Genomic DNA, 140,337 nt, shown 5'->3' with positions numbered 1-140,337 from the left:
AGGGCCAGGCATGCAGGGCAGGGCCTGGCAGCGGAGGAGGGAGGGGAGGGAGGCAGAGGGGGCACAGGCCGCTCTGGGGACTGACACATGGCTCCGGCATTCCAGAATGTGCCTCTTTATCAACTTAGTGGGCCTCTGGCTGAGCTGGGGCCTCAGACTCTGGAGAGATGGCCGTGGCAGCTGAGGCCGAGGGGCCTGGATGTGGACAGCGGCAGGCAGGGCTGGGCTGCAGCTGACCAGGGTCCTGAGGGGGTCCTGGTGGAAGCCTGGAAGCTGGGCCGGTGGCTGAGACCCTCACCGAGTTCCCCCCGACCCTCCCCCTAGCCCGGCACCAGCCCCTCCACAGCTGGTGGGGGAGAGAATTCCTCGGGAACTGGGAGCACCTGACCGCTGGCTTCTGATTTCTGAGCCCCTGTCCAGCTTAGCAGCCTCAAGAATCCATGGCTCAGGTGCTGGGAGGGAGAGCAGGTGGAGAGGTCGCCGGGGGTGGGGTCCGGGTTCACAGTCATGGTAGTGGCACTCAGTGCTGACTCCCTTTATGAAGCCACTCATCCGCGGGGTTCCAGAAACCTCCTGGCAGGCAGGTAGCAGCACCCACGGCCAGCTTCAGAGCCGGGAAGAGGTCTGGGCCAGGGGCTCGAAGGCAGGAAGCGGGGCTGTCGTGGTTCTCTCTACTCTCTTCTCTCTCCTGGAGCCCCTCGTGGGGGATGGACGGGCTCCTGGCCCACCTGTCTCATGAGGGGACTTCTCACAAGATGCTTCATTCTGAGCCTCATTCTTCCCGTGTAGAGAGTGCGGGCCCTGCCCCCACCCACCCAGCAGCGAGGGAGGAACGTGATACAATGGTGAAGGGTCCAGAGCAAGGCCTGGGCTGGTGCCCCTCCGTGAAATGTGCTCTGCTGCCAGCACCTCCTCCAGAGCTGGGCAGGTCAGAGGGCTTCTCAGAGCGGGCAGGGGGTGGGGCAGGGGCCCAGGTGGCAGGGCGGGGGCATCATGGGAAGGAGTTCTCGGGTGGCTGGAATGTGTCCCAGCTCCCAGGGCAAGGGAGGAGGCATGTGCTTCGCACGTGGCTATCTGCCTCCGAGCCTGTTCTCGGGTGGCCTTGGCCCATGCTGCCATGTGACTCTGTCTGGTCAGCTGTGTTGCAGCTTGTAGGGAGCCTGGGCCAGTCCCTTTGGGGCCCAAAGGCCATACACACTAGGGGCTTTTCCCACAGCCACACTGTGGGTGAGGGGCAGGACGAGAACAGACACCTAGGTCTTTGGTTCCCAGTCCCGCATGCGTTTTCTACAACGGAATGGTGACAACCGTGACCGCGAGGATGCAAACAGCACTGTAGGTCCACACGCGCTCTGGGTGCTGGACGCAGCTGTGAGCACGGCGCACGCGCCAACTCATCTGATCCCCACGTCAACCCCACAGGACAGCCGTTGCGGTTATTCCCGGTTGGCTCCCCAGGGCACCAAGGAACAGAGAGGGTGGGCGACTTTCACAAGGCCGCAGAGCTGGTATGCAGAGCTGGGCAGGTGTTCCTGAGTCCACACTGTCCTCCATTACCTTCTGCATGGTGGGTTCACAGTGGTGCAAACAGGGTCCCTCTGTGCCCCAGGCTCTGACCCTGACCCCCTACTCTTCGAGCTCCTCGCCTCCAGATCCCCCAGCACCGACCGCTGGGGTCCTCGTGGGAGGGGCTGGGTCCCCTGGCTGGGGCTGCTGCCCAGAGTGATTAAATGCTGATTGCCTGGAGAACATTCTTTGTCTCCCGGTGTCAAGCCCAGAACAGCCAGGGAGACAATTGCTGCATGAGCCACATTTGTTAATCTTGCATTCGTTAATTTATTTTATTTTCCATCCTCGGAATTAGGATGAGCCTCTTGAACTCAATATGCAAATGTATGCAAAGCAAGATGAACAGGCATCTTTAAAAGCACTGTTTCCTCTCCTTGCATTAGTGGAATTGCAGCTCTCCCCAGCCCGGGTGGAGGGCTGGTGGGCCGATGTAGGGGAGGGGAACCTTTTGGAAGCCAGTTTCTGTCCACTAGCTCACCCGCCCCTTGGAGGGACCCTCTGCTGTGGGTATCTTTATCACCATCCCCATTTTACCTGGACAAGACTGATGGGGCTCAGAGAACCAGAGGGTCATGCTCAAGACCACACAGAAAGGAAGCGGTGATGCTCAGGCCTGGGTCTTTTGGCTCTACATCCCACCCCCACACACACCTTCTCCTGCCCACAGCCTCACCTCTCACTTCCTTTCTGGCCTCGGACAGTGGGGGAACGGCCAGGTGGGGGCTGAGCCAGGCCCCTGGCCCTGGGAAAACACCCCCGCCCCGGGAAAGGACTTTTGAGTCCACCGCTCTCTCCTCCCCAGCAGCCCTTCCTGCCACTTGGCCGTGGCCCCTTGGCCAGGAGAAGGCGAGAAGCTCTGCCCAGTGCCTCCTCCCCGCTCCTGCCCTCCCCACGGGGCCAGCGAGCAAGTCTTGCTCTCTGGGTGTTTATTGCTAGCAAAGCCTCCCTCAGCTCCCCAGAAAGCACCACCTGAGAGATTCCTCAGCAACCCTCCTGTTGCTGGAGGGGGAAGTGGGGAAAGAGAATAACAGGACTTCCAAAAAGAGGGCCCTCCCTCCTCACCTCCCACCTCAAGGTCCTGCTGCTCTCCCCTGTCCCCCTCAGCCTACCAGGCACCCCTGTTTCTAAGTTAGCATCCTGAAGAATGAGGACGGATCTGCAGAAGGTTTGGGGCCTGGAGCGGGGCGCAGAGCCCCTGAGGTTCAGGGGCATGTGAAGGAGGATGAGGCAGACCTTCTGGGAGAAGGCAGAGGCCACCAGGGAGCCTAAAGAGGAGACCATCGGACAAAAATAAATGAATACGGGAGCAGGTAAATGTTTCTGCATTCTTTAGACCAATCCCCGGTGAGTCTGCGCAGACTCTGAAGCCTGAGGTTGGAATACCAGCCAGCCGGTGGCCTGTTTCCCTGCTGGGCTCCAAGCCCTCCCCAGTCCTTAGGGACGCAGGCAGCCAGGAGGCGGGAGGACCAGGCCAGGGCTAGAGACCACACGGGTGCTGCCTCTGCACCTCCCACCCGGTCCCCGCACCCACAGGAGCGCTCTCCAGGGTGCAGCCTGGCGCTGGGGGAGAGATGCCCGGCCAGGAGGCAAGGCTGCCCCCTGGGGTGGAGGGAGAGGTGCCCATCACCTGTTTTGTGAAGACGCAGATACCAGTGGCTCCACCCATAAGGAAGCAAGTTCCCCCAGAACCCTCGCACCAAAGGCCAGCTTCTCAGGGAGCAACTCCGGGTCCTGGGCAGAGGGGCCACACAGCCCTGCGCCAGAGTCTCTGCTTGCCCGCCGGGCCCACGGCGACAAACCCCCTCCCCCTCCACTGAACTGTTCTCCAACGTCGGGCTTTATTGGGAAAGACTGGGGGGCCGTTTGGAAAATAAATAACCATTTTTAAGATAAATCAATAAATAAGAGAGAAGGCGACTCTTTTCCCCTTTAATTTTTTAAGGAAAAAATTAATTTTCCCTTTGCCTAAGTACCTGTCACCTTAAATTAATATCTCTGAGAGCAAAAATGATGGAGAAGTTGGGTCATTAGGCAAATTTTAATTAGAAGCTCAGATGTCCTTTACTAATAAGATGTTACATATATTTCATTCTGTTTTTTGCCTCCCGACTGCCAGGACATCTTTGCAACACAACTGAGGGTCCTGGGGGACAAAGAGGTGGGGGCTTAGGGAGAGGGGGTGGGGGTGAGGGAGGGGAGTCATGGATGTTTTGTGTTTTTCTACACAGGGGCTGAGCAAGGCAGGGGAGGGGGCTCATGGGGAAAGGTATTTCTGGGTTTTTTTCCTGAATGGGGTGGTGGGAGGTGTCCATCCTAGGGCCCAAGCCTTCCTCTTCTCTCCCAGTGTGTGTGTGTGTGTGTGTGTGTGTGTGTGTGTTTGCAGAGCAGTTAAGAGGTTCTGAAACCAGACCACTCAAGATTCACGGCTGGGCTCTGTGTGTCCTTGAGCTGGTTGCTTAACTTCTCTGTGCCTCAGTTTCCTTACCTGAAAAAGTGGGCACCTCCTACGGGGTTGGAAGGGCTCAGCCCGACTTGACCCGGTCACAGTAGGCCGCCGCGCGCCCACGCACTGCCCTCTGAAGCAGCAGCGGTGGGTCTGGGGCGGGGAGACACAGCTGCAAGCCGGACAGACAGCGGGCATTCCCGGCCTGGGCGGCACGGGCAGGCCACCTCACTTCTCTGAGCACTTTTTGTAGGTTTGCCATCTGCCTAGAGGCTCAGACACGAGACCTGAGGGTCTGACTGTCCCTCCTAGGGTGGGACGACGCTCAGATGAGACACCAGCCCACCCTGGGACGCCCTGGCCGGGAGTCAGGAGGCAGGCCTGCTCCCATAACCACCTGCTGCCTTGCAGGTTAACACGCATGACCGGATGCAGCTCGTAACACGCCTCTAGCAGGTGTGTGCCCTGACCGTGGGTGTGGTCAGGGAGAGAGGCCTAAACTGGCTCTGGCACGCCCCTTGGGGGCCTGGGGAGCTCTTCTGGGTCAAGGCCTTCTCTGGCTCTGCAGATAAGCGTCACCTCAGCTGGGCGCATGCACAGCTGCCGCCATCGTCATCACCCGTTACAGAAGGGAGCACAGAGGCAGGTAAGGGGTTTTCCCCAGGCCACACTTCCGGGAAGCCGAGATTCAGACCGAGGTCTGTCTGGGGTNCGCCTCTAGCAGGTGTGTGCCCTGACCGTGGGTGTGGTCAGGGAGAGAGGCCTAAACTGGCTCCGGCACGCCCCTTGGGGGCCTGGGGAGCTCTTCCGGGTCAAGGCCTTCTCTGGCTCTGCAGATAAGCGTCACCTCAGCTGGGCACATGCACAGCTGCCGCCATCGTCATCACCCGTTACAGAAGGGAGCACAGAGGCAGGTAAGGGGTTTTCCCCAGGCCACACTTCTGGGAAGCCGAGATTCAGACCGAGGTCTGTCTGGGGTGTAATTCTTTCCTTTGCAGATAAGCATGGTGGGGCCCTGGGGAGTGACAGAACGTCCCACCGCCTCTGTGGGGACAGTGCTTGTGGTTCACAGGGCATGCGACACTACGTGCCTTCCGATGAGCCCCTCCTCCTTCTGGGCCTTTGCCTCACACCCCTCCCCACCCCCACCCTGCCCCCACCACGCGCAGTGGATCAGTGAACTTGGGCAGCTCCCCCAGCGAGCAGGTTTGAAGAACTCCCCGAGGAAGAGAAATAACACAGGTTTGGAGAACTCCCCGAGGAAGAGAAATAACACGGAGGCTGAGAGCTGGTGGGGAGAGGCCAGGGCTGAGTTGAACCTGTCACTCCCCGGACTCATCGGCCCCAAGTTCATCTTTGGGGCACGAGGTATAAACCGAGGGCAGAGCCATTGCTGGGGCCATTACTCACCACGGCAACACCTTGGCTGCCGCAGCTCACTGGGCCCAGCTTCCCTGGGAAAGGCATAGAAATTGCACTCATTTTCTGGGAACAAAGAGGCCGGCTCACCCGGCCCTGCCAGCTTCCTCCCACCTTCGTCCTGCCCCTGCCTCTGCTTGGTGTATGGAGACTTCCGCTGCCCCTAAGGGCCGGGTGGGAAGACAAGAACTAAGGAAGCAGAGATCTCAGAAGGGACTCGGAACCCGGCATGCTGGTCCCCGCTTCCGCCCCCCACCGCTCCGGGGCCAGGAAGTTGGGGGCCTTTAGATGGGGCAGGAAAAGTGAGAGTGGAGGCCCTACAGGCTGGTGATGTGGAGGAGGCGCTGGGGTCGGGGAGCTGCCGGGGCAGAGGAAGCCCAGCCCAGGGACCTGGAATTCACTCCTTTGGTCCTTTGTCACCTACGAACTCTTCCACACGGGCTCTGTCTCGTTACATCCCCGCGATGCCCATCACCACCCCGTTTTGCACACGGAGCAGGCAGGCGCCGAGGTTAAGGGATTCGCCCAAGAACACAGCCTTCCAGGTGGGAGGGTCGGGACGCAAACACAGGCCCTGTCTGACCCCAGAGCCCTTTTCGCCTGCCCACGGTGCCTCTCCCCTGCTCGGACCTGGGGTTTGAGTTTCAGAGGTAGACGTCAATGCCAAATCGCCATGCAGATGTCTCCGGACATCTACAAAATGAGAGGATAGACTAGATGATCCCCAAAGTCATTTTCGTGCTGTCTTTCTGTACTTCAGAGGTGAGGGCCTGGGGGTCCCTCCAACCCACGTGGAGAACCGTGAATGGCTTGGAGGTACCTCAGGGCATCTAGGCAGACCTGTGGTCATCGGCGAGTCAGAAAGGAGCCTTTCTGCCTCTCAGGAACTCACCTTACCACCTTCAGACACTGAGCCCTGTGGCTCTCGGTGCTCGCTCCCCAGACGTGGGACTGCCACCAGAAAGGGGGTGAGGAGCCGGCCCAGTCCCTGAGTTCCANTGCAGATGTCTCCGGACATCTGCAAAATGAGAGGATAGACTAGATGATCCCCAAAGTCATTTTCGTGCTGTCTTTCTGTACTTCAGAGGTGAGGGCCTGGGGGTCCCTCCAAGCCACGTGGAGAACCGTGAATGGCTTGGAGGTACCTCAGGGCATCTAGGCAGACCTGTGGTCATTGGCGAGTCAGAAAGGAGCCTTTCTGCCTCTCAGGAACTCACCTTACCACCTTCAGACACTGAGCCCTGTGGCTCTCGGTGCTCGCTCCCCAGACGTGGGACTGCCACCAGAAAGGGGGTGAGGAGCCGGCCCAGTCCCTGAGTTCCAGCGGGCAAGGAGATGCGAGCACCTTGTCGCAGTGCTGTTTCTCCTCCTCCCTCACCCCTCCCTCCAAGCGGCAGACCCCAATTAGCAGCTTGGCACCAGAGCTCCCAGCTGCTTCTGCCGCTCCCTGAAGGATGGAGATGTTCCTAGGGCCGGGATGAGGAGGGTGGGGGGTTGGACGTGGGCCTGTCAAAGCGCAATGAGACGGATTTCAGAGTCCAGGCCTGTTGCACTTTCTTCGCGCTTTTAGGAAGGTGTCTGGCTCCTGAAAGGACTCCTGGACCGAGCGCAATTTTCTTATAATTACCCCGTTCCCCTGAGCTCACACCACATCCTCAGTGCTGGGTAGTGAGAGGAAGGGATGGGGCTCTGCCTTGTTGGGGAGACCAGTCCTTGTCCTATGGGAGTATGAACCCAGTGATGGGGACATAGCTCCCAATGGGGAGCAGTACCCAACCCGACAGGTACCGTCACTGCCTCTCTCAGGGAATTCTTAAGCTGGTGGGGAAGATACTACCCTTGTCTTCAGGGGTGGCTGGTCTGAAGGGGTGGGAGGGACTGAAGGGGGTTATAAAGTTCAAATGCAGGAGGTGACTGCAGAAGAGATTTCAACTTGATACTGGGGGGCAGAAGGTGACCTTTCTCTTGGAAAGAGGTGAGTCACTCTGAGGGAGTTCAGGAATAACGTGTGTGTGTGTGTGTGTGCGAGAGAGACAGAGAGAGAGAGAGAGAGAGAAAGAGAGAAAGAGAAAGAGAAAGAAAGAGAAAGAGAAAGAGATCGATCTTACACTCAGGACAGGAACTCCCAGTTTCTAAATTTGCTTGTCAGACACTGTGACAAAGAAACCGTTAGGAAAGGATTATCTTGTCCTGTTCCTTGTCACTTGGGATAGAAAAGCTCAAACTGGGGACAAGCTTTTAAATATTGCATCTCCTGCTACCATGAGGAAGTGGTTAGACTGTGTTCTTGGTTGACGAGTAAGAACACACCTGGCCACTGTGTGACTTCAGAAGAGTCCTTCATCTGGGTCTCAGTGTTCCCACCTGGAGAATGGCTCACTGAGTTGATAATGTCCCCCAAGTTTTTTATGTATATTTATCCTTGTGAGTTTTCTCAACCAGCTTCCCCTTGGAGGTAGGATCTGTCCATCGTCCTGAAGGCCTTGGGGCCCACGGCACTCACCCATCTGGCCCAACCAGTCATACTTTTTCCATTTGTCAGCTGTCAAATTGTGTCCAAACGTGACAAGCCCTGTGATCAGATCTACGAAAGCCACAGCCAAAGCACGAGATTCGAGCCCCACCTCCAAGCAGCACGTGCAAGCCAGAGTGCACATGTACCATGATCAGGGCCGCAGGAGCTCGGAGGACGTTGACCCCGACCCCCTCATGGTGCAGTGACACCCCCAGCCCTGCCCCAGTGTCTCTGGTTGGGACTCCTACTGACGCTCACTTCCCTGCAGGTCCCTGTGCAGGTGGAGGAAGGGCTTGGGCGGGGGAACCTCGGGGAAACGGAGACCAAAGGGAACAGGCCCTTCAGTCACATGGCTCTTTCATCTCCCACTGCGGGATGGGTGTGGGTGCTTAGTCCACGGTGTGGCCTCAGTCCTTTCCCCAATGACTGTTGTCTGTGGCCTCAAGGATTCCCACCAAAGTCTTAAGAACAGGAGAATTGGCCTCAAAAAGCCACTTGTAGCTCTAGTCCTGGCTTTAGAGCATGCAGAGTTTGCGCTCCAGTTATCCAAAGTTCAAGGGCCTCGCCCTCTGGGGTTTCCCAGGAAGTGCTTGGGGTCTCACTGTGAATCAGAAAAGAGTGCGGCGTGGGAGAGAGGATGGCAGAGAACCCGTGCACCGCTCACCGAGTCCTCGTCACACTCCGGTGATTCCATGCGTCACCCCATTGGGTCCTCAGGAGAAGCCCGTAAAAGGGGCTTTTTGCTGTCATGGACTTTACAGGTGTGGAAGCAGAAGTCTGGGGGGATCCGACACCTGGCCCGAGCCCAACAGCTGGCAAGTGGGAGACCGCAGTTTCTAGTCTGAACAGTAGGCCCGGGGGCAGGAAGGGAAGTGGCCTAAAAGAACCTCTTAGTGAGTCCTTCCAAATTGCCCATTTTCCCCATCTGTCTCGGTTGGCACAGGTCAAATGCCAGAGTTCCCCTCCAAGGGAGCGTGCCCATCTCCCTTCTGGGCGGAGCAGAGCTGGGGTCGGGCTTTTCACTCCTTGTCCTTGCCCATCAGGTCCCATACAGGCCTCTTGGGATAGGTGTCTTTTTTTGGTCACACTAGTGGCTTTGCAAAATTAGGAATGTCCAAACAATCCACTCTGCTCCACAAGCGTCGTTTGGTGGCTCCTTAGCATAGTTAATCTGCAGGCGGGGAGGTGTCCCCCTGTTACCAGGTTCACTCACCCAGTGGCTCCTGCTGATGCCATTATCCCCCCAGTTCTCACCTCTCCCTGTGCACAGGGATTGTGTGGGTAGCAGTGAGGTGTTGGGGAAGGAGCCCCCAAAATACCCGAAGGAAAACACCTGGTTGGAAACGTGATAGAATTGTCAACATGTCTCGAAACCAATTGTATCACTTGTGAAACGCAAAATAGATCCCATTTATTCTGCAGCCGTGTAAAGATTGTCAAAATGTCACCAGGAAGGGACCTAGAAGCACAAGGAAGTTGGACAGGAATCCCCTGCTCCTGGGGCTCGGAGAGACAGTCAAGACGAATTTACAAGCATGACTCAGCACCACAGACAGAGGCAGAGCTCACGACTCCCCTGATTCCCTTGGCTTTTTAACACGATGCTGTGCCCTTGGCTGGGGCCAGGTTCCCCAGCTGGCAGGCCCCCTTCTCCTGACCTGTTCACTTGGCCCCTGCCCCCCTTTGCCCTAGCTCACACGTCTCCTGGGGCCACGAACAGCTGGCACCGCCCTGGCGCCTTTCCAGGGTGAACTTGCCACTTTCGAAGCTCAGGCCTCCTCCCCAAGGGATAGGTGACCTTCCATGGAGGGGCAGGTGGGCTGGCTTGGCTCCAGCCAGGGTTTTGCTATGACAGGTGGCCTAAAGCAATTGGGTGGGAACCCTCTCCCTTCTCCTGTAGCCAGGGGGCTCTGGCCACACAGAAGAGGAGAAAAAAAATTAAAACTACGGCTTATTATGGAATTTGGGCCATAAAACCGCAGGCTGCAGCCATGCGTGCGGCAGCTACAGCCATAAGCCCAGAGCCCATTCAGTCATAGACTAGGTGCGTCGACACACTAAGTAGGAACCCCAATGTACAGGTAACCGAGAATCTCTCCTCTCTTACGTTTGCAGCAATAACTGGAGCTTTACGGAGTTTTGTGGCTGCTTCATTGTTGGTGAGTGGACGAGGAGGTCCGGGGCGGGGAAGGTCAGGGTATGTGAAACGGTGGCCGGGGCTGAATTTCAAGACCAAGGAAGGCAGGTGTGGTCGGACACAAACAAGTTTTCCATGTTCCCTCCCCAGAGAAGGCTGAGCCCAGTGTCCTGGTCAGATTGTTGATGCCGCTTTCCGGATTTGGGAAGCAGGATTTTTAAAATTATTTCTCCGGTTTCCCTTCTTCATCTCCTCCAAATCTGGACTCAGCGCAGGAGTCAGGGCCTGTGCCAGCGTTTGGAACTCCCCTCTGGGCCAGTCCTTGGGTGCGGGCTCCTTCCTTCGCATCTGCCGAGGGCTCCTGGGTCTTTGTCCGGGTCTGCTCAGGGCACAGAGCGAGGTGGGTGTGTGGGGACAAGCTCACGTTGCCTTCTAATTCCTGGAAAAGGCTACGAGGTGCCATTGGCCGCTACCCAGAAGTGTCTCTAATGATGAATGACACACTTTTAACAATTAAATTCCAATCTCTAAATCAACCAATACTCACTTGACCAAATTTTATTGTGCACCTGTGGACACGGGGGTAAGAAGTAAATTAGGAACAATCCCTTCCCTCAGAGAGTTCCCAGTCTGGGAGGGGAGTTGTAAAAGTAACAAATAAATTGTGATACACCAGCGGACATGTGACAATAGTGATTGTCCTATCACTACTGGGGGCTGTAAGTGCACTTCCTTTGGCTAAAGTATTTTAGAGGTTGGGATGTGCTTACCAACCCCCCCACCCCCCGCCAAGGGGCCTAGCAGAGGTGACTGGTGTGTGCAGAGACCTCTGTGTGAGGGGAGAATGTCTGTGGTTCTTTGTTAGAGGGTCCGGTGAGCCCCTCCTCTGCCTCCTCTGGAGGCACCCCACCTTTCCCACCCCACCTTCTCCATCCTCACTCCGAGCTTTGGGATCCTAAAGTTAACTTCTTCCTGCTGATCGACCTCTGCCCAGCTTTTCAACTTCTCTGGGAGTGGGCACCTCCAGGCCCAGTGTCCCCAGGTCCCCTGACCACAGTGACCTGATGCCATGGACAGCTGACTGCATTCTGTTTGTGACTCGGGGCCGCCTGTGACATCCTTCCATGCTGCTGTGTCCCATCACTCCCGTTCATTCCAGAGAATCAGCCGTTTGTGCCAGGAATTTGAAAGTGTCCCGGGAAGAGGCGGGGACCAGTCTTCCTGAAGGAGGACGTGACTGATACGGGGGCTTTGAAAGATGTAGAGATTCGTAACCAGGTGGTCTCACCTGTCTGGATGCTGCAGGGAATGTGGGGGAGGAGCTGACCTGCCTTGCTCCACCTCCCTTACCCATGTCTCCTCTGGGGTGGGCTCTGGCCCACGCAGACCGTGAGCATCCTTCTGTGGTCAGAAAGGACTGCATCCCCGAACTCTGTAGCTTGACTCCTATTCACATGTTCCAGATGGAAAAAGCACTCTTCCCAGGCCCCCTTTCCCCTGCAAAACCTATCTATCGACCTGTGCTGCTGGGAAGAACCTGCGTATGTCCCCAGAACTTCATAGCTTATGAGGCTTTCCACTTGGGCGAAATCAAGGCCCTGTACCACGGACTCACTGGGAAAGGACTGCCAGCTTTGGTTTGTAGATGGGATGCTTGGGCCTCGAAGAGGTCGGCTCAGGCGGTGGAGCTGGGACCAGCACTCGGGCCTCCTGACTCCAAGGCGGGGACACCGTTTGGCTCTTCCAGACTTGAATCCCTGCTGCTGTACGGGACCCTCATTTCTTCTCTCTTGGTCTCGAAGAGGATCCTCAAGGGGAACCGCCACAGGCTTCAAGGTTTCCTGGGCTTGGCCCAAATTTCCTAAACAATAGTGACATTATTAAACCTGATTTATGTGTATCTCTCCGAATGCTTCGCAGATATTAGCTGGTAAGTTCACACACCAACTCGATGAGGTAGGTGCTATTGTTTTCCTCACTTGACAGATGGGGAAACGGAGGCACAGAAGCATTAGCTCACTAACTCAAAGTCCGCCCAACTGGCCAGTGCAGACCTGGTGATGTGCTCCAGAGCCTGTCCCCTTCATCTCTGCGCCAAAGTCCCTCCGGCGGAAGGGACCCTGCGGCTCGAGGTCCGGGCCCTTGCTTCGCGTTCACATGCAGTGGGACTCGGATGAGCACTGACTCCATCTGGGACTCAGTTTCCTTGGTTGACAAATGACAACAGGAATTCATATTTATTTATTTATGTATCTATTTATTTATTTTTGAAGGAAAGGGCTGTAAATTTATTTCTTTTTTAAAAAATATATTTTATTGATTATACCATTACAGTTGTTCTATTCCCCCCCTTCATTCCCCTCCACCCGCACCCTCCCTCTCCCACCATTCTCCCCCCTTAGTTTATAACCACATGTCTCAAGTTCTTTAGATTCTATATTTCCCCTACTATTCTCGCCCTCCCCCTATCTATTTTCTACCTACCATCTATGCTATTTTCTGTGCCTTTTCCCCGCTTCTCCTCCTCCCACCCCCCTGTTTCTAACCCTCCATGTGTTCTTCATTTCTATGGTTCCACTCCTGATCTAGCTGTCCTCTTGGTTTGCTTTTGTTTTAGGTGTGGTTGTTAATAACTGTGTGTTTGCTGTCCTTTCACTGTTAATATTTTTCATCTTCTTTTTCTTATATAAGTCCCTTTAGCATTTCATATAATAAGGGCTTGGTGATGATGAACTCCTTGAACTTGACCTTATCTGAGAAGCACTTTATCTGTCCTTCCATTCTAAATGAAAGTTTTGCTGGATAAAGCAATCTTGGCTGTAGGTCTTTGGATTTCATGACTTGGAATACTTCTTTCCAGCCCCTTCTTGCCTGTAAGGTCTCTTTTGAGAAATCCGCTGACAGTCTGATGGGTACTCCTTTGTAGGTGACTGTCCCCTTATCCCTTGCTGCTTCTAGGATTCTCTCCTTCATTTTGGTCTTGGCTAATGTAATTATGATGTGCCTTGGTGTGTTCCTTCTTGGGTCCAACTTCTTTGGCACTCTCTGAGCTTCCTGGATTTCCTGGAAGTCTATTTCCTTTGCCAGACTGGGGAAGTTCTCCTTTATTATTTGTTCAAATACGTTTTCCACTCGTGGCTGTTTCTTTCCCCCTTCTGGTACCCCTATAATTCGGATGTTGGAACGTTTAAAGATGTCCTGGAGGTTCCTAAGCCTCTCCTCATTTTTTTGAATTCTCATTTCTTCATTCCTTTCTGGTGGGATGTTTTGTTCTTCCTTCTGGTCCATTCCATTGATTTGAGTCCCAGTTTCCTTTCCATCACTATTGGTTTCCTGTGCATCTCCCTTCATTTCAATTAGTTTAGCCTTCATATGTTCCTCTAATTTGTGACTTTGTTCCTCTAATTTGTGACTATAATCTACCAGTTCTGTGAGCATCCTGATAAATAGTGTCCTGAATTGTGCTTCTGAGAGGCTGGCAATTTCTTGGTCGCTTAGAGTTATTGGCTCTGGGACTTTGAGTTCTTCTTGTGCCATCTTTCGGGTTGTTCGTGCCTGTTCCATAGCAGGATCAGAGCCCTAAAGTGGTCACTAGAGCAGGGCAACTAAGTCGCTGGGTTGTGACGTTGTATGTGGGGGCGGGGTCAAAGAGGGACAATGGCTCTCACTGGTATTGCAGGGCAACTAAGTCGCTGGGTTGTGACGCTGTATGTGGGGGCGGGGTCAAAGAGGGACAATGGCTCTCACTGGTATTGCAGGGCAACTAAGTCGCTGGGTTGTGACGCTGTATGTGGGGGCGGGGTCAAAGAGGGACTATGGTGTCCTGTCCGCCGCCTGCCGCCACGGCCCTCACCGGTGCCGCAGTTGCTGCCGTCACCGGGCCCACGCGTTTCGTCCCACTGCACGCGAGTGTGCCACCACCGTCAGCCCTCGCCCCCTGGGGCCTGCGTGGTCTGTCTCACTGTGCGCGAATATGCGTCCGCGGTCTGCCCCGCACCCCAACTGGTTCCCGTCTGCCTGCGCACCTGGGTCGGGGGCCCTGTCCTGCCCGACCCTGCTCGCTGCTGGCTCCGCCCCTCTTACCGTCCCTGTTGAATGGTTAGATGTAGTCGGACTTCCGTATAATTCAATTTTCTGTCCTTTGGTTGTGTCTTTGTTTCTCCAAACCTTTGTTGTATTCAAACTTGGTTGTGGGAGAAGGCACAGTGTTTCCACTTATGCTTCCATCTTGGCGGAAGTCTAGGAATTCATATTTAAATAATGCTTTGCAGTTTGCAACATGCTTTGTCAGGCGTCAGCAGATCTGACTCTAACAAACGTCGGGGAAGAAGACAACAATCTTTATTTTATGCATAAAAACACTCAGGGTTCTGGGGTCTGGCCAAGGTTACATAGCTAGTATGCACTGGGACCCAGGCCTTGGTGGTTTCCCTGACTTGGGATTTGTGGGAATTTCCTGGGCCAGCTGCTCTCCGAGAGTCCTGCCATCCCGGGTACCCTCTGTGCTGGGAGATCACGGATAGTCCGTTCCTAGTCAGTGCAGGGTGCCGCAACAAATTAGCATGTCCTGGGCGGCTTATAAACCACGGGGATTTATTTCTCACAGTTCTGGGGTCTGGAAGTCTGAAATCCAAGTGCCAGCAGGGCTGGACCCTGGCCAGGGCCCTCGTCCGGGTCATAGACCGCCTACTTCTCCTTAAATCCTCTCGTGAGGGAAAGAGGGTGAGATCTCTGGGCTGCCCTTCACAAGGGCACTGACCTCATTCGTGAGGGTCCTGCCTTCCTGACTTGATTCATCTCCCCGAGTCCCGCCTTCTAATGCCATCACGTTGGGCGTTAGGATTCAACACAGGAACTTGGGAGGCATGAACCTTGAGTTGATCCCAGAGGGGACTGCGGGCTCCTGCTCAGGGGCCAGCCCACGCCGCTGGCGCAGACAGTGGCTGCTCTGCGTGAGGCCCTCAGCTGGGCACGTGAAGCTCTCTTTTGCAATCCCTCACCAATCTCAAGGCTCCCCGGGGGTCTCCCACACAGTGTCCCCCAACAGAAGCTGGCCTCAGGAAACCGCCTCTCACCCCTCTCTCTCCCGGCCTGAGCAGTCCCATCTTCCTGTATCCTTTTATTTGTTCTGGGATCAAGCCTACGAGTGACCAAGAAGCATTGCTGAACAGAAGCTCTGCCTCCAGGGAGGCAATGGGAAAAAAGGACAAAAATATAAAATAAAGATTATGCAAAAGAATTACCCTGCATGTTTCTCCTATCTCCCTCATCTCCCCGTGTAAATTACCCTATTATTCTGTTCCCTTAGGACTCTTGATCGCCCTTATTTCTTCTTTTGAGCTAAAGTCATTCATGCAGTAAATTAGTTCTTTGCTTTGAAATAGCTCTGATTGTAGTAGTTGCTGCCGCCACCACCAGCAGCAACACCAAGTCCCCCCGGCCCTGGGACAGTTGAGAGAGAGAGAGAGACAGAGATAGAGAAAGAGAGAGAGAAACCTTTATGATCTCCTTCCTCCCAGTCTATTCGCATGCATGGGAAGACCTGGGGTGCCTGTTCTCTGGGAAGCAATTTCTTTGGAAGGCCGTACTTGCTGAGAAGGTGTGCAGACCCAGGTGACAGAGAAACGACTCAGGTTGGGACAGGGAGAGTTCTAGTCATCAAGGCCATGCGTCCGCAACCTGAACACTTCCATTCTGTTCTTTCACCTTGAAAACCAAGCCTCAGCTCGCCTTTGGTTACCGGGGAAGCAATGTAACCTAGAGGTTAAGAAGCCGGGTTGTGGTGTCAGACACTCCTGGGCTGAGTCCTGGGTTCTGCCACATTGTAGCTGTGTGACTTCTGGCGAGTGTCTTAGACCCGAATCTGTGTGTTCCTGTCTCGGACACATGGCTCACTCCAGACCCGTACATCCAGGTGCCGGCTCAGGGCCTCTTCTTAGACGTCTGATAGGCAAGTGAAACTTAACGTGGCCCAAAACAAACATCGGATGTTCTCCCTTCCAAACCTGCCTCTCGCATAGTCTCCTCACCTCTGTCAGTGTCAACTCCAGCCACCCTTTGCGCAGGCTAAAATCCTGGGTGTCATGCTGACTTTGCATCTGTTCTCCCCCCCAGTTCCGTGTTGTCTGCAAATCCTGCTGATGTCATTTGCAGAGTGGGGTCAGGATCTGCCGGCTTCTTCCACCACCACGGCTGCACCCTGAGTCCGGCCACCATCATCCCCCCCTGGCAACTTCAATGGCCTCCCGGCTGGTTTACACACTTAACTTCCTTCTCTCCAAAGTGGCTCTTCAAAAACGTGTCAGTTTACATCTTGCCTCTTTAAAATCTCCCAAAGCTTTCCATGTTGCTTAGAGTAAAAGCCAAGGATCTACCCAAACCACACCCTTCCCCAAGGTGGCTATGACTATTGTTTATTTGGAGCTATCACTGCAAATAGTTGCCTTCCCACAATTCTGGTCCTGTCTTAACTTTGCAGAATAATGGTGTGTGCGCCCAGGAGCGGGGAAGTGGAGATGGAAGGAGTGGGGGACAGAATGGCGCTAAGAACATAGGAGCTCGCTCGGAAGTGAGATTCCCCACTGATTCTTCAGTATCTCCAAGATGTGTATACCCCTAGCCTTCTCTCAAGGACTGACGTCCCCTCTCAGTGCCTCTTCTGCCCTTTTACTGGTTTTCTCTCCTTCCTAATCACCCAGGGGTTGTGGGATTCAGCCTTTAGCCTGGGAGACAATTGAAGGAGTGGCTTAGAAAGCACACTCCATGGCCAGAATCCTGATTTGTCAGGCATAGAGTCGTGTGTTTACCAAGTGGCCCAGGTGGGTCTGATGTGGGTGGTCATAGCATGGATAGAACATCGTAAATTATACTGAACATAAGGTTTAATTTTTCAAAATTTTTATTTATTGATTTTAGGAAGAATGGAGAAAGATAGAAACATCGATTTGTTGTTGCACTTACTTACGCATTCTCTGGCTGATTCTTGTATGTGCCCTGACCAGGGATGGAACCCGCAGCCTTGGTGTATTGGGCCGATGCTCTAACCAACGGAGCTACCTGGCCAAGTCAACTTTTAATTATTTTTAGAGTACTTTAAAGGGTTAAAATTTTGTTCATTGTCCAAAAAAGAAGATTTGGAAGTAAAATACACACATATCGATGAAAGCACAATGCACAGGTGGTCAGTATACACAGTTAGGTTTTATTAAACATGTCCGGACATGTCTTAGGTAAGGAATTGTGAGATGCTGGAGGTGGACTTCATCACCGTCCAATGGGCAGGTTTGAATAAACGGGTCATTTGGGCTCCCACCCAGAGGAACAGGCTCAGACTTAGTCACTTAAACGGACGTTTCTCTTAGCGTCTGAAGTTTCAGTATGAACCTGACAATATTGCCGACCTGATTCTCTCCAGACAGCCAAAACGATATTTCTGTGTACCATTGCTCAGTTCTTTTAGTCATTCTTCTTTTTATCCCTCCATTGGGCATTATAATAGTTGTTATTCCCCAAAGACAACACTCCACAATGCACCCGTGATCTTCCTTCTGGAATCACTTTTCTTTTTCCTGAAGGAGATCTTTGAGAAGTTGTGTTCATGTAGTTCTGTCAGGGATAAATTCTCCCAGATTTTGATTATCTGCAAATATCTTTCTTTGGCCTTGGTTCTTGGAAGACGGCTTTGCAGGACACACATTTCTAGACTAATGATTATTTTTCTTAGTGCTCTGTTCTGGTTTCTGATTTTGTTCATGAGAAGTCTACCGTCAGCCTAACTCCACCTCTATTGTAGACGATCGATCTTCTCTCTCAGTCTCTCTTTTTTTTAAAGATTTTATTTATTTATCTTTAGAGGGGAAGGAGAGAAGGAGAGAAACATCAATGTATGGTTGCCTTTTGTGCATCCCCTGCTGGGAGTTGGCCTGCAGGGAACCAGCCTGCAACCCAGGCATGTGCCCTGACTGGGAATCGAACCGCGATCCTCTGGTTTGAAGGCCCGCGCTCAATCCACTGAGCTACATCAGCCAGGGCTCTCTCAGTCTCTTTTAAAACCTGTTTGGCTTTGGCGTCCTCCAACTTCACGATGGTGTGTGCAAGTGCAAACCAAGTCTAGCCGGCTGTCCCTTGTGCTTTCTGTGCATTTGGATGCATTTCTTTGATCCCATATAGAAAAATTTCAGGCATTGTTACTGTTATCCATGTACTTCTTTAGCTTGAGTCCCTCTGTTCTCTCCACCTGGGTCTCTGGCTAAATGCATATAAGACCCTTTGATTGAGTCTTTCATATCTCTCAATCTCCCTTTCATTATTTTTCAATATCTTCTCTCTGGGGAATTTCCTCAGATTGATCTTTTAGTTTACAAATCCTCTCTTTGACTGTGTCTAATTGTTTGTATCCACTTCATTTCCAGAAGTTCTATTTGATTCTTATTTTATATTATTTTTAAAAAACAGGCCCTGGCTGGTGTGGCTCAGTGGTTTGAACACAGGCCTGCGAACCAGAAGATCGCGGTTCGATTCCCAGTCAGGGCACGTGCCTGGGTTGCAGGCCAATTCCCAGCAGGGGACGCATGAGAGGCAACTATACATTGTTGATATTTATCTCCCTCTCTCCTTCCCTTTCCCTCTAAAGATAAATAGATAACAAAATCTTAAAAAAAATAAAAAAAATTATTTATTTTTAGAAAGAGGGGAAGGGAGGCAGAAAGAGAAGGAGAGAAACATCAGTGTGTGACAGAAACATGGATTGGTTTCCTCTTGCTCTCCCCCAACCAGAGATCTGACCCATCACCCAGGTGTGTGCCCTGACTGGGAACCAATCCCCAATCTTTTGGTTTGTGGGGTGATGCTCAACCCACTGAGCCACACCAGTCAGGGCTGATTCTTTTAAAAAATATTCTTGACAATTTTATGATCTATTATTGATTGCTCATTTCTGTGATTTTAAAATTTCTTTAAGCATTTCATACCTATTTATTTTGGAATCATACGAATTTAATTATTTATCAAATATTTATTTAGTGGCCATTACATTCCAGGTAACTGTTATAGAAGCTGGGGGTTCAGCAGCACCCAAAACATATATAAAACTGTCTGCTTTCATGGAGCCCACACTCTAGTGAGTCATTCCAGTACCTGGGTCCTTGAGAGACTGAGTTTTTTGTTGGTTGCTTCTGCTGAGGTTCACTCTTCATGGTTTATTACGACATATATATTTTTTAAGAGAGAGAAAGAAACATCAATGTGTGGCTGCCTCTTGTGTGGCCCCTACTGGGGACCTGGTCCACAACCCAGGCATGTGCCCTAATTGGGAATCGAACCTGTGACCCTTTGGTTCGCAGCCCGCACTCAGTCCATTGAGCCATGTCAGCCAGGGCTACCCTTTATATTTTTAATCTTTGATGATGAGTCTATGTTTGGCTGCAAAAGAATCCAAGGGGCCTACACGAGGGACACTCTCCTCTACTGAAGCCCTGCATTTGCTTCTTTCGGGAGTCAAGAGTTGAGTCTTGACTCAGTTTCTCCACCTGACCACTTGCTCCAGGCTTTAACATTCCCAACCACGGAAGCACTAACATCGCATCCACCCACCGGGGACACGTGCCTTAATTTTTTGGTGGTAAGATACAGTGATTGCAGTGAAAACAATCTAGCCTGTTTAACTATTTTAATTATGTCTACAACGTTGTGCCACTGTGACTGTCTATGTCCAAAATGTTTTCCATCACCCCGAACAGAAACTCTAACTGTGAAGCTCCTCTCTCTTCTTCCTCCAGCCCTCGGTGGGGTCTGTCTGGGCTCTGCCCGCTGAGTGTGCCTTTCTGGACGTTTCATGGGAGTGGAATCATATTTGTCCTTTCGTGTCTGGCTTGCTTCCCTTGGCATGTTTTCAAAGTTCATCTGTGTTGTAACACGTATCGGGACTTCATTTCTTCTATGGCTGAAGAGTGTTCCATCGCACGGACACCCACATTTTGCCATCCATCCATCGAATGACGGACATGTGGGCTGCCTTTGCATGTCGGCTATTGCGACTATTACCGGGATTAACCTTGACAGGCAATGCATCCTGTTTCCAACTGTTTGGGCAACATCCCTGGGGGCGAAATTGCTTGGCTGCAGGGTAACCCTGTGCTTAGTTTCTGGTTCCTGTTTTCCATAAGGGCTGTTCCATCCTGTATTCCCAGCAGCAATGGGCAAGGATCCCAGTTTCTCCAAATCCTCCGTAGCACTTACTATTTTCCATTGGTGATTATTGTTATCATCGTTATCCTGGTGGATACAAAGTAGTACCTCACTGAGGTTTTGATATGCATTTCCCTAACCACTAATAACGTGGAACATCTTTCTAAGTGATTGCTGGCTATTTGTGTATATTGGAGTAGTGTCTACTTAAGGGTTTTTCCCCCATATTTGAAATTAGATTGTGTTTTTGTTGAGTGTGGAATTCTTATATACTCTGAATATTAAACTCTAATCAAATAATTTGCAAATAATTCCTTCCATTCTGTAGATTGTCTTTTCAATTTCTATAATACCTTTTGAATCAAAAAACTTTTTAATTCTGGTGAAGTGCCGTTTTTCTGTATTTTCCGTTCATGTCTGTGCATGCATCGCCAAACTCAAGGTTATGAAGTTGGTGCCCCGTGTTTTCTTCTAATGCTGTGGCTTTAGTCCTCAAACTTGAGTCATTGGTTTATTCTGAGTTAGTTTCGTGTTTGCTGTGAGGTAGAGTCCAACTTCGTTCTTCCTCGTGTGGGAACCCAGTTGCCTCAGAAAGGATCTTGCTGAAGAGCCTTTTCCTTCGTCCTTTTAATGGACTTGGTGCCTCTGGCACCGACTAGCCGTAGGTGCACGGGTGTATTTATGGACCTTCAACTCTGTGCCATGGGTGTATATCTCTATCCTTATGCCAAACTCTTCTGATTACTGCAGCTTTATAGTAAGTCTTGACACTGGGGAAATACGTGTTTCCTGACTTTGTTATTATTTATCGAGAATGTTTTGGCTGTTCAGAGTTCCTTGCAATACCGCGTGAATTGATGACCCGTTTTACCCTTTCTGGGGAAAAAGGGGCTCTTGTAATTTTGATGGATGATGCTTTAAATCTCTAGGTCATTTTGGGTGGGACAGGCATCTTAACAATCGTGTCTTCCTTTTTGTAAATGTGGGATGTGTTCCCATTTATTTATGTCTTCTTTAATTTAATTCAGCAATAGAGTGTGGTTTTTCAGGGTGTAAGCCTTTCATCTCCTTGGTTAAATTTGTTCCTAAATATTTTATGCTTTTAGATGCTTCAGTGAATAGCATTGCTTTCTTAATTTCCCTTTCTACACTGCCAGTGTGTAGAAACAATTGATATTTCTGTTTTGATTGCATGCCCTACAGCCCGGCTGCGTTGTTAATCCTTTTATCTTTCTGGTGGATTATTTGGGATTTTCTAGATATAGGATCACGTCGTCTGTAAACAGAGATAGCGTGAACTCACGCTTTCCAACCTGAACGCCTTTTCTTTACTTGTCTGGTTGCTCAAGTGTTGGCACATGCTGGCCAGGAGTGGTGCGGTCCCCTCTTGTTCCAGTACTTGCCGTCCGAGCTGCCTTGCTGCTCACCACTCCTTGTTCTCTGTGAATTGGGGGGATGGATGGAGCTGGTATCTATTTCCCTTACTTGTGTTGACCACAGAAATGCACTTCAAGTTCTTTGAGCAGGGGATAGTGGTGTAGTCTGCCGCTGCTGGCAGCAACCCAGGATCACACCGCAAAGCCTGACGTGGGCAATGGCAGGCCAGGTCTCGTGGGGGCTGCGTGGCCCTCTCTCCATCCCGCTCAGAGCAGTGAGAAGAAGCTGTGTTGTCATGGTGGAAACTGATTCCGAAGAGATCTGGAAGTTAGTCCAGCTTATAGGAATCATGGGGGTGGGGGTGGGGCGGGGGAAGGGCTCTGGGGAAACTGGCTTAAAAAATGAGAGATAAATACACCTTGCATCCCACACAATAACGGAGTTTGTTCCATTTTTTAGCTTGTTGTCTACTTGTGTCCAATTACGCAACACCTTGAAAATGTGTCATCAGTTGCTAGGGACTTTACCCATGTGAACATGAATCCTAGTTTAAACTGTGCATCCCTGTATTGATAAGAGGGAGAAAAGGAGGGAGGGGGAGGGAGGAAGGGAGAGAGAATGAATTACAGGGGAGACACGCTGTGTGTCTGGTGGCTCCTCTCCTCCCTTCTCCTGCCTGCTCTTCTCCCGGGGACCCTCAGCACTGTTCCCCATTCTCTGGATCTTTGGGTACTCTGCACCCTCAGTGCCCAGGTGTGCGAGGGCAGCTGCGCTCCCACCTGCCCACCAGTGGTCTCGCACTGTGACCTCTGACCACTGCCTGGGGGCAGTACTGCCCAGCTACAGTTGCTGGGGGAAACTCGAGTCAGAATCTCCCCTCTCTAGGGTGTGTAAAGTCCCAGTCACCCCCACGAAATGATGTTGTTTCTCCCTGGCTAATGTGAAACCCATGTAAGTGAGCGTCAGCTTTTGGGATGAGTGGAGTTAGCGTGTTCCTCTCTGGGTAGCGTCAATCACTACTCCCCCCCTCGGGATTTGACAAGGGCTTACACATGTGCAAGCCAAACCCCTACGTAGCCAGGAAACATTTCTGTCCGTCAGGAAGTCTGTCCATACCCCTCTCCGGCCAGTCAGGGCTCTCATCCTGCAGAAGCCATCTGCTTTCCTGATTCAAATACCTTCCTAGAAGTTCCCACAAATGGAATCAAATACTAAGTTCTGATCGTATTTATTGCAACCCCTCCATCCTGTTGGGTGTCGGTACTTCTTTTTCTTGGTGTCACTGGGTAGCGGTTATGATTTGTTTGTCCTCTCTCCTGTCCACAGACATTTCAGTTGGGTTGTTTGCAGTTAGGGGTCTGCTGTGACCAATTCTGCCACAAACAGTCTGGCGCAAGCCTTTTTGTGGACGTGTTTTCTTTTCTTCTGGGTGAACCCCCCACAGTGGGACGGGGACGGCTGGTTCGCAGGCGAAGCGTGCATTCCGTACACGTACCTGCTCATGAGGTGTCTGCTCAGATCCGCCTCTCTCTTTATGGGCTGTTTGTGCTTTTATTATTGTGTCATCATTCTTTATACACCCTTGATGCAAGTCCTTTAACATGGATGTTTTATAAATATTTCCTCCTAGTCTCACCATTCTTTTTTATTTATTTATGGGAAATAGTGTAACAGTGGCAGATTGTCACAGGAAATTGTAACCCACCCCACCATTCTTCTGATGTCATTTCTGCAAGTGCTGACTCTGACTAACGTGTGGCTTCTAGATGAACAGCATGCTTGTATAAGAATCCTCGGAGGTTTGCTGACCTTCAAGCACAGGGCCAGGATGGCGTGAAGTCAGGACGACGGACGTCCACGGTGACTAAACCAGGACGACGCACACCTCACCGTCACTTGCCGTATCGGAGCAGACTGTGCCTGTCTGCACACAGAGAGTTTGCAGCCCCTCCCTTGATCCCTGTCGGTTCCCCCCTCCCTCCTTAGAAAACCCTCTGCCTGCACTGAGAGGGGGAAGATGGGCTTTGGGACAGGAGTCCCCCACCTTCCAGACGGCCGGCATCTGCAAATAAACCACTTCCCTTTCCAACAGCCCCTGCCTCTCGAGTGTTGGCTTTCGTAGCGGCAGGCGGCAGCTGGACCTGCGTTTGATACAGCAGGACTCACTGGGGGGCACGAGAAAGGACAGGGTAGCGCTAAAGCCCTTGGGCGTGCGAGGCTCATCGCTTGTCCGAGGGCCGTGTTTAGGGACGTGTTTGACCCCCAGCCGTCCTGGATGAGCCACTTTTCAGCCGCCGTACCTTCAAATTCATCCTCATTAAACTTGATACGACACCACTTCTTGGACTCGTGAGTCTCCTGACAGCTGGGGAACTTAAACTTGGCCCCCGTGCAGGGCCGAGACCACATGTTCCCTGTTCTGCAGCTTCCTGTGGTTGGCCATGATGACCCGGCCAATGTGGGCCCTGGCCACTGTGTGCTGGACTTTCCCAAGGCTCCCTGAGTACAGCAGGCCCTTGGATAATGTTTTGTTCGATGTAGTTTTGTTCGATGTTGATACGATGCTGCAGGAACTTAACTCTCATTTAGATCAATTAGCCTGCGGTAAAGCTGGTTTCCTTACGTGTCATTTCGCTTAAAGTCACAGAGCCTGTTGGCAGTGTTGAGTGGAGACTCACTGTACCTGTCTCCAACCTAGATTGGAGACGGCAGGAGGTCAGGCACGAATGCCCACGGGAAACAGTGGTCTGCAGGGTCCCTCAGGGCGACCCACACAAGCGCACTCCCAAGGAGGCTGCTGATGGCGGCCATTGCACACCCCCCTTTTCTTAGCTATGTTTCTAACGAACAAAGTTTCTGCTTTTTACAAAATCTAGATGATCATTTTTTTTCTTTGACAATTACTATTTCTGCCTCCTATCTAAGAAATCTTTGCCTCTCTGCAGGGCACAGAGATATTCTCGTCTGTTTTATTCTAGAAGCTTTATAGTTTTCACTTTCAAGTTTAGAGCTATGATTCATCTCACACTAAATTTCATGTGCTGTATAAGGTGGGGCTCGGGGGCTGTGCTTCTTTACGTTGATAGTCGATCATGCCTGTCAAAAGACTTTTTACCCATCGGGTAGGGTTGATCCCTCTGTGAACGTCCAATGACCCTGTGAATGCGGGCCCATTTCTGGGCGCTCTGTTCTGTTTCGTTGAAGCAACACGTTTCTCTCTACACCACATTCTGTCTCGAGGTCAGTGTACCGGCTCAATACCAAGCCTTGAAATTAGGTAGTGTGAGCCCTCCAACCTTTGTTTTTCTTCGTCAGCAGTGCCTTGAATATTCTAGATCTTCTACATTTTCCTGTAAATTTTAGAACAAACCAATTCGTTTCTCTAAGTAAAAGCCTGCTGGGCACTGGGACTGTGTTGAGTCCGTAGGTCAAATTAGACAGCGTGGACGTTTGAACAATGTTGAGTTTCTGATACAGGGGCGTTTCCTCACGTCTCACTTAACTTGCCTCAGGATTGTTGGCAGTTTTCAGTGTTTAGGTCTTGCACACCTATTGTTACATTTATTGCTAAGTATTTTAATGTTTCTTGGTCTTGGAGTACATTTTGAAAAGTTTTATTTTCCAGTGGGTTGTTGCTAATATATGAGAATATAATTTTTACTGGTACTTTGCTAAATTCATTTATTAGTTCTAGTTGGTATTTTATAGATCACTTAGGATTTCCTGCCTAAATAATCATGTCATTTGTTGTGATAAGTGGGATCATACAGTATTAGTCTTTCTCTGTCTGACTTATTTTACTTAATGTCTTTAAATTCCATCCATGTTGTCACAAGGGCAGAGTTTTCTTCTTTCTTATGGCTGGATAATATTCCATTATACACAAGTTCAATGTTCATATATATACTTTTCGTTATCCATGAACCTGTAGATGGACACTTGGCTTTGTTCACGTCTTGGCTGTTGTGAATAAAGCTGCAACGACCGTGAACATGCAGAGGCCCCTTCACGGTTCTGGTTTCGTTCCCCGTGGATACGTGCCCAAAGGCGGAATCGCTGGGTCGCATTGTAGCGCTGGCTCTAATTTTGTGGGGAACCCCCTACTGGCTTCCATGGCTGCCGCACCTGTCTACAGTCCCCCCAGCGGTGACCGAGGGTTCCCTTTTCTCTGCCTCCTGGCCAGCATTTGTCACCTCTGTTGCAAACCGAACTGTACGGTAGTTAAAATGTACACTGTGATGACTTGATATACGCATATATCGTGAGGGAATTCCCCCATCAAGTTAATCAGCACATCTATCTCCTCCCATGGAGCGTTATGCTAAGTGAAATAAGCCAAACAGAGCAAGACGAATCCTGCATGCTATCACTCATGTGTGAAACCTAAAAAAAGAAAGACAAAAAGTCATCCTCATAGAAACAGAGAGGAGAAAGTGGTTGCCAGGGCCCGGGGCGGGGGGAGTAGGGAGAGGTTGGTGAAAGGCCCACACTTTCAGTTCACACGGATGAGGTCTGGGGATTTAATGCGCAGTGTGGTGACCACGGCTGCTGGCGCTGTATTATATAACTGGGACCTGTGGAGACAGCAGGGCTTCGGTGTTGTCACTGTCACAACACAAAGCGACAAAACCTCACTCGATCTCCCCGCACAATACCAGACCAGTGTCTGGAGCGGCGACCTTGAGCTGAGGATGGTGAGGACGGCAGCAACGATGGTGATGATGGAGGCGGCATACACACAGCTGTTGGGCCCTCGCTCTGTGCCGGGTTCAGTTCTAAACGTTTTAGATGGGCTATAGAATTCGATCCTCACACGAACCCCGAAGCAAGCGCTATTATTAGCCTCCTTGTACAGATGAGGAAACTGAGGCACAGAGAGACTAAGAAGTTTGCCAACGATCCCATAGTAAAGGACAGGCCAGGAACTGGACATCTTGGCTGAGACCAATCCGAGCAGTTGGGGGACCCCACTTCTTTGCTGGTTTACTAATTGCAGGATCATAGGGGTAACCACCTCTTATTGGGTATTTATTATGTGCAAGGTGCTGTACTAAGCACTTCGGACACATTATTTTTCACTTTAATCCTCTCCCCCCAAATCCGATAAAGCCATTATTGCACCTCCCATTTCACAGGTGGAAAAGTGGTTTCAGAGAAGGTTAACTTTCTCAGGGTCACGCAGCAAAGATGCAGGGTTAGAACCTGCACAGCCCATCTTGTGCTCACAGCCACCGCCTCCTGCTGCCTCTGCTGCTACAAGATCTTGGGACAGGATGAGTCACCTTCAGAAGTCTCAGGTTCAATCTTCTTCTTGATGGGGGAGTCATTCAGAGAATCTTTGGCAGAGGATCTTCCCAGTCCAGTTTGAATGCTCCCAGGGGTGGGGAGCTCACTGCCTCCTGGGCCAGTCCATCAGTGGTTGCACGGTACCAATGGCCAGAGACCTTTTTTTTCCCTAATGGGCCCAAGAAATCAGCCTCCTTCAGTCCCCAGTGAGTCCCCTCCAGAACAGCCTGCATCCCCCTCCTTCAGGACAGACCATACGGTCTCCTCCAGCTTTGCCTATGGGAGGACAGAGTCAGATCCCCTGGGCTGGAGAGAGGGCTGCCCTGCCCAAGGTTGTGCAGTGGGGGTAGGGAGCCGAGGACGGTGCCAGCATTCCCGGGAAGAGACGCATATGCATGTTACGGGTCTTTTGTCACAAGTGGTTTCCGATCTGTCTGGCTGAGTGATTGCCCAGAGCCACTCTGTTTAACATTCACACGGACTCTGGGCTGGGCCACTGCGAAGTCAATCATCCCTGCCTGCTTTGGCCCTCCCCAACCTCCAGGTTTCCAGCCCTCCAGGACAAGTACCCCTGTGGTCTCACGACAACAGGGCCATCTGTTTCACGTGGCATCCCGGGCCAGGGGAAGTCCATTCCATCCCAGCTCTGCTAAGCTACAGGGAGTGCGGGACGCAGCAGGAGGCAGGGGTGCTGGGGGTGGGGCGGGGAGTGGGAGCCTTTGCATTTTTTTCTGATCTCATCTAGAGCAAGGCAGCGTCTCAGAGCTGGAAGAGCCCTCACAGCCCCACTGGCCTCACCCCTCACGCCTTGTGGTGGGGGGATCGTGGTGGTCACACAGCCCATTAGCAACACAGCTGGGCCTAGCAGGCCACCGACAGACATTTGTTAAGTGAATGAATCATAGAATCATAAAGAGTGAGCTGCAGCCAATGGATTATGCCAACATCCCCAGCCAGGGCTTGACAGGGTCCAGAAATTAAGCTCTGCAGCAGATGGCCATCGACACTGTGCTCGAGAGCTTGAACTGTGCTGGGTGGCCTTCACCGCCGCCGCTGCTGGGCGCTTGGAAGAGGAAAGCTCTTCTGCAGACTGAAGGAAAGCCTGTTGGCTTGCAGACACGCCCATGGGCCCTGCCTTTATGCTCTGGAGCCACAGGGGTGCCGGTCCTTCCCACGGGTTGAATCGTTCCCCTCGTTCTGGGGGAAGTCGGAGGAGAGATGGTTCCTGTCTCGGAGGGGCCCGGAGGGGTGACGTAACTGACCAGAGGCCCAGAGGCAGGCCAAGGGCTAGGATGTCCGGGCCCCTGGGAGGGTGGGCGCAGTTGTCTGTTAGCTCCTCTGGGTGCTTCCCATCCTCCTTCCGTCTGCGGCACCAGCCCAGCCTGCTGCTTGCCTGCACCTCCTGGGGAGCTAGTTTCTGAGCTGCCTCTTTGCCTCCCCACCCCCCGCCCTCCCCTGCCATGGACCTAGTGTCTCTATGAGGCGAGAAGCAGTTGCCCTTCCCAACATCAGACCCGAACCTTGCGGGTGGGTGTGGGTGGTACCAGGTCCTGTCTCCCCCACCCAGCTATTGCCCCTCACCTCCTCCATCACTGCTAGAACCGCCTCCACGGTCCTACCCGGTACGAAGCCTGGAGAAATGAGGAAGGGCCGGGGTAGCTCTCCTCTCTGCTGGTTGAGGCTGCTCTATGATTTGTGAGGGGAAACTAATCTTCAAAACGTCCTTTCTCCTTCCTCAGCGCCCCTTAGTGCCTTGTATTTCCTGGAAGGAGCCTCAAGCGGGGGAGGGTTTGTGAGGGTGGGCTGTGGGCACAGTGCCAAAAGGGTGGTCACCTTGGGGGGCAGAACCAGAGGAATAAGGAGTGGTTGGGGCAGGAGGTAGAATTAGGGCTGAGAAGGGGCAGGAGAAGGCGGTGTTTGGGAGACCATTCTACTTTCTGCCTTCCCACGCATCTTAAATGCCGCCCCCACTCCTGTTCTTCTCGCTAGGCTGAGCAGCCCAGAGCAGTAGCAGACCATTCTTCTTAGCCTTCAAAATGAGCAGATTGCCATTGGGTGGGGGGTCGTGGGGACTCCCTGCCTTAACTGGGAGCTGGCTTTCTATCGCTGGAGGCAGTGGTTTAGCCAATCAGTGCCAGTATGCAAATGAGGGCATCCTGAGTAGCCTATTCCCTGGCCAGTCATCAGCAGAGTTATAACCTCCACTCCCTGATTGGTTCATCAGAAGGCTGAGCTTGGGAGTTCAGGCTCAATTATCTTCTTTAATGGGCCAGTGGTCAGGGGTGGGAACCAAAGAGTAGGTAATTAGAAGAACACACGCACACATACTGTCAGTGCACTTTGGAATACATCAAAATTGTGCATCGTGTTTGACTTCAAATAATATAACAATTAAGTGACTTTTGCTAGGCAGATGGCATGGGGCATGGGGGATTGGAACAGGTGTGAGAAGGGCAGGCTAGGACAAACACGGGATAAATATGACAGCTATCACCCCTCCGTCCCGCCCCCGCCCAGTCACACTTTTCCACGTTACATCTTGTCTCTTTGGATTGGTGTCGACTCCTCTTCAGTGCCCCCTCCCTCCGATGTGGCCACTGAGACCTTGCCAACATTTAGCACCAAGCCTCTGGGTGTGCCCGGAGCAGGATCCTATGTGCACAGACCAGACAGAAAGATGGATTGTCCCCTGCAATAAATATCGACTGATTCATAAATCTGGTTGCCAGATTCGATCACAGTTGCTGCCTGCATAATCCAGGAGCGGGAAGACACTGGCTGATTCTGTGCTGGGCCAGCTGATTCCCAGTGGAAGATGTATAAACGTCAATGTCTGTTAGCTTCATGCAACCTGGAGGGGGACTGTGTGGGGGGCTTGGGGAGAACAAATTCTCTCAGATGAGAGGACAGGTCTGGGATGGGTGGTGAAGACTAGGGTGAGCCAAGGGGCAGATGGTTCCACAGGTCAGGCCGGCCACCCCCTCTTCCTCACCATCTCCTTGCCTCCTCAGTTTGGATCTGTCTCTACGGCAACCGCCTCGGTGATGCTGAACATCTGGATGAAGGGCGGAATCAGTCAGCCCATCCCCCAGGTGTTTCTAAATACCTAGAGCTTTGTATGGAAAAAAATGAGGCACAGAGAGTGGTGAGTTTTCACCATTCACCCAGGTGCTGGGTGTCAGGTAAATGCAGCCTTGGGGGTCTTGCACTGCTCTTTCCTAGAAACCCCTCTTATCAACTCGGGGTCCCACAGCCCTTTGAGAAATTAAATAGAAGACAGTTGTTCTTGCTGGCATGTTCCTTCAGGTGCTTTGGGGAGGTGTCTTACATTGTGGCCAGCTGCCTGGCTGGTGCAATTGGCCTTTGATTGAGGAGGTAGATGAAGAGGATCTGCCCCTCACTGCACCCCATCGAACCTCCCCAGTCCCTCTGCACAGGGACTCAACCCCCATGCTCCTTGGTGCTCGCTCACTCACCTGCTCATTTTCCTAACAAACACTGCCAAACATCTGCCTAATGCAGGCCTCTGCTGGGCTCCGGATCAACCACCCCAACTGCCCCCTTCTGCCCTGCCCAGCTCTGGACAGGGAGTGGGGTCCCCTGTGCCTCCTGACTGTGGAGAGACAGGGCTTGGAGGGCACAGGAGCTGAGCCTGGTCAGATCAGGGGCTGGGAAGGGCTGCGGCCGATGCAGTGTTCCAGAATGTGCGCTCTGGTGCAGGCCGCCTGGGCGCCAGTCCCAGCTGCGCTGCCTGCCCCCCGGGGCTGCTGTGGGGTGAAGTCTGTGAATTTGAACCAGAGCGATCACCGTGCCTGGAGGGGAGCGTGCACTGCAAGGCTGGATTCTTGGCGCCTCGTGAGTGTAGGTCGCTGGCTGGTGGATGGAGGCTGCGGAGGTCAGTCAGAGATGGTCCCTGGCATGCCCCTCCCTGATGTCCAGCAAATACAGACAAGGGCAGTGGGCGGGGCGGGGCCAGTGTTCCCTCTGTTGGGAGAGGCGGGGAGGCCTGATAGAGAGGGGGCGTGGTCTTTGACTGTGTCACTGGGGGGATGTACATTTATTACTTGAACTGGGGGGCATTCCAAGAGGGGGTGCTGGCATGAGCTAAGCCTGGAGACAGAACAGCCCAGGTCTGGAGAACAGAGGACGGAAAGAGACCTGAAGCTGGAAAGGGAGGTGGCGCCATATTGTGAAGGGCCTTGAATGCTGCGCTAGAGGCTGTGCCCAGCCCTGTGGGCGATGGGCACCTGCAGGAGGAGCAATCGGGGCTGAGCTTTCAGGTGGTGGCTCGGACAGTCGACAGTCGTGTGATGGGGGGCGGGGCTTGAGGGGGATGAGACTGCAGAAGCGGCCTGGGTGGTCCTGGGTCTGAGTGGGGTCATGCGGAATGGACAATGAGCTCACACAGGGCAGGTTGCAGAGAGCTGGTGCACACCCCCAGGAAAAAGGGGGCCAGGCAAGGAGGCCAGGCCCGCCGTGTCTCTTCTGCTGGGGTCCCCGTGTCCCTTGGGGTGAAGGGAGTAGCTGCCTCCACCCAGGAAGCGGAGAGCGGAATCTGGAATAAATCCTGCTACATCCACAGAATGTTAGAGTTAGAGACACTCTGAGGGATCACCTGGTGCCACCCTTTCTCTCCCGAAAGCCGACGTGAGGTCTAGGGAAGACAAGGCGTGTTTCCACTGCTCCCTTGCTGCTGAGGGGCAGAGCTGGGAGGGGCCCAGCAGCGGCCCCCAGGAGCGCCCCCCCCAATCTCCTCTGGGTGAGGTCAAGTCATCAAAGGCACGCTGAGCCCCTACTGTGCGCCAGGCATCAGGTAGGTAGGCACATGGGAGGCCAAAGCGAGGGAGATGTTGTCCCAGCCCTTGAAGAGCAGGAGAGAAAGGGAGACAGGGGCACCGAACCACCCGCGAGGTGCTACGCGCATCAAGAATTCCAACAGCAACCGCAAGACAACCCCCGACAGCCCTGGCTCTGCCCCTCCCCCTGCTCATTTTCCGTCTGTCTGGCTGGCTGGCTGTTGACTCTCAATATTTTTCCCTAAAATCACTGCGCCCCCGACACACACCTCTCAGTGTGAGCCCAGAACCTCTTAATTAAAAAGAAGCATATGCTGTGGTAGAGAGAAATGTGGGGCTGTCATTACCGTAACGACTGGGACCACCCCGTGGAAATGTCCTACTTGGCCCGGCCTGCCTTCCACTGCCCTCACTGACACCGTCGTCCACAGTTGGGTGATTTTACAGGGGCCCAGATGTTGACATCTTGCCACTCTCAAACCCTGAGCAGACTGTGGCCAGTTGGTGTGGGCTTCTGCCTCCAGGAAGCTAAAGACCTCATTGGTGAGGATGCCCGAAGTGCCAGGCACCGTTAGCATCTCCGGGACAGAGCAACAAGGGCAGAATCGCTGCCCTCCCGGGGCCTGTGCGGGGACAGACCAGCCAGTGCGCGCCTTCGCCAGGACCAAACAAGTTGTACTGGGCGGCCAGAGGGATCAAGGAGAAAAGGGAAGGAAGCGGGGGTGACAGTGGGCTGACTCGTCATTCTGGAGAGTGTAGCTGGACAGCCTCTCCGAGGAACTGATGTCCGAGTCAAGACAAAGACAGTGAGCCAACGATGTGGCCTCAGGAGGAGGTGCCGCTGGAGGGACTGGTGACCGCAGAGGCCTGGGGCAGGCCTGGGCCTGCGCAGTGTGGGCAACGGCGAGGTGGTAGTTGTGGATAGGGAGGTGGAAGCACAGAAGACAGAAGCAGGACATGAGGTCAGCGAGGTCACGGGGCCCGGGTCATACAGGGCGCGACAGCCATCCCCGGACTGTGGGCTTCTACCCTGGAGAAGTGCTCGCCCCACCCAGAACCCTCCCGAGATCCCAGCTCCGAGGAAGGTGCGGCTTCCGTGTTCTACCTATAGGAGTGCGCCCCGCCCCCCACTCCTTCCTCTATCAAGTCAGGAGGTGTGTCCTTCCTGACGGACAGGGGGCGTGTCCTTCCTCAGTCCCCCCCCCCCGCCCCCCCCACCCCCGCACAGCTCTCATCCACCTAGTTCTGCATTGGTCCCCTCCGGCCTTGGCCCACGGCCACACCCGTTTGGGGAATGCAAGCGTCTTGGCCTTGGAGTGGCTGGCCTGTGATCGTGGGTAGTGCCAGCTTTTCGGGGAAGAGAGGAGAGACGTGATCCCAGGTAAGCATCTGACCTGCTGGCTCCTCCAGCCGGGGCCACCCTGGGGAGCCACGTGGTCCGCTCGCTGCCGACTCGCACAGCCCCAGGCCCTCCCGCTAGATGGCGCCATTTTGCGGATGAAACGACCCCTTAGGCTGACACTGACCCTCTTTCCTGGCTCTTTCCCAGCCTGTGGAATTTTTAAAATCTGATCAATCGCAGGGTATTGGGAAACCTGTGGGCTCTGGAGCCAGACAGCTTCTGACCCCGGATCTACCTTGTATCTGCTGCATGAGCTTTTTTATTATCTTCACCTGAGGACATGCTTATTGATTTTAGAGAGAGGGGAAGGGAGGAAGAGAGAAGGAGAGAAACATTTACGACAACAGTGATGTGAGAGAGAAACTTTGATCTATTGCCTCTTGTACTCCCCCCAACGAGGGACTGAACCCACAACCCTGGCATGTGCCCTGACCGGGAATCGAACCCTTAAGTTTATGGGTTGATGCTCCAACCAACTGAGCCACACTGGCCAGGGCTGCTGTGTGCTCTCAAACTGGTTGCTGAGTCCCTCTGGGCCTCCATTTCCTCGTCTGCAGAGTGGGCACAGTGGCGCGGTGCTGACCCCGTGTGTGGGGTTGCCGAGAAGGCTGGATGTCACAATGTGGGAAAGGGCCTGGCACGTACCAAGTCCTCGGTGAACCGTGGCTTCTATGACGGCAGCAGCCAGAACAACGAGGGGATCCTGGCCCTAGCACCCCCTGCAGTGTCAGGAGGAGAGGCACCATTTCTCAGTGCTCAAAGCCTGCCTGGGGCCTGGGGGCTCTGCAGGCAGCTGTGGTCCTAGCAAGGCTGGCCTGACCCCACTGCCAGCTCTGCGGGTCACACAGGGACTGTCCCCACAGTTGGGTCAGTCTGTGTTGGCCGCAGCTGGTTTACCTCTGTGTCTCTCTGGTGATGCTGGGGGATCCAGTTGCTCCCTGTGTTTTTCTTTAGGTGCGTGGCGTCTGCGCATTGCAAACAATGACCCTCTGCAGCAGAGTGAGGGGGGAGAAGCCCAACTGAGGGGCATCAGGGGGGGCCTGGGTTCTCATCCCACCCTTGCCATGGGACCTTGGGTGGGTCACCTCTCCTCCGAGCAGTCATTTCAGTAAAGGCTCAAGCTCAGTCCAGAGGATCCGGTGGTCTCTCCGGGGAAAAAAATCCGTTTTGAGGATCAAAAAAAAAAAATCCAACCCAAGTTCTAGTGCCAAAGTGGAAAGCCTCTCCATCTGTGCAAAGTGGGTTTAAATTAGCCTGTGTTTAAAAAAGAAGAGACAGGGGTAAGAATAACGGGGCCCAGAATGGAAAGTCCGAGAGAGACCTGGCACTCTGCTGCAAAGCAGCGGGTGGCGGGGTGATCATCTTTGGCATCTGGGCGTTCTGAGTCTCTGGTCTGAAAGGCTGTGCGGGTGTGGGGGAGGGGTGGGGCGTGCCCCCCCCTGAAGAGCGTCAGATTAGGAGCTAGGAAGGGAAGGAGGGGTATAGCTAAATGTGTCTGCTCTGACCGCAGGGTTACTTTGGAGGCTGGGCTGGCGAGGAGAAATCTCAGCCCAGAGGGGGGGCCCCTTCCTTCGCTGAGGAGGAGGCTGGCAAACCCAGCAAATAGCTTTGCTCACTGAGGTCACCTCCTGGGCCTGGCTGGGACTTCAGAATTAGCAATCACTTCTCCCCTTTCGGTTTGTTTGACCAGGCGTGCGTGGGCCTGGGGAGAGGGTGGGGAGACAGACTGGGCCGAACGGTGTTGTGCCCAATGCCACCCATGGCAGGGCAGACCCGCTGGGTGGGGCCCATCCAGGGTGTTGGGTGCGGGGGGTTAGTCAGTTAGAGAACTGGAGGATCAGGCGACTTGGTCTGGATCACAGAGAACAGGGCTTTGTGGGCTGGTGCTCCAGGTGGGAAAGGGGGAAAGCTGGTACTCCAGAGGGGACCATGTGGGAAAAGGCTCAGAGGCCAGCAAGGAGGAACAGGAGGTGGCTGATGTTGACCATGGCTACTGGGCCCTCTGCCCATCCTTAGAGACCCAGGGCCCTTAGACTCTTAGACAGGACAGTCCTATGTTCCTTCCAAGGAACTCCATTCTCCTGTCGGTGCAGCTGATTGGACCAGGGTGGACCCCTGAGCTATGCTGAGCCAATCAGAGCCCTGTTCCTGGGAACTGGGAATCTGACTCCTGAAAACTAGTCTGACAGGTAGAAGGGTAGCGCTTTGCAGGTGCTGGGATGGGAAGCTGGTCATGGGAGGAGGAGTGGGAAGCAGACAAGCAGAGCCGCCTGCCAGCCTGGGTCCTGGGGCTGCGAGTGCTCAGAGGAAGCTGGCATGTGGCGAGGAGCAGGGGCAGGGAGCACAGAGGGGCTGCACAGGGGACTCTGGGGACCCACACGAGGTGTCCTGTTGTGTTTCCATTGCAACCCCTTGAGTTAGAACAAGTGAGTTTACCTGTCCTGCCACCAATGACTCCTGGACTAAGACGCCTGCCTGGCTTGGTACAGGGTGGGGCATGTGTGCCGGGAGTTGCCAGGGGTTAAAAGTGAGCCGGAGGGGTTTGGGGCCAGGTCGGGTAGGGCTCTGCATGCCAGGCTGTGAGGTTGCATGCAGGTTTGTAAGGAGGGTGTATGTGCAGGGGGAGAGGGTGTCACTGAAGTTTGGGGGTGCCCTGGAACCATAAATATAGTGAAAGGGAAGGGGGCTAATCCTGCAGTTTGGGTCCCAAGTGTCCCCAGAGAGAGAGAGAACAGCCATCCCCTGTGTCTTTGGACACAGCGAGCTCATTCCCACCTCAGGGCCTTTGTCCAGACTGGAAGAGTCTCACCCTGGTCGTCACATGACTGGCTCCTCAGTAGTCAGGTCTCAACAAGATGCCACCTTCTTGGAGAGGTCTTCCGCAGCCCTCTCGATATTGCGCCCTATCTTTTCACAGCTCATATTGTTATGTTAGAAATGACCAGTTGCTGGTTCACTCCTTTACGACCCCTTTCTCCCCCTGGAACGTGAGTCCCATGTGGGCAGGGTCCTACCTTCCCCGCCACGCTGTCTTCCTGGGTAAGTAGATGGGAGTCAGGCACGCCAAGCTCTCGGAAGTATCTGTTAAAGATGGAATCTTTCCATACATGCACGTATATGCAGTGTCATTTAACCAAAGTGGGACCATACCTTAGCGTGGTTGTTTATTTCTTTTTTAACTTGCTTTCTTCACTCAGCTGCGTGGCAGGGCCGTCTTCCCATCAGGCACCCACCTCTAGCTCACCTGTCTGTTGCAGGCCTAGTCTGGGCGCTTCTACAGGCAGGTTCATCGTGGAAAAGAGCAAAGGGCCCGCCTTTCGCACCTGGCAGGTCTAGCTTCCCGGCCTGCCACAGCTGGCTCTGTGGCCCCAGGCAAGTTCCCTCAGCTGGGATGTGAGCGGCTTCCACACACAGGCTGCGGGAGTGAGGACAGTGTGTGTGCTCAGGGCCCCGCCCTGCCACTCAGACCCTGGCTGCAAACACAGAGCGTGGCCCTGCCCCTCCCCCACAGACCTGGCCTGTGGCTTAGGTCTGTGGCAGCCTCCTCCCTCTGTCCCCTGGAGGGTGACAGGTCGGGAGGGAACCTGAAGGTCCAGGCAGAAGGGACCGGACAGCTCTGTGCAGCCAGCCTGGCCCATCTCCAGCATCTGCCCCTCTTCTGGGAAAGAAAAGAACAAAAACAAACCTTGCTGTCATCAGGCAATTAAGTGGAAATCAAATAATCCCAAGGATAGAAAAACCAATTAATAAAGGAGCAGTGAAAACTAACAAAACGGCGGGGGCTGCGAGGAAACGCTGAGCGAGCGCCAACGGGGCAGCAGCCATGCTGGAGGCTGTTGGGAGGGGCTGGGTGCCCGGCGCAGTGTGTGTGTGTGGTGGGGGGGCCCTGTGGCCCCCGGGGCATCTGAAGATGCTCTTCGGACCCAAGTCGATGAGGAGACCCAGCCCCACCGGAGGGAGCTCCAGACTCACTGGGGAGATTCGACCTCTGTCCAGGCGGTTAGGGATTTGGGTTTATTAAGCCACTGTTCTGTGTCAGACCCCACACTAGCAGTTTTTACAGAACATTAATTCCTGAAAAGTGACTACTCTCAACTTGACCGTCTTGTTCAGGATGAAACCCAACGTGTCCCTCCGGCTCACCAGGCTCTGCTTGCTGCAGCCCCATTGCATCTCTAAAGTCGTTGCCTCCAACTCGCTTCCTTCCACGGCCCCGGTCTCCCTGCCAGTCCTCAGACACCCTCCGGCCTCGGGGCCTTTGCACAGACCGTTGCTGTCGGCCTGGAGCACCCTTCCCTTCCGTGTCCCCAGGCCTCGACTCACACACGTCTCAGGGGAGCCGTCTGACCAAGGAAAGGCCCCAGGCTGGGAAGAGAGGCCACCAAGGGAGGGAGGAGAGGAGCAACAAGGGAAAACCCTGTAAAAGCCCTTCCTGGCCTGGGACTTAACACCTCATCCGTACACATGAGACCTCCCTGGGAGGTCTGAGGGGAGGGGAGGCCTGAGGTGAAGCACTGGGAAGGAGGCAAGAGGCAGAGTCAGGAGTCCAGGCCTCAAAGGCGAGGAGATCGAGCGACGCACTCAGGCCCTGGACGCAGACGGGCAGCGCTCGGCCCCACCTCTGGCCCTGCACACACTCGGGAGCGTTGCGGGGGGGGGGGGGGTCGTCTGAGCCCGAAAGGCTCCCATTGCTGTGTCCACAACATGGGGACACACACTCAGGACCACGTGTCCTGGCTGCCGTGCAGGAAGCCAACAATGCCCGAAATCACATTGTTTTCAGAACTCGTTTGGTGACATGACTGGAAGCGACACGAGGCTGTGAACACGCAGGGTTTACTCACTTCGCTTCATCTGAAGGGTCACACGTTTCGCTGCAGTCACACGGATGGGTCCGATTGTCCACGAGCCCCTGGAGGCTTTGTGAGATAAACATTTTATGCGTAGAATGACTTTTCAAAAATCTGGTTCCAAGGGTTTTTGAAAATGGATTTGGACCTGTAGCATTCACTCTATGGGACTGAAATAAAGTGACACCCCCGTGGCCCCCTTGGACACCGCGGGCACTTGGTAAATGCCTGGATGACCCCTGCAAGGAGTAGAGTTTTCACTGCACACGTCTGGAAAAGAGGCCCAGAAAGGCGAAGTAACTCTCCCAGCGTCAACCAGCAGTTAAGTGGCAGAGCCGCCATCAAACACAAAGTTCAGAATCTCAGTCCCCACCCAAGTCCCCGGATGGAATGTCCATGGTCAGGTGATTCGCTCTTGCCAGAGCCAGTCCAGGATGACTTCTATCCAGAGGCCTGTGGCCTGGCCACCCCTGCCCTGGCCCTCCGCCTCCTGGACACAGGACTTGGGGAGAGGCTGGCTGGAGCTCGAGGCTCCTCCTCCCCGGTCTGATGTAGGTGGAGTTTGGGAACTCGCACCCCCCATTCCTGGCTGACACGTGGCCTTGTGCAGGGTGCTGTCGGATGCCGGTGCCACAGAACCGATGCAGCAGTCACCACCCTGCTCTCCGTCAGCTATTTTTACCGAGGCTTCTGGGGACGGGGGCGGGGCAGGCCCCTGCTCCGTCACAGCCGTCTGGAGCCTGGGCGGGTTCTGAGTTCACAGAGTCAGAAGACTGTGGGTGCTTGGGGGCCAGGGAGGGCTGGCTGGTGGTGCCACGCGCCCATGTGGGGGCATGTGCCATGAAGCCGGGGTCCCCGGTGGGGCTCTTGGGCATGGCTAGGAGACACCCTGTGGCGTGAATGGAGGGCTGGACGGCCGTGGGCTGTTCGGGGAGCCAGAGCCTCTCACACGTATTGACCCTGAAGACTGGGGGAGACGCGGTACTCCCCGCCTTGTGCTCATCGCCGCCCAGAGGGTCCCCAGCAGTGCTTGGCCCTCGGAGGCCGACTGGAGGCCGTGGGATGTGACTGAGGGGGTGATAGGGTCGGGATCTAAGGGGGCCTCGGCCGACTGGAGTGAAGGCCAGAATCTGACAAGATGAAGCTGAACAGGGACCTCGGGGACACCTGTTTGAGGAGTCCCAAGAGCCGAGGCTGGGCCCAGCCGGAGGGTCACTAACTGGGGGCTTTAGTGATAGGCAGATGTCAGGCAGCGGTGAGACTGTCGGGGACGTGCGGGCACCCAAACAGCCACGCTCCCCGGGCTCTGTTAGGGCCAGAACAGCCACCAGAACAAGGGGCAAGACAGTTCTTTTCTGGGCCAGTCCAGTGCCCAGTGGAAGATTCCGGAAGGATATTGACAAGGGATGTCCATGTGCAGGGCTGGGTTGGGAGGAGCCTTGAAGACTGTTTGGAAGGAGGGCTGGTGGCAGACACAAGGCATCCGGCTTTAGAGCCAGGGACAGAAAGCTCCCTCTCTGAGAGGTCACCCACCCAGTCCGCCTCTACACAGCCGTGGTGGAAAAACCTTGGCTCTAAAGGCTGTGGGGCATGGAAAAGCAGGAGGTGCTCAGGCTAGAGACAAAGAAGGACTTTCTGAGCCCTTAGGAATACCAGTGCCCAGGTGTCACCTCCCTCAGGCTTCAGTCAAGAATAAGATGCCCTCCGTGTGTGGGTGACTGGCTCAGGGGTGGGCAGCGGTCCAGGTGCTCACAGGGTGTCTCTCTCAGCCCCAGGGTGTGGCTGGGAGCCCACTGAGCCAGGAAGGGGGGACGTGGTGGGGAAGGGGGTCAAGAAGGCAGGGGACCCGCAGCATCTGGGCTGGGCTGGCGGTCTCTGCTGGCTCCAGGCCCTGGCCAGAGGCAGGCAGGGAGCTGGTCAGCCCACTCTCCCTTTTAATTACCCCCTCGGCCTAATTGGTCTTCCCGCCTCCTCTCCCACTGTTAGGAAAGGGCCATTGTTTGCTGCCTGCATGTTTACCAAGCAAATGGATTTTAAAAGCTTTCATAGACACAGAGAACCCATTTAGGAGGCTCAGTGGATAAAATTATTTATAGAGATAAATGGTTATCATTCTCATGCCTTTAGGAAATCAGGAGCCATAGGTGAAGGGTGGGGGCGGCGGGGCACGGGTGCCCACCTCTGCTGGCTCCTTGCTAGCTGCACCTTCTCCCGCACCGCCCTCCTCCTCTCCCTTCCTCCCGGCCGCTCGTCCAGACAGACAGTGCTCCGGCTTCTGTCTGTTTTTCTTTTGGAACCTCCCTTTAGCTTGCCCTGTCCCTCCCCTCCCCCTTCCTTTCCTCCTCTCTCTCTCTCTCTCTCTCTGTCGGTTTCCCTGCTTCCTTTCTGCCAGTCTTCCTCAAGGTCTATATTTGGATTTGTAGGTGCATTTCCGACGCCTAGTGTTCTGTCTTGGTGAATCTCTCCGGAGCGCTCTCTCCCGCCACCATCTCTCTCTCTCTCCCGCCTTCGTCTTCATGTCTCCTCTCTCCTCCCCATTGCTCAGTCTCTCTGTCGCTGATCTCTCCCCATCTCCGACCCTCACTACCTTTTTTGCTCTCCTTTCCTCTCTCCTGCTGTGACCTGTGTCCTTTGTCTAAACCACCACCCTGGGCTACAGGCAGCCCCGCTCCCTAGAAGGCCTTTCACACGCTTCTCGGATCCCAATTCGAGGCTGTACGGGTGGCCAGGGGGTGGGTTCCCGCGTGTCCGGGAACAGGCTGCCTCCCCAGGGGCAGGTACTCTCCTGGTTGGATGGGTTTGGGGCCCTGAGAGTGGGAACCTCTGCTTCCCCCACAGAAAGAGAGCCAGCTTGGGAGAGCCTGCCACCCGGATCACCCACTAAGGAGGGGCAAGCAGAGAGGAGAGACCGTGCCAGTGCACCCCGCAAGCTCTTGCTCGTCCTGAGGCCAAGACGCGTGGGAACAGAGTGCAGGTCCCAGGGCCGGGTNAGGGGGTGGGTTCCCGAGTGTCCTGGAACAGGCTGCCTCCGCAGGGGCAGGTACTCTCATGGTTGGATGGGTTTGGGGCCCTGAGAGTGGGAACCTCTGCTTCCCCCACAGAAAGAGAGCCAACTTGGGAGAGCCTGCCACCCGGATCACCCACTAAGGAGGGGCAAGCAGAGAGGAGAGACCGTGCCAGTGCACCCCGCAAGCTCTTGCTCGTCCTGAGGCCAAGACGCGTGGGAACAGAGTGCAGGTCCCAGGGCCGGGTGTCTGGAGCTCCAGGCTGCGGTGCGCTGACTCCGAGGCCCTTGAACTGCACCAAGGTGGACCCAGCAAACTGGGCGCAGGACTCCTGGGAGTGTGGTGGCCGAGCCTCGCGGCCATTCTCATCCTTCCGTCCTATCTGTTCACTGAATGGTCCTGTCCTTTTTTCCTTCCCTGGAAATTGATGAGGGGGATTCAAATCAGGGGTGGGGCGTCACTGGTTCTTATTTTTGGACTTTGTACTTGAACTTACATTTACAGACAATTTGAATCTATTTGTCATCTGGACCTCAATTTGCCAGCTTACAGAATGGCATTAACAACCCTGACCCCACTTAGCCTTTCGTGGGAGAGATTAATAATTAATAACCGCAGCAATACCGGCCAGCATTCATCCGGAGCTCGCTGCGTGCGAGGTGCGCCGCGAGGACGTTCGGCAGGGTCCCGTTGGGCGCTCACAGCCGTGTGCGGCAGGGCCTGGCGTGGTCCCCATCAGCCACCTGGGGAAGCAGATGTGAGCGGCCCTGGCACAGGGACGCACGGCGAGGAGTGAGTGGAAGCCCAGGACTGTAACTCTGCTCTGCCCCGTGCTCTCTGCCCTGAATCGCCCGGGGGGTTGGGCGCGGGTGGAAGGGGGACAGGTGCTGGTCCCCCTCTGGGGAAGGAGGCCCCACTGCGGGAAGCCTTCCCCAGGGGACGGCATGGCCATCAAGGGAGATCAGCTGTCCTGGGGAGCCCTGCTCCCCAGAGGCAGATTTGGGACCAGGCTTGCTCGGTGGGGCAGTGGTGGAAACAGAGGGCTTCTCTGGTTCCTTAAAGCTCCACCCGAAGCCAGGGCCAGCTGGGACAGGAGTAACAGCAGGGCTGGGGCCTAGGGAAGGTGGAGAGACCAGAAGGGGGCGCCCTAGTTGGCCTTCAGAGCACCTGGCACATAGTAAGTGCTCAGTTAAGGCTGCTCGAGTGACTGACCGAGGAATCAACACAAGATCCAGAGCTCCCTGCTGTCCAGAGCCCTCCGCCGTGAGACCCATGGACTGGGCGTGACTGGGAAGGGGGAGACCCCTTTCTGCTCAGAATGTGGGGCCGGGAGCTCCCTTCAGAGGGTTCGCTGAGGTCCTCCCGTTCTTCTGTCAGCAGAAACTCAGTGGAAGAGCAGTCAGGACAGGTGACTAGAAGCCCCGATCCCTTGGCTATGCCCCAGGGCAAGGGAACAAGTAGCCAGTAGGACATTTGGGTTGCACACCCCTGCCACCAGGGGGTTCCTGCCCCTCACTGCGCCTGCCAACCCAGATGAGACCCTGGCAGCCGTCTTGGGATCATTTACTTTGAAAAAGGACTGTCGTGACCCTCCTCCTGAAATAGAATGAGTGCGCATCAGAGGTGGCATTAGCGCAGTGCTCGGCGAGGGACTCCGCCAGAGGTTACCACTGGCTCGAGGGAGAACCCACAGTACCTGACACTCAAAGTACAGAGTCAAGTGAGGCACGCAGACACGAATTTACATGTAGACACCCAGCTGGCAGGTGTTGCGGTCCACCGAGCAACAATGCCCCACGTCTGTCTGGACTGGTTGTGACTGGATTGTCACAGTCGGGGTGAGGACGGCAGCCGGGCCCGAGACATGGAAGCAAACACGTCCCTGTTCGCACTGGGCAGCTGGGGTCCCGGCTCATCTGGTCCCTCCCAGTGACAGGCGTCCCCACGGTGGGGTCGACTGTGCACAGCGAGGAAGCAGCCGACCTCCGGTCCGCACTTCACCTGCTGGGGAGCAGTGCATGTGGCCTGAGCAAGCACTGGACGCGGAGGAGTAAAATGATTCCCGCAGCCTCACCCCGCAGAGGAAGGTGCCCTCAGCACTGGGTGCAAAGCACATTGGAGGTGATTAACTGGGAGGAGGGGGAGCCCTGTGGTAGGGGGGCCTGGGAGAGGGAGGAGATAAAGGGAGGGAAGAGGAGAAAAACAGAAGGGTAGCTTGTTACGGGAGCAGGAGTCCCAGTGTGGAAACCCGGGGCTGGGGTCCCATGTTCGGTCTGGCTGCCTGGCTGTGGAGCTGGCTCCCTGGCTGTGGTCCAGGGGCCGGGACCTTCGTACCAGGACTGCCGGTATTCAAGTGCCAGAGCCCGGAGCTTGGTGGTGGGTGGATGGGGGTTTCACTCTTGGGGCTCCATCAGGGCACCTCCGCTGGACAGTGGCTGCCTTAGCAAAGCCCTAGGCTGCTCTGGAAAAGGAGGTGCCAGGGGTTGCCAGGCTTGTTGGCAGTGTGGCAGTGCCACTCTGGGAACGGGGGGAAGACAGGGTTTGGGACATAGTGTCGGGTGGTGCTCCAGCCCCCTCCGCCTGCTCCCGACAGAGCCCTCCTGGCCCCCAGCCGCTCTGGGGCTGTCCCACTGCCACCCAGGGCCTGCCCTGGCGGGCGACTCCGAGCCTGGATGCTGCCAGGGGAGGCGGTCTCTTCCCCACCCTTGGCCACGTGTTCTATTTCACGTGTGTGTTCACAGTGATGATCTAAAGCATCCCTGTCCAATCAAAGTATGTGAGCCACAATTGTGAGTTACATATGTAACCTTCTGGCAACCACATTTTTAAAAAGATTTTATTTGTTTATTATTTAGAGAGAGGGGAAGGGAGGGAGAAAAAGAGGGAGAGAAACATCAATGTGTGGTTGCCTCTTAGATGGCCCATACTGGGGACCTTGCCTGCAACCCAGGCCTGTGCCCTGAGTGGGAATCAAACTAGCGACCCTTTGGTTCACAGCCTGAGCTCAGTCCACTGAGCTACACCACCAGGGCTCTAGCAACCCATTTTATTTATTTATTTATTATTTTTTAAAGATTTTATTTATTTGTTTATCTTTGGAGGGGAAGGGAAGGAGAGAGGGAGAGAAATATCAATGTGTGGTTGCCACTTATGTGTCCCCTGCTGGGAACTAGCCTGCAACCCAGGCGTGTGCCCTGACTGGGAATCGAACTGCGATCCTCTGGTTCGCAGGCCTGCGCTCAATCCACTGAGCTACACCAGCCAGGGCAGCAACCACATTTTAAAAAGTAAAAATAAGCAGGTGGAGTTAACCTTAATAATATATTTTGTTTAATCCAAAATGTCCAGAATGTTATTTCAACAGATGATCAATATAAAAAATCACTAATGACATGGTTTATCTTCCTGTGTTCACACGAGGCCTCCAGAATCCAGGGTGTATTTTATACACACAGCAAATAGTTTGAACTGACCGCGTCCCAGCTGCTCAGGCCTCACCCATAGAGAGCAGCTACTCTACCAACAGCCCGGCCCAAAGGTTCAAAACTAAAGCGCAATTTTCCTCACAATACCAAATTTTAACATATTTTCAATGACATTTAAGTTCAAGGGCCAGTAAAAAATTTTAAAGCACTTTTCTTCATATGTATTTTTAAAAAGACATTCAAAATGACCTACGAAAATTAAAAGACACACTTCACATGGTAATGAACATCAAAATTTTAAATTCAAATTATTTACCTAAAGCTGGGATGTTATTTTACTTTTCGAAACACTATTTATGTATCCTTAAATGTTTTTATAAAAAAGAAAACGGTTGACAACTCCGGCATTAAATGCCCAATATTTTTGTTAGTGTCAGGGCCCGCTCCCCTGCTTTTTACCTCTGGCCCTTCACACATCCCATGTGACCACAAAGACCTGGTTAATGAAGGGAAATGAGCCTTAGCTGCCAGCATCAACTGTAGCAAATGCTACAGATAATAATGTGGTGATTGGGAGTGTCTCCAGAACCCTCCTCGGAACAGTAAGATAGCTAGAAAATGGACACTTGACATTACTTGGAAATGATACTTTGTTTTTCAAGAATCGATTCCCGCTATCGCAGAGCAAAGATTTGCAAAGCTAATTAATCCATCTCCTTACTCAGCCCAGGGCTCCTGCTGCTTGCACGCTCTCCTCCTTCTCCTTCCCTCGAGTGGAGCCTGACATCAGCACCAGATCCCAGAAACCTTCTGACTCTGTTGTCTTCTATTTTGCAAACCGAGAGCAAAAGATGTGGAGACACATTTCCCTGGGGCCCGAACAGTGTTAATCACGAGAGCAGATGTTCGGGATTATGGGCTACACCACGCCAGAGCTGAGCGTAATCATCCTGGGTGACAAGGGGTGCCCACATGTTCTTTAGGGTGTGTGTGTGTGTGTGTGTGTGTGTGTGTGTGTGCATGCGACGTTTGAGTTCCAGCAGGCAGCTGCCTGGTTTGTAAATGAAGTTGTAGTGCAGCATTTCCTCAGCCACTGTCGGTGGCAGCTTTGGAGCTCTGAGAGCTGAGTGGTTTTAACAGAGAACAGACCATGTGCACCGCCAGCCTGAAATATTTGTCATCTGGTGCTTAAAGAAAATTTGCTGACCCAGGGCAGGGCCCCCTCTTGGCTAAGTCTAAGTGGTTTCCTCCTTGGGGCCCTGGAGCTGAGACCTCCTCTGCAACGGCAATTTGCTCCAGACGTCTTCTCTTGTTGCAAGTCCCTTAGAGAAGGAGGCCTAGGCAAGTTCCCCCAAAGCGGGTTCTCCACGTTCAATTCCGAGGGCTCCAGTGCTTTTCCACAGAGAGTTTGCTTTTCCATGGCATTTGGGACAATATTTGCTCACCAGTGAGGCCAAAGTGAACAAGTGTTTGGGGCTGACCAGAGGCATGGTCCTCTTCCCTTCCCCCACTCGGCCAGCCCCTCGCCATCCTCTGTAAGAACAGCCATCAGGGAACTTCCCATAATCCTCCACTCTCTTCTCAAGGAGCAGCCCTGGCACCAAGCTCTCCTGATCCCAGTGTCCAGGGAAGGATCCAGGGGTCTTGGCGAATTGGGCACCTTGTCAGCCTGGGAGACACTGATTCAGCTCCAGAGGAGGTGTCCACAAGGTCAGAGATGTGCGGTAAGTGGGTAATGGGTGCGGGGCTGGGATGGGGCCTGCCCACCCCCACCTAACTAGGGGTTAGGATTAGGGTTAGGGGGCCTGGTCAGCTCTTTGGGGTCTACGTAGTGCTCAGCACGTGGTGGGCCCACAACAGACACAGTCAGCCTCCCCCACCCCCCACCGCATGCGCTCTGTGCCAGAGGTAGGGGTCACACAGCTGGGCCCAAAGGGTCATGCCCTCAACTAGCGCCCTGCCCCAGCGGGAGAGACAGGCTGGCAGCTGGAGCCCTTGCAATGAGGACAGAAGCCTCAAGGAGGCGCTGTTCCAAGAGCAGGACATGGTAATTTCACGTGAGGGGTTAGGAAAAAGGACAACTGGAGCCACAGGTTGAACAAAATCATTTCAAAGGCTCCCCAGCTGGAAGTGGGACGGGAGAGGGAAGGACAGAGGCCCAAGACTTGGGCTCTCGCCCGCCTCCTGCCCAAGTTCACCGGGCGATCTCTGCTTGGAGCGCAGCCGCCCAGAAGCTTTGCTGCTGCCGAGAGAGAGATGAGCTGTCGCAGCTTGAGGACAAATCTCTTTTAATTTTGTTCTTTGGAGGTGGGGGCGGGGGTGGGACAGTGCCCGAGTGAGTGACTGGCTCAGTGAGTGATGACCACGCTAGTTCCATTAAAGCCCCAGGTGAGGGAGGAGGGGGGAAGTGCCCCTCCCCACACCTCCTCCGTCCAGTCAGGGGCAGGGCCGGGCTGCCCTCAGCCTGGCCTCTTCCTGGGCATGCAGAAGGGCGGCCAAGAGCGCTAACGCTGGGAAGGTCCTTAGGGACTGTCTTACAAGGGCTTCCAAAGTCACCCCCAGGGAGATTTAGGGGGAGTCCATGGGAGGGTCCTTAGGGGTAAAATCTGTATAAGTAGGAATGTTTTAGAATGGTGGGGGGTGGGGGGCAATGGTCATGGTTTTCATCAGCTTTCTAAAGTGTCCATATTCCCCCACCTCAAGTTCAGATCTCCCGGATTCTGCCCTCTCGTCCAATGTCAAGGGGCAGGTGTGTGGATCCTGGGGGCTGGGCCGGGGGCGGTTGTCTTCATCTCCCCCATGGTCTCTGCAGTCCACCGTCTAGCCAAAGAGGGACACAGAACGAGAGAGCCCAGGGTGCCTCCCCGCATCCGGTTTCTCCTCATGAGTCATGGGGTGGAAGGCCGGGATTGGGGGTAAGAGGTGGGGTAAGACCAGGGGTTCAAGGTCTGGAGTGGGTAGCTGTCCATGTGAGCTGAACCAGCTGCTTCCCCAGAGGTCCTTCTGGTGCTCAAGGAGGCAGAATGGAAGCACCTGCAAGGTCCTCTCACCTGGGACAGCACACACATCTCTCTGCCCTTTCCCAGAGGACACCTGCCTGGGGTGGGGGGAGGGGAGTAGGAGAGACACATCAGATACAAGTGAGAGAGGTGATGCGGAGGCCAAAGGCTGCAGCCAGGCAGGGAGGCCAGGTTGGGGGGCACTGTGGTGTGCTGGGGACAGTGACGGGAGAGAGGAGGGAGAGAAAGCGCACTGGAGCTTGCCCTGTCCCTGCTGGGGACAAAGGAGCCAGGAGCAGCCTCACCCTGGTGCTGGGAACTTCAAAAATGGGGAAAGTGCTGCTTCTGAAGGTTCAGAGTAAATCCAGCCCTGGTCCCTGCTCTGGCTTTGGGCCGCTCTGGGCAAGGCTGGCGGGGGCTGGCCTCAGCGCTCCTGTTCCATCCGACGGGCAATAGCTGTAGTAGCGACGCTTCTCAGCACATGAGGTCCGGAGACGGGAGGGTGGGTGACAAGCGCTTTGGTGCTTTGCAGAGAACAAAGGTGGAGCTGTTGACCCGACTCCAGAAATGTGTGTGGCAGAAAATGGCGGGGTGGCGTGGGGAGGAAGAGGTCAGTCTGGAGAAGAAAGAGGGCCACTTCCTCACTCAAGGTGTCTAGTTGTTTTCCTGTAAGCGCCATGCGCCTGACAAGAGCATTTGACACAGCCTGCCCAGAGGCGGCCTTCAACCTGGGAGGGAAGCGGCGAACTTGGGCTTCTGCGTGTGCCGGAGCCCGGCCCTCGGGTGCCCTGTAATGCAGATGCCTCACTCCAGGGACAGCTGAGGGGACAGGGGTTCAGACATGATGTGACTTTGGGGGACAGAGATGGTGGGATAAACCGTGTTCAACGACCTCAAGCCAAATTTGATGGTAAGGTACCTACTAAGACAATTGAGACACGAGGCTGGGAGCATCTGGGAAGGCTTCTTGGAAGAGGTGACTTGTATACTGGCCATGGGTGGGATTGCAAGAGCAATATGGGGAGAGAGCGAGCTCAGTGCGGGGGATGGCACAAAAGGCACGGGGTCAGAGTCATGGGGGATCCCAGCCATTTTCCTCCTGGACTCCCCAGGAGGTGAGAATGATGGTGAAGTCGAATCACGGTCCATCTGACTTCCTAGCTTTTGGTTTTTAAAGGTGTGTGTCCCTCCACGGAGGGTCCCACCCAGCAGGTCCCCACCTGGCGTCCTCCCAGACACGGCACCCTTGGAAAACAATCCCAGGGCTGCCTCCCAGCCTCCGGGCCCTGCGGGAAGCCTGCCGGGCTGGGCTCCGCTCCAGGCGGCTCCCACACAGCTCGCCTGTTTACCACTTCTCTGCAGAGCAGATGGATGGCACGGAGGCCACATTTGTCTCCCCTCGCAGCGGGGAAAATGAATCTCACCAAGTGTTGCCGACACCATTCTACCAGGTTCCACATCCATCGCAGACGGACCGCTGACAGGGCCCAGGCCCATCCCTCAGCCCAGCGGGGCCCCAGGGGAGAGGGCGGAGACGAGATGCGCGTTTCACATCTTTTGCTTCCTCCCTGCAGCTATTTCCCTCTCGGGGATCCATCTGCTCCGATGGGCAGCCTGTGTGGGGCCTGGGCTTCGATGACACTTGGAAGCAGATGCTCCAAGACAGAGAGATGAGGCGGCGACCAGGGGAGAGGTGAGGAGAATGCACCGATTTCCACCTGATCACCTTCCACAGTCTTAGAACGTGAGGAAGAGTAGTCATCTCCCCAAAATGCTCGAGGTCCAGGTTGGCCTGGGAGTGAGGCGTCTGGGAAGGTGGGAGGCGGGGCAGTGATCTGGGGACCTGGATTTGAACCCCGGCTGCTTCATCAGTGAAACCCTAGGCCTTGGGATAAGCGATTCCATGGCTCTCGGTCTTCCTTCCAAAATTGGAATGGATTCCGTCTGGTGCTGGCGATTGGTGATGGGCTGGGAATTTCAACACTCATGATATGAATGTCCCGCCAGTTACTGTGAGACTTAGGATGCAAGAGATCATTGATCCTCACTCGAACCGGGGAGAAGCCAACTTCAGCCCTATTTCACATACTGGGCAACTGAGACACTGACTCAGAGGGACTCCCATGAAGTGAATGGCAGAACCAAGGTTTGGATCCATCCCTATCCTTCCCATGTCCTCCATTGTCACTAGAAGACCGGACTCTCCCAGGGCACAGAGAGTCCTGGGGGCATGAATGTAGGAGATCCCATAGAGGAGTAAGTCACCGAAAGGAGGGACACGGGTGTCCTGAGAGAGCCGTTTGGGAAAGCAGGTCTGTTCCTGGCTCGGTTCGCACCTTGCGCAGCTCCGTCTCTCACCGGGCTCCAGTCCTTCCTGGTGCCTCCGCCTCAGAGCCCTCTTTCTGAACCCCAATCTCGAGCTGAGGGCCTGCTTCTGTGAGCTGAGTGTCCCTGGCCTCAGCTCCAGGGGCCTGCCCTCTCAACGCGTGCCCACGCCCTGTGGTCCCACCTGAACCAAGGAGACGGGATTACTCCTCCATGTCCAACACACCTTCTGTTCAGGCCTTCCAAACTTAGGGTGATTCCAAGGAATATCAGCAAAGGGTCTGTCTTCAAGAAGGCCTTAAATGCAGGTGTCCTGATACCAGCTTGGAGACAGATCTTTGTGGGGTTGTCCGGTGAACTGCTGAACCTCTCCTGATGCAGAGTAGGATGACATTGACAGTCTTTCATTTGGGGTCATCTGGGGACTCTGGATCTCTCTCCAGATGTCTGAAGTACCTCAGGGGGAAGACTCCATCTAAGAGGAAGGTCCTGCACCTAAACACCGAGCTGCAGAGAACACCCCAAACAATCGGAGAACCCAGTGGAGAATCAGACCAGGATCTCTGGGTCCCGTCGCTTTAGAAAATCCATCGTTCCTCGGACAACAATAAAATAATAGCTAGCACCTACTGGGGTGAGTTTCAGTTCCTCACAAGCAAGGACCCACTCAATCCTCACAGGCATCCCGGGGGGCAGGTGCCGTTTGGTCCCCGATTCACTGGCAGGGGACTGAGTTCAGGGGGAAGTCACTCCTGCCACCTTCCACACTGAGAGGCCAGACTGAGCCCGGATTCCTGGGCGCCCTTTCCTTTCAACCAGCCCCGGCCAGACTCTCCGTCCATGGGAGACATTTGCACACTCTCTCCAGGACCTCTGTCCCTTTCCTCCCAGAAGGTTTCTTGGCGTCCACGTGAAGGACGTCAGCCAGAGGACCAGGGCACACCCACCCCCGGAATGAGGGCTTCTGGCCCCGAGTCCTACCTTACCAGGCGAGAGCCCAAGATAAATCGTATCACTAGAGTTGATAACACAGTCCTTTTCATTGCAATGTGTTTCCAAATAGAGTGACCTCCCGTTGGCTTCAACGAACAGAGAAGAGCCTTTGTAGTCGACTCACTGATGGCCGGCATGTAAAGCGGTAGGCGTTCTTTGGCGTGCCGTGGGCCCGTGTAGTCATTGTTTCAAGCAGAGAGTAACTGTGCTCCTGACTGCCTCTCTCTCTCACAAGCTCCCATCCAGCCCCCGACTCAGAAGGTGACTCACACAGACGGACAGCGGGCCCCTCTGCTGAGACCCGTCCATAGGCACACCGGAGCCACAGTGCCACCCGGCTTTGCTCCGGCCCCTCTCCGTTAGGCCCCCGATTCCTGTCCTTCACCCACAACTGTGGGCCTGCCCCTACCCACCACCCCGCCCTGTGACTCTGCCTTCCCTCCCGGCGGGGTGGAGGGCTCTGAGGGTCTGCCCCACCCTGGGGCCGAGCATCAGCTCCCCCGGTTGTCTCTGTGCTGGAGCCGTAGGGCTCAATTGCTGGTGTGCGTGTGTGTGCATGCCTGTGTGTGCAGGGTGTGTGTGCATTGGAGGTGCATGCTGGTGTGCACGTGTGTAGGAGGGACAGGTGCCCGTTGGCAGATGCCTGCGAGTGTGAATGAGTAGGGTGCTCATAGAGCGTGCACTTAGGACGTGTGCGGCGCGCGCGTGCGAGTGTGTGTGTGTGTGTGTGAGAGAGAGAGAGAGAGAGAGGAACATGTGTGCTGTGCTCTGCTTGCCCTGCCACCTACCAGAGCTGGGCTCCTCGTCGTCAGACAGAGGCAGCCAGCCCTTTCATCTCCCGATGCCATCTGGGGCTTTGTCTGCTCAGTCCCTAGGGTGGGGTTTGCTGGGCTGGAGGACCGCCCCGTGGCCCTGGCATCCCTGGAGATTCCCCGGGGAAGCTGCCGCTGCTGCCCAGTCCTTTGCTTCCCCTTCTCCTCCCTTCTCTCCCTGGGGGCTGTGGCTCATGCCCGGTGGGCTAACCCCCGGCCAGCCCTCCCTTGGGCCTGCCCCTTCCGTGGATGTTATCGCCACCCCACCGGGGACCTGGAATCAGGAACAGAGCCTGGAAAGGGAGAGGAGCACAGTGCAGAAGGAGGACCCCATGGGCAAGTGTGTGGGAGGGAGGGCCCTGAGCAGGGGGTGCACTCCCCTGGGAAGGGTGGGCTCTGCTCACCGCCTCTTGGAGGGGTGAGTCTATGAGGAGGCAGAGACGGGGGGCACCTCCTCTTCACTTACCCCCTCTCGCCATCTACCCCCTAACCTACCCTCCTTCCTTGACAGGCTGGGGAGGGTGGAGCCCACTTTCAGGACAGGCCTGGGCTGCAGAACCGAGCTACAGATGGGGCACAGAGGGCCCGGCCAGGACCCCTGGAATGCTCCCCGTCAGTCCTCCCTGCTCTGGGACCCCTTCTAGCAGGACAAGCGACAGGGAGCAGCCTAGCGCCCTCCTTGTGAATCCTAGGAAGTCCTATCGGGAACTTTCAGGTGGGCTCTGAGAGTCTGGAAAGGAGAAAGGAAGTCTAGAACTGCAGAAAGGCAGGGCAGAGTGCGGCACCAGCCTCGGAAGGAGGCCGGGTCCCTCTGAGCTCACGGGGTGGAGCGGCACCTGGGCGCAGGCCCCACAGAGGGGACTAGAGACTGCTGCCAGGCCACACCGTGGGTGGGGGTGCCCAGGGGGCTGGAGACCAAGCCCTTTGCCCCCCATCCAGATTGCCTCCCTGTGTGCCAGGCTCCTCTGCGTCTCTGAGAAGTGGAAAGGGTTGGAGCCCTCCCTTGGGCCTCTCCCATACCTGGGCCATAGCAGCATCCTCCCCAGCAGCCCAGGGTTTCTCTGGGGTCACGGGAGAGACCCCACACTTCTGCGGGTGCCCCCACACCCACGCCTCTCAGCCAGGCCCCTGTAGGGCTCCCTCCCTCCAGCCAGGACAATTCACCCCTCTCCCAATCCCCAACCAGCTGTTTCTCAATTCCCAGCCACCTGGCAGGCCCTGCCTAATCAATGCCTCCCCTCGAGGCCACGAGGCCACGTGCAGCCCTCCTCCAGGCTGCCTTTCTGGATTACCTGCCTGGCTTCCACATTTCTCTGCTCCAAAGGCTGAGTGCAGGTGTAGATTACTGTGCACCCACGTGCAACTTTGCATGCTTCTCTGGATGTTTCCCGTCGTTTCTTCAGAGTGTGGTCAGTGTGGGAGCACCCTGCCAAAGTGAGTATCTGTCATGGGGCCCCTTCGGGGGGTCAGCAGATGCTACCCAGCGACTTTCACATTCATACAACAGGGGAGCCGAGTCCAGTGAGGGCGTCCCCCCCCCCACCCCCTGCTGAAGGTCGCCCAGTCGGACCCTGGGAGTCCCTGCCCACCTGTCTTAAGAAATCTCATCCCTTCCAATGAGCTTCCTTCTCTCGCTCCTGGATTGTGTTTTCAGTTTTATCCCTTTGGCTCCTCATGCTGGATGCCTTCTCTTGGGGGTGTGGGGGGCGGGCACAGGGCCTGACACGTGGGAGGGGTCGGTCCTATTTGCTGAAGATGGGCGTGGAGGTGTGTGCAGGGCCGTCGCAGAGGCCGGTGCTGCGGGGCTGGGGCAGGGAGCTGAGCACCCAGCTGGGGACAGGCTCAAGGCTGCTTCCCTGCACCCCCGCTCTGCCTGCAACAGCCCTGGCTGTCTGAGAAACCTCATTTTGCTGGCAAGCTGATTCATGGGCCTGGTTCCCCAGCACTCCCAGAACAGCTCTCTGTCAATAACTATTCTTTATAGGGTCCCTCGATTCATTTTCAGGGTTGAAGACAAATTTTTAAAGAGGAGTCCAGTGCCAGGGCCATTCCAGAGGGGCCGTTAACTTAATGTCCCGCCTCGTTCCTCCACGCTTGCTCCCTCTTGAACTGCACGAGGGTCAGGACTTGCTGTTTCCTGCAACTGCCTCTGAGTTGTTGCGTTCGGACGGGGAGTGAGGAATGAAGAGGCGGGGACACGAATTACCGGATGGGGCAGCGGGCAGGGCTCGGGCTCTGCCCCTAGACTGGCTGTGTCACTTCTGGCCACCTGCACCCCTCTCCGGGCCCCCACTTCCCTGTTTGTGAAAGTGTGGATGCTGGCAGATACTGTTTTGAGAGCACCCACCGTCCCCCCTGGAGTGGCTGGTCTCTGGGGTTCACTGGGGCAGGGGAGAGCTCTGTCAAGCAGCCGCTCACGTCTCCTCCCCTTCAACCCCGTGGGGGACAAAGCGGTTGGCAAAGCCTGCAGCTGAAACTCCTGCAGGCGCCCAGCTCTCGGTCCCCACTGCCCTGGCCCTGCAGCATTCTCCTCATGGAAAATTTTACTCCCGGCCTTCCCACCTTCCCCAGTGAGAGGGACAGGATCTGAACCCCCGAGTCTGCGTCCGACGCCCAAATCCGTGTTGACCTCCCTCTGCCCCTCTGGCCTCCATACCCGGGCCCAGATGTGCGTGCGTTTCCCTGTCCACAGGGACTCCTGTTCCAGGCGTGGGGCGAGCACTCGTAGAGACGGGCATCGAGAGGGAGCACAGGTCTGCCAGCTCTGGGCCTTCGCAAGCCCCCACCTGCCCTTCCTGGCGGGTCTCTGGCCCCATCCTCAGCAAGTTCAGTTTGGAAAACACCTCCCCCTTTCCTCCATGGCCCCTCAAGCCAGGGCGAAGCCCACACACACAGCATCCATCCCCCGGGACGGCCAGACTTCCCTGCAGAGCTGGGGTTCCTGGTAGACAGGCCCACCCTTTCGCCTCCATATTCCCCGCCCCTCCCCCCCAGAGGGCCCAGCACACAGTAGGTGCTTGTCGTGCTGAATGAACAAACAGAACCACGTTCCACTTTCAACACCAGCACCCTCTCCTGACACATGCACACCCCAGCTAGAATATTCACTCTTCCTGATTCACACCTGTGTCCTCCTCCCCTCTCGCTGTCCCTCGTGATTTTCCGCACGATCACGTGGTACGATGGAAGGGTAGAGAGGATCCCCAGATGCGGAATAATGAGAACGGCATCTGCAGTTTTCATTTGGACTTCGGTCGGCCAGCATGTGTTGGACACTTGTGGACCCTAGGCCTGCGGGTTAGGAAAGCACTGAGGACCCCGTTAGGAGGTCGCTGTCGGGCTCGTTTGCATAACAGGTATTGGGGCCGACTGGGAATTGAGGACAGCAGTTCTGCTCCCATGGCTCCGCCCCAGGCTGGGCTCCCTGTAGCTCCTTCTGTCGCAGAGCAACCTCCGTCTTCCTCGTTGGGCATATATGCTGGGCAGAGCTGGCCAATCTCTAGTCTTTCAGCTCCACACCTCACATGCAGATTAAACCTGGATACAGCAAACTCCACGAGTTGCCTGTACCAGCGGCTCTGTCTGCGGTCGCCGGGCACCTTGCAGACAGCTTTATATGCCTGGCCGCACTTAATGCTCACCATGCCCCCAGGGCTGCCCCTGGCAGTGAGCAGAGGATGGGGAAGGCGGGTGCCCTCCTGAAGTGGAAATGGCCGGTTGGGGCAAGTGCCAGGGCAGCCTGTCCTGCCTCTGGTCCACTTGGCAACAGACGCTGTTTGCTGTGCCCTCTCCTCTCCCCACTCCAAGATGGCTGCTGTAGCCACCGGTCCCGGGCGTGGGGGCTTCCGGGCAGCCTTGGCCAGTCTCTGCAGTCAGGCACAGTGCTCCTGTGCCCCCCGGGGCTATGGCTTATGCCCAGGAGTGGCCTCCCAGGGCTAGTCCAGGGCCAGCTGTGGCGAGGAGGGACACACCCAACCCCCTTTGCTCTCCCCTGCCTGGCCCCTGCACTGCAGACCACTGGGCTTTCCGCCTCTATCTGTGGAGAAAGGAGGCCTCTGAGCAGTAAGTGAGCGCAGGCCTGCGCCCTGTCCTTCCTCACTTCTCTAATTTTTCGGTCTCCTCTCACCCAAGGCATTCCCCGGAGGCCCCGAGGCTGCCCTCCATCCCGAGCCGATTGCAGCAGAGACATCTCTTTGCAAGGGCACGTTTTGGGGTCAGCAAACCCTTCATCCTCTGACATGGGCACCCGGTGGCCCTGGGGGTCCTAGGCACCTGGGTGTCGGAGGAGGAAGAGCAGGGCCGCAGCTGGGCTCTGTTGTGTGGGCTTCATGTCATTTCGTGTGCCCGCGGTGTGCATGTGTGTACATGTGTGTGTGGCAGTGAGTGTGCATGCGTGCATATAAAGAAGAGACACAGAACCAGCCACCATGTACCGTCTGTTCTCCGGGAGCTGCTGCCCCCACCTCCAATGTGGTCACCTGCATTTATTTAAGAAAAACTGGACACAGTGGTGGGCAAAACCCAAGAGAACAGTGGCTGTGGGGCGGGGTAGGGAGATGCCCAGCCCTCCTTGCCTTGCCCACCCCGAGGGCCTTCACAGCATGCCCTGGTGCCCTCTCCCCCCTTCCTACCGGACCCCACCACACTGGGGCCGGGGGCCACCCCTGCAGAGAAGGAAAGAGTGCCCAGCAGAGCTGGGGTGGCTAAGGCGCGGTGTTGGCCTTGCTGTGGGGTGGGAGGGAGGCATGCGGGCCTCACTGGGCCCACCCAGACCGTGGTGCTTTGGGCGGTGGCTGGGTGAGGGGTGGCCCACACACTCCTCCCACTTCAGGCCCCTTCTATAGCCCTTGGGGGCAGAGGAGGGAGCCCTGGGCTCTTAGAAAGGCGCCTGGTGTGGCCACAGGTCCCTCTGCACTCAGCTCCCAGGTCCTAGGGAGGGACTTGGGGGTGCCAGAAGGCAGAGATGCTACAAGTGTTCCCCTACCTTGCACACGTTTTGTTCACAGCAAGGTCCATGGCAGGGCAGGCAGCCACTGCCTCCCCACCCCGCAGGACAGAAATCCCTGAATAGTGGTTTGAGAAAAGTCTTTGTGCAGTTTGTGACACAAGACCCCACGGAGTCCCTAGCACAGAGGGAACACAGGGGGCATGGGAGACCACGGCAGCGCACAGGGTGGGCCCACCTGGCCCCTGGCCTGGCCTCTGAACCTCACTCTCAGGGCAGGTTTGTCTAGGATGGGAGGAGGTTTGGAAAGTGTAGAAGGAAGGCTGGGATGGCTTCCTCCTGGCCAGCTCCTAGGGAAGCCACCCTTCCCCTGTGGCAGGAGAGGGTGTCAGCAGGAGGCAGCAGGAGGGACCAGAGGAGGGACGTGGCCGCCCTGCAAAGCCCAAAGCTGCTGGGGCGGGGCCGGCAGAATCGACGTCAGCCGCCTGTGAGCAGGGGTCCCGGCTGTGGCCCACGCAGCTCCCACCCCGTGGGGACGTGGGGCCTCTATGCAGTCTCTTTGTTTCTGCGCATGTAATTGTGCAGGTTTGGGGGCACAGCGGGCCTCGGGGTGCCCGCCACATCCGGGCAGCTCCACCCCAGGTCCTCTTCGTCCTCGTCCTCTTCGCCAGCGGGCACAGAGTCATAGGCCAGCTCCTCCGTAGGCAGCGTGGTGAAGGTGGTAAACTTGACCCGCTTGCGCTTGGAGGTGGGTGAGCTGGCGGGGTCCTCGGCCTGGTCCCGGGAGGAGCCGCCGGAAGAGCCGTCGCCACGCCCGTGGACCTGGCTCTGGACGCTGGTCTGCGAGCTGCCGCTGCTGTGGTGGTCGCCGTGGCAGCAGGCGGGCACGGTCTCCAGCGGGTTGCCCGTGGGCGGCGACAGCTCCCCCTGCACCCGCAGCGGCTGCCCGTTGCCCAGGAACACCCAGTGGTGAGAGTGGTCCATGCTGGTCTGGCCCTCGGGCGGGATGCGCTTGTGCCGGTAGCGCAGTACGAAGACGATGCAATTGATGAGGAAGACGAGGATGGCGAGGCAGAAGACGCCCAGCAGTGCGTACATGCCGATCTCCAGGTCCGTCAGCCCCCGAGGCATCTGCTGGAAGACCGTGGGCAGTGGCAGGAAATCTTCTGTGGGCGGGGCTGCTGGGCTGGTGGTGACCAGCCCGGGGGCCTCTGCGGGGGACACCCTTGTGCCTGGTGGGCCTGCTCCCCGGGCCTCGTCCTCACCCCCACCGGGCCCCGGCTGGCTGGGGCCGGGGTAGTCGTAGGTGGGGTCCTCCTCCTCCCGCCCAAAGTGCACCCGCAGGCCCACGGGGGTCGTAGCCAAAATGCTCTTGCGCTTGCTTTTCTGGCAGCCCTCAGCGATGGTGAGCTCTGCTCGGAGCAGCTCTCCCGCCCCCTCCGCCTCCGCCACCACCAGCGGGAAGGTCCGGTCCTGGGTCACTGTGGCCACCCGCTCGTCCAGACTGCTCACCAGCAGCCCATAGTCCCGGGGGCTGTAGAGGGAGAGTGGAGCAGTGGTGCCATCACTGTAGGAGAGCCAGAGGCTCAGGAGGGCTTCCTGGAGGGGGAGGAGAAGGGGAGGAGTCAGAGAGCTGGGCCTGGCTGGCTCTCCTGTGGGCTACTGAGCTCTGCGAGGGCAGGGGCCAAGGTCTGGCTCCCTGCAGCATTCCCAGCGCTGGGACTGTGCCTGGCAGGGGGCAGGTGCTCAGGGATGATCGAGCGGGACTCCTGCTCTGGGGGTGGTGAAGAGGGCACAGGTATGCTCTGGCCTCCTACCACTTGCAGACTTTCTCTGCCCACGTCACCCTTCTCCCCTTGCTGAGCTAAGGGGAAGTTCTGCCTTGGGTCTAACTCAAGTCCCTTTTGCTGCAGAAGCAACTCCACAGCTCCGTGCCTGACTTGCGGGTCATCCTCATCAGACACCCAGAGACTGAGCATACACGCCCAACCCCAGTCTTCTCCTCTGCTTGTTAAACGGCACCCCCCCACCGATGAGGAAGCAGGGCCCAGAGAGAAGGGGTTGGCCTGGGGCCCTGGGGCGAGCTGGGGGCAGAGGACTCTGGCTCAGGACTCCTGGCACGATGCTCAACACCCACCTCTCACTCCCTGCATCCCACCTGTCACCTTCCCACCTTTGCCTGTAGCCAGTGCCCCGGTATGTCTGCAGGGAAGAGGCTGTAGGTGGGCCTCCGGAAATGGGTGAGGGTATTTCCTGGGGGTAGAGGCAGAGGGGATGGACCCTGGGAGAATCCAGGAGGGGACGCCTCCCAGGACTGGCAGGCACAGGAAGGGAGATAGTGGCCAGACTCCCCATGCAGGTGGCAGGGGGTGGGGTGGAGCAGGTGGAGGGCACGGCGGGTAGATAGATCTTTCATCCCCTAGAGTCCTAATGCAGGGACTCATGGCCCAGAGGGAAGTCAGAGCCCACGAGTCCCTTCCACACTCCAAGCCCCAAGGCTGGCAGGCTGGGCATCTGGTTACCTGCTTGAGGAAGCTGAGGGTCTGCTGGGCAGCTGTGGTGGCCAGGATGGTGTGGCTGCTCCCAGGGCTGGGCCGTAGGGAGAGGGCAAGGCTGGCCACCACCTGGGCCTGCAGCTGTGTGATGCTGACCTTCTCCTCTGTCACCGTCAGCAGTGTCTCCCCAAGCACAGACTCCGTCAGTGGGGACACCACCTGAGGCAGAGAGGGGCAGGGCTGGGTGGAGGCCAGGATAGCAGCAGCCCCAGAATCAGCAATCAGGGAGGGGTCCCGGTGCTGCTGGAGGAGAGGCTCAGGGGGCAGGGCAAGCAGGGGGTGGGGCTCTGCCTTAGGTCTGCACCTGGGAACTGAGGCCCAGGGGCCAAGCAAGGGTCAGGGGCTCGTGGAAGCACTGATGAGAGAGCTGGATGGATTTTAAGGAAAACGACAGGCCTGCACAGTGATAAATGGCCATTGATATTCCAACCTCAACATCAGGCTGGCAAAAAGGAGTGGTGGGCACTGTGGCAAATGGGGGAACTCACGCTCACGTAAAGGCAGAACCAGTACTGACTCGAGCAATTTATTGCCAGGCAGCCCAGTGTTGCCAGAGTCATATTTTGTAAAATTAGAAATCTAGTTTTCAAAAAACCGAGGAACTTGCCAATTTAAAAACGGAAGATCAGTTGTTTTTATACACAAGCATTCTGCAAGCAGATTCCAGCCTATGGGTCACCGTTCACCAACTCCTCGGTGGGGCATTTCCATTTAGGCAGCAGTTGCCGAGGGGGCAGGTTGGGGGTGAGTTCCTGGACCCCGAACTCCCTTTCTGGCCTCTAGGCGGCCTGAGCCCTCCCACCTGCTCGCCTGCCTCACCCACACCTGCTCTCGCGCCCACGCAGTGATGCAAGGCGGATAGCACCAACGAGGCTTGGAGGGAGGCCTTTCTCCCAGGTGAAGCTAAAGGACCTTGACCTCTGGTGGTGGAACTTCAGGCAGAGGGGCAGGTAGAGAAGACAGTGTGTTTAGGGGGCCAGCTGGGGCCGCTCCCAGGGGCGGAGGCCCTGGGAATCCCGTCCCGAGGACGTCCATGTCCTCTACCCACCGGTAACCACGGCTGCTGGCACTGCCCTCATGCCTACCTTGAAGAGGGTGGTGCCCGGCTCCAGGCCGGCCAGTGTGCTGCTGTCCACCATGCGTGCCACTCGGGGGTCCCCCACCCGCATGAAGTCGCTGACCAGGTCGGTGACCTCCACCAGCCAGTCCGGGCCCAGCATGGTGACCACCTGGTCGGTGCCCTCAGACGACGTCGTGTGGAACTGGGTGAAGACCTGCAGCGTGGCGTGCTGGTACTGCAGGGCGCAGCCTCGGCTGGCGCTCGGCCGCCGCTCCTCCTCCTCGTCCTCCTCGTCCTCGCTCTCCCGGGCTGACCTGGGGTTGGGGCACAGGGTCAGGGCGCCTCCCCCTGGCAAGGGCCTTGCTGAGCCCCTCCTCCCCCTGGCCCTGCTGGCCCTTTTCCAGCCCCTGTGAGTGGAGGCCATGCGCATGGCAAACCTTTTCCCAGCTCACTCCTGTTCCTGACAAGCGTGGAGCCGGGAGTGCCCCCGGGCGTTCCCCCCTAGAAAGGCGCCTCCCCAACCCTCCCTGGTCCCTCTCTGCCTCTGCTTGGCTTCACCCGATCCTGAGAAAAGCTGGTCTCAAACCCTGACAAGTGCTGCCGCTTTTCAGCACAAAGCACGCGCCTGGCCCTGCTCTCAGCTCTAAGCCAGAGCAACGGCCATGCCTATGACAGAGCGCCAGCGAGCTGGGCTGGGCAGAGCCCCACGCTGTGTGGCAAGCTACTTGTACGTGACCAGCCTGGATATTTAGCTGAGCGTGCCAGGCAAAGTGTCGAAGGGGCAGCCTGGGTTTCCCTTGCTGCTTACAGGTAAATGCTAAAAGGAGGGGGAAAAACGGGGAAGAACTAGTGAGCAAAAGGGACTGAGGACCTGATGACTGGCAGACTTCTCGGCCTATCCAGATCGCCCAAAATGCTGCAACCTGGACATGCCAGGAGTGGAGGGTCTGGCTGCCACTTTGCTGGTGCTCGGACAAATCAGCCACCAGAAGATTCACACAGAGGGTTCTTTTTCCTGTGTTAACTAATATAACCCTCACCACAACCCCTTGAGGTGTCAACGTGGTGATTTGATAGATGAGGAAACTGAGGCACAGAGAGGCTGTGTACGTAGCCACTGTGGCCCAGCTAACGAGCAGAGGTGAGCGTTCCAACCCAGGCTGTCTGGCTTCAGATCCACTACGTCCTCACCCAGGACGTCACCCAGGAGCTGGTTCAAAACACAGAATGTACATGTTGACAGGATCCACAGGTGAGTCGTGTTTACAGCGAAGTTCGGGAGGCTTGGGTCTGCACCGCCTTGCGTTCCTGAGTCTCTGCAGAATGGAACTGAGTCCAGCTCGCATTTGGCCACCTGCGTCTCTCCCTAGCTCCGCCCCTCTTTCTCTACCCTGGGGCTTTCTGTCACTAGGAGCAATGAGTGGGCGAGTGGGGTGCACTAAGTTCAGATGTACATGCCCCCAAAGTGGGGCACTCAGGTGTGTGAGCCCGCCCCACAGAGAGGGGGCCTCATGAGAGTCACCATGTGCCTGGCTGATGTGCCCACCAACGTGCCTTGGTGCACCCCTGCTGGGGCATGTCTGTTCTTCAGACAACTCCTTTCCATTTATCCTTGAAGACTTAGCTCAAGAGTCACCTCTTCCAGGAAGACTGCCTTGACTTCCCAGAGGAAGAGGTGGTTCTCTCCTTCATGCCACTCAGTTCCCTGTGTCCTGCGTCCACCATGCTCTGTGGCACATACATGGTGGCTTCCCTGGGAGACCCAGAGCTGGGGGGAGTAAGGCACTGGCCACACTCATCCCATATCTTGCATACCCGCCAGTGCCTGGCATACAGTAGCCACCCAGTAAGTTTGTTGATTGCACAACCAACCTCAGACCGTGTACCTCTAGGCACTCATACACACATGCGGACCAGACTGCGTGCCAGGGCCATCACCCTCGCGTGTCCCACGTGCAGTCTGCCGTGCGTGGAGGGGCTGTACCTCCGGTCGGGGAAGATAGGTACCCTCCAGCCCTTCACTTGGCTGAGGCGTGCGTCCGAGAGCTCGATGTGCAGAGGCAGCTTGGGGACCCAGACCGTCATTTCCAGGGGGGCACTGAGGACATCGTAGCGGAAGGTGACCCTGGCATTCATGGACCCGCGAGACTCCTTTCCGCTCACAAACACGTAGTCGCAGCTGCTGGATACCTGGGGAGGGGGGAGAGGGTGTTGGCACGTCTTGTCCTACAGGTCACCCTGTGGGACCGTGCAAGCGACTGCAGTCTGACAAGCAGGGCAGAGAAAGTGCCAGCCACTGAAGGGGAGGGGCCAGGCGGGAGACGGGTGCCTAATGTAAATCCCCTGGGAGGTGTCAGCTTCTGGCGGCCCTGCCTCCCTTCGGTCTTTCCCCGAGATCACCTGTTAGGGGCCTACTGTTGGGGGGTGTGTGCTCCCTGGCAAGGAGCCAGCATGCAAATGTTTTTACAAGGGGCTGCTTCCCATGTGCCAGACCACACTCGGGCAGAGCCCTCAGGCTGAGGGTCCTCAGGACCGGCTCCCCTGCCCCGCATGGCCACCTGGGCTCTGGCACAGGTGTCTGGCAGGTGGAGTCCTCTGCTGAACCGAAGGGCAGCCTGCCCTGTGTAGGACCCGGTGCTCAGCTAGCTCGGAGAAGGTCGGGTAGGTGGGGGTGATGGGCAGGCCCATGGCTCCTCCCAGCCCCTCTGGCCCCCAGCCCCAGGAAAATGGGCACCAGTTAATTTCTGGGGCTGCTCTAGCCAGGGATGGAAGTGAGGGAAGGGGCAGGGAAAATCAGGACCAGAGAACCCCAAGTGCAGACAGGTGGATTATTGCCATCAATGACTGCAGCTTTTGCAAATTCATGCCTGTCTGGGCACGAAGTTGCATCTTAGAGGTTCCCCGGATGGACATATGCCCACTAAACACATCTGGGTGGATACCTGTGCCCACTCACACAGGTGTCGCTGCCGGCCCTTCAGGGCAGACACAGATGGGCGTACGTGTCAAATGTGCCCACGCACACACCTGGAGTGAATGCTATGTACAGTGTGTTTAGGTGCACGTCCTCAAGTTTGGAGGCAGCCTGTGGGCTGATGACACCCTGAGGGCTCTGGTGGCGGTTGGGGGAGGAGGGTGCTGGGGCGGGGGCTCCTATGGGGAGATGAGCCCCTGAACGGTCCCTGGCTCCTGCCTGCTCTCTTAACCATCTCAGAGGGTGGGTGGGAGTGGAACCGCGGCCCTGCCAGGATGCTCATTCCCCTCTTCAGAAGGCAGAGTGTTTCATCTGAAGCCTGGCAAATTCCGTTTAGAATTTTGGCAAACTCCATAAAGAACTGGAGTGTATTTCATTGAGAGCAGAAATAAATTCCATTTAGGATCTTTGCTAATTCCCTTTGGTATCTAAGCCATCCCAACTTTGTTCTGGTCCCTCTGGGGCTGGCGTGGGTGTGTCTGGGCAGCAGAGAAGGATGCTGGCTCTTGGGAACAGGCCCATTTCTTCCCGCGCCAGCCTGCCAGGGGCAGAGGGCCCCATGGACCTGGGCAAGGCTTCCACTCCCAGGAGGTAAGAAGGGTGCCGGACTGAGCCATCTCCTCTGGCTCACTTGGAGGGCCTTCTTCCTGGATGGGCGGACAGCCCAGGTGAGCTGCAGGCTCCCCAGACCTCAGGGCACCCAGGCAGCACGCACTCTGGGTCAGCCCCAGTGAGCTGGAGTGAGGACACCCACTTCTCCCTCCTCCCGCTCTCCTTGAAGCTGAAAGATTGACAGGAACAGGGAATAGATTCTGGTGTCCAATCGTTTGATTTGGGCACCTGCTGGAGGCTGGCACAGCAAACAGCTCGCCCACCCCTAGGTCTCTGGGTTGGATACCCTCCTGCATTACTGCCTGCTCTCCTACCTCTGACCACTGTCCAAAGCCAGGGGAAGGGGTGAATCTGGGGGCCTTCCTGGGGAGGTGGCACCTGGGCAATTTGAGTCAGATCATTGCCCTGTTTTGGGGTGGTGGAGAACCCGGGGCCCAGAGAAGGTCCTTCCTTACAAGACCTTCTCTCCTGGCCTAACTCACATGCTTCTGGAAGCTTCCTTTCTGTGATAGAGCTTTTCCACTTGGAACCAGCAGTGAGGTTCAGGGCCTGCTCCTGAGGGGCCCACCCTGGGCCCCATGTTGCTTTGCCCAGGGTCTGCCACCCGGCAGGGGCGCCATGATGACTTGCCAGATTGGACTGAGTTCAAGTTGCTGGTGCTGCCTTCTCCCAGTGGTCTGCCAAACAGTCTCTTCCACACTCCTACAGGCAGCCCTCCAAGACTGGCAGGACTGTGCCCAGGGCTTTGCCTCACCCCACTCAGGCTGAATGAGGGGTGCCCCCAGCTCTTCCTGACTCCAGCCCCCAATTCCCAGTTTTCTTGCCTACCAAGGGGACCTACATGGGGTGTGACTTCCTCTCTGGCTTGGGGCTCCCCGCTCAAAGGTCTGAGGTCTTCCTCCCAGGGGCCCCACCTCCAGGAAGCTCACCTTGATGATGTCCTCATTGTCAGACTCACATTCCACCAGGGGGGAGACATCTAGGACGAGGCCAGTCACTTCAATGGCAATGACCTTGACAGGGATGGCCACTGTCCGGCCCGTGAGGATGGCAGTGTTGATGATCTCAGTGTCCTGCGGGGAGCAGAGAAGGATGGGGCTCTAGGGAGCCCGGGTGCTTGCAGACCCCTGCTCTCCCAGGACCCGCCAGCCAAGGCCCCCGCTCCCGAGCACCCTGCTCCTCAGATGCACACCCTTCCCTGGGACACCCACACATGTGTGCCGAGAGGTGCATCCGCCCAGCCTCACGCACCTTCTCAGGTGCTCAGCAACCTTGGGCTTCTGCAATAACCTTCACAGTCGACCTCGCCCTGCTTCCAGAAAACAGCCCTTCCCCAGTCTCCTTCCATCTTTTCTCAATGTCATCCATGCTTCCCAGGACCCACAGAGGAAAGTCCAACACAGTTGCCTGGCCATTGGAGAGGTCCCTGGCCTGGCCCTACATTCCCCTGATCACGCACAGTGCTCCTGGGTGGGCACCAGAGGTCCATCCCAGCCTTCCCACCCTAACGCACTCTTCCTAAATCCATTGCCCCCTTGAATGAACTGCTGACACTCCCATTACCGCAACTTGGTCTGCGTGGCCCCCCCCCCCTGCCTGGCACACCCTCCTCATCTTCTCTGATTGTAGGAGCCCTCCCCCACCGTGACCTTCAACTGTGTGAGGACTCTCCTCCAGGAGACCTCCCCTGAGTAGTCTCTCCATGGGTGACTCCTCCCCCCTCTGCCCCCCTCAGCATCTGCTCCTCCAGCACCAGGCCCAGAGCTCCGCCTGCCCCTGTGAGCCCGAACACCTTTATAGGGCACGTGCAGGTTCAGGTGGCATCAACATACTTGGGCAGTGGCTCACACTCACGGGTGCGTTGATCTACACCCACACTCAGCCATGCAGTCCCGTGACACGTGCAGAGCCAGGGGCACGTGTCGGCCCGGTCGCCCACCCTGCTCACCATGGCCAGGGGCAGGATGGCTTGCACATCCCGCTGGATGACGGTCAGCTCGGTGACCGCCCGCTCCAGCTCAGGCGGCGCGCCATGGCCCCGGTAGTCGATGTGCCACATGATCCGCCGCTTGACTGACTGACTGGTGAAGTTCTCCATCTCGAAGTCCAGCTGCAGGATCTCCAGGGGCCCCTGGCCGTGCCTGCGGGTGAGGAAGGAAGCAGAGCCAGAGAGGGAGGGCTGGCGGCCGCTCAGGGACGCTGAGACCCCCAGGGGGAGCCCAGCCCCCTCGGCAGCCCTCCCTCTGCGTCTCCCCCACCACCCGAGGTGGTCCCCGTGGACTCAGGTGCCCCGTAAACTAAGCTCCGGCCCTTCCTCAGGCCTGGCCTCCTCCCCAGAAGCACCCCACTCCCCCGGGTGCCCCTCCTGACAAAAGGTGGGCAGAGGTGTTGCCCCAGCTCACCACGGGGGCAGGGGTGTGCCCTGGGCCCAGGCCACGTCCACGGTGGCTGTTGAGTGCTTCGCCCCTGTCAGCAGCTCCGAGGTCACATGCCATTGGCCACTCCGTGACTTGGTGCCTAGAAGGGTCACGCCCTTCTTGGCCTTCACCCTGGGACAAAGGGGGAGGAAGAGGGAAAGGGTCAGCCCAGGATCCAATGGCTGACCCTCTGGTCCAACCCCGAGGCTGGAGCTGGTAGTAGTGGAAGCAGGTGAGGAAGCTGGCCTGGGCCTCGACTCAAAGCTGGGGACCAATCTGAGGGGCCTGACGTCACCTAGCTATAACCTCTGACCCTCAGGGGGAGCTGCAATCACGTCCACCATGCCTCCACTAAGCCTTGACCTCTACCTGCACACCTTAGTGACAAGGGACTCACTGCGTGTGCACAGGTCCCATTCCACTTACAGAAAGCCCGTAAAGGTTAGAACCTCCTCCCCATGTGTAGCTGAAATACAACCGCCATGGGGTTGAAGAGAGAACAGCCTCCTCCCTCGGGGCTGTAGCAGCTCTTCCGAAGCTGGTAGGGCGAGCAGGCTTCTCTCAGTAGTGTTTCCTCCAGGCCCGACATCTCCAGTTCCTCCGATCACTCACTGCTTTTTGCCTTGGTTTCCAGTCACTCATATTCTGGTCACCCTCCTCTGGACACATACGGTGTCGTGTCCCATGCTAAACGTAACACCCCAGCTGTGCTCTAGTTCACACTGACTAAAGCAGAACTGGTTATCACCTCCCTAATTCTACAACTTCTATTCCCACTAATGTGGCCCAAGGTCTCTGCTGACTGACTCCGCTCCTTCATATTCAGGGGCTGGTCACTGAATCAGATACGATCCTTTCCGGGAATATCTGAGCTCAAGGTGGTACGCGCAGGATAGAGGGCGATGCTTAAAGAAGGCAGAGGCTCCCGGGGATGCTTCAGCTCCTACCGCATTGTGCCTGGGCTGGGAGGGGGCGTGCTGGCAGGGTCTTCCTGTGAGTCACCCACCATGGCTCAACCATGGATTCCTGCTGTGTGACACCGTTATATTTTGTGGGGACATGATCCGATTTAAGGCATCTCTGGATTTGTGAACCGTATCCTTCTCAGGGTATTAGAAAGAGCTGGAACCCCTGAAGGCTTTTCTTCCAACTCTAAGTTCGGGCACTGTCCCCAAACACACACACACACACACATACGCACACACGCACGCACACGCCTGCTTATCTTTTGGCCCGCAGCAAGGAGCTGCTCTCCAATCTCCAGTTCTCCTCTTTGGCCTCGGCCTCCTCATCTGTAAGATGGGAGGGTTGAACCAGCCAATACCTAAGGGCCCTTCCAGCCCCAATTCAACCCTTTGGGACATGCATGCACGTGAAGACTGGTGTTTCTTCCTGACCAGATGTCACTCTTGGGATACATGACGGCAGGACGGAGATGTCCGCTGCCATCAGAAGACAACACTGAAGCTCAAGTGCGTGAGGTGCCTTCCCAAGGCCAGCCAAGTGGTACATGGGAGAGCTGGGGTTAGGGCACTGGGCAGGCAGGCTAGGTGAGCCTCGCAAAGGGTCAGATATGCATTTGACCTTGGCAGGGAAGGCAGACCCAGACCCCAACCCCCTACCTGAGTGTGAAGTGCTCCACGCTGGAACTGGGGGAGGAGGAGGAGTTGGGGGCCAGGTAGAGGAGGATGCTGAGCACTTCCCCAGGCTTGAGGGGCCGGTCCGGCAGGCGGATCATCAGGTTGCTGTCCAGCCTGTGCTCCTGCAGGGTCCTCCGGGGGGGTGGGCGGAACAGGCTGATGCTCCCTATGCGCAGCAGTGGGTGCTGGGTAGGGCTCTCCGCCCGGGCCCCCACTCCGGCCCCAGTCCCACGCCGGGAGCCCCCGCAGCCCCCAGACGCATCTGGGGCGTGGAGAGTGTAGTAGAGCTCGGCCTGCTGGCTCTCCCCGCCCAGCTCGGGCTCCAGCCCGTCCGGAGACTTGCCCCGGGCGGTGGGCGGTGCCGCCGGGGCAGGGGGCCCGAACCAGGCCAGGGGCAGCTCGGCCCGCACAAGACAGGTGGCCAGGCCCCCACTGAGGCGGCAGGAGCTCTTGACTTCCCGGGCGTCTCGGAAGGCATGCAAGCGGACACAGGGCAGCCGCTCGGTGACACCAAAGTCGTCCCAGTCCCGGCCGGCTACGTAGAACAGCACCTGGGCCAGAGGCTGAGAGGCGGGCACGCGGGCCCGGATGATGAAGGCCCGGACCTTCCAGTTGACCGTCAGGCGCTCGGGGATGTCCAGGGTGCTGGACGGCTGCAGGAGCTCCCGGGCCACCACCTGGCTGGAGCTGAAGGGCCCCAGGGAGACGTTGAGCACCGGCAGCTCCTTGGTCTGGAACACCACGAAGGGCTCGGAGCGCTGCAGTGAGCTGTTGGCAGCCGCAGGCGGTGGGGGCCGCGCCTCTCGCAGGAAGAACGCCAGCCGCGTGTGCGACAGGCGGTAGCTGATCGGCAGCACCGGGCTGGCCTGCGGCCCCGGTGGGCTGGGGCTGGCTGGGTGGGAGCGGCCGGAGGCTGGGGACAGACAGAATGAAGACCCCACAGTGGTCAGGAGAGGCTGCGCCGGGACCCGAGGACACCCCGGCCTGCCACCCTCACACGGGGCCGTGTACCCCACCCTGGGCAGTGCCCAGCCCGGCTCCAGGTCTGGGGGTGGCCCAAGGCCAGGCCGCCTGGGCTCTGGGCCTGGCTCCACCTGTGGGGGGGTGTTAATTCCCTCCCTGCTGCTTCGTCTCTCTGTCTGCAACGTAGGGGGAGGTTCATTCCAGCACCACGCGTTGTGAAGCTTTAAAGAAGTTTTCTCCCCCTGCATCCTCGTCTGTAAAATGAATCTAAAATTTCTGTGGCCTGGAGGCGCCATTGCGAGGCCTCAGGAAAGTCTCGTGCAGATGGCTCCCTGCGGAGCGAGGGGCGGAGGAAGCGCAAAGTCTTACCTTAGCTCCTCATCGAGGCTCAATAAGCATTAGCTTGTCCGATCGATCCTTTGGGCAAATGTGATTGCAATCTCCATTGATTGAAAACGGTTTTCTTTTTTTTTTATCAATAACATCTTTTTTCAGAGAACCTATTCTTTACCTCTTACAGATAAAGCGNAGGAAAGTCGCGTGCGGATGGCTCCCTGCGGAGCGAGGGGCGGAGGAAGCGCAAAGTCTTACCTTAGCTCCTCATCGAGGCTCAATAAGCATTAGCTTGTCCGATCGATCCTTTGGGCAAATGTGATTGCAATCTCCATTGATTGAAAACGGTTTTCTTTTTTTTTTATCAATAACATCTTTTTTCAGAGAACCTATTCTTTACCTCTTACAGATAAAGCGTGCAGGACGCTTAAGTAACTGACCCCTGAAGGGGCTACCGTAGATGAACCTGGAACCCCTCGACCCTCCAACCCAAGCCCTTTTCCAGTCCAGCTGCCCCTGACGGGGCAGGGTTCCCGGGGCCCACGTCGTCCCCCTGCTCCCTGCTCCTCCCACACACTCTCTGTACAGGGAATGGGGTCCTCAGCCTCCCAAGCCCGAGGGTGGGCCTCGGGCTTGACCTTTCCCTCCTCTCAGCCCTCTCCCCGCATCCTTGCAGGATCCTGCCAAGTTCTAGCAAGTCATCGTTTGATGGCTGGTGTGTCCCCGGCGGCCCCTGTCTTCCATCCCCAGGCCCCTGCCCTGGTTCTAGCCTTGCCCGTGGCTGTGACTTTGTAACCCCACCCGAGTCTCCCCTTTCTCCAGCTCACCCCCTCCCTGGTTCCCCTCCTCCACAGAGCGGCCAGAATGTTTCGTTCTCCCCAGCAGAAATGCAACCATGTTGGCCCCTCTCGCCCCGCTCAGCACCTGCTGGGCACCGCCACAGGACGAACCACCGTCTGGAGGCTGGAGGTTTGATCACCAGTTCTGGGTCCTCCCATGGACCCGCGTCACATTCCTCCCTTCTGAAACCAGGGTGACAACAGTAACGCTGACCCATGGGATATTGTGTGGTCATTTGCTTTGCTTTTGAGATTCAAATATGAAAGTGCTCTGTGAACTGCACCACAATGCAAATGCATGCAAGTGTCATCAAAGGGCCTCCCGCTTCCACTTACTGAATAAAATCCAGACCCTGAACGCAGGCGGCATCCAGGGCCTCCTAGAGCGTGGTTCCAGGCTCCCCTCTGCCCCGGAACCCTCTTCCCAAGCACCAGCTGCCGGTGACCCTGCAGAGCTGCCTGCGTTACTGTGAGCTGCTGCTGCCTCCCCTCCCCTCCTTTGCTCGTGCGGTGCCCTCTCTGTCAAATCCTCTCCTTTCCTACCCCCCCCACACACACACCCACATCTGAATCTTCCTCCAAAGTCACCTCCTCCATGAAGCCCCCTGAGATGACATCCCAATTTCTGGATGTTTTCTCAGAGCTTCTCCCCCTCCGAGGAACCTCTCATCCTGCCCCGCACAGGCATCAGTTACCCACAAGGCCTTTCCCCGAGCGAACCTTCAAAAAGCCACGGTTGGTCCACACTGAGTGACATCTCCGTTCTCAGGATGATTCTCCTAATCAGCATGCCCGTGGATGCTTCCAGTTCATGCACATTTTTCATTTTACTGCCGTCAGCTAACCCTTGTCAGGTCCACCGACGTTCTCGCCTAACTCCTCATAAATGCAGCAAACTAGAAGCTCCCTGTTCTTGAGGCCCTGGTGTCTGCCTCTTATTTTGTAAACTTGTGGTTTCATTTCATTTAAAATGGGGAAATGGCCCGGGACACGACCAAAGCCTCAGCCCCACTGTCCTAAGAGGAGGGTTCCTTGTCTTGGTGGGCCTCCTGGGCCGCCCCTAGGACCAGCCGGGGAGACCGCTGGCCTCTGGTCCACCGGGCTGCCCGTGCCTTTACCACCAGATCCCTCCTTCTGTTCTCAGAACTCTGTTCCCAGGCTGCCCTGCCCCCCCCCCCAGGCCCCCTGCAGCCCTGCCAGGCACGCTGCTGCTGATGGTGGACAGAGGGGGGCAGCTGAGTCCCAAACGAGGATGGGAAGATGTTCTGAGAGTCAGGAAGGCCTTCCTGGCTGCTGCGCCGCAGTTCCTGCTAGCCTCTCTGAGAAGGGACCCCTGCCCCCGTCCCGAGGCTGGCCCCAGGCAGGAGTGTGGCAGTCCTGGATGACAGCCTGAGCCCGGGAACACCTGCCAACCAGTTGCTCTGGNGGGGGACTGCTGGCCTCTGGTCGACCGGGCTGCCCATGCCTTTACCACCAGATCCCTCCTTCTGTTCTCAGGACTCTGTTCCCAGGCTGCCCTGCCCCCCCCCCCCAGGCCCCCTGCAGCCCTGCCAGGCACGCTGCTGCTGATGGTGGACAGAGGGGGGCAGCTGAGTCCCAAACGAGGATGGGAAGATGTTCTGAGAGTCAGGAATGCCTTCCTGGCTGCTGCGCCGCAGTTCCTGCTAGCCTCTCTGAGAAGGGACCCCTGCCCCCATCCCGAGGCTGGCCCCAGGCAGGAGTGTGGCAGTCCTGGATGACAGCCTGAGCCGGGGAACAGCAGCCAACCAGTTGCTCTGGAAGCAGCAGGAAGCAGGCACATAGACAGAAGCTCTCGGACTCATGTTCAAGGCTTCTCCCTGCCAACACTCAGTGAGCAAGTCGCTCGCTTCCATCTTGAGCCTGTTTTCACCTCTAAAGCTGAGGTGGTGACCTCAGTCCCTCACAGAGACGTTGAGAGTAGCTGAAAAACCAAAGCGGCAGGAGGGACACTGTTGGATGTGGAGGGACGTCCAGGGCCCAGGTGGGGCCCGTTTGTTACGGCAGCCGAAGTGGATGAATACATGGCGATTGGCTATTTCCACCCCTCCCAGCCTCAGTTTCCCCAGTAAGATGTGGAGTCGCCCTACGGGCCAAGGAGGACAGGCTGGGGCTGTCGGCTTCTGTCCCGGGGATGGTGATGGCAGCTGGGACGTTACTCTCAGGCCCCCTCAGCGGTGCCTGGCATGAGACCCCTCCCAGCTGAGCTGAACAGATCCTCCACCCACAGCCCTGGGCGGGGCCGTCTTGCTCTCTACAGCCTGGTAGCTGAGGATGGGGTGTCGAGCCAACAGGCCTGGACTCCTGTCCCCCTAGGTCTTCTCTTCCACCAGCTCCTGCGCCCTCTCGGGGCCACGTCCCACTGAGAGGCAGCGGCCTTCACCCTTCCCTTCTTGTTCCAGAAAGAGACCAAGGCCTGAACAGAGGTTTCAGTGGCCCCACGGAAGGACACCAGCGCCCAGACTTGCACAGAGGCTGGGGTTTGGGGGGTCCCTTCATCATTCCATGTCCTGCCCAGACATCAGCTCCTCCCTGAAGCCTCCCTAATGCCTCTCCCGCCCCCACCTGGGTGGTTCATGGCTGCTGCTTTGCTCCGTCCAGCTCTGGCTCTGACTAACTGGGAGCTCGATCCTGGTATGAGAGTGAAATTCAAATTATCAATGAGCTGTCTCATCACTGACCTCTGTGAATGTCCCCCAGGGGCCGGGTGCGGGCCCGGGAGCCCCTCCGCCTGTGCGGAGGCCTCTCCAGCCACCTCCAGAACCAGGAGGCAGGTAACTGTTCATGCTTGGGCCTTCCCAGCTGGGCCAGCGTCCCGGTAGACACTGGGTCTAGACCAGCTTTGCTCTGCACAGTACAAGGTGTGGCCCACAGCAGGGGCTTAGCAAATGGCAATTCTACCCTCGAGTGGGGGCCAGTGGCGGGACAGAGGACCTCCCTTTTCATCTCAGGCTGGCTCTAGGAATCCAGGAGCAAGGCACAGCCTCTGGCTGCCCCCGGACAACCTTTGCACCTTCTCCCCTGGCACAGAGGCCAGTGTCCGCCCCCACCACCATCGATGACTACACAAATTAACCTGCGTGCAGGCCAGGGTCCGGCGGGCTAGAGGTGGGGCACCTCCGGCCCTCTCCCTGCTTCTAATCACGATCAGATGCCTCCTGCTTCTACCTCTAATTGTCCCCAAATTAAAACTAATCGCTTGCAAATCAGAAAAAAAAAAAGGACTGTCATTAGCTTTGATGAATTGGAGGCTGAGGGGCCCAGCGGGGCATGCCAGCAGGGCCCAAGCTGTGTACATGTGCAAGCAAGTGTGTATGCGTGCATGCGTGTGAGCACCACACCAGATATCAGTGCTCAGGGGTCCTTCAGCACTTGCTCCTGAACTTGCCTAGATGCAGTGCAAACGGATTGTAGGGCCAGACCCAGGCTTATACGGTCGGGATTCGCAGAGGAGAGGCCTGCTTATCCGCGTGTATATTGTGCATCCCAGGCCTGTGGTCGCCACAGGAGTTTGGAAAACTCCAGGGGCGGTGACTCACGTGCCGTGACTCGGTGGTGCCGATGGTGAATGACCAAGTGCAAGGGGGCGAGAGTCGTGGTTGAAGCAGGTGGTGAGGGTCCTGGGGGCCGAGTCGTTCACAGCCAGGGCCGGGCTGTGCCTCCCCAGCCCCAGAGCCCCAGGGCGGAAGGAGGGGTGTGAGCTGGCGGGGAAGCCGCTGGCCAAGGAGACGTGCGGGGGAGGAAGCTCCACCCAGGCTGCCAGGCAGAGGCCCCGACTAAGAGGCCCGGTGCCTGCCTCCAGTCCTGCTTTTTCCTGGCTAATCCAAGAATCCAACCCAGGACAAGGATGGGCGTCTGCTTTCTGGGGCCCAATCTTCCCACTGGCCTGGTGGGAAGATCACAGGGGAATTATCAACCAGGACGCCACCGACCGCAGAATGGGGCACCGACATGGGGAAAATATGGCTCGAAAAAGGTTTCTTGTGTTGTGTTGTTTTGTTTTTAAATTAGTAATACACAGTGGTAGCAAAAGGTTTAAAAACTGGGGGGTTCACGGGTCCTAGTGTGGTAGAGTAGTCTGGGCGATCATTCTAGAAAACAGTCGCAAAATAGGTTCTAAGGGCCTTGAAACTGTTCGTGCCTCTTGCCCCACAAACCCCCCCTTGGGGATCTAATGACTAGAAACCAGCCTAAAGACTTACGCAGAAAGGCATTCACCACGATGCCACGTTTATGAGTAAAAAATCAGAAACAACTCACATGCCCCGAAGCAGGGTAAGGTCACATAAAAGCGAACGACTAAGAATGGATTGTATAGCTATTACAGATCAAGTTTTTTGTTTGTTTTTGTTTTTAGAAAAATATTTACTCAGAACAGCAAATACTCACAAATACTTTGAAATAAACCAAGCAGGGTACACAACTGGCAGTAGCCTGCTACCGATTTTGTATGAAAATATGTGGACTCTGGGAGGAAATAATGCACCGCCACGCTAATGGCGGTTACCTGGGAGGGGTGAGGATTGTGCCTGACTGTTATTTTTTACTTTATGCCTTTATGTATTTCCCCGTTGTCCGCAGTGAACGCGTATTGCTTATAAAATTAAAAGGAAAACAATAAATGTCATTAAAAATGAAGGAAATGGTTCGAAGCCATTTGAAGAATTATAAACACACACACGCACACAAGAGAATAAATTGAAAAGAAAAAGGAAGAAAGGAAGCACCTGTGTGGTTTGGGAGCCTCAGAAACTCTCGTTCAGACACCGGCCCCGATGTTCCCTAGCGGTGTGACCTGAGGTGACCCACTTAACCTGTCTGCGCCTCGGTTTCCACACCTGCAAACCGAGGGCAACAGAACGTATCTCTCAGAGCTGTCGTAACTCCGGGGCTCGGGAATGGGGGGCAACCGCAGCTTCCAGCAGCCACAACCCCCCTGGAGAGGCAGCTTCCCAGGACGGTCACCCGGCCTGACCCCAACTCCTGGCTGGAACCCAGTGTTGGAAATGCAAGCTGGGGGAGGGGCCAGCAGAAGGGGCACCCCTCCCTCACTTTGCCCTGCGTTGCCACCCAGCAGACCTGCCTGCTTTGCCAGAGGCGCTGGTGATTGGCCAGGCCGTTCCCTGCCCTGTGCCTGGGAGCTCCCTCTCTCTCAGCTGAAGGAAGGTCAGGGTCGCTTCCCCAGGTTTTACAGATGAAGAAACTGAGGGTCAGGAGGGCTCCCATCAGACCGGCTCTGCCGTTTATCAGCCATAAAATCTTGGGCAAGTGACTTAGCCTCCCCCCGACCTTGGCGTTGGAACAATAGAGTGGGGTGACAACGGTCCCTCTTTCACGGGGTCACCTGTGAGCGTGGAATGCTGTGAGGTCACCTGCAAAGCGCTTCCACCAAGCCTGGCATACAATTGACCCTCTTCTCACGTGAGCCGCTGATTCAGTGTTTTTATCCTCCTCATTAAATACAGTAAATTGTTTTCATCACGGGGCCCAGAGATCCTCTGAGAGCCAGTGACTGGCCCCCCCCGCCCCCGTGTGAATGAGCCCCACCCCGAGTTCTCTGGCGGTTGGTTTGCCTGCCCCACGGGCAGGGGTCCTGCGGCCTTCTTCCTCCCTGGCATCCAGCACCGAGCCCTTGAATGGCCCTGGAGACGGAGTCTGCTCACACGCGCTCACACATAGTTTGTGCCGGTCTTCCTCTTGCAGGCGCCCCTGCCCGACCCCACCCTGGGACCTGACCCTTGCCCGGCCACTCCAGTGGCTCCCTCAGCCTAAAACCCTTCTCTCCACCAGCTGCCTGCCGCTGAGTGGTGAGCTCTCATCTTTGAGAAAAAGGGAGGAAATCAGAGCGACCTGGGGGAGGTGTAGAGGAGGGGAGGGGTCAGATTGAATGGCAGGAGCCCAGCCCAGCTAACTCAGGGGCTAGGAATGCCTCCCCAGAGTGCAAAGGAGGCCCAGGACACCAGAAGGTCAGGTGGCCACGGGACCCCAAAAAGCTGCTGCTAGGACAGCCCCTGCAAGCTGGAACTGGCCAGCTAGGCCTGCTCCTGGGCACCCCCAGCCCCAGGGAGGGAAGCCCTGCTCAGCCCACAGCAGGGAGGACAGAGACCCTTGGAGACCAAGGTTCTTGCTTCTGGCTCCGTGTTAGTCCCAGGGGCACCTTCTGTGAGCCCTGTAGCCTGGCCACCAGAGGGAAGCGATCCTGAGGGGTGATGGAGGAGAGGTTTCCTGACCCGAGAGACTGGCCGGGCCAGGGTTGGCCCTTACCCAGCAGCTTCTGCCCTCCTGGGAACCTGTGAGCTACGGGTGCGTGGCACTGGGGTGCAGAGCCTTGGGGACCATGACAGAGTGGGAAGGTGAGAAGGGGAAGCCCCAGGGGAAGTGGTGGAGACCATTTGGGGACAAGGAACTCAAGAGGTACCACCCAGGATGGCACCTCTGGGCTAGAGGTGCTGCTGGGCTGTAGGAGCCTGGGACACAGAGGTCTGGGGGGCCAGGGGAGGCAACGGGCAGGGGGGGAGCAGAGGGAAAGAAGTCCAGGAGAGGAGCCCCGCCCCTTGCAGCACTGCACTTTGAGACTGCCCTTGAGTTCTGAGCATGTGTCTGTGTGTCTGTCTGTCTGCATCTGTGGTCTCAGGACCAGGACCAGACGCTCAGACAGGTTTGGGAAGATGAGGAGGTGCCTTGCGTTGTCGGCCAGGCACCCCTCATCCCTGGGAACAGCTCTCGTATTTATTTCTGGAAACGGGAAAGGGGCCTGCCTCACCCTCATCTCCGCCCCTGCCACCACCCCCTGGCCCAGCTGTAACAGGCCCGACATGGGGTCCCTTTTCTGATGGGAAGGGTTGGGTGGGGGTGCGGGGATGGAGGAAGAGGGTGGGGGTTCCTATGTCACCAAGTCTGGAGTCTGCCAGTGGCTGTGGGACAGGGCACAAGAGGATGCTGTGGGAATCGCCCCTTGTCCCAACTCAGGCCCAGGGGCAGACCTGGGAGCCCTCCCCGTGGGATCCTGGCCTCAGGCCTCCAAAGCACACTAGCATCCTCTGGGGCCTCGTTCTCAGATTTCAGGAAGGCGGTAAGTGAAATGAGGCCACAGGGAAGTGCTCATGGGTAGGGCCACCTGAAGGCAAGGCCTGCTTTTGCCAGTCCCGTCCTCTGCAAACCCAACGCTGGGCTCTCAGGACAGGGAAGGGCAGGGCCAGTGGCCAGGAGGGCACCCTGCAGGGCAGCAGGCCTGAGGGAGGAGGCCTGGATTCTCTTACCAGGTCACACCACACACTGAACTGCCTCTACCCCCAGGGCCCCCGATGCTCAGACCCTCCCTACTCTGCTGACCTACCTAACCAGCCCTGGGTTCTGTTTCCAGGGACGGATTGGGGAGGGAGAGAAAGAGAGAGAGAAGGTAGAAAATCCCTATTCTGGTAGGGCAGCCAATGGGATGGAAGAATATGGTGAAGGAGGTGAGGAGAGAGAAGGGGGTGGGGAGGGAGACTGGGGGCTGGTGGCCTGGGCCCCAGGCCCAGGGACCCTGTGCAACGCCCCCCGCCCCACCCCAAGCCTGGCCTGGGCTCTGCAGGAGCTGCGAAGCAGCAGCGGCGGGGGAGGGGAGCGCGGGGGCAGGGGCTGCTCTCGGAGTTCCACTAAATGACTAATGTGCATTATCCTAATTATAGCAGAGCAAGCTGAGCCTTCCCACTGGCACAGCCGCCTGCATCTCCTAATAAACAATTAGCCGCAAACAATGAAAAAAGCAAGCGTGTGTGAGAGCGTGCATGTGCTGGAGCGTCGTGGGCTGGTGGCGGACTTGGAGCTGGGTCTTCAGAGGGCAGGGCCCGGGGAGGGCGAGGGAAGCATGTGATCCCTCCGGCCCATTCTGCCGCAGTCCAGGGTCCCAGAGGTGCAGGGCGGGCCCGCAGGGGCCAGCTCACACTGAGAGACCGCCTGTGGCGCGCAGGTGCTGGGCTATGTGTGTCCGCAGGGCCTGCAGTGACCCCGGGCAGCAACACCCCATGTTTGCCAGGACAGGAACCGGAGCAGATGCCAAGAGGCTTGCCCGGGCTGTGCAGCTGGGGTGTAGCCTGCTGGCGCTCTTGGTTTCCTGGTTTCCTGGCTCGGAGCACTGGAGCCTGGAGTCCAGCACCAAGCATACAGGTCAAGGGGACTCCACCCCGAGACCTGGGCCTGAGGCAGGCAGGACCTTCTCGCCAGCCCACAGTGCTTTCATGTGAGCCGCCTGTGATGTGTTCACAGTGCTCCTGGGAGGTGGGCCTTCTTCCCAGCCCCATTTCCACAGAGGCCTGCACACAGGAAGACACTTGTGTGAGGTCCCCGAGGGTTAGTGGCAGAGCCGGTTTGGAGCTCAGACCCCTGATCGCTGGGGTGGGGGCCTGCAGAACTGGGTCACAGGGCCAGGGGCAGGTTCTGGGGAGTTTCCTGTTAGGGAGGAGAGAGTGAAACGACCCACTGAAGAAGGAGCAGCGCGCATTCCAAGGGCTGCTCCTTCCAAGGGCCGGGTGGAGTGGGCCACAGCCGGCCTCTTGCTGTGCTTCGAGCTTTGGCTACATTTCCCTGACAGGTTCCAGCTCTCGAGGGCCTGCCCCGGAGTCCTGGGCAGCCTCTCTGAGGCCAGGGTGCAGGAAGCCTAGAGAACTGGGTAGTTGGGAAGGGAGGCCTGCTCCTGAGCTGCCCCCCCAGGAAGGAAGGTGTGTGTGCATTGGGAGTGGAGCGAACTTGGGGTCTAGGGCATTGCCCCCTGGAGGGAGGGGCTGGGCCTCCACTCGCTGCCTGTAGAATGAGCCAGTGATCTGCTCGTCTTGGCTCACTCGGGACGGCTGGGGGTTTAATACTGAAAGTCCCTCCATCCTGGGCACACGGGCACAGTTGGCCACCCTAAGTAGGAGCCCGACCATTCCTTCCGTCTCTGCCCCACAGGAGGGTGACAGGACCTAAAACAGAGAATCGCAACCTGTGCATGGAGCCTGGGCCGGTTCTCCAGGCAGGAGTGGGGGATGGAAGATGACAGCGGCCTGCCAGCTGGGGAGAGACTCAGGGGATCAAATCCCAGCTTGGATTCAACTCACTGAGTCTTCGTGCTGCAGCTTCCTCATCTGCTAAACGAGGCTAACAAAACCTACCTACACATGCGGGGTGCTGCAGACCCAGGCTCACAGGCCCCCCGTGTCAGCCTCGCCCCTGCACCACCGCCCCAGGCTGCCCCCATCAGCTCTGCCCTGCCCTGGTTTCTCCTGGCACCACACTGATGGGCCCATTGATTAGTAGTGGTCCAGCTGGGGCTCCGTGGGCATCTCCAACTCGGTGCTGGACGGGATCTTCAAGACTCTCTGGTCCAAACCACCCACTTTACAGGTGGCAACACTGAGGTTCAAAGAGAAGCAAAACTCTGCCCGAGGTGTCACAGCGGCCTCCTGCCCCAAGGACCACACTGCCTTATTGTATGCGGCACAGGGGGACCGATGGAAGGTTCCCTTCCTGCTTTCCAGTCCTATATTCCCACAAGTGCTTCCTTCGACCAGCAGGGCTCTGAGTTACCTGCCCCTGCCTGCTCTTGAGTCCCCTCTCACTCCCCAACCCCCACACCTGAGTCTGGGCAGCTCTAGCCACACTCTCTCACCTTCTCTGCCTTTGCACATGCTGTTCCACCTGCCTGCTGTGCTGTTCCCCACACGGCCACCTGACAAGTGTCGCTTGTCCTTTGCCATCACCCAGGTGTCACCTCCTTTATGAAGCCTTCCCTGACCACCGCCCCTTGGCCGGGTCAGGCACTGGTGTCTGAGCTGGTCACACCGGTCATTTTGTACTTTCGGGGGGTCTGTGCGGCAGGTGCGGGTTTGGAGGTACGCCTTCTTCCTGAGGGAGCCTTGCCGAGGGCGGGGACAGGGCCCTTTCACAGGCAGCCTGAGGGCCTGGTCCAATGCTGCAGCTCCTAACGGCCAGCTCGATGAAGATTTTTGACAAATAAATATTTATTCAGCCCCTTCTCTGCTCAGGAACCTGCTGGGAACCGCCAGGGAGACAGATAAAGGAGATAGTTTCTGCCCTTAAGGAGTTTGCCGGCTGACAGGGAAGAGACCAGACATGCCCATAAATAACCAGCCCTAACAGGTAGGAAGCGCTGCGAGGAGGCCTCGGAGAAGTGGGTGTTCTGAGAAGGGCCAGATGCCGACGTGAGCAATGCTCGGAGGAGGGGCAGTGGGTCGAGTAGTTGGGTCTTGAAGAGGAGGTGGGAATTCAACAACTGACGGTGTGGTGGGACCGAGGGGGGGGTCGGGAGCTTTTGGGTGGAGAAAACAGGGTGGTGAGTGGGCCAGGGCTACAGGCACTTTGGAGGGAGTGGCATGTAACGGGGGTGCGGAGACTGGACGGGCAGGGTGGCACCAGGGGGCAAAGGGCTTTGAATGCCAGACAAAGGGGTCTGTGAACTTTGTCGCCGAGTTTTCGGACTGTGTTCCTTGGAGCCCTGGGATTCCATGGAAGGGCCCCAGGCCCTACGAGGGAGCCTGAGCAGCTTTTGTATTCACGGACTTTCACAGGCCTTCGCATGACTAATAGTTCCTATGCCTTTAAAAGTCACCCATCATGCCGAGGGCAATGGGGAGACACTCCCGGGGGAGTGGTACCACGGGGTGGCACCAGGCCTTGCCTCCCTCCTCCCCTTCCGGACACGCACACACACCACATACACTCAGACAGGAAGGCAGAATCAGAAGAGATGGATGAGGCCACTGCTCTGAGAGGCTGATACATAGAATGAGAAGCAAGTGCTATAATTAATTCCCAAGCTGATGTTATCTCAATAGCCCGGTGCACCTCCGGCCCAGCTGGGAAGGGAAAGAGCTCCCACAGGCTCAGCTCCCGGCCTCCTGAAGTGAAGGAGCGAGACCCCTGGCAAGGACCTGTCCCCGACCCCCACCTCAGATGACTCTCATCTGGGCATCCCCAGTCCCCAGCTGACATAGAGGAAGTTTTCCTTAAATATTGGTTGAACTAAGATAAATTAATGGAATTTGCAGTGGAGGGAGACTTTGGAACTAAAAGCAGGTTGGTAATTTCGTGGGGTCAGAGCAACCTAGCAATAGACGGGCTGCCTTGTGAAGGTAGTAAGCTCCCCATCCCTGGAAGGATCCCAGGCATGAGAGGCTGATGATTTCTCTCGAGGATGCTGCTCAGGAGGTTCTATACAGGCAGAGGGTTGGCTGAGTCCGATTGTGAGATTCTGTGCGGCAGCCACGCCCCTGCCACTATGGCCCTGTGGTTGGGGGATGGGTATACTTCTCTATCTCTAATTTGGAGTTTGGCGGTGGGACTTGCTTTATCTAAAGAGATCTTAGTAGATGGGACACACAGAGATGCTTGGAATGTGCTGGCACTGTGGGGCCTCTTTTGCTGTGAGAAAAATAAGCTTCCAGAGGCACCTGGCCCAAAGGGCAGGCAAGGAGCACAGGCAGCCCAGGACCTGATGGGCGGCTCCGAGCCACCCCAGCCAGCCTAGAGCAGCCAGACCCAGACACCCAGCAGGCTCCGGCGCTGGGGATGTGTTTGGGGGACACTGGCTCAGTGAGGCCTGCTCTGGTGTCCAGGGAAAACCCCCTGTAGCAACTGGCCTAGAAGGGGCCATCCCTCCTCCTGCCTGGTCCCACCCACTGAGGCGCAGGTGCTGAGTAGCCCTGACCCCTTATTCCCAAGAGAGACACCTCTGCTGGGCCTGGCTTTGAGGAGCCACGTGGTTCCAGAGCCGGGCTGAGCCTCCCTCATCATTTGGTTCATGCTCTGAGGGCCCCAATGGCCCGTGTGACAGCCAGGGATGAGGGACCCGAGTCTCCTCACTTAGGACTTCACGGCTGACTGCGTTAGGAAACACAAGGAGCTCTTTAGGCAGCAGAGGACAGGCACGTCCCTCCCAGGGCTGCCTGCGCCTCTGCTCGCCGCTGCGGGCTTGCCCTGGTATCCCGGGCAGCTCAGGGCAGCAGCAGACATCTCTTGGTGCCTGCAGCTTCGGTTCTGCACTCAGATACACCTGGCTCTGAGCCTCAGCCCTGCTCCTTTCCAGCTGTGTGACCCTGAGCAGCCGCTCAACCTCGCTGAGCCTCAGCTGCTCCTCCTTTAAAGTGCTCACCACAGGAACAGGCACGCGATGGGGCTATCACCAGGCTAAAACGCACGTGTTAGGCCAGGTGCCTGGAACAGAAGTGCTGGGCAACAAATGCTAGGAACTGATACTGATAATGAATCATTCTCATTAGACTTGGGACTTTCCCTTCCTCAAAGTGCATGCATTCCTTTATCTGGTCCTTCAAAGGCTTTCCATGGGCCAGGTGAGCCAGAGAGGTCACAGCTGGCCTCTGAGGGGGACAGACACACAGACCACTGAGATGCTGAGAGCACGCAGCTCGAGGAGCAGCGGAGCCCCCCTGAGAAGCCGAGGGGCCCCGCAGCTGGGAGAGTGCGTAGGAGTTTGCCGGAAGAGCAGGGGGTCAGGGGGAGCCAGACAACCCGGGGGCCTTCCGTGCCCGGTGCGTCAAGGCACTGATGGTCATCCGGGCAGGCGTGTGTTTTGGGGGGACGGGGCAGAGAGGCGAGTGATCCTGGGGCCCTCGGCGGCCACGCGGAGGAGTTTCGGAGGGTTCCCTTCCACACACAGGAATGGGGGCGGGGCTATAATGAGGTCAGGTGTTGGTGGCATGGTCCCATTTTCATTCTGGAAAGAGCTCTCTGGGAGGTGGCCTGCAAGGGGGAGACCCGGGCCAGGCAGAGCCCTCCGGATGTGGTTGCTGGGCCCAAGGGGAAGGACACAGTGGCGGGGGTGGGGTGGGAAATGAAGGGGGTGGTAGCCAGAAAGGAGCGGACCCTTCCTGAGAAGCTGTTCTGAAGAACACAGACCAGAGGGCCTGTCTGCCCCTCCTGCTCCCTGCTCCACACTCCTTGGTTGCTGTGTGGTCTCGGGCAAGCTACCACCTTCTCTGGGCTGCTTCCCGGTTGGCAAAGTGGAGCTGTACTGGTTTCCCCTCTGAGGGCTGCTGTGAAGACTAAATGAGTTGATAGATAAAAACACACCTGGTGCTGGGTAAGCACCTGTGAGTGGCAGCTGCTGCTGCTGTGGCCTTAAAGCAGCCAGACCCCAGGCCAGGGCGTCGTCAGGGGGGCGGTGGGGGTGGGGGTGGGGCAAGAGGTGGAGAGGGAGACATGGGGCAGGTTTCCCGCACTGTCCTCTAGGTGGAGGGAGTGAGGCAGGGGGATGGGTGGGGACCAGGCCTGGCAGGTGACCTGCAGGGTAGGCAAGGGGTCCTGTGGGCGGGTGGCCAAGTTGAGGACTCCGTGCTCTGAGTGTGGCGGAGAGGGTCCGGGGGAGGGATACCCACAGGGGCACAGGGCTGAGCATGGTGGGCACTGAAGAGGCTGAAGACAGGACTGGGTCACACGGGGGCACCCAGGGGACAGAGCTGGCCAGAGGAGGACCATCCACACACCACACCCAGGAAAGGAATGGTCCCTGACAGCCCCCTCCAGGCTCCAGGCTTAGGCACCCCCCCGAAATCCCTGTCTGCCCTGTTGTGTCTCCTGGGTGCCTGTGTAGGCACATGCCCCAGTTCCCACGGTACCGGCACGGCGTGGGTTGCACCCACCATGGCCAGGACAGCAATGCTCGGCTGGGCCCCCGTGGGCACGCCCATACAGCGTGGGACCCCTGTGGGACCCCTCTGGGCCTCAGTTTCCCCACCAGCGCTCCCTGGGTCCCTCCCAACCCTGACAGCCTCCACCCCAGGGCCCCAGGTGGCCTGTGAGTCTGTGCCCCACCAGCTTCCTGCCCCCACCCACAGGCAGGAATCCGAGGTCACAGGCACGAGAGGCAGCAAAGGGGATAACCCAGGAGAAGACGACGGGGAGGAAAGGAGTTCCTCCATTTGTCACCATCCCGCACCTTGACCCATCCCATCATCTGTCACCTAGAGACAGCCACCAGGGCGACAGAGCGAGAGCTCCCCACCAGGAAGCTGCCACAGGACACCTGTTAACGGGCGGACGCAGCCTGCGAGGAGACCTCCTGAGCAGCTGGCCCTGGTGTTTCGTAGCAGCCCTCCTGGGAAGGTCTGAGAGGCAACTCACACCCCTGTGGACGGCCCTCCTGCCCTTGACGTAAGCGCCTCCAGTCACGAGGGTGGGTGAAGGAAGCCATTGGCGGGGTCTGAAAGGGAAGCTCGCCCAACCCCACGGTGGCTGCTGGCTCTGCTGGGGCGGGGCCCCCAATCCTTCTCCCACTGACCTCCCCCAGAAACCCCCGCCCTGTACCCTGCTCTCCCTCTGGTCCTTCTTCCCCGAGCGCAGGGCCCAGATGGGCTCCCTGGGGACACAGCCCCTGAGCCACAGCCCCCTTCAGGGGACACTGCGAAGCTCTGGCCCTTGCTTTCCCCTGCCTGTCTACCAGTGTGGCGGCGTCATGCCTGCCTCCCTGTTTGGAATAGAGCTGGAGGGGGAGCACGCCACTTCCCAGACATGGAAGAGGGGTACCCGCCCCCTGCACCCCTCCACCTCAGGACAACCCACAGAACGTGAGGCCTGTAGGGTCCTGGCCTGAATGCCTCTGCTGGCTCTGCCGTGGTAGAGAGGGGAAACTGAGGCCCAGAGGCATTAAGGGGACTATCTGAGCTCACATAACTCAGGGTCAGTCCCAGGGCCCGGCCTCTGACCCCATTCTCACCTAAAACGCTGCTGCTCCGCCCCTCTGTGGATGAGCTGGGCCCGCCTCACCACGCCTGCTCTAGAGACAGACAGGCCAGTGACTCACCGTGACTGGGAGCCATCGCCTGCCTCCCGCAGGACCCCTACTGCTAATCTGTGGAATGGAGGTTAACCCAGCCTGACCTGCCTTATGGGTCGGGGGCAGGGAGCACAGCTTCGGAGGCCCTGGGCAGTGCAATGGGAGGGGCCGCAAGGGTCAGGAGAGCCCTGGGCCCTGGGGCTTCGGGATTGGATTGGGGAAGAGGCAGCCGGGTAGCCAGGGAACTGCCTTCCTCAGAGGCCCCAGGGGGCCGCAGCCATTACAGGGAAAGAGCTTCAAGTCGACAAAGACAAATTGGCTTAATTGACCCAAATTAGCAGCAGGGAGGGCCCCGGTGGCCCAGCTGCTGGTCCATTTAATCACTGTCTCCCTGTGTGGTCAGGGACAGCCTGCCTCCCCCAAGGCCATCAGGGTCATCTCCCCTGTGAATGTCCATCTCTCTGGAGTCCCCCATCTGCGGGCAGTAGGGCTGGGACTTTGGGGACAAAGACAGCCTGCGGCTCCCTGTGGAGCTCAGCCTGGTCTGGGGCTGAGCAGCGCCGGGAGCTGGGGGCTCTCCCACGCCCCCCATTCTCAGTTCCACAGCCATCCCTTGGAAGCCAAGCACTGAGGCCCCTCAGAGGGGCTGCCCAGCCCCTGCCGGTCACAGAGGAGGGAACAGGTGGCCCAGGCATTGGGATCACTTCTGCTTGTCTTGGCTTTCCACGGCGTTCTTTAATGACACCATGGTGACGGTCAGATCAGGGTCTCCAGAAAACCTTCCGAGGGTGCCAGGCAGAGCCCAGGACTCCTGTTGGCTGCTCCTGCCCAAACCCCACACTGTGAGCAGGCAGGAAGGACGCTCTTCCCCACTCCATGCCCCTCCTGGTTTCTACCTGCTCCCTGGTGGGGGCCGTGCCTTCCCTGTCCCCACAGCAGATGCCGACAGAGTGCCCGCTGTGAGCTGGGCCTGGGCCCAGGAGCTCCGGCTCTGGTGGCCCAGTGGCCTCATGGCCCTGCCCCTCATGGTTCCAGTCTCCAGCTGCGTCTGTCTTTTTCCTGCTTGGCATCTTTGCTCCGCCAGAGCTGTCCTTCCTTGCATGGGACACCAAGGCGCTGTGACAAGCACCCTGACCCTGTGTGCAGGTCACAGCTCCAGGCTGGGCCCCCAGGGAACCCCACTGCTCCGTTCCTTGGATGTCTTTGTTTAAGGGTTGCCTTTTCCCGTTTGGCTCCCTCCCTCCCTGTCTCTCCTTGGGACTGTTCTGACACTTCGTCTCTCCGCCTGGCCTCGGAGAAAGCAGCATCTGGGCTCTGGAACGGCAGGGAGTCCACAACTGGGTCTGGAGGGTTGGCTGAGTGACCTCCAAGCCTGCGGCCCTAGGGGCTGTGCTCCAGCAGCAGGGGCCTGGCTGGGTCACTTCTAGGAGGAGGGTCAGAGGCTCCGTGGGCCGCCCCTTCCCTGCCCCATGAGAGCCCTCACCGGCTTGGCCAAGGCTGCGGCCAGCCTGGGTCCTGCAGCCTCAGGCTGATTCCTGCAGGCTCCCATCCCCGACTTGGTGGAAGGTAGTTTCACAGTTGTAACAATTATTCACTTAATTGGGCTCCAATTAAATCAGAGAGGAAGCAGACGTCTCTGTCTGCGTTTGCTCTCCTCCTTCCTCCTCCTGCCAGTCAATGGGAGTGTGAGGAGGGCGATAAATGGGCTTCATCTCATCTGGAACCACCCACCCTCCGCCCCCCGGGCTGTCCAGGGGTGGCCCATCTGTGGCCTTCTTAGCAACTCTCAGGCATGCATCTGGCCCTGGGGTGGGCTCCTTCAGGGGTCCTGGAGGGCAGGGGGAGGCTGGGTGCCCAGATAAGAGCCAGGGCTTCTGGTGGGCTTCACCTTCAAGGGAACACTCAGGGGGTACCCAGGGACGTGGGGACAGAGATGGGAAGGGATAGCCCCCATCAGGCAGCATTACCCAGAATCCCCAGCGGCACAGTGGAAGGGGCCTCAAGGACAGATGAAGTGGACGGAGGACTTGCCACCCAGACTCACTGGGGGTGTCGCCAGGGCTGCCATGGGGTGACAGGGAAGGCGAGACAGATGGGACCGCAGGAAGACACTTCCACACTCTCCATGAAACTAGCCACTCTGCTTGATCTGTGTCCTATGTAATCTGTATTATAGATAATTACGTATCACATATAACTTATGTAGTGCACCTTATATTATTGTAATACATATAGTACATTTTCCTGACCAAAATGATTTAGAAAATCACTGACTGAATTCAATCCGTCATATCTCAGAACAGGAAACTGGGGCTCAGAACAGGGAAGAGACTTGCTCAGGCGAGGGGTTAGGCTGCTAGGACCAAGGTCTCCTGGCCGTGACCTGTGCGGCTCCGTGGGCAGGAAGCGAGGGGGGGCTCTGTGTGGAGGTTATGGGTGGAAGGATGAGCCAGGCCGGGGTCTCAAAGAGGCCCCCCCCTCTGGAGCTGGTGGGGCCCTCCCACCCCTGCCTCCCCTCCCAGGGGCCCCTCTCTGGTCCACACTGAAAAGAGGCCAAGAGGTCATGATCGTAGGCAGGGGATGAGGCTGGGTTCACGTCCAAGGACAGCCAGGTCCACATCTGGGGCCCTGGCCACAGGGTTACCTCAAAGGGGCTGAATGTGCAGAAGGACCCACACCCAGGCAGTGTCTGGCCCCCAGTGGGTATTTGGAAAGCTTTAGTAGAATGAATGAATGAATGAAAAACTTGATTACCACAGCCCAGCCTAGGAATCAGGACCCAGGTTTCCGATCGGGGGGAAAGAAATGAGACTCTGTAGGGCACAGGTGGCAAACACGGGCCAAGGCCGGCCCTCCACCTTGTTTTATCCGGCCCGGCACCTCGTTTCTACCCGGTGGCAGTGCCGAGCTCCTTGCCCCTAGTTAAGGAGTAGTTACATTTACACAGTCCCAAAATTACACTCGGCCCTTTGAAGGCAACCGCAAGGCTGATGTGGTCCCCGGTGAAAATGAGTTTGACACCCCTGCTGTAGGGGAACTGGTCACAGAACAGGGCAAGTTAGAATCAGCAGGGCTTCTGAGTGCTCCCTGCAGTTTGCCGGACAGAAGCCCCTGTCCAAGGAGACAGGCGCCGTCTTCACTGGAGGAGCCCCGGACTGATGTCCCCTGGGAGGGTCCCAGGCTGGTAGGGGGCAGGGGAAGGGAGGCTGCTGCTGCCCGGAGGAGCTCCGGGTCCGCTGGGGGATGCACCTGGCAGGCACAGGTGGCCTCTGGCCTGAGGGCGGGGGCCGGGCTCAGTCCGAGAGTCAGCGCCCTGTCCCGAGTCTGGAGCCGAGGGGCCGTGCATCCAAGTGCCTGGTGGGCAGGAGCTGGGAGCCTCAGCCGGGCAGGAGAGCTGCTGGCATTCTGGTCAGGCAGCCAGTCACTGAGTTATTATTATTTCTTCTTCTTCTCCTTTTTTTTTTTTGCACTACTTAGAGCAATTTACAGAAATCCTTTAGGGGCCGTTTAGGAAGAGAAAAGTTGAAGACTTTTAAAGGCAAGACCTGGGGGTGGTTTCATGCAGATTAGCTTTGCAGGGATCTCGAGAAGGAGAACCTGGCTTCCAGGGTTGGGGGTGGGGGACCAGGGCCTGCGGAGCTGGGGTCTGACCAGTGAGGCTGGGAGACTAAGAGCCAGCAGCCAGGGGCTGAGGAAAAGTGATGGGTGGGGGTGTGTCTGGGAGAGGGCTGAGACACGAGGAGGGAAGCCAGCCCCTCTGTGCCTCGGTTTCCCCTTTTGTAACTGAGGCACCTCCGAGGGGGGGGTGGGCAGCACTGAGATCAAGCTGAATGGGTGTGATGCTTCCTCTACATCATGACAGTGGGGGTCAGCAGGGTCAGGGGCCAGGCCTGGGGTCCTAGAACCACAGAGTCAGGGGGTTGAGCGGGGAGGGGAGGGGAAGACACAGTCTCCGGAGCCCGAGTCCCACTGTGCCCCTTCCCCACTGTGACCTGAGCCTTGTCAGTTCCCCTCTCTAGGCCTCAGTTTCCTCATCCCTACAGTGGGGATCGCAATCACCAATGTCACGTGAGGCTTGCCTGTGACAAGGTGACGAGGTGTGCTAAGACATACGGTGGCCAGTTTTGAACCACCAAGGGCTCTACATTCCTCAGTGACGGTGGGGAATGGTGGGGAGCTTCCAGAGGGAAAACTTGACTTTCAAATACCACTCCTCCTGCCCACGCTCCAGAGAGGAGAAAGAGCTCTCTAAGGCTGGGGGCAACCTATCTGGCCTTCCCTGGGCTGGAGCCAGAGGCTGGCACCAGATGCCTGGGGAGTGCAGGTCATGTGCGTGGGTGGACAGTGTACGTGATGCGGGCGGGAGAGGTGGGGGGGTCCTAGGGAGAGGGACGCTGGGAAACGACACGGGCTTGCACGTTTAGCGCAGCCTCCCCACAGGTGCACTTCATGCTGAGATGTGATTATCGGAGCTGGAATCTGGTTACTCCATGTAAACCTCTCGCCTGCTGAGGCGGTCCCCCCCGATGAGGCCCCTGGGGAGCTGGGGGTGGGTGGGGGTGGCCCCATCTGTGACCGACCAACCGCTTCCCCCAGCCATTGCTGTCCACTGTTCCCCCGGCCCTGCCTGCAGGCAAAACCTCTGAAGACAATCACCAGCCCAGTGGACTGGGCATTAGGGACCCAGGTCTGACTCCTGGCTTTGCCCGGCCTGACAGCAGGGGGAGTGGGGCTGAGATCTCCTCCCTGGCCCTGAGTCTTCCAATCTTGCAAGTAGGGATGGTTCAAGGAGAAGCATGGCCTGAAGCCTCCACCCAGCTCCGCTGGCCTGGGTTTCTTTGGCTTAAAGTATCTCACTCCACTGAGTGGTCCCTCTGTGCCACAGTCCAGAGTGGGTCTCAAGGGGAACCCAGCTTTCAGGGCATTCAACAAACACGGACGGAAGGCCAGCGGCATGCAAGGCGCCACGCAAGGAGACTCGCACTGTCCCTACACCCCTGCCCCTCGGCCGGGGCCTCGCCAGCGGGCTAGCTGGCAAAAGCAGCCCCTGTCTACCGAGCATCAGGCTGGGCTGGGGACTCTCCATGCGCTAACTCATCCACTTCCCATGAGCTAAGATGCAGCTGCTGTTTGTTATCGGCCCACTTCACGGAGAAGGAGACTGAGGCTTAGGGAACGAAAGGGACTTCTGGCAGGTGTGTGGCAGAGCCAGGGCTCCCTAACTGCGGGGCCGACCGCTCCCTAGCACGCTGCAGCCGCTGGGTGGGCGAGGCTCTGCACAGATGTCCACCCGACACTGCAGGACCTCCACTCGCTGGTCCGCAGGGATTTTGGCAGTCGGTGCTGCGGGATGACAGGCAGCCATACCTGCCCGCTCTCTCCAAAGCTCAGGTGAGGCCAATTGCTTGCACCTCTGCCTCCTGGTGTGGGTCACACTGACTTGTTTGCACCCCAGCCCACGTCGGTGTCTGAGACACGCTCACCAGGCCTCTGCTGCCCCGTAACTAGCACGTGTCACAGTGCGTGGTGCGGAGTGGCGTTCAAAACGGGCACCGACAGAAACTGCAGCCACTCCGTACGGAGTGTGTGCTACAGCAGGCACTGCTCCCAGCATGTCGCCCGCACTGGTCTGTTTACTCATGACGACAAACCCTGTGCGGAAGGCACTCTCACTGCCCACTTTACAGATGTGGAAACTGAGCCGAGGGGCCGCGAGGCAATTTCCCCAGGCACACAGAGCTGGGATGTGGCGGGTGAGTGTGAGAACAAATGAATGAACGAACGGATGAACGAGAGAGGGAAAGAGTAAAATCCCCACCTCGGTCCCTGTCACCCATTTGCTCCCAGATCTCTTTTCTCAGAGGCTCCCTAGGTGGCAGGGTGACCGGAAGGGAAGGAGCAACCGTTGTATTCATTCCAGTCCAGATTTGGGGAACAGAGCAGTGAGTGAATCAGATATGGCCCCGCCCTTGGGGGGGCCCCCTTCCAGACAGGGTGGCTGTGTCAATCTCTGAACAAGAAGACCCAACATGTCAGGTGAAGGGACACGAAGCAGGGTGAGGGCGCAGAGTGAGGGCGGGCAGGCCTATGTCAGGTAGGCGTGGCCAGGGCGGGCCACACCGGCAGGATGCTTTTGAGTGGTGACCGGAAGGCACTGGGAGGCTAAGTCATGCTCATCTGGGGAACGTGTCAGGCAGAGATGCAGCGAGGACCGAGGTCCCAGGGCTCGGTGCCCGGCAGGGGTGAGAACAGCAAGGAGGACAGCACGGCTGGAGTCGAGAGGGTGAGAGGGAAAACACAGTCAGCAAGGCGTTGTCGGGAAGAGGGACTATGTCGGCCTTGACAGCTGCTGTGACAGGAGGACTTTGACTTCCACGCTCAGTGAGGCAGAGGGCTCTGGGCAGGAGGGTGACGCCATCCGACCTTCGTTTACAGGGTCTCAGTGTGCATGGGAGCCACCATGGCCGGCAGGAATCCAGAGTGAATCCCGCCAGGCTGGGAAGGAGCTGGGCAGGTGCCCTGCTGTGGGGAGTCTCCGGGGCCCCAGACACCTGGCCTGTGCTGTCCAGGATGGCGGGCACTCGTCCCAGGAGGCCACAGAGCAGCTGACGTGGGGCTCGTTGGAATTGCCATGTGCCGTGATATAAGTGTAAAACGCACAAGGGACTGTGAAGATTTAATACAAGATTTCAGAAAATGTAAAATATGGCATCAATAATAGTTATACTGATAAGATGCTGAAATAATCTTTTGACTATATTGGTTAAACTAGATTTGTTAAAATTTCACTTCACCTGTTTCTTTTTACGTTTTCTCCTGAGATAAACTAGAAAAACTTAAATTACCTGTGTGGCTCATGGCACATTTCCCTGGGACAGGGCAGACCCAGCTCAGTAAACCGGTCTTTCAGGGGCAGGGACAGCGGGACGAAGGGCTTGTCTGAGGGCACAGCAGGCTGAGAGGAACGGCGAGGCACGGGGGTACTGGGGGCAGAGCGAGAGCGTGGTGGGAGGCTGAGGACTCGGGGGCCCTCTCGGGGGGTGGGGGGACTCCTGAGGGTGAGGGGCATGATGGGTAAATGGTGACAGGGCCCGAGCGCAGAGCTCAGGGGAAGCCACAGGTGCCCGTCAGTGACCCCGCAGGATGGATGTGCTTCCTCCTGTTGCTTGCAGGCTGGGAACCTGAGGCCATGGAGCGCGGGATGTCAGCTCTGGGACCAGGGTCTCCGTGGTCTCTGAGGCTGCAGGCCAGGTCACAGCAAAGGCTGCTAAGCTGCCTGGGCTTGGTGTCAGAAACTCCCTATGAGCAAGGGCCTGCTTCTGGCCATGGGGCAAGCGGCCTGAGGAGGGTACAGGCAGCCTTTATGCCCACCTTGGGGGCTGCTGGAGAGGCAACTATCGGGAAGCCGTGGCCTCACCAGGTGGTATGACCGAGGCAGAGCATTGCCACGGAGCCCTGTGCCGGCCCCAGGAATTCCTCCTCTTCCAGGGGGTGGGAGAGGCACTGGGCACGGAGGCCATGCCTGCGGCCGCTTTCCTGGGAAGGGAAGGAGGGCCTAAGAGAAGCCGGCAGCTGGCCACCGCTGTTCTTAAAACAAGCAGCGTGTTGCTAAGAGGCATCCAGGGTGAGAAGAATCAGACCCTAGACAAAACAAAACCACCCAGCCACCAGAAAACAGCTCTCCGGGAAGTCTTTGGCATCGCCTTCAATGGGCTTCCCGGCAGCAAGGCCCGGCTCCCGCAGAAGGGAAGGAAACACACAAACCCACCCCGTTTACCGAGGCCCCCGCAGCAGGCCCGCAGCCTCTGTGCAGGGCCTTTCACATGCACGGTGGCATCCCGTGCTCGCAGCAGCCCCGCCCACCCGGGAGAGGCGATGCAGGGCTCCCCACGCGCAGATGGGGAAGCTGGGGTTCAGGGGGACCAGGCAGGCCGGGGCTCCCAGTGCATGCAGTGACACTGCCTTGGTGTCACTTGGAATGCCACCACCATCCCCTGACACACTGGCTTCTTTGGAGGCTCTCCTGGGGCCCCGACACTGGCAGTGACCCCTGGCAGATTTGACCCCTCAGCCCCTGGCCACCAGTCGGTGAGAATGAGGGAGGAGCCGGGGACCCGATAACAACGGTAGGGGAGACCCTGTCTCTCTCAGTTCTCATCCTCGGACCCTTCCCCAGGACTTAGGACAATAAAGTACCTCACGGGGGTCGGAACTGGCTGTGAGCTGTGGACCAGTCCCCTCTGCTCTCTGGGCCTTCAATGCTAAAATAACGAAGCCAGCTCCAAATACTGAGCCTCAGGCTGTGGGCTCCATGCCTCCCATTTGCCATCTGATCTTCCAGAGGCGGAAACCAAGAAGCAGAAGAGAGAAATCAGGTCCCCGGGAAGTGGCGGGGCCAACACTCGGATCTGTCTCCCTGCATCTGAGAGTGGGCTCGTCCCAGGTGGTGGGACCTCTGATGATGTCTGGTGATCCCTCCCTGTCCCAGGAGCCCTCACTCCCAGATTAGTTGTTGTACCAGCTCTCTGCATGGTTGTTCCAGTCTGAAAACTGCCCCCAATGACATCATTGTTGAGAACCTGCTTGGATCATGTCACTCCCTTACTCCATAACACTCAATAGCTCCCTAGTGCTGCATAAAACATCAGCTCAAAGTTCTGAGAGGCATCATGAGATTATCCAGGTAAAGAACAACCCACCACATACCCTGCACTTAGCTCTCAGCTACTCCTTCCCCAGAAGCCTTGGCTCTCTGCCTGTTGGACTCAGAATACAGGCCAGTGACCATTTTTGTCTTGCGTTTCTGTCTTCCCCAGGGGATCACACACAGAGTAGATGCTAACTTAATAGTAGTCTTCAGAGGCAGAATTCTCTGACTTGGTTAAGGTGCCTGAAGTGGCACCTCCTCCATGAAGCCTCCCCAGATCCCTTGAACAATTATGAGATTTTTCTTGCTCCACAACACTCTGTAGGCCTTCCAACATGCCCGTGACTGCATTTTATCACGGTCTGTACAGAAGTGGCTCGTCTCCCCAAGATGCCATCTCGGAAGTTCCTCACAGGACAGGCACCATACTTTCTTCATTTTTAGCAAAAATGTTTTACACTAAAGATGAAGAAAACATGGTCTGTCCTGAGTGCCTGGCATGGACCGATACTAGTAACAACAATAATATTGACAACTATTGCTTTTGGACACTTAGTAGGACCAGATACTCTTCTAAATATTTGACGTGAAATAATGACTCATTTAATCATCAGAACAACCCTGTATGTTGGGTCTCTTTAGAATCATTTGCAGATGAGGAAACTGAGGCAGAGTCCAAAGTCTCGTAGGAAGTGACGGAGCCAGGCAGTCTTGTGTCAGAGCCAAGTACAGGGAGGGGTGAGGAGAGCCGTCCACCACCGGCTCCTCGGGTGATTTCTGGTGCCCAGCAGACGGCGTGGCACACAGTAGGTGCTCAGTTCATGGAAGCGACTGTTAAGATGCCTAGATAGTTCAACAGCTGCTCCAACAGAGCGGTGTGGTCAGTGGGTGCTGGGAGTGAGGGGTACTTCCCCAGAGAGGGGGGCTGCAGTGCCCGAGTGGGGAGCCCGGCCCCTCTGCTTCTCTCCCTGGCCCTCCCCCAGCTCCAGCCTCCTTTCCCGTCCGTTTCTGACCTCTCTTGCATGTGGGCTGGTTGCTGGCTGTTTTTCTCCTGCTGAAAACAGCCACAGAAAATTGAGATCATTTCTCTGCTGTGTTGGCAGCTGAGAAAATGACAATTTTTCCTATTTCCAGTCCAAGAGCTCCTTCCCATTGGACAAGGCTCTGCACACCCACCCTTCCCCACAGGGCAGGGGGCCATGTGGGTCGCCTTGGGGCAGGTCACCTCCTTCGCCTCCTTGGTGAAATGGCATGGGCTGCAGCGGGCAGGGGGCAGGGGGTTGCCGATGCGGGAGGGGTGGCCAACTGAACACTTGCAGACCTACAGCAGGGGCAGGTACAGAGGGCAGAGCACCAAGTAGCCCCGAGGGGCTGCCCAGCGCTCAGGGATCCGGGGGACGGGGTTTTGTGTCCTCTGAGAACAGCAGCCTGCAGACACCCTGGGCGTCACACTCCCGACATCAGAGTCTGTCAGATCGCTGCCCAGACCAGGGTGGGTCACCCACACCCCGTCACTCCCATAGCGAGATTCTTGTGAAAGTAGGTAATTAGGTAAAAAGTCAGCATCTGCAAAGGGAACCAAGGCTTGCTCCGTGTCCTGTTTGCCCCCGCTGAGGGGAGGATGCCGGCGTCTGGCCTCTGTCACGGCAACCATGGTGGCATCGGAGCAAGACGGGGCTGTGGAAGCACCCAGAGCAGAGCGGCGGGTCTGGGAAGACGGGAGGCCCACCCATGAGAGGGGCCGAGGCAGCCATATGTCTGGACACCCACCGTGCCCTTCATCCACCGGTGATCTCTGCGGCAGTCCACTTCCCGCACGCCCAGGCCCTGCCTGCAATGGGGTAGCCGTGGGGAGGCAGGGAAGGCAGCCACGGCAGGGCTGTGTAGAACAAGGAGCTAAAGAGGGCAGACAGAGGTCCCTGCCTAAAGCACTTGGGGGGGGGTCAGTCCCCGTCCCTGTAGGTTCTGGAGCCCTGCAAGCCTGCAGCCACGGTCAGCTCAGGTCACTCTGGCTCCAAACCCTGCTGGCTCCCCACTTGGCTCCCACCAGTCAGTGTCTCATAAGGGCCTGCCTCCCCAACTGGATACCCCCTCCCCCTCCCCCTCCAGCCCCTCTGGCCTCCTTGTTGCACTTGGAGGGCCTAAGCCTGCCCCTGGCCCAGGGCTGGCCCCTCTGTTATATTAGAATATTTGCTTAGCTTGCCCCCTCCCCTTCTTCAAGTCTGCTAACAACACTTTACTCACAGGACACTCGTTTCCATGCCGCACAAAGCCCTCCCAATGCACCCGAACAAACACGCACTGTGATTCCCCATTCCTCTTCCCCTACTGCTTTCTTATCTTATTTATCCTTTCTCCTTTCCGACACATTATGTACTTGACTGATGGTGCGCATCGCTCCCTGTTCTGCCCTTGCCCCCAGAGAACACAGGTTCAGGAGCGCAGAGACTTGGGGGTATTCGCAGATGAAGACCAGGTGCCTGGCTGCAGCAAGCACTCACCCAATACTTGCCGAGGGACAGGGAAGGTGTACAAGCATGTGCTCTCGTGCACACTCACTGGGTCATCTCACAAAGCATCAGATGCCTCCTTTGCTCCAGACATCCTAGCCCAGGGCAGGGCAGAGGTCAGACGCCTCCCAGGTCCCTTGGGTGCCCGGCCAGCAGGGGGAGCCAGGCAGGGCAGTAACACACACGCAGACCATCAGTGAGCTGTGGGGCAGGGCGCAGGGGTGGTCTCTGTTTATCTGAGACTCAGGGTGGGCTTCCAGGAGGAAATGTGGATACGCTCTGGTCGGAAGGTTGGGTAGGACGTGGGGTGGAAGAGCATTCTGATCAGAGGGGACAGCGTGCAAGGAGGCAATGACACGGAATTCCAAGAGCGTGACTCATCCAAGGGATGGAAGAAGCCTGGGGCCAGAGGGAGGGGTGCTCAAGACGAGACTTGAGAGATCACGCCGTCAGACTGGCACCTATGAGTTCCTGTGTCTGTCTGTCCATGTCTGAGCTTACTCCATGACAAGATGACCTCTGTATTCAGGGCCAGAAAATCCGACCGCAAGAGCTGGGGTGCCCAGAACTCTGCTGAGCCTCAGCTTCGCCCCCTGTGAAAGGGGGTCACAGTTGCTGCCTTCACCTGGCCACTGCCGTGAGAACCACACGAGGTTGTGGATCTGACCTCCAGAGACCTGCTGGAACACCGAAGCACACAGCCTATTAGGGTGTGCCCATGACTGTGCGGCTGTGTCTGAGAGTGTGCGCCCACGCCATCGGCTCCCACCGACACCGACCCCTGCTGTGTGACGAGTCTGCAGCTTTATCTGCACCAAAAATACACTCGTGCACTTGCTTCTGGCCCAGAGGCAGGCTCTCCAACAGCCCGGGGAACTGAAAGATGGGGTCCTATAACCTCTGGAAAAAGGTGGCCAGCTTGTCTGTCACTGTCGGACTACGTGAAGGGACAAAGGCTGCCTCTGAAGACAAGACTCTGCTTCTCTTTTCACACTGGGCACTGCCTGGGGGCAGGAGACATTTTCCCCCTCCCCTCTTCTCCCCCCAAAAGGCAGAGAGGATGCTACCCAGGGTGCCTGTGGCTGAATCCGTTCAAGGGCTGGCCACGACATCCAGGCTGCGATCCTGGGAGGGGTGCAGGGTCCAGGGTGTCCCAGCTGCCTGTTCTCAGCCAGGGCCAGGGGTCTACCCGGCGGGGTCACATGCTGTTCAGGCCTAGATTCTTGGGTGGAGCTGCCTCTGAGAACCAGGGCCATTCTCAGCGTCCTCACATTTACCCAGGTGACCAAAAAGGTGGGCAAGGCCATGCGGTGGGAGGGATTCAAGCTTGATAAAAAGCAGAACTTCCTGAAGACAGATAATTATCTAGCTAAGAATTCCGGCAAAAGGGGATTTTCTTCTATCACATATTCTACCCTTTTCTGTATCAAATTAGTCATTTTTGCATTCATTCATTCGTGCAACAAGCATTGAATAATCCAGGTAATTGTTTCCATTTTCCACTTCACCCTGCTGGGTTGTCTGACAGCCAGCAGGCTCGGGGTGGAGGGGGGCGTGTGTGTGCTAGGAAGTGGTGCGAGAAGGGGAGGGGCTGGAAGGGGCACGCAGGAAAAGAGAACATGACCTCTGGACTCTCAGCTTGTGTCCCTAGAGGAGCTTGTGCCCCGTCTCAGCGCCTCTGCCCACCCCTGGCAGTCTGTCCATCCTCCAGAAACGGGTGCAGTAGTGGGCAGAGTGCGGGCACCCCCTGACCCCCAGCCTCCTCCTTGGGGGCTGCTGGAGACCAGCTCAGTGGGCAGAACTGATGAGAAGGAGGTCCACTTCTCATTTAAAAACACAAAGGAGGAAACAGAAGAAGAAATTCATTTTCTTGAAAAAGCACACACTACTGATTCATTCATCTCTTACCAAAATTCTGTGTGGGGCACCGGCAAAGAAGAAAGGGAGATCTCAGGGAGGGGATGGGCAGGAGGAGTCCTCTCCGCTTGTTAGCGTCGGCCGTGGGCATCCGTGGAGAGAGGCGTGGGCGTGGGCCAGGCAGACGGAAGGGAGGAAATGCGTGGCTTCTCCATCACTGAATGAGAGCGTTGGCAGGGGCTTGGCGGGTCCCCCCTCCCTCTCACTTGACAGAGAAGGAAAAGACTCAGAGAGGAGGGTGACTTTCCTGTGGCTACGCAGCAAGTCGACAACGTCAGGGTTTGAACCCTTGCCTCTTGGGGACTCGGATTTCTTATCTTCTCCAGTGGACTTTGAGCTCCTACTAAAAGGGAGTCGAAAATCTGGTTCCAAGGCCCTTCACGTTCCCTATTGGCAAGTGCTTGGCAAGGCTTATTGAAACACCGGTGACTGGTTGTTTTGCCTGCTGGCAACCTGAGGGTAGACTGAGGCCAGAAGCACATGTTGGTGTGAAGGTGAAGGGGAGGGTAACAGAGGCCATGGAATCTCTGCTGAGGGGCCCAGGGCAGACCACCAGCCAGTCCAGGAAGCCCCGCTGGGCTCCAGTGCTGGTCCTGGTTCCAGAATCCCCGGCAGGCTGACTCTGGCCAGTCCCTTTCTCTCTCTCTCTCGAGTGCCCATTCCATCATCCACACGACGGCTGGGTTTGGTGGCTCTGCGGTCTCGTCCAGTTTCGGCATGTGGATGGGCATCACCACGTGTCGGACATGAAAGCGAGACCCTCTTGCTAACACACACCTCTGTCCCCGGCGGTGGGCAGGCCCAGGTGGTTGGAGTTGGTGCCTCGCAGAGTCTCAGATTCCACAGCACCACAAACACTCATTACTGGGCTTAGGCCTGGGGGCCATCGGGGCCAGACAGGTGCCCTGCTCTCCAGCGTGGCCTGACCTCCTACCGCCAAGCACCAAGCTATCCTCAGGAAAGCCCATTCTCAGCCACCAAGTTTATAGCACATCCCCACCTACTGGTCTCAAACATTACAAGGCTGTGTGGTGACGAAGGGCTCCGAGTGGCCAGAAAGAAGAGGTGTGTGTGTGTGTGTGTGTGTGTGTGTGTGCGCGCACGTGCACTGGGGTGGGGGCGGGCTGGTGGGGCAGGGCGGGGCAGGCATCATCCCTCACCCCAGCCCGAGAGAGCTGTCCATGGCCCGGTGCTGATCCTACCCTCCTGCCTCTCCAAGGGGCCCAGAGATTGAGCAATGAGTGGGGTGGGAAAGCGTGGACATGACCCAGCGGAGAAACTCGAGGTGCCAGGCTGGTGACCACAGGGGTGAGGGTGCATGCATTTGACATCATGCATCAGAGCAGCACGGGGCGCCACATCCGTGTCCCATGGAGCTGTGTGATAACTCGTCACCCTGGACACCGGCATCTCGTGTGTGCCAGGCAAGGGCTGTGGCACAGCCCTGCCCCATCCCGTCCCACTGCTCTCATCCTGGTGTCTCTGCCTGTCCCCTCCCCCACCTCTCTGCTACCCCATGCCCCGGAGCTCCCTTTTCAATTCACACTGGGAGGGCCCCCCCGCCACATAAAGTGGTCTTCCCACCCCATTCCTTTCTTCCCAGCACCTACTATGTGTCGAACACTGGAGAGCAGGACAAAAACTGGGAGGACATGGCTCCTCCCCTAAATGCACATGTGTAAGGATCATGTATGAATATGGCCATGCCCCCTTCACACGCAGGCACTACAGCCCATGAGGAGGCCTGCCTAGGCAGCCGGGAGGGCCAAGGCAGCACTGGAAAGAGACCTGTTGCTTCCGTTGGAGGGATGGGAGCTGCGGGTGAGAAGCTAAGGAGTAATCTAGGCAGACTCCCTGGAGGAGGTGATGTTTGAGTTGGGCTTTGAAGGCTAGGTAAGAATTTCTGGAGGCAAGGTATTCCACATTGGAGGGGCTGGCAGGTGCAAAGGCAGACAGACAGGCAGGTGAGAAGAGCATTCTCTCATCAGATTCTTGGGGGCTGGAGAGAAGGAAGCACACTAGAAGTGACGAGGCAGCTTGATACAAAATCATAAAGGGCCTTGGATGCTGGGAGGTCAGGAGCAAGGAGTGTACCCCTGACCCTACAGGCAGTGGGGAGCCAGGGAAGGTTACTGAATAGGGGGGATGGCATCATCAACTCTCCAGCAGATTCAACCACCACCTGCCCCCCAAACTCCTATTCAAATGAAAAGTGGAGCAGAAAGTTTCCTCCGAGACCAGGTGTGGGGAAGCTGCTTCCTCAGCTTCTCTCTGCCGGAAGCCTTGAGACTGGGCACAGGGGCTGTGACCCCGCAGGCAGGAGGAGCTGGCACCTGGCCGGCAGAGGGGATCTGGATGTGCCCAGCAGCACTGGCACAAAGTGAGAACAGGAGGGACGGACCACAGGCCACACTGCTGGAGGAAGACGGGGAACATGACGGAGGCAGGCCAAGGTCACCCTGCCCCTTGGCACCAGAGTTAGACACAAATCCAGGCTATTTGGCTCCTAGTCTGGCTGTGTGGTCAGAACCCTTTAGCCTTAATAGCCTGCGAGAGAGAGACACACACACACACACACACACACAAAACGGCAACTGCTCCCACACCCCAGCACCTTAGGAGAGCCCAGAACTCCCAACCAAGAGTGAGCTTGAATTGAGAGTGAATCCACATACCCTCTTCCTGGATGGAGGGACAGTTTGGGTGTGGGGGCGCGTTAGGCAGCCGTGAAAGAGAAAGGCCCAGGGGAAAGGGGGTTTGGGGAGGGAGGAACTTCAGTGATTGTGGCTGTATCTATCTGCGGGGGGTCCCTTAAGAATCTGCTGCTTCTTCCTCGAGGAAGGGGAGACCGAGGCATGGGACAGGAGCTCACGGAAGGGGCTTGGAGAAGGAGCCAGTAGGGCACCCCCACCCCGCCTCTTCACATAGCTTCTGGCTGGTCATCAGCCGACGTGGGCTGTGCATGTACCAGGCACTGGCTGTGTGGAAGGACAGAGAAGAGTCAGCCGGAGGTTTTGCCACCACCACTGCAGGACCAACAGGGCACGGAGAAGAGACTGGCATCTAAGGAGGGAACGAGGCAGATCACTAACGGGCCTGGAGAGGCAGTGCCAGGACAGCAAGACACCTTGGGCCGGGTCTTAGGAAGCAAGGCAGGGCTCCCGAGGTGAGGGAGGGGAGAAGCTCTATAACAGAGGGCGGAGGACTCAGGAAGGCAGGCAGTGGGAACCTGGGAAGTGCACTTGAGCTCCCTGGAGGTGGGGCCACGGCAAGCTCTGGGAAGGAAACTCTGGCAGTCAGAGGCAGATGTGGGGCAGAACCACGCCTAGACCCAGGCCTGAGCTCAGTTCCCTCCTGCCCGGCGGCCAAACTCCCGCAGACACGGGGCACCCCTCCCCAGCTCCTCCCCACCCTAGTCTTGCACAGGGAGCTGAAATGTCAGGTTCCCAGCTGCACAAACACGCTGCCCCCTCCCCTCCAAATGCTGTCCTGCCCATTCTTCTGATAAAGAACCAAGGTTGGCTGGGGCTGGTGAACTGAACGCAAAACAGCTCCCGCAGGGAAGAAGCAATCCACCCGCAGAGGGAGGCCAGCCTGTTCCCCATTCCCTCCGGGCATCAGGACCCTAGATCCCCAGAGCCTCTCCTTCCCTTATGCTCTCAACCTTGAGAACTGGCGCCTTGGTCTGGGCGAGAGGCTGCTGGTTAGAGAGCTTGGGCAGGCTCCTAGGGACAGGGCAGATGTGGGCAACAGCGGAGCAGACACCACGAGGTCTTCCACCACCGCGGAGAGCCCACTGCCCCCTCCAACTAAGCCTCTTTCCAGCCTGTCTAGGTTCACCCCTCAGCAGGGACAACGAAACCCCCCACCCCACGCCCTGCCGGTTAGGAAAACGTGTCCCAGGCTTGTCGGTTTCTTGTTGGAAGGAAGAAGAGGGCCTCTCTTCACCATTCTCCTCCCTCTCCAGCTCTCTCCCTCCCCCTTCGGTCTGCGCCCCTCGCCTCCTGGAGCGCCTCCAGCTTGCGGAAGGCCCGCTGCAGCCACCTCCCGTCGGATCCGAGATCTTATTCTTGGGGGTTTGTTTAGGGACCCTGTGTCCCCCTACCCGTATCCCTGCTGTCCCGCTGCCAAAGCGCGCCAACTCGGCCCCTCCCTCTCCCATACCCTTTACCGCGGAGCCCCGGGTGAGCCTGGGGAGCAGACGCAACAGATTGCAGAAAGCGAGAGCATGCAGCCCGCTCGCTCCGCAAGCCGCCCCGGCCTGCGCCGGTTTTCTATACCCCCCGCCCCCCGGGCTCGGCTAAGCCAGCCATTTAGATGCAGCTCACAGGACGGCGAGCGGGCGAGCCGCCGCGGCTCCCGGGCCCTTGCCAGTCCACTTCCTTCCTCCGGGACCGCCGCAGGAAGCCAGGCGGCGGGCGGCGCGGCCCGGCACCAGCCTGAGAGCCAGGGGCGAGGGAAGACAGGGTCCCCGAGGACCCCATCAGCCCCCAGCCCCGAGGGCTTCAGGGGAGGGAGTAACAGGAGGGGCGGCCCAGACACGATCTATAGATCCTCGGATCCCTATAGATTTCCGTGGGCGGACACGCCCCCAGACACTCGGGTTTGGACCCTTCTTACTAACCAGGAGAAAACTGGAGTGATTCCGCAAACCCCTTTTCCTGGGCCGGGTTCGGTCCCCAGGGCGGGGCTCGAATCCTCCGCTCCCGCCAAAGCGCTTGGGGGCTGAAGGAAACTCGAACTGCAGCCTGCGATGCCAAGCTAGGAGTGGCGGCTGCGAGTCCGGGGATGGGGTTCACCTTTCACCAGTCAGTCTCCTCTGTGCCCCTCCAGGGGCGACCGCCGCATCTTCACTCCCGAGTCCGCGCCGCGACACTTACCGTGGGCGAGCAGCGCTGAAAGGCAGAGCAGGGCGGCGCCGCCGCGGCCCGACATCCTTGGGGCCATGGCCAAGGCGGGAGCGGGTGGTGGCCGAGGGGGCAACAGTGGACGACGACTCTGCTCCCAGTCTGGGCTTGGTCACATCCGACTCAGGATGGCCGTGGCGCCCCGCTGTCTCTGCTGAGGCTCTGGGGGCCAGGCAGGGCAATTTGGGGACAGTTTGAGGGGAGGGGGCGTCCCAGGCGCCGCCGGCTACACCCTGGGAGCCGGTGGGGGCGCAGCTCGCGGCGGGAGGAGCCTTCACCTCCCCGGCTGGTGCCCCCTGCAGGATCTGTGCGGCCAGGGGGGAGCTGCACGTGCGGTCCCCAGGCCGGCGGCCACCGGCGTCTCCGGGGCTACCTAGAGCCAAGTGCCGAGTCCCCCAGCCCCGCGGCCCAGTTCGAATCCGAACTCGCTCGAGGGTGCAGATTTCCAACACAAGCCCCAATTTCTTCGGTTTCGGTAGTGAGCCCACATGGATAGCGCAGCTTGCTTCCTCCAAGCACCCTGCAGCAGCTCCGGCACAAAAATCCCCAGCTTAGGTGCAAATGAATGATTTCTTTCGCAAAGAAAGAGAAAATCCGGGCAACTTTAATCCATCTGGAGAAGGAAAAGTTTCCGTGCAGTGCTGAGGCCGGCGATGCTGGTCGCCACCACCCCACGCGACGCGGGGACCAAGTGCCCGAGGCGGGCGGCCAGCGGCTCGTCCCCTCCCAGAGCTGGAGGCTGGGTTCCAGCGCGCGCTCTCCAGTCTCCACCAGGGCCGGAGCTGCACACAGGCTGGCTCAGCGCCGGCGGCCCCGGCCGCGGCTTCGCGGCTGGGGCGAGGGTGGCGCGGCCAGAAAGGGCTGCCCCATTAAGATGGGGCTGGGAGAAAAGAGGGAGACGAAATGCCGGCCAGTGGCCTGACTGCCTGGGGCGGTGACTCCAGCCTCCTGGTCGTAAACGTAGTAGGATGGAGAGGGGCTCGGCCAGCCCCGCCGCAGCTCCGGGCCGCCCCCCTCTGCTCCCAGGTCTCGCTGTCTCAGCAAAGGGGCGCACTTGTCAGCCTTGCTCCTCGCCTTCCCGGGGAGACCTGCACAAACCTTGAACTTTTCCGGGTTTCAGAATCTCCGACGTCTCCTTTTCCCTGCAACCCCCGCCCAGTCCCCGGACGCCCGATCGCCCGCTGTCTCTGTGTAGCGGGGCATCGGTGCTCTCTCTCGCGGAGTCAGTTGGGGCGAGCGTAGCGCAGCGCCAGCCGGGGCTGCAGGCGGCGAGACCTGGGCTCCACGCCAGGGGCCGGGGCACCCGGCGCCCGCGCAGCCCGCGGCCAAGGAGGCGGCAGCTGGTATCTACGGGGCCGAGCGGAGAGGAGGTGCCAGCAGGGAGGCCGGCTCCCCATGGACGTGTGTGCGGGGAGAAGAATCAAGGAGCAAAAAGGAAGAGGAGGTGGGGGGAGCCACAGTTGCACGAAGCCGCCGCCGCCGCCGCCGCCACCGCCTCGGCGCGAGCGCCGGCTGCTTCGCCGTAAATGACTCGAGAGAGACACACACTCGCGCTCGCCCGCCCTCCTCCCCCGTCCGGGATTCAGAGCCCACCCGGACAGAAGCCGGCGCCTAGCCCGGCGCGCTCGCCTCCCTCCTCCTCCCAGATTCCCTGTGGTCACGTGGCCCCGGAGCGCGCGGCCCACGACTCGCGCACCACAGAGACCACCCCCCTCTGCCAGTTCCCCCTCCCCGGTCCACGTGTCCATTCCGCATTCCCAGCCTGGGGGCGCGCGCGGCTCCTTAATGAGACTCCAGCAAAGGCCGGCCTCGCGATTCCGCTCGCCCCGGTTTTATGCTTTATTTTTTCTCCCCAGTGCAGGCTAGCGCTGGGGCCCGAGTGGGGCCGACTGCAGCGGCTGCATTTCCCTCGGGTAGGAGCCACTGTAGCCACCGATGTCTCCCTTTAAAGGATGCACGCTCCCAGCCGGGTGCCGGAGGTGTTTTAGTGCCGCTCTGCCAGAGGCGCGGGTAGGGGGCACCCCACCCCCGACCCCCAGAGTCTGTGTGGGGCTTTTGGGGGGCACTGGGGAGAATCGGCAGAGCGGCCGCGCCCAGTCCCTCTCCGGCCGTGCCGGAGCTCGCTGGCTCAGCCTGGTTCTGGGATGGAGCAGCTAGGGGAAAACCCGTCCGTTGGGGAAGGGGGCGGGCAGAGAGGAGGGGACGCGCCTTCCTACAGGTTGTTTTGCAAGCCCTGACAGGGACGAGATGTGGGGGTGGGGAACTGCCCCTCCGGTACACTCACCCAGGCACCTGCCGACGAGGGGGAGGGGCGGTGGGGCGGCGTTCTTTCCCACCGCAGGCCCGTTCCATTGGAGCGCAACCCAGATCAGACCCGACAAGTCAACTGTCAAAACGTCAGCCAGGGAGCGGATCAATGGCAGTGATTTTATTGCATCGTTGGGGATCATGCTCCAACCTCCAGTGGCGGGGCCTCATCCCCACTCTCCTGTGGAGGGACATGGTCTTCAATCCTATGGACATACCCGCTCTGGGGCGCGGGGAGGGCTGAGGGTCTCCTGGATCCCCACCCACTCAGACAAGGGGGGGCCGGGGAGGTCAGAGCAAGGCCAGCTGGGGTGCTCAGTCTCTGCCCCCCCATCTGCCTGACTGGACCCTACTTCTTGACCCTGGGAATTTCCTGTTCATCCCGGAAAGTGACATTTTCTTTTTGGAAAATGGGCTTGGGCAGTTCCTGGAAGCCTCCCTCCTCCCTGTCTTGGGCTGTTGCTACTCTGTGAGTACTGGGCCCCGCAGAGAGATGAAAGGTTTTCTCCCCTCCTCCACGTCACATCTGTGCGGAGCTCCGAGGTGCTGCGTGGAGAGGGCTGGCCTGCTCTTGGAGGCCCTGGGGATAGAAGGTGCTGGAAGTCGTCAAGGAAGATGATTCTCATTAGGCTCCTAATGTCTGATGGCAATTAACGTCACCCTTGGGCTTATTAAGCATCCCAGTGAGAGGCGGGCTAGGGCTGCGAGTGGGAGGAGCCACCTCCTGAGACATGAGGGCCCCTGGGAGAGGAGGAAGAAAGGAAGCAGGCCTCCCGGTCCCTGTCCACCCCCCACCCAATGCAGGGGGCACAGGGCCTGCCAAGAGTAAGTCCGGAGGTTAAGAGAAGAGAGGTAGAAGCCTCTCCTGAGCGGAGAGGACCCCCGCCCCCTCGAGGGAGACAAGCTCCCCTTCTCCACGGATGCTGGCCGCTGACAGGTCAGCAATTTCAGCCCACTCTCAAGGGCCTTTCTGGAAACTGAGCACGGTGTTCCGGCTCCTCTTTCTACCTGCCCCCATCCCCACCCCACCCCCTAGCTCTTTACCCTGGCCAGGCTTCCCTCCCTCCATTCTCTCCCCGCCTCTTTCACAGCAACATGGCGTCTCCCACATCGCATGCACAATGAGGAGCAAGACAGACCCAGCCTGTCCTCAGGGAACTTACCTGCCGGAGGGGAGGACGAATGCTAAGCTGATAACTGATTACAGTTGTGATAAGTTAAGTGGCAGTATGCATTTTTGCTCATCTTATGGAGGAGACTGAGGCCCCGGGTCAGGACAGTTTTTGGGTGGTGGTAGGTGGTGGCAGGGGGCGGGGGCGGGTGTGGGCACAGCCTGATGTCTTTAGAGAACCCTGATTTCAGCACCAGGTTCTTCTGGTCCCTCCTATGAGGATCGATGCCTCATGGACCCAGAGCCTCCTGCCAGGTCAGTGTGTCTGAGCGTCCTCCCACCCTCCCCAAAATGGCAGACCTCTCCCCCTGCCCCAGGGAAGTGACCGCTCTGCCGACTGCTCCCCCGAAACCGTGCCTGGGGATTAAAGGCTCCGGTTCCTCCCACTCTGGTGCCCAGAAACCTGTTACTCTGGGCCGTGCCGGTTCTAAGGCTCAGGGAGAAAGAAGTTGGCCTGAGGGAGACGTAGCCACCTGTCCCACGATTCCAGCCTCACACATCGTTCACTTAGAAAGGGGCTCACACCTTCCTGGGCCTTTGCTGCCACACCTGTGGACTGCTGCATGTGCACCTGGGAGGCCTGGTCATCAATCCCAGCGACAGTGCCTGCTCCAACCTGGATAGGGGGTCAGAGGAGCAACCCCCTGGAGGGGGAGGCCAGGCTAGAGACAGGACCTGGCATATGTGTGTATTCTTGTGCCCCAACTGAGCACCTTATTCAGGAAGGTGGTGGCACCTCCTTTCTGTCGCTTCCCCTTTGTTCAGGGCCAGGAGTCTTTCTTGGTAGAACTGGCAACGTGGCAATGGTTGGGGTGCCCTTGACCCTCAGCTCCTGGGTGGGGCCAGGAACAGCTCAGGCTCCAGCCAACCAGCTGGGCAGTAAGTGGGGCTCTGTGGCAGGCCCCTGTGCCTGTGTGGATGCCCATCAAGGACCCATTCTGAAACTGACACCCACTTCCTCTTCTGCCTAACTTGTCCCCATGGGGGACCTGGTGATATCTGTCCTGCCAGCATACCCGTGGTTTTCAGGATGCCTGCCAACAGGAGAACACAGGACAGACCAATGTGGGGCTTTACCAAGGGAAGCTAACAATTTGTGGGGGCTCTTGGGACTCCCTGGAATTATAGTCTGGCTCAGCTGGAGAGGGGCTCAGAGATTTCCTAAGCTAGTCCTCTCATTTTATAGCTGCAAAAATGGAGGCCTGTTAATTTAGTCATTTCATGAAGTATTTTGATTTTTTTAAAAATTGAATGTATTGGGGTGACATTGGTGAATACAATTATCTAGGTTTCAGGGATACGATTCTATATTTCATCTGTATATTGTACTGTGTGTTCACCACCCCGCGTAAGGCTCCTTCCACCATCATTCATGCCCCCCTTTACTCTCTCCTACATCCCCCCAACCCCACCCCCTTTCCCTCTGGTAATCACCATACTGATGTTTGCCAGGGATTTTTCCTTAATCCCTTCACTTTTTTCACCCAGTCTCCTGCCTCCCTCCCTTCTAACAGCTGTCAGTCTCTTCTCTGTATCTAGAATCTGTTTTTATTTTGTTTGTTAGTTTACTTTGTTCACTAGATTCCATCTACAGGTGAAATCATATGGTGTTTGTCTTCCTTGAACTGGCTTATTTCACTGAGCACGATGCTCTCCAGGTCCATCCATGTTGTTGCAGAGGGTAGAAGTTCCTTCTTTTTAATGGCAGAATAGTGTCCCTTTGTGTAAATGTACCATAGCTTTTTTTCTTAAGTGTATTTTATTGATCATGCTATTACAGTTGTCCCGTTTCTCCCCTTTCACTCCCCTCTGCCCTGCACATCCCCTCCCACCCACATTCCCCACCTTTAGTTCATGTCCATGGGTCGTACATATGAGTTCTTTGGCTTCTACATTTCCCATACTATTCTTGCCCTCCCCCTGTCTATTTTGTGCCTACCATCTATGTATGCTATTTATTCTCTGTACCTTTTCCCCCTCCCTCCCCTTCCCACTCCCCTGTTGCTAACTCTCTAGGTGATCTCCATTTCTGTGGTTCTGTTCCTGTTGTAGTTATTTGCTTGGTTTGTTTTTGTTTTTGTTTACGTGTGGTTGTTAATAACTGTGAGTTTGTTGTCATTTACTGCTTATATTTTTATCTTCTTTTTCTTAGATAAGTCCCTTGAACATTTCATATAATAAGGGCTTGGTGATGCTGAACTCCTTGAACTTGACCTTACCTGTGAAGCACTTTATCTGCCCTTCCATTCTAAATGAAAGCTTTGCTGGATAAAGCAATCTTGGCTGTAGGTCTTTGGATTTCATGACTTGGAATACTTCTTTCCAGCCCCTTCTTACCTGTAAGGTCTCTTTTGAGAAATTAGCTGATAGTCTGATGGGAACTCCTTTGTAGGTGACTGTCCCCTTATCTCTTGCTGCTTCTAGGATTCTGTTCTTCATTTTAATCTTGGCTGATATAATTATGATGTGCCTCGGTGTGTTCCTTCTTGGGTCCAACTTCTTTGGGACTCTCTGAGCTTCCTGGATTTCCTGGAAGTCTGTTTCCTTTGCCAGATTGGGGAAGTTCTCCTTTATTATTTGTTCAGATAACTTTTCCACTTGTTGCTCTTCCTCTTCTCATTCTGGTACCCCTATAATTTGGATGTTGTAACATTTAAAGATATCCTGGAGGTTCCTAAGCCTCTCCTCATTTTTTTTAATTCTTGTTTTTTCATTCTTTTCTGATTGGATGTTTCTTTCCTCCTTCTGCTGCACACCGTTGATTTGAGTCCCAGTTTCCTTCCCATCACTATTGGTTCCCTGTACATTTTCCTTCATTTCACTTAGTGTAGCCTTCATTTTTTCATCTAATTTGTGACCATATTCAACCAATTCTGTGAGCATCCTGATTACCAGTGTTTTGAACTGTGCATCTGATAGGTTGGCTATCTCTTGGTTGCTTAATTGTATTTTTTCTGGAGCTTTGATCTCTTCTTTAGTTTGGGCCATTTTTTTTTTTGTCTTGCTGCACCTGTTACATAGTGAGGGGTGGAGCCTTAGGTGTTCCCCAGGGCAGGGCAACTACATCACTGCCTTGTGACACTGTATGTGGGGGTGGGGTCCAAGAGAGAACAACGGTGCTTGCTCTGCTCTCTGACGGATTTTAGTCACTTCCTCTGCTTCCCACAACCAAAGTGGGCCCTTCTGGTGCTGATTCCTAATGGGTGGGCTTGTGTACATTCTAGGACCCTGTGGGTCTCTCCAATGAACTCTCCTGTGAAGCTGGGAGTTTCTCCTGCTGCCTCAACCCCCACAGGTGTTTTCAGTCAGAGGTTTCAGGTTTTATTTCCCTGTGATCGGGCCCTGGGTTGCAAGGTCTGTCTCGCTCCTCAGTTGTTCCTCACGGTTTATCTGTATGCAAATATGGGACCACCCAGTCCACAATTTGCCACCTGGCAGGGTCCACCCGCCACAGCCTTGCACACCGCGCTCCACAATCCATCGCCTTGCTGGGTCCTCCAGCTGCCGCCCAGAAGTGAGTTGAGTCCTCTCGGCCCCGCCACCCATCTCCACCCCTCCATCCAGTCTGGATGAATGTGTCTTCTTTAACTCCTTGGTTGTCAGACTTCCATACAGTTCAGCTTTCTGTAAATTCTGGTTGTTTTTTGTTTTTAAGTTGTTGTTGTCCTTCTTTTGGTTGTGCGAGAAGGCACAGTGTGTCTACCTACACCTCCATCTTGGCCAAAAGTTCCATAGCTTTTTTTAATATACTCATCTACTGATGGATGCTTGGGCTGCTTCCACATCTTAGCAATTGTAAATAATTCTGCAAAGACCATAGGGGTGCTTATAGTCTTTCGAATTAGTGTTCTGGGTGTCTTCAGATATATTCCCAGAAGTGGAATTGTTGGATCATAAGGCAGATCCATTCTTAATTTTTTGAGGTGACTTCACACCACTTTCCACAGCGGCTGCACCAGTCTGCATTCTCACCAACAGTGCACGAGGGTTCCCTTTTCTCCACATCCTCTCCAGCACTTGTTTGTAGGTTTACTGATAATGGACATTCTGACAGGTGCAAGGTGATACCTCATTGTGGTTTTAATACGCATCTCTCTGATAATTAGTGATGTTTATACATCTATTGACCATCTGTATGTCCTCTTTGAAGAAGTGTCTATTCAGGTCCTTTGCCTGTTTTTTTTTAATTGGACTGTTTGTTTTTTTGATATTGAGTTTTATAAGTTCTTTATAAATGTTGAATATTAACCCCTTATCTGATGTATCATTGGCAAATATGGTCTCCCATTCAGTGGGTTGTCTTTTCTTTTGTTGATGGTTTCCTTTGCTGTGCAGAATTTTTTAGTTTGATATACTCTCACTTTTTTGTTTGTTTTCCTTGCCTAAGGAGATACGTCAGAGGAAATATTGCTACCAAAAAAAAGTCTGAGATTTTACTGCCTCTGTTTTCTTCTAGGATTTTTATGGTTTTGAGTCTTACATTGAAGTCATTAATCCATTTTGAGTTTATTCTTATGTATGGTGTAAGAAGGTCATCTGGTTTCATTTTTTTTGCACACATCTGTCCAGTTTTCCTCACACCATTTATTGAAGAGACTATCTTTACCTCATTGTATGTTCTTGCCTCCTTTGTCAAATATTAACTGCCCATAAAGGCATGGGTTTATTTTTGGGTTCTCTGTTCTCGTCCATTGATCTGTATATCTGTTTTTATGCCAATACCATGCTGTTTTTATTACTATGGCCTTGTAGTATAGTTTGATATCAGGTAGCATGATTTCTCCAACTTTGTTCTTTTTTTCTGAGGATTGCTCAGGGTTTATTGTGGTTCCATATAAATTTCTGGGATATTTGTTCTAGTTCTGTGAAATATACCATTGGTATCTTGATAGGAATTGCATTGCATCTATAGATTGTTTAGGGTAGTATGGACATTTTAATGATACTGACTTCTTCTGTCCATGAACACTGTATATACTTCTGCTTATTTGTATCTCCTTCAGTTTCTTTCTTCAGTGTCTTATAATTTCCTGAGTACAGGTCCTTTACACCCTTGGTTACATTTATTCCTAGGTATTTTTAGATGTAGCTATAAATGGGATTGTTTTATTAGTTTCCCTTTCTGATAGTTTGTTATTGGTATATAGGAATGCAGCCGACTTCTGGATATTTGTTTTCTATCTTGCTACTTTACTGAATTCATTTGCCAGTTTTTGTAATTTTTTGGTGGAATCTTTAGGGTTTACTATATACAGTATGATGTCATCTGCAAATAATGACGGTTTCCTTTCAAATTTGGATACCTTTTATTTCTTCTTGTTGTCTGATTGCTGTAGCTAGGACTTCCAGTTCCATGTTGAATAGAGTGGCAAAAGCAGGCAACCCTGTCTTGTTCCTGGTCTTAAGGAAAATGCTTTTAGTTTTTCCCATGGAGTAGTATGTTGGCTGTAGGTTTTCATAAATGGCTTTTATTATGTTGAGGTATGTTCCTTCTAGTCCCATTTTGCTGAGAGGTTTTTTTTTAATCATAAATGGGCGCTGGATTTTATCAAATGCTTTTTCTGCATCTGTCGATATCATCATGTGATTTTCATTTTTCATTTCATTTATGTGGTGAATCACATTTATAGATTTGCAAATGTGGTACCCAACTTGCGTTCCTGGAATAAATCCACCTGGATAACGATGTGTGATCTTTTACTGTGTTGCTGGATTGGTTTGCTCCTATTTTATTGTGTATTTTAGCATCTATGTTCATCAAGCACTTCTTCCTCGGGATATTGGCCTATGATTTTCTTTCTTTGCAGTGTCTTTTTTGGTTTCAGCATTCGGATAACGCTGGCCTCCTAAAATGAGCTCGAGAGTGTTCCCGCCTCATGCATTTTTTGAAATAGTTTGAGAAAAAGAGGTGTTAGTTATTGAAATGTTTGGTAAAACTATCCTGCGAAGCCGTCTAGTCCAGGACTTTTGTTTGTTGGAAGTTTTCTAATTACTGTTTCAATTTTACTGATTGTTATCTGTCTGTTCAGATTCTCCGATTCTTTCTGATTCAGTTTTGGAAGACTGTGTTTTTAGGAATTTATCCATTTCGTCCAGATTGTTTAATTTGTTGGCATGAAGCTGTTTGTAATATTTTCTTACAATCCCCTGTATTGTTGTGGAGTAGGTTGTTATTTTTCTTTCATTCCTGATTTTATTTATTTGGGTCTTCTCTTTTTTTTTCTTGATGAGTCCGGTTAAAAGTTGGTCAATATTGTTTATCTTTTCAAAGATAAAAAGGAAAAAAAACCAACAGTTGGTTCATTTTTTCTTTTTTTTCAAAGAACCATCTCTTGGTTTCATCGATCTTTTGTACTTTCTTTTAGAGTCTATTTTATTTATTTCTGCTCTGATCTTTATTATTTCCTTTTTCTACTCCTTTGGGCTTTGTTAGTTGTTCTTTGACTTAAAAAAAATCAAACTCTAATTATGTGTGAAGCATTGTGCTAGGTACCAGAATATAGGTATCCCCCACTTTTCAAAAGTTCAGGTTATGCCAGTTTACTTTTAGGAAACAAATACATTAGTACCTGTTTTTGCTAACTGAAAGGTATTCGAAGAGGATTTTTGCGCTTTTTTTCCCCCATAATAGGTAGAAAGCAAACAGAGCTTCCAGTGTGTGTCTGTTGGAGGGCCAGTTACAGAGGCAGTGCGCACACCGAGTACGGAGAGTGGCGCCCCCCCAGGTCTTTCCCGGTAATGACACCACTTCTTGGCCTCACCCAGCACACCTACGATTGAGCCTGAGCACATGGGTGCTTTACCTTGACTTGCTTTGTGCATCTGTTCGCAAGATGTGTCCTGTGGCAATTACTGCTTTGCTTTGAGCCAGTTCTCTTACAAAAGATTTCATAAGAATGCTTTGCTCTGTGATAGTGCGGGGTTGAATAAGACAGACAAGACGCAGATAGAGAAGTTCAAGAACTTAGCTCCACAAATCCATATCGAATGCCTAGGCATATTCATGACTAACTGAGTGGTTTTTGTGTGCCAGGCACTGTGCCAGGAATTTTACATGCATTATCTGGGTCCTCACTATGACCCCGTGAAATAGAGACTATTATTATTGCTGTTCTCCAGGTGAGAAAACCGAGGTTCAGAGAAGGCAAGTTTCTTGCCTAGGATCACACAGCTAGAAAGTCGTGGGGACATCACTCAAGCACACAGCACACTTAGCCACTTTTACTGTGAGGTGTAAGTTCCCAGGATTACAGAGACGACGGAGCTTCTGTGACCGTGGCTCTGAAACCTCCTGGTGGGTGGGACAGGGCACTCAGCGCAGGGAGGACAGTACGGTGGCAGCCCCCACAGGGCCTCTGGGGGCACAGGAGCCTCTGACCAGAGAGGAGTGGCCAGCCTCTTGCCTCCCCTTCTTCAGCACACAGACTCACACCTCCCTGCTGTTAGGTAGACACCCGATGTAGCACACAGTTAATGCCCACGTGCGGCCACGACGGTCACCACACAGCCTCTGCCCCGCCCCGGACCACTGTGCCTCCCCTGCACGCTGATCCCGCAGCTCAGATTCTAGGCCCAAACTGAGGTACAAGCTGGAGTGTGTCTGCCGCATGGGGCGGCTTCTTGGGGTCTCGCCCCGGCCAGCCTCGATTCCCTCCTCCGTCAAACGTAGGAAAGCACACCAGCCCCCCATCACTTTAAAAGTTGCAGCTCACGCGTACGGATTGTTCAGTGGTGCCGGGCACAGATGCGTGCTCTGTAGTGTTGACTCTTGCCGATCTCACAGCCACACTGCCTGCTGTGGGCCTGGCCGATGGGAGCCGCGGCTGCTTTCCCTGACGCGTTTTCACCACTCTCCTTGCCTTTTATCACACAGGGGCCTCAGAGGCCTCCCTGCAGGAGTGTGTGCGGCACAGTCCCGCCCAGGCCTTTGTACTTGCTGCTCCTTCCGTCTGGCCCGCTTGGCCCTTGGACCCCGCGACTTGCTCTTTCGCTTTATTCAGGTTCCTACTCGCCTGCCACCTCCTCTGAAACAACTCTCCTGACCACCGAACTTCAAATGGCACGGCGCTCACTGGGCCTTTGCTCCGTCTTCCTGCCTTACACTGATTTGATCCAGAGCAGCAGGCACTTAATTTTGTAATTTGTCTGTTGCCTCTGGTAAAATGCGAACTTCCCCAGGCCAAGGTCCTTTTCTGGGAACTGTTTGCCAGTGCATCCCCATGCCCAGTTCACACAGTGCCTGGCACGTGTGTGTGACAAATTAGACTCAGGGGATTCCTCATCCACGGTCATTTATTTTGGTAGTTGGGCATTGATTTTTACCCTGTCCTTATAAGCAGGTCTTGGGTCTGAGTTCCCTTAGGGACCTGCTTGGCACCTTACTCCCCTGAACTTCCCAGGAGGCCACTGCCAAGGTCACCTTCATCCCTGATGCTCCTCTTGGTTGTCTCAACTCTAATTGTACCCAGTTTGGCCAGCTGCCATGCCAACCTTAGACTAACTGCTGGGTTGGAAAGCCAGCAGGACGGAACCGTGAGCATCTCCCACTGTTCCCTGGTGTGAGCGCCCTGCCCCAGCACCGGGGCTGCTGGGGCCACGCCAGGCCCCGTCCTTCACACCTTCACTCACGCTGCGCCCTGTGCTTCATCAGTGCTCTTCCCCACCAGTTACAACCCTGCTTATCTTAATGTGTCAGCTCGGGGGCCTTCCCCATGGAGTCTCCTAGAGTCTGTGTGATATGGTTACATGGTTTCATGGAACGAAGGGGCGAACAGTGCCTGTGGAATCAGCCAGGGTTCAAGTCTTGATCACAGAGCGCTCGGCTCAGTTTCTCTCTGTGTCTCGAGCACCCAGGCATCAGGACACAGTAAGCCCTCCCTGGGATGGGGTCGTGTTCTCACTTAGGATATAGATCAGAATCCATCCCTTTCCTATTTTATAGATAAGAAACCCGAGTCCCAGAGAGAGCAATTGACTGGCCCAAGGTCACACAGCCGGTTCCTGACACAGACAGGAATAGAACCCCATGGAAGGTTGGGTCTGGCTCCTGGCATGGCCGTGTGCCCATCCCCAAAGGGTCACCGCCTGGCTCCGGCCCACGGTGGACCTGGGAACCAACCTTTTCTTTGGCGGAGGGAATGAGGCTCCCCAGGGCATCCTTTGGGGGATCCAGCCCTCAGTCGGTGTGGTTGCTGGGTCCGCTCAGACCTTGGACTCCAGCGTCAGTGCTGCATGTATGTCGTTCATTCAGTCGCTCTGCCTCACTTTGGATGTTTCTTCCTCTCTACCCGTCCCTACTCTGTGCTCCTTTGCGGCCTGGTTTTTGGCATCTAGGCATGCACAGGACTGTGTTGATGTGTCTGTCTCCTCCCAGCGAGCGAAGAACACAGGAAGGCAGGCGCTGTGTCTGCGGTGTCCCTACTGTGTGCCCTCACCTAACATTTGTCACCTGCTCCATTACTGGTTATTGAATAAATGAATTATTAATCAGCTGCTCTGATTTTCCTTCTGGAGCTGGTCTTTACCCTCCAGGCATTGACCACAGTGTGGCAGCGGTAAGTGGGCAGACATGGATTACCTCACAGGGTAGCGGTGGTGCTGCCCCATGGGGGGAAGCACAGGGGGGCTGGCGTGACGGACATCTAGCTCAGTCTGTATCATAGGTATTGCAGGAAAGTGGAGGGCTTCCTGGAGGAGGTGATCTTATGGGAAAGACAAGTTGGTACAGGCTGGGGAGAGGGGAAGTAGGAGGAGAGAGAGAGAAGAGGAACCCGTTGCAAGAAGAGGGAGCAGTTTTTTAAGGACCTGGAGCCAACAGACATGTCAGGCAGTGTGTTTGGGAAATGGCATGGGGGGGCACTGAGAGCTGGGGTGGGCTGCAAAGGGAGGCTAGAGAACAAGCAGACACCCCCCCTACAAAAAGGTGCAGGCGTGTGCGACACCCACTCCCAGGGTCACTCATTAACATACACTTCACATCAGATGGCCAAAGACACCGAGAGCTTGTAAAGCACCTTACCACTGCTGTGTGCACACAGCCAGCCCCCCCCCCCCCCTCTGCCGAATGAATTGCGCCCCGGAACCCTCTGTGTACCACCTTTCTACTGTCATTTCCCTCGAGTACTTGACCTTCAGTTCCCCGTCCGGCAGTGCACTCCCTCCAACCCCCACCCTGTGCCTAACCCTGGCCCTAGCCTTCCCCCTTCCCTTCCTCCCTCTGGCACATGTAGACAGAGAGCTAGGACCACCCCGGCACTGGGCCAGAGGAGGATCTGGACTCGGGCCATATGGTCTGGGCTGGGTTCACCCACCCCCACTCAGCCTCACTTAATTCCAGGGCAAAGCCCTGGTCGAGAAACAGAGAGTGAGCAGGCATCTTCCTTTGCCACAGCCCCGCGGCTAAATGGCAGTAAACTGCACGTTCCTACAATTTACTCAACGTCTCCTCTGTCAGCCAACTCGCCTGCCAGGTGCAAGTGGAAGAGGAAGAGCCGGGGGCCCGTCTTCTCCCCAGAGTTTCCCAGACCTCTGCCGGTCACCTCACTGACTTAGGGAGCCCGCTCTCCCTGGTTTCTGAGGGTGGCAATGCCCAGGATGCCTCCGTTGGGTGGGAAATGCCAGGCCGGGTGTTGGGGAAGGTGAAGGGGAGCCAGGTGTGCGGAGGGCTGGGGAGGAAGCCCTATACCAGAGACGTGGCCATCAGAGGCCTTGTGCGAAACCCAGTGTTTCGGGTGGGACGGAGGCCCAGGGCAGCGGGCACTTCCCCTGACTTCACACAGAGAGCTCGTCTCGGAGTTGGGGCCGAAACCCAGGCTCTCCGTCTGGGTCCCCTGAGGTGGGAATCCTTGTTTTACTTTCCCATCCTACCCGCCACAGCTGATTCTCAGCTTCCTTATGTCTCACTCTTGCTATAGAACCATCTATGGCTCCCCACTATCCACAGGATTAACTCCAACACCCTCAGATTTCCATTGAGTGTTTACTAAATACCCGCTAGCCATCTTCCCGCCAACACGCTGTGCCTTCTCTGCCACCGTACCTTTCGCCCGCTGTTCCCTCTGCTTGGAAAACCTCTGCCTCCTGTCCCACCTCCTGTGGGGCCTTTTCTGCAAAACCCCATTCGTCGCCCCAGATGGAACCCATTACCGTCTGTCTCCTAGTAGAATTCACCTGGTCTCTTCACCTCCCCTACCCACTGAGAAAGTCCTTCAGGACCGAGACATGATTTTATTCATCTTTGAATCTTCCACAAAACTGAACACAGTTCCACAGATGCATTAAGTGTTCAAAAAAGGTGTACTAAGCAAAGGCATGAAGAATGAACAAATGAATGAATGAATGAATGAGTGACAGAGGCAGTCGTCTGGACCCCAGTGTCCTGCCATGTCTCAGGTGCTCCTTCTCCATCACCGTTTGAATCTTCACTGTCCTCCTGAGTGGTGTGTGAGTATCCTCTCCATCTGGCGATGAGGAGGCTAGGGCTCAGAGAGGGCACCTCGCTTGCCCCGAGCCCCACGGCCAGGGCGTGGCACAGCCGGGACCCGATTCCAGGTCTGGCTGGCCCTGCAGTCTGAGCTGCTTCCACCCTGACTGTTCAGAGTGCACTTGACTGTAAGTGTCCTCTGAGGCTGATCTCCCCAGAACGTCTCATGCCACCTCCAAATCCAGCGGCAGGGGACACTCGAAGAGTGTCTGGGGTGCCTGCAGCGTTTTTGTCACGCAGAGACCCCCTTCCTCGCCTCAGCCTAAGTCAAGGCCTTCATGTTGCCACCTCACCCCGAGGCTCTCAGATCCTCACCGGCAGCTGCCGGGAGCCGACCAGTGGGTGGTTCAGAACCCAATTCCCAGAGCCAGGCTGCTGGGTTCAAATCCAAGTAGGTCCAATTTTCCAGGTCAAGAAAGGAGGCTCAGAGAGGCCAAGTCACTGGTTCAAGGACACACAGGAAGAAAAGCATAGCATGGGAATTTGAACTCCAGTCAGGTCTGCTGTCTACCAGCTGTGTGACCTTGGGCAATTGACCTAACCTCTCTGGGTCGGGTTCCTCATCTAAAGAACAAGGGTATCGGCAGTACCTGCCTCACGGTGTTGCAAAGCTCTTTGACGCAGTGACCGGCTCATGGGGGACACTCCGTGCGTGTTTGCTGCCCTCATTACCCACATTATTATTATCCCCACTCTGAGATTCAAGCCCCAGAGTGTCTGCCTTTTCCCTTCTCTGTCTGGGAAGCATGGTCTCTGATATTCTGTGTGTTCTCGCCAGACCCCTTAAACTATCTCAGCCTCCTGGGTAAGTTAAGGAAGCAAAACTGGGCATGGCGAGCAGCTCCAAGGCGAGCCAAATCAAAGTGACTTTTGTGGTGACAAACGCTTAATAATAACTTTACAAACCCAGGCGAATTACTATGAATAACAACTCTCTCCTTTGTGCATGTGTAGATACTGTTCCCGTCTCCCAGAGAGTGCGCAGCTACAACTGTGAAATCCACCCGAAAGAGCCATTAGTGGGAAAACAAGCTAAAAATAACCACGAAGGAAGCAGCGCCCGCTCAGAAGCAGTTCTTTGGAGGTGGGGGCGTATACGGAACCTCTTCTGTTGCTTCTGGAGTAATAGATTCTAATTTTTCAGTGTGCAGCTGCTATGGGGAGGAGGGCCTGTTCCCAAGCCCCCACAGCCTGGGCCCCTGGGGCATCTTCAGTGTGTCCCCTGGGCGTCTGGGCTTGAGCCATCTTGGGCTCCATCTCCCCTGTCAAGGGCCCGGATCCCTGAGGTGGTGGGGCCACCTCCCTGCCTGTCCTGTGAGTGGGTTCCCCCTGGGGCGCTGCCCTCCACTGAGGGCCTCCCTGTGCTTCTCATATGTGGCCCCTGCCCTTTCTCCTCGGGGCAGATCCAGAAAGGAGGCTCAGAGAGGCGGAGTCACTGGTTCAAGGATGCACAGGAAGGAAGGTGTGGGGCTGGAATTTGAACGCAGGTCAGATCTGCCTGACGACAGTGGTCCCAGATGTTCCTTTAGGAAGCCCTGAACTCAGGGCCTCACCTTGTCCTAGGGCCCACCTGGTGACGGTGCAGGCAGATCCGCGACCAGCGGCAGAGACCGCGTTCACCCCGATGGTGTTTCCCAAGACAGGCGCTTTGTAGAGATGACAGGCCCCTCCATCACCCCAGAGTAGGGGCCTCCGTCACCTCTCTGATCGGGGGCTGCTTCAGGGAGGGGCTGAAGCTGCTCTGTCGGGCCAGAGGGGCCTCACTCTCCTCAAACTAAGTCCCGTCAGGCCCTGCTCTTGGTCTCATTTCCCAGGGGCTCCGAGTTTCGGCTGCGTGGTGACAGTCTGATTAGCGAAGGCAGAGGCATAAACACGGGGCTCCCCTCGGCGGGACCAAGGCTGTCTGCCTCCCCCAGCGGAGATGAATGCATGTCCCTGGGAAGGCTGATGGCTTCTCTTCCCAAGAGTGCTGCTGTTCCTCTTGATTGAAATGTGTCCCTGGGGTGATGATGGCGAGGCCAGCTCTGGGGGGGAGGTGGGGTGCTGGTGCCCCCTGCCTGGCCTGTAGTCTCCGTCCATCTGGGGAAGATAGATGACGTTATTCCAAGCCGAGATGATGCAACCAAGGTCAGAGTGAAGTGTTTGATTGGAATGTCAGGGGCTGGGGCCGGCTCCGCTGGGATGATTGATTTCCCCCTGGTGCTCGTCAAAGGCGCAGCCACACCAGAGGGAGGAGGCGCGGGGGAGTCGGCGAGTGACCCTGGGGAGACCAGGGTGGTGAGCGGCTGCTGGCCCCCGTTCGTGCTGCGGCGAGGGCACCCAGTGAATGGGCTTCCGCACCTGTCGGTCGGTGGCTTTGCCTCCTGCCAAGGAGGAACTGAGGCTCAAGGAGAGAGGGTGATGTGATGGGAGGCGTTATCGGGATAGGACACTAGAGCTCCAAACCGCAGCCTTCGATTCTGGCTGACCGCGCTACTTCCCTTCTGCTCTCAATCCCTTCGGGTCGCCTGACCAGTCCTGACCCCTCCCTGTGCTGAGAAGAGGGCTGTGGAAGAGGACGTGGGTGTCCCGTGATGTGGCATATGGCCCATCCTATAGCTCCCCCTCACCCTGTGGTCCAGCCTGCTAAGGACTGGCCGTGTGGCAACAGAGTTTAGAAGCCACCGACCCTCATCTGTGCTGGACAGAAACTCCCCTCATTGTCTCAAGAGACTAGCAGGCCACTCCCATGTGGGGGAAACTGAGGCAGAGAGCTGGGTTTCACGCCACCCCACAACAACCCTCTTAGGTTCACAGTGGTCCTGTCCCAGGGGTTGAGTCAGAGCCGGGGGTGGGCAGCAGGCAGGACTCCATCCATCCTGCCTCCCGTCTCAGAAGGCTGACTGCAGGCCGGTGCTGAGTGGAATGAGGCCAAGGCAGGGGAGATGTGAGGTGTTCCTGGGTATAAATAGCTACATGAGCACGCTCGCGCCGCTTGCCTGGCTGTGGGAGTGAGTTGAGGGAAAGGAATGGCTGGGGAGGTGACTGGGGAACAGGAGCTGAGGCTGCAGAGAGAGGCCCGGCACACAGACTCCGGACGGAGTGGTGTCTGCAGGGGCGGGGCTGGAGGAGATGGGAAGGCGGGTGGTCTGGAGCCTGGTTTGGGGTAAGTTGAAGGAGAAGGTGCCATCAAAAGCCTGGGCTGGCAGAGGGTGAAGAGAAGTCCCTGGATGTGAGGTAGAGGGGCCTCTGTCTCCAAAGCACACCCGCTGTTTCACACCGGAGCCTCGGAAGACTGGCTCCCGGGCATTAGATTTAGTTACTGTAAACATGATTACCATCATCACCACAACCACCAGGAAAACCATGACCACCCCCACCACCATGAACACCATGACCACCACCACCACCACCACCCTCACCACCCTATTCAGACCACCGTCATCATCAGGGTCATGACCACCACTCACCAGTCACTGTCCTTCTTCCCTCTACTCCTCCCTGAAGCTTTAGAGTTTATTCTAAAGCATTTCCACATTCTTTTTAAAATAAGAGATTAATCAAAGGCTGATTAATAAAGTAGGTGGGGTTGCTCTGATTGTCTTCATTCTACAGCAGAGGAAACCGAGGCTGGGTGACCATCAGTGGCCCACCCCAGGTTAAAGAACTTGCTCACGGCAAAGCCATTACTAGCACTGAGTTCCTGTCTGTGGGCCTAGAGCTCTTCCCGCTTCGTCTCGCTGCTGCGGAGTCACCCTTGCTCCCCGTCTCCTGCCCTTTCTCCCACTACTTGGCGTCAGCACGACCTGAGGAGGAAGAGTCCAGCTTTGATCGGCATGGGAAGCTTTGGCCATGGTGTTACGAGCCTCGGTGTGTGCCCTGGAGCAATGTCCTCCCCCTTGCTGGGCTCCAACTTTCTCATCTTCACAGACACATTTTGGGGCCTGATAAAGTCTAAAGGCTCTTCCCACCCTGCTAGCCTGGGATGATGCCACAGAAAAAGCCATAGAAACAGAGAAGGAGAGAGAAAAACACAGTGAGATGGAGACCTGGACACACGTGGACCAGGACAGAGGCCCAGAGAGACCTGGGAAGACCAAGCTGAAAGGCTCGTTAAGAGCCAGGAAGATAAGGAAATAGAGACAGAGACAGAAAGCGGGAGAGGGAGGGAGAGCATGTTAGCAGCGACTGAAGAGGCCAAAGCCAGGGAGAAAAGCAGGACGAGGGGGCTGCTGTCTTTGTGCAGGGTCCCCGCCCTGCTCCGCAGCGAGAGCCACCTGAACGGGGCCAGCCAGCGCCGGGGCCTCTGAAGGGCGATGTGGCTCCTGGGTGTGTGCATCTGTGCGCCTCTCTGTGTGTTGGGGTGTGGGATGCTTTTCTTTGGATCGCGGGAGGGATGTTGGGGCTTCTCTCACGGGTTTCTCTTTCCTTCTAGCCTGGCCCTCACAGCGAAGAGGCTGCTAATTTGGCTGCCTGTGGACTTGTCACAGCAAATCCAGAAAGAACGGGATGTGGTGGAAATGGGTGACAGGTGTAGGCTGCATTCATAGAGGGAGCTGGAACGGAGCCCGTGGGAGCTCCCCACTCCCTTGCAGAGAGTTGGGGCGGCTTCTTCCCGCCCTCGGGGCTCCCTGGTCAGTGCTCAGTCCCAGAGGCTTTGCAACCCTGGCCTGGCAGTTGGGCTCGAGATTGGCTCAGACTCCAACACACAGTGACCTTGAGCGAGACTCCAGCTCCCATGTTCCTGAAGAGGTGGGAAGGTGTGACTGTGCTCCCTTCGAGTCTGGGAAATGGGCTTCTTTGTTCTTATCAGTGCGCTCTGGGCCCTGAAACCCCTGCTCCTTGGGCAGAGACCAAGGCTGCCTCCCTGCAGAGTGTCCCCACGGGCCCCATGTGGCCAAGCGCTCAGCAGGGCCATCACTCGCCTCTTCCCATCATGTGTTTAATTCCCAAATCCAGCATCATCACTTTGCTCTTTAGAGCCCCTCTTGGTTCCCCATTGCCCTCAGAAAAGAGTTCAAGTGCTTCCACCAAGGCCCCTGCTGCTGCTGCGGCATGAGGCCTGGAGGTGGCCGCGCTGCTTGGCCCCCACTCCCTGCCCGCTGCCCACATCAGTCTTCTCTGTGTGAGGTCCCCATGGAAGGGGCAGCCACATCGCCCACCTAGGTTTCAGCTGGCTGTAGCTGGGGCAGACCTAACTCAAGGGCAGGCAACCCAAGGCTGCAGGGGGCTGGAGTGCCCGAAGGAGCCCAGGAAGATGAGGCAGGGTCAGGGCCCTAAAGGGTCATGGCCTGTACAAGCTGAGAGGAGGCATGAGCTAGGAGGAGGCAGGAGCTACAGGCAGGAACCTCGGCAGGACCAGCTGGGCTCAGCCAGGGGATCCCCAGAGATCACTAGCTCCCAGGAGACATGACCTGTCTCCCGCGTTTCCTCCCATCGCTATAGGGAGGCACCCAGCAAGGCAACACTCATCCCCTGTTGGCTCTGCACCTGCTTCCCCGACACGTTCCTTCAGTTTTGCACCTTACGCTTCAGCTCAGAGGCCTGAGTTCTCTGAACACGTCACGTTGTTGGCTGCTTTGCATGCACTTTGTCCTTTGCCGGGAATGCCCCAGCTGTCCCCAGGGCACTCGTCCTTCAGTGGCTTCCTCTGCAAAATTTTCCTGCCCACCCCCTGCCTCATCTGCAAAGTCAGTCACACTCTCAGCTGCCCCGTAGGCCCCTGCAATCGACCCTCAGTGTTTGGCTCCTGTCTGTCTTCCCTTTTAGACTTAGAACTCGCCGAGGGCTGACACCTTGTCTTTCAACCCAGCACCCCCAGCTCCCGGCATGGGGCCTGGCACACGGGCGGCATTCAGGTCGCGCTGAACAAGTGGGTGGCTTCAAAGGCCCCTGCGTTGATGCCAGGAGGCGGGAGGAAGACCAGGTAGGCCTGGGCTGGTGGGGGGAGGTGAGCGACGTTCTGTGGATTTGGACCCAGGGGTGTTCAGGACAAGACGGGCATATGGGCCTGGAGCCCGGGGGGCCGGTCTGGACCAGGGAGAGGCTGGGAGCTGCACCCTGAGGGTGATAGCGGAAGCTCTGGGTGCATGCACGGGCTTGGGAGAAACATGGAACAGAGAAGACAAGGGAGCTGACAAGGACGGGCTTGAGGACAGTCTCCCCACTTCTGTAGCTGCACGAGCTGGGGCTGCCCACCAGTCCTCCTGGGGGCCGGGGCAGCCGCCTTCCGTGGAAGAGGGCAGTGCTCGGGATGGAGGCCTCTGAGCTGCTTGGAACCTCTCTCTCTCGCCCTCCATCCAGGTGGTGACTGTTCTGCTCACTCACGAGCAGCAGATTGTCACCCTTAGAGATCACCCTTGGCCAGGTCGCCAGCCTCCCTCCCCTCTTTCCATGGGGCAGCCACTACCCGCCAGGGATGGGTCAGGCCCCCTGTGAGACAGGATGGGACTTCAGAAACACAGTCATAGCAAGAGGGAGGCAGGACGGGGCTTCAGAAACACAGTCATAGCAAGAGGGAGGCAGACCAGGGGGACGGACTGAGGAAGTGGCCAGGCTCGGCTCGAGGCGGAGGCCGGGGTGGAGGCCGGGCCTCTTGCATGGCTTGGCCTTTGGGGGAAACTGCCACCGTCTACATAGTGCCCTCTGTGTGCCAGGTGTGGTGGCAGGTGCGACAGGTGCTGTCTCTGGGACATCCTTTCCCGCAGGGAGCTCACCCTGTTCTGTGGACGAGGAAATAGGCTCAGAGAGGATGCGACTGTCACAGCGTCACATTGCAGAACCAGCGCTCAAATCCAGGCCCCTGGGACTGCACAGCCCACATCACCCCAGAACAGCGTGTTTCACAGGAGTGGGTGGAGCCACCTCCGGAGCTGCGGCCACGGGTGCAGGGCGCCCTGAGGTGTCCTGGCCGCCACGTCTTCCCTCCTGGCGGTCATCGTCAGCTCAGCCGTCCAGTCGTGTCCAGCCGTCCCCACCTTCCTCTCCTGCAGGGTGGGACTGAACTGCCCGGTCCCTCTCGTGGGTCTTTGTGTTTGTTTCAACTCCTGCCATGTGAACAGAATGGACACTCGCAGGCCAAGCACTGAACTGCCCAAGTGAGACGCTCAGGGCAGAGTGACTGGCAACAGGAAAAATGCCAGCCACGCAGTCTGTCCGGGGCCCGTGGGGACTGGGAGCAGAGCCTCCTGCTGACTGGGGACGGATATCAGCATGAGCAAGACATAAGGTGGTTTTCGGCCTCTGAGATTTGGGGGTTACTTGTTACTGCAAGGTAACGTAGCTGATCCTGGCTGAGACGTACCTTGTCCTCACTGCTGTAAAGGACTGAGGCATGAAGGCCTGTTTGCTTCCAAGGCCTCTGGCCCTGCTGGTCCTGCTGGCCCTGGGACCCCCAGTCCCTGAGCACTTCCTCAGGACCCCACGGTGGGTGGACATTGCCGCCAGAGCTGGACTGAGATCCTAGGCTGCTCTGAGGGCAGGATCGGAGAGCCAAGGTTTTCTCGGAGCTTCCCAGCTCGCTGACACTGTTGTCTGTGGGCAGTTCCACTGTACAAAGACAGCTCGTGCCCATGAGCACGACTGATCTCTCAGGGGAGACACAGCCCTTCCCATTTCACGGGGGGGGGGGGGGGGGGGGGCNCAGGCTGAGAGCCCGAGGGGGCCTAAATGCCTAGGAGACAATGCAGGCCAGAGGAGCGGCCTCGCCAGCCAGGGAGAAAAGCCCTCACAGAGGGACAGAGTGGAGTCACGGGGAGGCAACCCCAGCACCATGCCAGCGTCCTGGAGGCCCCGTGGAGCGCGGCGTGGGAGGAAGCGGGCCGGGCGAGCAGGGCCAGGCCTGCCCCTCCAGAGCCTCTGGAGAGCCTCCCCCTCTCCTCTCCTTTACTGCGCGGCAACTTGGCGCCTCAGTTCCTCAAACCGCAACGTGGAGATGATGACGGGGCCTCTCTCGTGTGGCTGTGATGAGGATGAAATGAAAAAATGTGTTCTCAAGCTCTTACCACAGGGCCTGGCTCTGGTAAGAGCAAAGCATCTGCACTGACGTCGTCGTCACCATCATCGTCACCATCATCCCCCGCCATCTTCACCGTCGTTGTGCTGACTTTGGACAAACCACTTCCACCCTCTGGGCCCCGGCTTCCTAACTTAGAACAGGGGACAGGAAATACGCGTAAACTCTGTGATAATTATATGTGGGGCTGATTGAGGGTTTACCATGTGCCTGGTGGCTTTCTAAGTTCACGGTCTCATTTAGCTCTGACACGCCCCCTTGCAGCTCGGCTCACAGACAGCAGAGCCGGGACTCTACCCCGGGCCGTCTCACTCCCCAGAGTGAGTCTCTTAGCTGCCATTGCACACGTTTTACACCTACAGTTCAAAGTCTCCCGGGGGCGCCGAGTTGCCCGTGCAAGACAGCATGTGGTGCTGCAGGACGTGTGCAGGGCCTTTGGAAAATAAACCGCGTTTGTGCTGGTATGTGCTGCGTCCGTGCGTGTTAAATACCTGTATGTGTGCATGTACTTGGGTGTGTAAGGGACAGGCCATTTAGAGGAAAACCTGGTCCCCATGGGAGGTCACGTCTGTGACCCCCATGTGTGTTGCTGCACCTGTGAGGCAGTTTCATCAGGGATTGTTGGTCTCCGTGAGCTGGAACGTGCGTGGGTGTGGTGCCTGGTTAACCCAGTGTGTGTGTGTGTGTGTGTGTGTGTGTGTGGTTGTGTGAACTGTGTGGGCCACCGTGGATGGATTTGTAATGAAGTGTGAGCTACGTGGTCTGGTTGTGTATGACAGTGTGGCTGGCATGAGAGAGAGAGAGAGAGAGAGCGAGCACTGGCCTGCAGGGAGCTATTGCATCCGTCTAGACACGAGTGTATGGTGTGTTTCTGGGTCCATGGGTGTGTGTTCACATGGGCTTCTGTGCGAGAGGCAATAAGCTCCGAGTGTGTAATGACGTCCCCATGCACAGGGGCTGGTGCATGTGAACAGGTGTGCAGTGGGCTGAGTGCCCCGTGTGGGTCTCGGAGAGCCAGAAGGCCAGTGCAGCGTGGGCTGTGAGTGAGAGGCTTTAAACAGACTTCTTGACTGGCCGGGGTCCAGCTCTCCCCTCCCAGCCTCTGCAAACGCCGCCTAGCAGACGGCCTGAGTTTTTACACACGTTGCAACAACCCTCTAAATATTTACCCACCAGCCGGGTGGACTGGCCTGCTTCCCTCCCCTGCCTTCCCTCCGCAAGCAGAGCCCCAGGCGAGAGCTCCACCTCCTCCCGCCCTGCTCTCTCTGCTCTGGGACTCAGCCCGTCCTGGGGCCAGGGGGTCCCAGTGTGGCCAACCCAAGACTCTGTCCATGGTCCTGAACCTGGATACCTCCAAGGCCATTTTCCCACTGCAGTCTTGGGCTATGGGTGAGAACCCCTCCCCAGAAGTTTTCCGGAGTTCTGAACTGGCTGGAAAGAGGAAGTGGTAGGAGAAATAAGGCTACACATGCATGGACCGACACCTATCTCTGAGAGACAAAGGGGAGACAGAGGGGGACAAAGATGGAGAGACAGGAAGCACACACACAGACAGACACGCTGACAGGGTCCGGTGGAAGGAAGGCCTGCGGGGTGTGCTTGGTAGGGTGACAATGTGGGCATACTAATTCATGGTTTTAATTTGAACATTTCACCTAAAATGTCGTACGGCGTGCTCGAGTGTGACATTGCTATGTTACAGAGGTACGTGCTTATGATTTTGTGATAAAAAGGGGGTGTTACGTGTGCTGGACCCTCTGTGTGTGGGGGGGGGACACTCAAAAGTCAGAAATACAGAGAGAGGAAAATAATGACTTTTGTTTTGACACCTCTTTCAAATAATCCTGCTTACCAAGAGGGCGTGTTATTTTCCTCTGGGAAGTTGGGAAGGTGCACGCCCGCCCCCGGCCCCAACCGACCCCCGGGNACGCCCCCCCCCCCCCCCCCCCCCCCCCGTCTATCTGCTGGAACAACAACCAATCAGGAGCAGCCCTCAGAGGCTGCAACTTCCTGCCAGGGCCAAGACTCATTAAAAGGAGGAGCTGCTGCGCTCTCGTGCCCAGATTTAGGATTCCTGATGTGGCCCCGGCGCCCTCTTTGATCCTGGGCTGGCGGACTACCTTCCCACACCACCCAGGTCCGCGAACCCCTCACCTCCCTCACCTGCCTGGGGTGAGCAGGACTCTTAAGGTCACACATCACCTGGAGCAAACAGCTGGGCACGGGCAGACCCCCTGCCTGCTGCCTGGCCTTGTTTGACATCCAGGTGCGTCGCGTGGCTCAGGTTCCTCCCTGCTTCCCACTGTGCGGGCCCTCCCGGGCGGCGCTCATGGAGGCACTTTTCACACGGGAGGCACTCTGCTAGGCGCCGTGATTCCATTTAACCCTCACCGCCACCCAGGGAGGCCAGTGGTGGTTATTCCCGCAGACGAGGCAGCCGAGGCTCGGAGAGGTTAAGGAACTTCCCCCCCGTCCTGCTGCTGGGTGATGGCCGAGCCGGGGGTCTGGGCACCTCTGGGAGCAGGGCTCCTTGAGGGCTGGCTGTGTGGTGTCTTCCGCTGGCAGCTCTCCAAGGGTAGCCCTGTTGTGAGACAGCATCAGAGTCCCAGAGGGGACCGTAGCGGTTTGCACCTGTTCTGGCGGGGTCCGGCGGGGGCTTCCTTCTCCCGGCAGCCCCTTCTTGGGTTCCGGGCAGGGGATACTCAGGGAAGTCAGGGGAGGGAGGAGGTGGCAGCAGCCCAGGCTGGGCGTGCCAAGTGGGTTCAGCCAACCTCGAAATGCCATGGCCTCTGGCTGCAGGCATGGGTGCCCCGGCCCGTAGCAGTGGAGACTGCCTGGCAGGGCGGAAGCCTGGCTAATGGCCATGTTTATAGCTCAGAGCACTACTAGCTCTTAGCAGTGCCCAGCACTCACTTGTTGTCAACAGCTGAGCTTATTGACTGAGTGACTTGATGTTTTGGTTATTAAGTGCCTGGAGTGTTGGCAGATTTGGGCCAGCCTCGGCGAAGGGCAGGAATGCAAGAGTAGCAGGGAGGCCGTCTGTCTGTCTGTGGATGTGATCCAGCCTTGCTCATTGTCCAGGCATGTGTGTTAAGGCGATGGGCCCAGGAATGTGTCCCTGAGTCCAGTGTGGGGGCACAGAACATGGGTTTCTGCACCCACAATCACAGCTCAATCCTGGGAGTACTGGGGTTTGAACTTGGGAGGTCTGGCTTTGAACCCCGGCCTTAGCTTTCCAAGTGGTGACCTTGAGCAAATCCTGTCTCTGAGTTTGGTTTCTTTATCTGGAAGATGGGGAGTAAAATAATACCAGCTCAGTCTACCTGTGAGAGAGAGTCAATGTGGTGCAACAGTTTGTGAACTGTAAACGCTATGCACATGTCAGGGAATATAACTATGGTAACTGTTCTGGGCTGTTACAGTGTTGCTGGGATTATGCTCAGGAGGCAGGCAGTTCAGGGTGGGAAGTGAACAAGTGGGACCCTAGGAAGTGTTCGGAACCCCAGCTCCGCAGGACCAGGCTTGGCAGCTCATGTTTTAGGAAAACACTGAGATTGGTCCCCGGGAGACCTGGGTTCAAGCCCTGGCTCTGGCAGCAAGGTGCTGTGCTGCCTCAGGGAGGTTGCTTTCTTTCTCTGGGCTTTACCCTTTATTCAAAGAGGCTCTCTCAGCTCAGTGGTTTCTTGGCCCCTTTCTGTTCTGTGTTTTCGTATGTAGAGGAATCCCTGAGTTCTTTTCCATCCGTGTGGGGATGTTGGGATTCTCGACTCTGTGTTCACACCATCCTGGGAAAGTTTCCCTGTGAACCCCACAAGGTTCACATGCCCCTGAGCTGGTGCGTGTTGGCACGTTGACAGCCCTCCGCCCCCTCCCCAAATGCCTGAACACACGTGCCAGCAGCCCATTCATTCCTGGTGCAGGCAGAGGGGCGGGGACACCAGCTGCCTCCCTGGTCTCCAGCAGCTAATGGGGAAAGCCCATTTTAACAGCTGATAACAAGATGGGTCCATTAATAGAACCAATTAACTGAAAACCCAAAGATTGCTTCTGTTCTGCTGGGAAGGGCGGCACCATGGCAGCTTCATTTGTTAGAGGAGCACTCCCGCCCCCTGGCTCTGCCAGGCGTGGCTGCTGTTGGGGCGGACCTGACCGCACGCCGCCCCCTTCTGCTCTGCGAGGGCTCCCTGCACACGGCCACCTTCCCAGTGAAAGTCCCCTCGCCCTCTGCCCCTGCTGCTGGGAGCCCAGCAGCAGCACGGGGCCTGGCCGCCCCTCCCTGGGGGCATTTCATCTCTGCCTGTTCTCCCCTTTGGATTCTGCTCCCCTTTAGGGCAGCACCTTTTTTGTGGGTCACAAGTCCTGCTTGGGGATGTCCCAGAAGAAGTGGCGTCTGAGCAGCATCCTGACGCATCTGGGGTTTTTCAGGTGACAAAGGGCTCTGTGCGGAGGGTCCAGCCTGAGAATGGCATGCATAGGGCTCCTTGAGAAATAGGGCCCGGTATGTGTGTGTGTGTCGGGGCGGGGCGGGTAGAGGGGGGGTGGCTCACTTTACACATGGTCGATGCCAAATGAATGTTTGTAGGGGAATGCAATGTGCATTAAGTGTGTGCTACGGAACAGGCATTAGTAGGTGCTGGAGCAGCAGCCTCAGTTTTCCCATCTGTGAAGTGGGACACAAGGAGACAGGTAACGGGTGTGGTGTGCTCAGCACAGTGACTCACACGTGGAGTTGTTAGGAGTGAGGCTAGACCTCCAGTCTCTTCCACCTGGGGAAGGCTAGTCCTTTTTTTCCAGTAGGAGATAAATGCATTTGGGGTTCGGATGTTCAGAGTTGGGACCCCTCTTGTCTTGCTTGATCCATAAGAACTTTGCTTTTGGTCCTTGTTTTTCCATGTGGTTTGATACGGGGTCTACATGAGGCAGGAGAGTGAGGCACACAGACCCCTCCAGGGCCACCATCTGCCCCCAGGGCAGAGCCCACAGCCCTTAGAGGAACGTCTGAGGCCCTTTCCAAATGCTGCCCAGTCTCATCTCCAATTACTGCCCCCAGCATCTCCCACCCCAGGCGGCCCAGACTGTGGGTCTCCTCTTGCCACGACACTGTTCCAGAGCTCTGTGCCTTTGCACGTGCTGTTTCTTTTGCCCGTAATGTCCCTTCTCCGTTCTTGTTGCAGAAAATGCTCTCTCATTCCCTGGAGCTCTGCTAAACATGCTCCCCCCAGAGCGGTTTCCACCAAGTCTCCTTGGGGAGGACAGATCCCCGCCTCTCCGGGTCCTCACGTATTTCCTGTTTTAAGATGCCATCGATTGTGCCATGCACCATCGATTTAATAATAGCTTCGGGGGGGGGAGAAACCCTGCGTTCAATGTTCCTATCCACATTTCAGTTTGGAGAGTGCCTTTCAGAAACGGGGACAGGGAGTCGGTGCTTCTGTCATGGCACAGGGGCCACGAGGATTGACTTCATCTACCCATGCGCCCACCCACCCATCCGTCCGTCCATCCGTACTTACGGAGCTCTGTTCTAGGCATTAAGGCGGATCAGGGAACAAAACCAAGTCTCTAACCTCATATAGCGTATGCTCCCTTAGGAGAAACTAGAGGTAAACAAAAATCTAAATAACTTAGGAGGAAGGTCACGCTTAGAGTTCCAAAGAAACGTGAGGCGGGTGGGAGGCTAGAGGGTGCTCAGGTGTTGTTCTGTCCGCTAGGGGGGCTGGGAAGTGCTCTCTGGGGAGGGGTTGCTCCTGCAGAGGCTGGAACGAAGGGAAGGCGTGAAGCGAGTGGATGTTTGGGGAGGACCACGCCCGGCAGAGGGAATAGAAGGTGTCTAAGAACCACCCCGGCCCTTGGGGGGGTTCGTTCTTGGCAGGTTTGGAGAAAGGGTGGGGTCCTGTGTGGCTGGAGGGGCACGAGTGAGGGGCAAGGCTGGCACATGACATCCTGTGGTTGACGGCCCTGAGACAGGGGAAGGTTTGGGCTTTTCACCCTTCATGTGATGGGAAACAAAACATGGTTTGTTTGCACATGGGCTCCTCTGTGCCTCGGGCCAATGAGACTGCAAATTCTCTGAGGCCAGAGAGCCCAGCACTGAGCACGGTGCCTCAAGTATGGGAAAGGACTGTTGTGTGAATACTAAGCGGTCTGTGAGCGGTCTCCTCCCTGGGATGGTGGGTCTGGGGGGGCCTCAGGGTCCCGGAGGGAGCATGGATGTGGCTCAAGGCAGCCAGCCAGGGCCCTGGCAGGAAGAACCCTCCTTCGAAGTGCATCAGCACCCAGCACCCCATTCCTTCTGTCCTGGTTCCTCTAGAGACCCCCCCAGCCGCCCCTGCATGTAGAGGTGCACCTGGCATGGGGAGTCACAGGCCAAATATTTGTTAAAGGAGTAAAACTAAAAATCCAAAGCTGTTATTTTATCCTTGCTATTTTACAATTTAAAGAAGATTTTATCATGCATGTCCTTGCTTAACCTGCACCTTTGCCTCGCTTGGTTCTCTTTCCACGGACGAGGAATCGGAAGCCCAGAGAGGGTCAGGAAGTCACGTACTGTGTGCCAGGAGCAGAGCCAGGACTCAACAGACCGCCCGAGGTGCTACCCATTCACTTTCCTTTCTGCCCGAGGGTCCCCCCAGACTGCAGGGTCGAAAGGATGAGGAGCCCCTTGGGCTCTGCACTTCAGCGCAGCTACAGGGACCGAGTTTTCAGACCCCGCGGTGGGGCGCAGGTCCGACAAAACCAAGGGTACTCCTGGGTGTGGCCGGACGTGACCATGACCCAGGAAACCCAGAAGCTGCTTCAGTCGCTGCAAAACCTCGCTGCTCCTAGTCGGGACTCCTGGATGCTGTCCCCAGCCTCGCCACGGACTCCTGGGTGACTTCCTGGGAAGTCACTGCCCTCCCCAGGCCTTGGTTTCTAAGACTGTCAAATGAGAGGTTGATCTAGATTGTTTTTGCAGGCCCGTGGACATGCTGTAGGAGTCCCAGCTCTGCCTTCTGGGAGAGGACTGGACTTCAGGTGGGTGTACAGAATTGTGTCCTCCAGCGGACACTGTGGGCCCTGTGGCCAGCGGCCCCTGAGGTCCCGGCATTCACCCGTGCTTCAGTCACATAGGCCAGTGGTACCCTTCCCAGGGCTGTGGCTCCAGGTCGCAGGCGCTCTGGGGCTGGGTGGCTCTGATGTGCCCAGCCTTCCCCTTAGAGGTTGCAGGCAGAGGGGCGAGGGGCTGCTTCCTCCCCGAGAGGAGGTGTCTCTGGCAGGGTGCTGCTACATCTGTCCTCAGAGGCCCTGCCGTCTGTCCATCACGCCCCCCCCCCAACCAAGACACCTCCCACCCCCAGTCCCTGTGGCCCCTTGCCTGCCCTGGCTGACTTCTTCTTGGTGGGTGTCTCTGGGTCCCTGCACCCCCACCCTGCTCCTGCTCGGTCCAGGCCGGTGCCCTCCCCAGCCTAGGATCGCCCAGCAGCTTCCTGCCCCCTCCACTTAGCCCCGGGCTCCTCACCTCCAGTCCTTCTGCACACCGCAGCCAGAGCCATCTTTCCAAACTGTGATTCTAGTTACATCATCCTCCGGCCTAGAGCCCTGCAAAAACCTCCCTTTACCCTTTACCCTTTACCCTTTGCCCTTTACCCTTTGCCCAGGGTAAAGTCCAGACTTCAGCTCCCACTGCTGTCCCAGATCCAGCCAACACCACCCCCCCCCCACCCCGTCCCTCCCTCTTCCTTTCCTCCTCCTCCCAATTCTGTTCTCCAGTCCTGGAACCTTCCTCCAGTCCCTGAACAGGCCACCCCCTCTCCCGTGTCCCTGCCTTTGCATTGTCTGTTCCTGTTGTCTGGAACAGTCTTCTAGGGCCCCTCGCAACCCCCACGCCCACCCTGACCTTCTCCCTACCCAGCACTTCATTGCCCTTCAGTTCTCAGCTTCAAGAAGCCTCCTGCTGGAGGCACTTGTTCACCCCGCCCTCACCCTGGCCAGTGGGCCCCTTCGGGTGCTCTCTGCCAACATGCCTCACGCAGACCAGAGTCATCCATCTGCTTTGCTATGCCCTTGGCAGTGAGCCCCCGGACAGCAGCCATCTTGCTCATCCCTATACCCCCAGGCATTGTGGGTGCTGAACAGACATCTGAAGGGTGAGCGAGGACACGGGTGTGGAATTTTGGCCGATCCCCGGTGAGTGGTCCCAGGCCGGGGAGCAGGGCTGGAAGAACAGGAGCCTGCGTGATGGAGGGAGAGAGCTCGCAGGCAGAGGGGGGTGGGTGCTGTCTGTTTTCAGCCCCGAGCTTTGGTAACTTAGGTATTTTCTCTGCCTGGCCCACTGAGGAAATCCTTTCAGGGTAGGAAAGCAAGACGAGAGCTGGGGCTGGGGTTGGTGCTGGGCCAGGCCCAGGCCTGCCTGTGTCCTCTTGGCCACTCTGCCCCTCCAGAGGGCATCCTAGCCTTGGGGACCCTCCCCTCTCCTGGCCCGTCCTTCTTCTTCCTCCCCCACCCCCGCCACGGTCCCCCAGCTCATCGGTTTCCAACCAGGCAGCTTAACTCAGCCTCCCGGTTGGGCTTTTAATTTGGATTTATTGCTGACCGTGATTGTGTGTTAAACAAACTCCGGGCGATTATTAAAAACGTGATTATCGCGGTTTATTGTCTCACTAGGTCCTCGGTGGGGGGTTCGGATGCTGAGAGCTGGCCAAGCCGCACTGAGACAGAGAGTTGAAGACCCCCAGAGAGAGTCTGCCCTCAGCGCTGGCCTTGTTGCGCCTCTTGGAGGAGGGGGTGGCAGTGGGGGGTCCAGGGGTGCTTCTGAAGGAGGGCAGGGGCCCTGGGGAGGAGCAGCGGCGGTGAGGCCCCTGGGAGGCCTAGTGCCGATTTGGTGTGTGACTTCTCCCAGCTTCAATTTCCTCTTCTGAAATGGGAGAGTCGGACCACGGACCCAGTGCTCTGGGGACTGGAAGCCAAATATCCTTTAGGGCTGAAGGGACTTTACTTCGTCCCACAGAACTACTCAAGCCCGGGGGCACTTGCAAGGCTCACAGAGTCTAGAACATTCCATCATGGGCATCGGATGAAGAGCCACCCAGCCTTGTTGTGTTACCCAAGGGAGGCCCCTGCGGTCAGGCCAGCTGGCTGCCCCCTGCACGTCCACCTCCGGTTGGGATCCAGGACACACCTGGCACAGGCACTGGCAAGGCGGGGCTGGCAGAGAAGAGCAGGGCCCCCAGCCCAGGAGCCAGCTCGGCCGCCGGCGGGCTGGACGGTCCGGGACAAGTTGCTGCCCCATGTGGGGCCTCAGTTTCCTCTTCTGCAAAGTCAAGGGGTAGACTAGTCAATGCCTCGCAGACTCTGAGAAATGGACGGCGCCCCTTTTCCTTCTGCACAGACTCTCCCACAGAAGCCAGAGTCACCGGAGGGAAGGAGCTGCTAGGAAGCTGGAAGCAGAGAGCCCGGCCCACGGGCCTCTCCCGCGCCCCCGCCCTGCCTGTCTGGAGCCCTGCGCTGCTCCAACGGCTCTCAAATCCCTTCATACACAGTCCCTTGGGCCTTGCCCATGGAGAGCGGGGACCCGCCTATTGCCTCACTGACCATCCCCATGTCCTGTCAAATGGGAGGGCAGGCAGGCCGTACTGTGCTTTGGGGAAGGTGAGGCCCAGGCTGCTGAAGGAGGCCCCCCAGAGCCGGGATGGGGCCTCCCTGGCAGGGCGCCTCCTCTGTCTCCACCCGTCACCGTCACCGCTGCTGGAGTGGGGCAGAGGCCGCAGGGCCTCCAGTGCCGCTCTGGACACTCACACCCTGCAGGGCCCGCCGGCCTCCTGGTTCCCTCCTCATCCCACCTCCTCTCGGCTTCTCAGGCAAGAGCTTGGGCCACTCCCAAGCCTGATGAATCTTTGATGAATTCTGAGTAAAGGCGCTTTTAAAAATTCAGAAAGGGAGCGAGGCGAGCTGATTCTGCTCCCCATGTCCATCAGCTAATGAGGCCCGAGTCTTGGACCGTAGGACATGACTGAGCCACCCAGACCAAGAGAGGCCACCACCCTGGAGCAGACGTCCTGCTAGCCTTTCTGGTTGAAGCAGAAGCAAATTCTAGAAGCAAAAGATACCAGAGATGGAAACACCATCTGAGTGCACCTCCCCTCGCTGCATGCAGGTGAGGAAACTGAGTCTCGAGGTGAAACACATGCCCCAAGTCTGGCCAGAAGTTTCCAAGGTAGGACTGAACTTTGACCCCTGTCTTCAAGTGCAGAGCTCAGAGCTTGCCTCTGCCTCCCAGTGCCCAACAGGCTTCCCGATCCAGTCGGAGCTTTGCCTTTCTGCACCCCCAGCCCTCAAGGCTTAGAGGAACTGCATCTTCCCCCTCCTTTGTTTATCCCCAAACCCTTCAGACTGTCTTTATGTGGCTTCATTTTCTCCTTGCACCTGCCCCAGAAGCTGCTCCACCGGCATTACCCAGATAAATGACTCCATGCACAGACTGGCTTGGAGTCTTCCCAGCCGGCAGCTGGAGAGAGAGGGGCCGAAGGGCCGTCCCTGTTCCGGGCTCCAATCCTGGCTCCACCATGGCCTCGCTGTGTGACCATGGGTAATGGACCGAACCTCTCTGAGCATGTTTCCTTATCATTCAAATGGGAGCTGCAGAGAGTGAAACGAGACAAAACAGGTGAAAAGTGGAGGCACACGGTGGGCTCCACACATGTGGGTGGGTTCCCTTTCATGTTCTAAAACGTGGTCCCCAAGTTCTCAGAAAGTTAGGACAGGTCCCACTTCTCTGTTCGCCATTCTCCTTGAGTCCCCACCATGTTTGATGTCCGTTGAAATCCTCCTAACCTGGAGGCAGAGAGGTCTGGCCCACTGCACAGTTTAGGGTGGGGGTGGGTGGAGGATGGTGTTTGCTTTACTGAACATGCAATTTGTGTCCGTATGTGGTGGGGCCCTGGGCACTGAGGCAGGCGTGGGAAACCTGAAACCTTGAGTTCTCCGAAGGAAAACTCCCCTGGGTTTGTTTTTCTCCCGCTGAAATTCTGTTCGCTTCTCTAGGCAGCGATACCTGCTATTTTGCCTGGTTCTTCGTGTATTTTGAACTTGCCTCCCCAAACTGAGGTTTCTACCTGATTCCCATAATTTAGACTTTAGCTTTCAGAACAACTTCTCTCTTCACTGTTGTGCCCTACTTTGCTTCCCAAGCACGTAGTCTTCTGGAGACACATTTTTTGGTCTGTTTTTTTTCAATTGCACATTCATAGGACTTGTAAATATAAAGGAGGCGCATAAACTGAGAGATGCTGCATAATGGCCCCCCAAACAATACACTGTATATCAGAACCTGGAAAGCAGGCCCTCAGTCGGGCAGCTGAGTTCACACCTTCCAAGTCTTCAAATTCAAGGTGAGATTCTGCAGGTGCTTCCGGGGTGGGGGTGGAGGAGGACCACAGTGCCCCATTTTAGACTCATGTTTATATTTGAGTTACCCCAGCTGTGTGACTTTGGACCTATCGTACAACCTCTCTGAGTCTCAACTTCCTTTTCAGAAAAAAGAGGCTACGAATATCCACCCACCTCCCAGGGTTGTGGGGCAGTGACTTGAGATGGTATCTGCCCAATGACTGCCATCAGGAACACCTCCTGGTGTTAGTTCTTGCCCCTCCTCCCGTATTACCAAAGCGGAGGCTCAGAGAGGTCGAGTTCCACTCGCCAAAGATCACTCCAGCAGCTGAGATTCACGGCCAGGCCTGCCCAACTCTGAAATTCATGGTTGTTCTTCTCACCTAGCTTTATGGCACACATGTGTTTTCTTTTTCTTGTGCTGAAATATGTAACATAAAATTTACCACCTTAACTATTAAAAAGTGGCAGCGTGGTGGCAGGAAGTACGCTCACATGGCTGTGTGGCCACCAGCGCCATCTCTCTCCAGAACGTTTCCACCTTCCCCAGCCGCAGCCCCACGCCCGTTGAGGGCTGACTCCCCTTCCCTCTTCCCTCCGGCTCCTGTCAGCCATCCTTCTACTTCCTGTCTCCAGGAAATCGACTCCTCTGGGGACCTCGCATAAGGGGAACCATATAGTGTCTGTCCCTTTGGGACCGGCTCATTTCACTTAACATAACGTCTTCTGCATTCATCCGTGTCACGTAGCCCGTGCCAACACGTAAAATGCTGTTAAGGCTGATACTATTGCACTGTATGTATGTACCACATTTCGTTTGTGTAAAGATGTGTTTTGGCACATGTAGTGAACCTGGTACATGGTAGGTACAAGGCCTGTGATATTCTCATTGTTTGTACTTATTACTCTGTTACTTGACTGTTATAAACACTTGCTGTAAAGTACAGTTTTTCAATAATTTAATAATACAGGGTGGGGCAAAAGTAGGTTTATAGTTGTTTCTATGGAAAATAGAGCAATAACTAATAAATAAGAATGCATGAATAAACTGTGTTTCTCATCCTCTTAGCTGTAAGCCGCCTCCCCCCCTCCCCCACCGTGGGAAGGACAGTGACAAACGCCCACCAAGTGGAGAAGCCCCTCCCTCGCTCCCATCTCCTGGTTTCCCGGGTCCAGCGGGCTCGGACTCTGTGTTCCTCGGAGCCGCCCGGGAAGCTGGTTAACCATCTCCATGTCCGTGTTGTGGGCGGGCCTGTGAGCTCTGATGCGCTGCTACCATGGTCTTGGGCCCTTCCCCTGGCCGTGCGCAGGAGACACCACAGGGCCGAGGTCGGCAGGGTGGGAGGATAGCGGAGTGGGAGCACTGGAGTTTCTCTGAGACCACACACGGGGCTCTGGCTTTGTGACTGACCCGGTTCTGACTTTCCTGCACTGGACGAGCCTTCCAGCCCTTTCTGGGGAAGTGCTGGACAAAAGAAGTGAGTGATCTGGACCCGAGATTGGAACGTGGACAGACAGCTGGGCCCCTGTCACCTCTCCTCCCTGTGGGCCAGGATGGGATTTGGGGGCTCGGGGCTGGCGTAATCAAGGGCATGGGTGAGCGAGCTGGACAAAGCTCTGCTTCCGTGCAGTGCTATGAATGGGCTGTTCCCATCGCCTCCCCTTTCCCATGTCCAAGCCCAAATCCCCAGTGTGGTTCTGTTAGGAGGTGGGGCCTCGGAGAGGTTATTGGGTCACAGGGGTGAAGCCCTTACAGTGGGATTAGTGCCCTTAAAGGGAGAGACTTGGACACATGATATCGCTCTGCACGTCAGGGTACCTCGTGACAGGCAGGAAGTCCATCCTGGCTGAGACCGGAATGCACCAGCATCCTCAGCACCTTCTAGGCCAAACCCAGCACAGCTGGAGGACCCAGTGCAGGCTGGAGAGAACATTCAAAGGGCAATTGGAAGGCGTCTGGTGCACTGCCTCTGCCTGTCCGTCTGCCCGGAAATCCTGCTGCCTCACTCTCCCTTGTCAGATAGGCAGCCTCCTGTGGATGCTTGAGGACTCAGTCCAAAGTCACCTCCTCTGGGAAGACTTCCTTGATCTCTGCAGGCAGAGCTGGCCACTCCTGCCCTGGGAAGCTTGCTGTGGTGCCATTGGATCAACCGCACAGTTGTGACCAATGCCTTTGCTCATTCATCCCATTGCCCAGGGACTCTTTTGGGGGGTGGGGAGGCTGGACATCTCGGGTAAGTTTATTTGTGTTGTAAAGATATAGCTAAACAGCACACTATAGCATTTTAATAAAATGATTGCATTTTTCTTCCTAAGAATCATTTTCTGATTAAGAATCCTGTCATTCACAGTGAGGCTGTAGTTTGTTGAATTGCTCTAGAAATTAACTAGAGATTTGGAATATAAGATTTTTAATGACTAAAATAAGGCAGTCAGTATGCTACAAAATTCAAAATTCAGCATAATATCTTTCCCATACTTTCCATAATTACCTTCCCATTGTCTTCTTTTCCTTGTCATCTTAGGGTCAGATGTCCTGGACAATGTTCTGTCCGTGAACAGCCATGTTCTTACTGAAAAATAATTATGGTGTCACTTTAAAGTTAATAGTTTTGGCAAAAAGAGCCAGTTAAAGTCCACGCACTTATTTAACGTGGTGTTTCTCCCGAACCTTGTCATGTGCTGCCAGTTCCACTCTGAGTTCTGTTCTGTGACTTGTCATTGCCCAGGTAGCTGACATTGATGGGAGCCAATGAGCATAGACAAAAACGTCAAATTATCGACGCCTGTCGATTGATGTGCCCCTGAAACACCTGGATTTGTCTGTTGGGTACCCCCTCATTTCTGGGTCCACATCCTTTGTACAATATAGACAATCACTTCTAGGAGGCCTTGAGCGTCCTTTTCGACCACGCAAGAGTTATTGCATCGAGGTTTAGAGAATGCGTGTCTGAGCATTTAGAGTACTGCGCAGATGTGAGTGGCGCCCCCTGGAGATACAAACAGAAATAGCACCAGCACATGTCTAAGCAGCCTGCAATGTTAAGGTCAGTTGGGCTCCACCCGTGGACTTTTTTTTCCCCCACTAAACCTTTAATTTTGGAATACTTTTATATTTATAAGTAAGTTATAAGTGTGGCATAGAGTTCCCATAGACTCCTCACCTGGCTTTAAGATCTCTACTTGAGAACTACCCAGAGGAAATTTCTCAGGACCCGGCATCAGGAAGGCTCCCACCTCTCCAGAGTCATTGCTGTGCCTTGTTGCAGGAACACTGTGCATTGTACAACTTCAAGGCTTTCCCCTTTTGCATCGGCCGCTAGGAAGCTCAGAGGAAATTTGTGGCTCAATTCTACCATGAGTGTGGATTCCAGG

At 56.5% G+C, this 140,337-nt stretch overlaps 1 protein-coding gene across 1 annotated transcript; it reads right to left on the bottom strand.

Moving 5' to 3' along the window:
• Window positions 1-56,007: 56,007 nt before the first annotated feature.
• Window positions 56,008-125,668, bottom strand: TMEM132E (transmembrane protein 132E). The gene is made up of 17 exons (XM_037069458.1): window positions 125,588-125,668; window positions 124,888-125,055; window positions 123,455-123,546; window positions 120,923-121,010; window positions 106,649-106,739; window positions 103,744-103,992; window positions 102,619-103,165; window positions 102,067-102,177; window positions 101,844-101,928; window positions 67,724-68,697; window positions 66,087-66,233; window positions 65,633-65,825; window positions 64,614-64,757; window positions 62,083-62,288; window positions 60,124-60,412; window positions 59,006-59,197; window positions 56,008-58,082 (listed from the first exon to the last, which is right to left on the bottom strand). The coding sequence occupies exons 1-17, from the start codon at window positions 125,666-125,668 to the stop codon at window positions 57,030-57,032; spliced, it is 4,710 nt and encodes a 1,569-aa protein (XP_036925353.1). The 3' UTR covers window positions 56,008-57,029.
• Between the last annotated feature and the right edge of the window lie 14,669 nt (window positions 125,669-140,337).

Source organism: Sturnira hondurensis, unplaced genomic scaffold, assembly GCF_014824575.4.
Source record: "Sturnira hondurensis isolate 20B ecotype Veracruz unplaced genomic scaffold, ASM1482457v3 Scaffold0001221, whole genome shotgun sequence".
Lineage (NCBI taxonomy): Eukaryota > Metazoa > Chordata > Mammalia > Chiroptera > Phyllostomidae > Sturnira > Sturnira hondurensis.
Note: the sequence above shows the minus strand (reverse complement) of the source record. Positions and strands in the feature narration are given on the sequence as shown.

Coding starts and splice junctions, on each gene's coding strand:
- TMEM132E (XM_037069458.1), bottom strand. CDS start 125,668: ATGGCGGGGGATGATGGTGACGATGATGGTGACGACGACGTCAGTGCA. Junction 103,993..106,648: donor GGCAGCAAAGGCCCAGGAAG/GTGTGAGCCCCT, acceptor TCGGCCCCGTAG/ATACCAGCTGCCGCCTCCTT. Junction 64,758..65,632: donor CCATCCTGCCCCTGGCCATG/GTGAGCAGGGTG, acceptor TGCTCCCCGCAG/GACACTGAGATCATCAACAC.